At 36.2% G+C, this 140,123-nt stretch overlaps 17 protein-coding genes and 1 long non-coding RNA gene across 34 annotated transcripts; 9 read left to right on the top strand and 9 right to left on the bottom strand.

Moving 5' to 3' along the window:
- The first annotated feature begins 1,161 nt into the window (after positions 1-1,161).
- On the top strand, positions 1,162-2,233 carry LOC125218353. The gene is made up of 2 exons (XR_007175941.1): positions 1,162-1,899; positions 2,111-2,233. It is a non-coding gene; the product is annotated as an uncharacterized LOC125218353 (long non-coding RNA).
- Positions 2,234-2,346: 113 nt separating this feature from the next.
- On the bottom strand, positions 2,347-3,778 carry LOC125221101. The gene is made up of 2 exons (XM_048123229.1): positions 3,377-3,778; positions 2,347-2,406 (listed from the first exon to the last, which is right to left on the bottom strand). Exons 1-2 carry the CDS (start codon positions 3,776-3,778, stop codon positions 2,347-2,349), a joined length of 462 nt encoding a protein of 153 aa, XP_047979186.1.
- A 4,258-nt stretch (positions 3,779-8,036) lies between these two features.
- Positions 8,037-10,460, bottom strand: LOC125220043 (protein trichome birefringence-like 38). Its single transcript, XM_048122158.1, has 5 exons — positions 10,070-10,460; positions 9,794-9,980; positions 9,522-9,697; positions 8,823-8,981; positions 8,037-8,478 (listed from the first exon to the last, which is right to left on the bottom strand). The coding sequence occupies exons 1-5, from the start codon at positions 10,336-10,338 to the stop codon at positions 8,175-8,177; spliced, it is 1,095 nt and encodes a 364-aa protein (XP_047978115.1). The 5' UTR covers positions 10,339-10,460; the 3' UTR covers positions 8,037-8,174.
- Positions 10,461-22,423: 11,963 nt separating this feature from the next.
- Positions 22,424-23,478, bottom strand: LOC125224201. Its single transcript, XM_048127558.1, has 2 exons — positions 22,918-23,478; positions 22,424-22,828 (listed from the first exon to the last, which is right to left on the bottom strand). Exons 1-2 carry the CDS (start codon positions 23,476-23,478, stop codon positions 22,424-22,426), a joined length of 966 nt encoding a protein of 321 aa, XP_047983515.1.
- Positions 23,479-28,728: 5,250 nt separating this feature from the next.
- LOC125224285 (ubiquitin carboxyl-terminal hydrolase 2-like) lies at positions 28,729-32,319 on the top strand. Of its 2 annotated transcripts, none has more exons than XM_048127662.1 (6): positions 28,729-28,824; positions 29,049-29,097; positions 30,267-30,313; positions 30,968-31,014; positions 31,153-31,255; positions 31,339-32,319. In XM_048127662.1, exons 2-6 carry the CDS (start codon positions 29,067-29,069, stop codon positions 32,110-32,112), a joined length of 1,002 nt encoding a protein of 333 aa, XP_047983619.1. In that variant the 5' UTR covers positions 28,729-28,824; positions 29,049-29,066; the 3' UTR covers positions 32,113-32,319. The 2 variants fall into 2 exon arrangements, with proteins under 2 accessions (XP_047983619.1, XP_047983620.1); XM_048127663.1 differs by lacking the exon at positions 28,729-28,824 and adding an exon at positions 28,865-28,972.
- Positions 32,320-47,896: 15,577 nt separating this feature from the next.
- On the top strand, positions 47,897-51,498 carry LOC125220066 (peptide chain release factor 1-like). 4 transcript variants are annotated; one of them, XM_048122185.1, is made up of 8 exons: positions 47,897-48,008; positions 49,227-49,718; positions 49,808-49,883; positions 49,991-50,118; positions 50,210-50,280; positions 50,357-50,471; positions 51,045-51,095; positions 51,274-51,498. In XM_048122185.1, the coding sequence occupies exons 2-7, from the start codon at positions 49,308-49,310 to the stop codon at positions 51,063-51,065; spliced, it is 822 nt and encodes a 273-aa protein (XP_047978142.1). In that variant the 5' UTR covers positions 47,897-48,008; positions 49,227-49,307; the 3' UTR covers positions 51,066-51,095; positions 51,274-51,498. The 4 variants fall into 4 exon arrangements, with proteins under 4 accessions (XP_047978142.1, XP_047978141.1, XP_047978144.1 ...); XM_048122184.1 differs by having other exon boundaries at positions 49,201-49,718; XM_048122187.1 differs by lacking the exon at positions 47,897-48,008 and having other exon boundaries at positions 49,201-49,718; positions 50,390-50,471.
- A 956-nt stretch (positions 51,499-52,454) lies between these two features.
- LOC125220065 (mitochondrial import receptor subunit TOM40-1-like) lies at positions 52,455-59,138 on the bottom strand. Its single transcript, XM_048122183.1, has 11 exons — positions 58,836-59,138; positions 58,075-58,156; positions 57,858-57,957; positions 57,671-57,766; positions 57,508-57,558; positions 57,286-57,351; positions 54,972-55,073; positions 53,963-54,031; positions 53,787-53,870; positions 52,878-52,973; positions 52,455-52,759 (listed from the first exon to the last, which is right to left on the bottom strand). Exons 1-11 carry the CDS (start codon positions 58,969-58,971, stop codon positions 52,703-52,705), a joined length of 939 nt encoding a protein of 312 aa, XP_047978140.1. The 5' UTR covers positions 58,972-59,138; the 3' UTR covers positions 52,455-52,702.
- A 2,840-nt stretch (positions 59,139-61,978) lies between these two features.
- Positions 61,979-62,875, top strand: LOC125221100 (zinc finger MYM-type protein 1-like). The gene has a single exon (XM_048123228.1). It carries the CDS (start codon positions 61,979-61,981, stop codon positions 62,873-62,875), a length of 897 nt encoding a protein of 298 aa, XP_047979185.1.
- Positions 62,876-65,809: 2,934 nt separating this feature from the next.
- On the top strand, positions 65,810-68,962 carry LOC125219643 (adenine DNA glycosylase). 3 transcript variants are annotated; one of them, XR_007176173.1, is made up of 7 exons: positions 65,810-66,216; positions 66,289-66,348; positions 67,217-67,336; positions 67,398-67,495; positions 67,681-68,201; positions 68,317-68,406; positions 68,573-68,962. XR_007176173.1 is itself a non-coding variant. In XM_048121673.1 (7 exons), exons 1-7 carry the CDS (start codon positions 65,878-65,880, stop codon positions 68,678-68,680), a joined length of 1,344 nt encoding a protein of 447 aa, XP_047977630.1. In that variant the 5' UTR covers positions 65,810-65,877; the 3' UTR covers positions 68,681-68,962. The 3 variants fall into 3 exon arrangements, 2 of the variants coding, with proteins under 2 accessions (XP_047977630.1, XP_047977629.1); XM_048121673.1 differs by having other exon boundaries at positions 68,309-68,406; XM_048121672.1 differs by having other exon boundaries at positions 68,306-68,406.
- Positions 68,963-70,196: 1,234 nt separating this feature from the next.
- LOC125221559 lies at positions 70,197-71,449 on the top strand. Its single transcript, XM_048123689.1, has 5 exons — positions 70,197-70,446; positions 70,520-70,589; positions 70,659-70,873; positions 70,943-71,015; positions 71,094-71,449. The coding sequence occupies exons 1-5, from the start codon at positions 70,357-70,359 to the stop codon at positions 71,249-71,251; spliced, it is 606 nt and encodes a 201-aa protein (XP_047979646.1). The 5' UTR covers positions 70,197-70,356; the 3' UTR covers positions 71,252-71,449.
- Positions 71,450-71,639: 190 nt separating this feature from the next.
- LOC125221560 lies at positions 71,640-74,949 on the bottom strand. The gene is made up of 6 exons (XM_048123690.1): positions 74,808-74,949; positions 74,663-74,697; positions 73,189-73,377; positions 72,524-72,574; positions 72,228-72,292; positions 71,640-72,065 (listed from the first exon to the last, which is right to left on the bottom strand). Exons 1-6 carry the CDS (start codon positions 74,873-74,875, stop codon positions 71,970-71,972), a joined length of 504 nt encoding a protein of 167 aa, XP_047979647.1. The 5' UTR covers positions 74,876-74,949; the 3' UTR covers positions 71,640-71,969.
- Positions 74,916-80,281, top strand: LOC125221558. Its single transcript, XM_048123688.1, has 7 exons — positions 74,916-75,051; positions 75,209-75,324; positions 75,400-75,498; positions 76,404-76,629; positions 77,644-77,735; positions 78,853-78,960; positions 79,858-80,281. The coding sequence occupies exons 1-7, from the start codon at positions 74,985-74,987 to the stop codon at positions 80,017-80,019; spliced, it is 870 nt and encodes a 289-aa protein (XP_047979645.1). The 5' UTR covers positions 74,916-74,984; the 3' UTR covers positions 80,020-80,281.
- Positions 80,282-80,607: 326 nt separating this feature from the next.
- LOC125221791 (auxilin-related protein 2-like) lies at positions 80,608-86,010 on the bottom strand. Of its 4 annotated transcripts, XM_048124044.1 has the most exons (10): positions 85,751-86,010; positions 85,093-85,642; positions 84,753-84,803; positions 82,731-84,333; positions 82,505-82,646; positions 82,310-82,404; positions 82,117-82,182; positions 81,592-81,681; positions 81,237-81,413; positions 80,608-80,935 (listed from the first exon to the last, which is right to left on the bottom strand). In XM_048124044.1, the coding sequence occupies exons 2-10, from the start codon at positions 85,557-85,559 to the stop codon at positions 80,897-80,899; spliced, it is 2,730 nt and encodes a 909-aa protein (XP_047980001.1). In that variant the 5' UTR covers positions 85,560-85,642; positions 85,751-86,010; the 3' UTR covers positions 80,608-80,896. The 4 variants fall into 4 exon arrangements, with proteins under 4 accessions (XP_047980001.1, XP_047979999.1, XP_047980002.1 ...); XM_048124042.1 differs by having other exon boundaries at positions 85,093-86,010; XM_048124045.1 differs by having other exon boundaries at positions 84,753-84,797; positions 85,093-86,010.
- A 3,198-nt stretch (positions 86,011-89,208) lies between these two features.
- On the top strand, positions 89,209-92,059 carry LOC125218754 (60S ribosomal protein L5-like). The gene is made up of 9 exons (XM_048120495.1): positions 89,209-89,337; positions 89,907-89,976; positions 90,064-90,155; positions 90,328-90,454; positions 90,524-90,603; positions 90,702-90,818; positions 91,113-91,247; positions 91,367-91,536; positions 91,707-92,059. Exons 1-9 carry the CDS (start codon positions 89,335-89,337, stop codon positions 91,825-91,827), a joined length of 915 nt encoding a protein of 304 aa, XP_047976452.1. The 5' UTR covers positions 89,209-89,334; the 3' UTR covers positions 91,828-92,059.
- A 9,720-nt stretch (positions 92,060-101,779) lies between these two features.
- On the top strand, positions 101,780-104,415 carry LOC125218397. The gene is made up of 2 exons (XM_048120055.1): positions 101,780-102,272; positions 102,757-104,415. The coding sequence occupies exons 1-2, from the start codon at positions 102,028-102,030 to the stop codon at positions 104,147-104,149; spliced, it is 1,638 nt and encodes a 545-aa protein (XP_047976012.1). The 5' UTR covers positions 101,780-102,027; the 3' UTR covers positions 104,150-104,415.
- Positions 104,416-105,645: 1,230 nt separating this feature from the next.
- Positions 105,646-108,495, bottom strand: LOC125222484 (probably inactive leucine-rich repeat receptor-like protein kinase At5g48380). 2 transcript variants are annotated; one of them, XM_048125125.1, is made up of 3 exons: positions 108,349-108,495; positions 106,997-107,894; positions 105,646-106,855 (listed from the first exon to the last, which is right to left on the bottom strand). In XM_048125125.1, exons 2-3 carry the CDS (start codon positions 107,825-107,827, stop codon positions 105,854-105,856), a joined length of 1,833 nt encoding a protein of 610 aa, XP_047981082.1. In that variant the 5' UTR covers positions 107,828-107,894; positions 108,349-108,495; the 3' UTR covers positions 105,646-105,853. The 2 variants fall into 2 exon arrangements, with proteins under 2 accessions (XP_047981082.1, XP_047981083.1); XM_048125126.1 differs by lacking the exon at positions 108,349-108,495 and adding an exon at positions 108,234-108,332.
- A 4,916-nt stretch (positions 108,496-113,411) lies between these two features.
- On the bottom strand, positions 113,412-119,253 carry LOC125219202 (pumilio homolog 2-like). 7 transcript variants are annotated; one of them, XM_048121114.1, is made up of 11 exons: positions 119,197-119,253; positions 118,910-118,968; positions 118,069-118,699; positions 115,509-117,034; positions 115,282-115,423; positions 115,067-115,174; positions 114,775-114,987; positions 114,568-114,678; positions 114,245-114,439; positions 113,894-114,068; positions 113,412-113,813 (listed from the first exon to the last, which is right to left on the bottom strand). In XM_048121114.1, the coding sequence occupies exons 2-11, from the start codon at positions 118,918-118,920 to the stop codon at positions 113,773-113,775; spliced, it is 3,153 nt and encodes a 1,050-aa protein (XP_047977071.1). In that variant the 5' UTR covers positions 118,921-118,968; positions 119,197-119,253; the 3' UTR covers positions 113,412-113,772. The 7 variants fall into 7 exon arrangements, with proteins under 7 accessions (XP_047977071.1, XP_047977073.1, XP_047977072.1 ...); XM_048121116.1 differs by having other exon boundaries at positions 115,509-115,812; positions 115,909-117,034; positions 118,069-118,740; positions 118,910-119,241; XM_048121115.1 differs by having other exon boundaries at positions 115,509-116,289; positions 116,374-117,034; positions 118,069-118,740; positions 118,910-119,240.
- Positions 119,254-131,134: 11,881 nt separating this feature from the next.
- Positions 131,135-132,160, bottom strand: LOC125221099. The gene is made up of 2 exons (XM_048123227.1): positions 131,790-132,160; positions 131,135-131,162 (listed from the first exon to the last, which is right to left on the bottom strand). Exons 1-2 carry the CDS (start codon positions 132,158-132,160, stop codon positions 131,135-131,137), a joined length of 399 nt encoding a protein of 132 aa, XP_047979184.1.
- Positions 132,161-140,123: the final 7,963 nt, after the last annotated feature.

Genomic DNA, 140,123 nt, shown 5'->3' with positions numbered 1-140,123 from the left:
GGAACAGTGGATAAGGGCTATGGAAGAAGAAATATATTCACTACTTAAAAATGGAACATGGATCCTTGTGGAGAGGTCCAAGGTGCAGAAAGCCGTAGGTTCTAAGTGGATCTTTAAGAAAAAAATTGAAGTGTCACAGCAAAGTGTAGTAAGGTTCAAGGCTAGGCTTGTTGCAAAAGGCTACACACAGCAAGAAGGGATTGACTACAACGAGGTGTTCTCCCCTGTAGTGAAACACAGTTCAATAAGGATTATGCTTGCCATAGTGAACCATCTGGACTGGGAACTCCACCAGCTAGATTTAAAAACTGCATTCCTCAATGGAGAGTTGGAAGAGACCATATTCATGGAGCAACCGGAGGGTTTTAAAGTGAAGGGACAAGAAGATAAGGTCTGCCTACTTAAGAAGAGCATATATGGCCTCAAGCAAAGTAGCCGCCAATGGTATAAAAAGTTTGATTCCTATCTCTCTACTATTGGTTTCCAGAAATCTCCATATGACAGTTGTGTATATATTATGATGAAGAATGGTAAAGCTGTGGCATTTCTGGTCCTATATGTAGATGATATGCTTGTGGCTGCTGGAACTCTAGATGAGGTTCAGAGTATAAAGCAAAGCTTGAAAGAAAAATTTGAAATGAAGGATATGGGTGAAGCTAGCAAAATATTGGGGATGGATATCTCAAGAGATAGAAAGAAGGGGAATTTGTACCTGAAGCAGACTGATTACATCAGAAGAGTAATTAGCAGATTCAGAATGCAAGATTCCACAACAAAATCTGTTCCCATTGGACAGCATTTCAAACTCTCCACAGATCAAGTTCCCAAAGATGATGAAGAAAGGGAAGAAATGAAGGGAATTCCTTACTCTAACATCATAGGAAGTGTGATGTATAGCATGATATGCACTAGGCCAGATTTGGCTCATGCAGTAAGCATAACTAGTAGATTCATGAAGGAGCATGGCAGAGAGCATTGGCATGCCCTCAAATGGATGTTGAAGTATTTGAAGGGATCCAAGGATGTAGGGATCATGTATAGAAGGTCAGTGGAAGGTCAAGAGCAGCCATTAATAGGCTACTGCGACTCGGATTATGCTTCAAATGTTGACAGCAGAAAATCCCAGACTGGATATATCTTCAAAATGTTTGGTGGAGCTGTCACCTGGAAGTCATCTTTGCAATCAGTGGTGGAGTTATCAACCACAGAGGCTGAATACATTGCCCTCACTGAGGCAATAAAGGAGGCAGTATGCCTTAGAGGAATCACATCTGATTTTGGGGCAGTCCAAGATTCACTCACCATTCTGTGCGACAATAATGGAGCAATTTGTTTGGCGAAACATCAGGTGTTTAGGGTTTAGGGTTTAGGGCAAAACATATTGACATTAGGCTGCACTTCATAAGAGATATAATTGAAGGAGGAGAAATCAAAGTAGTGAAGGTGGGAACATTAGATAATGCTGCCGATGTTCTAACAAAAGCCTTACCAGTTGCAAAATTCAGGCACTGCCTGAAGCTGGTGGGGATGACTGATTGTTGAGGCAAAGTTTGGAAATGGAAATAGCACATGATCTGTTTCAAGCCCAAGGTGGAGATTGTTGGGAAAAGTTGGTCTTGAAAGGGCTCGAACCCACAAGCTGGTGGGACCTTTTAAGTAAGCTTAAGTCAAACAGCTATTTTGAGTTAGTTGCAACAGATGACTGCATCGGACGGTGGAGATAAAAGGGGGTTTTGGCACTCGATCAGGACCATCGATCTGGACATATACCTTGCTATAGCTTAGCTCATTTCAATTCAGAGAAGAAAAACGAGAGACAGAGAGAGATTGAGATCAGTTAGAGAAGAAGAAGAGTCTTCATTCTTGCTGCGAAGTTTCAGCTCGAGATTGCTGTTACTTGTTCGTTTATTTCTCCTCTAGTTTTCGTTCTTGTGATTGTAATCTGTTCCTCCGATTCCATTGAGTTTGCAATAAAGATTGTGTGCGATTTTTCCCGTGGATGTAGACTTTTACGTCGAACCACGTAACTCCCGTCTTGATCTTGTTCTTGCGTTGCCTATTGTTTGTGTGTTGTTTTCTGATCGCGTTTTGTTGCCAACGGAATCTTCAGGGTCGATTTGAGCTAGAGGAATTGTCGACGGAAGGAGAGGAGATGGAACATGGTGCACCGCCTGCTTTCCTTTTCTCTAGGATTAGGGATCATTTGAGAGGAATATAATGAAATTGGGCTGAATTTTGGGTCATTTATGCAATTAATGAGTTGGGCTGATTTTTCTATTTGATTGAAGATTATTCGTTCTATAGTCATGGGCGGACACAGTAAAAGGGGCTGAAAATTGAAAATTCTTAAATTGCAGAGAAATAGCGAGAAACGGTCTGGGGGTTTAAGGAAGAAGATGATGAAGACTGATAAAAATAAAATAATATACTTATCATTATTCCAGTTGTATAAGGAAGAAGATGATGAAGACTGATAAAAATAGAATAATATATTATCATAAATCCAGTAGCTTTTTTAAGTGTTAAGCTCGAGGACAAACTGGCGAAGCACGGCCGTGTAGTGGCGGCGAAGATTTAGGAGGGAAGCCAGACGAGATGGTAGCAGGCGAGAGAAGAATAGGATGAGAGATAGGGCGCCACTATAAGGTTTGGGGATTTACTAATTTATGTAGTTCATATTTGAGCTTTATTTAGGGCTCTAAGGTCATCCGCATTTCTGTCACTTAACCGTCTCTTAACCGTTTCATCTCTTAACTATTCATGGGTCCCACTGTACTTTTCAGCTCATCTCTTAACTAAGAGACAACACCTGCATCCCTCCATCTCTTAACCATCTCTTAACTATTCATTCAATTTCATTTTTTATTTTTAATTCCAACAAATTCAATTAATAAAAACACACTTCATTAAATTAAATAAAATTACAATTTATATACCTAAAAAAATAAAAAAGACATAATTTAAAAAACTAGAAATTACAAATTGCACACTTAAACTCAAATAAAAAAAATGGAGGCAAAGAAGCAGAAGAAGGAGTTCTCTAGTGACGATCATCTAACGGTTGCCAAATTTTGCCCAAATATGCTCCATTAGATCCTCCTGGAGTTGGGTGTGGGCGGTAGAATCACGTGTTCTTGCCCGAATAGACAACCGCTCTTGCAAAGACGGGATGCACTCCCGTTCGAGGCGGACTACTTGCGGTTGAGCTTCCCGGGGTTTCAGGGTCGAACCAATTTCCCGCCTCAGGTCCTTCGTCGGCGACAATCATGTTGTGCAAGATTATGCACGTATACATGATGTCGACCATATTCTCCATGAACCACTGTCGAGCAAGGGCTTTGATAATTTTGAATCGAGCTTGGAGAACCCCGAACACTCTCTCCACATCCTTGCGAGCAGCCTCTTGCTTCTGCGCAACAAGAGACTGCTTTTCGTTCGCAGGCCTGTTGAACGTCTTCACGAAGGTTGGCCACTTCGGATAGATGCCATCGGCAAGATAGTACCTCATTTTATACTGGCGATTGTTAGCGATGAAGTTGATGGCCGACGCTTTACCATTCAGAACTTCAGAGAAGAGGTCGGAGTTATTGAGCACGTTGACGTCGTTGTTCGAGCCGGGGACCCCGAAATACGCATGCCAAATCCATAGCCGGTAGTTGGTGACGGCCTCGAGTATAACGGTGGGGTGGGTGCCTTTGTGGCCGCTCGTGTATGACCCCCTCAACGCCACAGGGCAATTCTTCCATTGCCAATGCATGCAATCGACACTCCCGAGCATCCCGGGGAATCCGTACACTTGTTCGTGAAGTCGGAGCAGAAACTGACAATCTGCGGTAGTTGGCTTCTTCAGAAATTCTTCGGTGAAGGCTGCCCGGACGCCTTTGCGAAAGTTCAACAAACAAAGTCTCTTCAGAAATTCAAATTCGTCGGTGAAGGCTGTCCCGACGTGCAGGTATTCGTCGAACGAATCCGCCGTTTGTCCAGTAGCAAGCTGACGGGATCGCCGCAGTACATTTTTGGAGCGTCATGTGGCTAGGACGGCCAACAGCGTCGAACCCTTCTCTGAAGTACTCTTCCCGTCCCGCCAATGTATTCGCGATATGCAAAAGTAGCGCGCGTGACATACGAAAACGGCGACGGAAGTAGATATCTCCCCATACCGGGTTCGGACTGAAGTAATCACGTTCCAACCTTACGGCGGCTTCCTCCTGGTTACGATGGATGTAAGTCCGGGGTCACCTTTGACGAGGCGCGGCGGCTTCCTCCTCCCTACGTCGATCTTCTTCTAGCTATTCTTCCATTATTCGACGCATTTGCTCAAATGGATCCATAATGGATTAAATTTGAGAGAAGGAAAAAGTAAAGGAATGATTTTATAGAAGTGATTGGAGAGGAAAGAAAGAGAGATGAGAGAATAGATATGTGTTTGTGTGTAAAATGGAGAATGGAGAAGAGTATATATAGAATATAGAAAAATAATAATAATAATAATAATAATAATAATAATAATAATTTAAAATATGACCGTTGAACGGTCATATTACCGTTTTCTTTTTAAATTTTTTTTTTCGAAAAATTGATTTTTTTTAAAAAAAATTGAATTATGACGTCATAATTCCGACGCCCACTCGCGGGTCGGCGAGTGGGCGTCACGCCAGCCGCCCGCGCGCGCCACGTGGCGCCGGGCGCGTGTCTCGCCAACTCAAGGCCGGCCTCGCCGGGACGCGTCACGCGTAGAGACAACTCGTCTCGTCGAGACGAGATCGAGACCGCATCGCGCAGCGATGCGGATGCCCTAAAGATTTATTTATGTATGTATGATACTAGGGCTTTTTTCTGAGCTTTAAATGTAATTTTATATTTTAAAGTTTAATAGTAATAGTAGATATTGAAATTGATTTTTTTTTTCATCGAATATAGTTCAATTGGGATGTTATAATTTATTATCACTATCACGCTTGTGCTATGCACAGATTAATATATTTTTAATACATTAATTTTCAATTTTAAATTAATTAAATAAAATTAGAATCAATATTAACAATGAACAATATGAGTAACAATTTTAGTTATATGAGAATCAAAAATCTATACAAATCAACATTGAAGCATAATAAATTTGAAACAAATCACATAATATAATGTTTAAATATTAAATCATGGAGTAGGAAGATAAAATTTTATCACAATAAAGAATTAAACACAATGGATAATTAATCATGGAGTAGGAAGATAAAATTCTATCATAATAAAGAATTAAACACAATGGATAATTATTCATCATTTTTAAAACTTCTTTATACACTACAATAACTTTAAAATTAAAATCAATCTCATCATTATGAACTAAAACCTTCAATTCTTCTCAATTCGTCACTCTTCAACAGAACTCATAGGTAAAATAACTCGTTTGTATCTTTAAAGTCGTCCGTCTCACCTAAAACTACAATAAAATAAGAAACAAAATAAATAATCAATATGCATTAAAATGATCATCCGTAGAACAAAGCATAAGATGTGATATACTAAATGAATATCTTACCACCATTATCGGGATGTTGTTGCATTTTGGTGCTGGTTGGAGCCGGCCCGCGGCGGTTGTGTGGCTAAAGATTTTCAAAGCTAAAATTGCCACCCTTAGTTACGTGACTAAAAAATGGTTACCAATCAGGCACCCATAGGCAAGGGACCAGAATTGCCTATTGCACACCTTTTGTGCAGGTATCATTGCTACGGAATCCCTTCAACTAATTTAGTAAATGGCAGATGAACTCGGTTTATATTCCATATCCATGACATGAAAACCAAAGAAGTAACCATAATTATAGGTCATCTTTGTTCACCATCATACTTAGAACTCTGCATACAGAAGTAAATAAACACAACACGACAAATGCTGTTAATCGGTTAGATTTATCTTCATATTGATGTCACTTAAGAAAAATAAACAATGCCAGCAATCTCTTTAGTCCCAACCAAAATGCCTCATATCGAAAAGCCAACAATGATACCGACTGAGACCAAGCTTGAACAACGAATTAACCAGGATAGTTAAGCAAAAAGAAATAACAAAGCTTCCCTCCAAACAATAAAAGCAAGATGCAATACAAAAAATTAGATAAACAACGACACAATTATACAAAAGGACAAATTAAGAGGCATTGACTCACACCAATTGCGAATGACTCTATATCCATTTCGATCAATCAAGTTTGGGTTTTTCTCTTTCAACTATCTTCAATCAAACCACATGCAAGTAAAATTCATAAACTTATTTCCACATGCATAGTAAACCAATTCGAACGAATAATAGCATCTAAATTCAAGGAAATTACCTTCCAACCCAAAGAGAAGTCGAGGCCGTGAGCAAGAGCATTGCTTCCAGCCCAACACAAGAAACACAAGAAAACGAATCAAGAGCACTGCTTCAGTAACATCCTATAAGAATAAATTTAAAACCAATACTAACATAATAGAATTGACATGCAAATGCCGGTTCAATGGAAGGAAATAGTCAAAATGGTAAATATAAATAAATTACTATAGATAATAACCGGATGTAACCCCCCATTAACTCCCTATTAACTTTAAATAACTTCCCACTTACTTCAAAATAACCGGATGTAACCCCTCATTAGTTTATTACTTCATAATGTGTTATGACATAATTATCTTACAGTTGGGTTTAGGGTTATTACTTCATTCCGTTAGTTTATTACTTCATTCAGTCATATTATTACTTCATTCTATTAGTTTAGTACTTCATTCCGTTAGTTTATTACTTCATTCAGTCATGTTTATTACTTCATTTCATTAGTTTATTACTTCATAATGTGTTATGACATAATTATCTTTCAGTTGGGTTTAGAATTATTACTTCATTCAGTCATGTTATTACTTCATTCCGTTAGTTTATTATTTCATTCAGTTATGTTATTACTTCATTTCATTAGTTTAGTACTTCATTTCATTAGTTTATTATTTCATAATGTGTTATGACATAATTATCTTTCAGTTGAAGTAAATTCAGTATATAATGAATGCGAAAAATTACTTCATAACATACATTCAATTAGTTCATTATGTAGTGAATATAGTTCATTATTTACTCCAGCAAGTTTTTATCGAATAAAATAAATAAATAAATAAAATAAAATTTAAAAAATATTATAAAAAAAATTATAAAAAATTTTAAAAATTTTTAAAAAATTTTAAAAAATAAAAAAAATTTTAAAAAATAAAAAAAATTATTTTTATTTAATAAAATATTAAATTAATTATAAATTAATCATAACTATAAGATTAAGAAAAATGAGTGGCCCAAATTTGGTCTCTAGTTCGGTCTTTAAGAAGGGTTCAACATTGATCACAACTCTGTTTATACTATTACAAATACTTATTTTAATTAGTTCTTATCTGTAAATATATTTTTATACTTATTTACTCTATATTCTTTATTTTAAGTCAATATATCTTCATTATTTAAAAATCTTTTGTCCTGTGCATGGCACAGGTGTTAACACTAGTTATTATAATTGCATAAGTGTTAATGGTAATGATATAAGTTGTAAATAAAATGATGTGTAGGGGTAGTAGTTGTTTGAATTTTTTAAAATTAGAAAATTCATACTCTTTAGGGACGAACGAAAGAGGAAATAGTTCATATTCTTTGGGACGGAGGGAGTATTTTGCTACTCCCTCCGTCCCATTAAATATGCAACAATTGTTTTTCGGCACAGGATTTTATATAGTGTTGTTTTGTGAGTTAATGAAGAGAGAGTAAAGTAAGAGAGAAGAAAAGGTAGAGAGAGTGTTGTTTCCATTTTTAAAAATGTTTTATTTTTAATAAGACAAACTAAAAAGGAAAAACATTTTTTCTAATGGGACAGATGGAGAAATACATAAGTTGGTACTTCAGAATTGAGTGTGGCAATGCAAACGGGATTGGGCATGTGTCCAATCCATAATTAATCTATGTACATGTGCTCATCACATTTTCTTTCTTGGATGAAAAATTCTCTCCATTAGCCAATAAATAACATAAACAGTAGTATACTAGTATCATATTATTAATAAATAGTATTTATAAATGAAGTTTCATATGATCAGTTGTAAAAGTAAAAATATTGAAGAAAATAGTAAGGAAAAGGGTGAGTTATATATGATCCTCTTATTTAGCGCAACAACTCTGTGTATAGTAGTTGGTTCCATGTGTCCGGGACTCCTGCGAGGCACCAATGGGTGCAGTCCATGCCACCCAAGTTGTTGTACTTGCTAGGGTGCCCATCCTTTCTCAACTGAGACAGAGTTGTGATGTCAAGCAAAGAAACTGGCATCGAGGACGATGATGTTTTTCGATATAGAACCGATTTCAACACTTTTAATGCCAATGGTTCCCCGGCTGGATAAGTCGATCCCTCCAGCGGCGTTGTTTCTCGAGAGCAGTCTTTCACTCCTTGCACATTCCAATCTTCCCCACTGTGTTCAAACAAAACATATTGTTTAGGACCAGAAGCTATCATACTTAAATTTGATGAATATTTTGGGCAATTAACCTTATATAGTTATATGAGTATAGATATAATCAAATGCAAACTCTATATATTGTACAAACTCCAAACTATGATCTGAACGTTAGAAAATATTAAAAGATGTCACGGTGTCAACGGTTGACAATGTGTTAACATCAAAATCTTGAAATTTCATAATGTGTTGACATTGTGCCGACACTATGTTGAGGAGTTTGGAGTTTATATAATACATAGAGTTTACATTTTATCACTAGCATATATGAGTATGTGAGTTTGAGATTGGTTAATTACTGGTAATGCATAGGAGAGATCCCTTGGAAGAAAACTTTGGTTTTGGAAGGATTAAGATTTGAGTCAGCCCAATTTTTCCATGTGGTAAGAGCTCTACGAAATGCTTCCATGCGGTCCATGTCTTTCACTATCTTTCCCTCACTTTCAATATAATCCCATCTGCAATTCAAACCACGCATTATATTTCAAGTTTTTAACTAAAAAATGAAAAACGTTTGTGGTGAAAAGTCAGAGTTCAATATCTTTCGCCTTTCTCATTAATCAACACTAAAATACTTACCCAAATTATATAGTGTACCAATTTCTAAAAATATGAAATCGGCACTTTTTATTTAATTATCGGCATCTAATTTACTAAGACAGGTCAACTACATAATGTATCAATGAATAAAGATAGATGTACATAACTTAACATATGCCCTTAAATTTTGAATTCAATTATAAATTAGTTTTGTTATTAGTTATAGCAATAAAAAAGATGAATAATTTATGACAGATTTTCACGTGATTTCGAGCATGATTGGAAATAAATATACAATATTCAATAGAGATAAATTGATTAGGGTATACCATCACTATTTATGATTATATGCCAATAACTATCATAAAGAAGGTATGAAATCTAAGCATTATTGTGAGGGAAAACTTAATCAATTAGTGAAATTTACAAGAATTGATTAATGAAAAAGAAGAAAGTACGGTTGTTTAGGGCCTTTGCGATACCACCAGAGCCAGGTATTGAAGATCAAGACATCGGCCTGCTTCCATGTGTTTCCATCCTTAATCGAATCGAGCTTCAAAACTCGACCGATTTTCTCGTTTTCGATGTCTACCAAATAATGCGAAAGGAGAATTGAAATCGTAATGCCATGTGCCTGCATGTTCAAACCACATGAACAATTGTGATCCATTGAACAATGAGCTAGCATATAGTTTGGTGGTCTCAAATTTATTAATCACTTTGTACATACCTCCAATTTAACATTGGTGACCGAGTTGTTCGGGGTCAGGCCACTTACCGCCTCGACAACCTTGGCTGGTGCACCGGCCTGATTAAGAAGGCAAATAAGTGATTGCCCATGGTTCTCACTCACTGAATCCCCGACGAACATAATATGTTTTCCCTTCATTCTTGCCAGGAAATCTCTGGTGTCGAATCTATTAAAAATAAATAAATAAATAAATAAATCATAGTAATGCATAACCAAATAATTAAATATAAATCTCGAAAGAAATGAAAGGCATACTTAGGCAAGTTGCAGGCATTGGGCTGCCACCTATACTTGAGATACTGGTGGTCGGGGCGGCCGTATTTGAGGCAGTTGAATTGGCCGCGAATGGCAGAGCATTTTGAGGAATCGAAGAGAGGGAAGGACTCGTCATAAACCCATTTTCCTTCATAAATGTTGCAGTTTTTCAGTTCAACAAATGACTTGTTGATTGATGCACTCAGGCACCCTGAAACCATGCACAAAAACACAACAAACAAAATGTTTTTCAGTTTCATAATCGTCATTTCTTTTCTTGCCCTCTCTCTGTTTTTTCTCCTGCGTTATATAACACTGGGGCCTCATAAATGCTCATAAATGGAGGTTCAATATTACACATAATATTACTGGGTATTTTTCTTTGTTTCTATTTTGACTACTTTTTCTGTAAATATGATTTTATACAAATTTAGTGCATTAGATTTTATGATGTTTGATGTTGTATGTATGAAATTTGATTCACCAAGTTGCCAAAAAAAATTTGGAAAATTATACTCTTTTATCCAGACGAAAAGAGACACATATTTTAATGTTCAATTTGTAAAAAATGAGAGACAGAGAAAATATGATAAATTTATGAGAGAAAGGGGAAAAATGGTTGACCGGATGGGCCACATACATAAGCTTTAAATAAATAGATATAGAAGGATAATAATTTGTGAAAAAAAATCCATATATAAAGATAAATTTTTATGGATGAACCAAAATTAAAAATAGAATTTATTTTCGTATAGAGTAATACTCATAATTTAAAGCAAAAAATGTATTAATTGAAATTCATTGAATCTCAACTATGGAATTGCGCATTAAGAAAATATGGTGGAGATTTACAGTTATTTATTGAGTGAAATATTGACATAATCCTTTGACTATTATAATTTTAAATTACTAATTTTATAAATTAAATTTTAAATTTAAGATTCAAATTATTAATAAATTATTAAAATGGAACAATTAAACAATATTGGAGCATTAACTAAAGTTATTGATTTAGGTATATCTACTAGGAAAAGTCTTGGATGGGAGGGGATAATACAATCGAAATTTTATTGAAAAATTAAATAGTAACCATTTAAATAGAAATCAGTCTTTTTCGCTATTAGCAAACAATAACAATGCATCCACATCATTATGACAGCTAAAAATGTTTGTATATAAAATTTATTAATTTCAATTAATATCAATTATTTTATTTTTATAATTTATAACAGTTTAAAAGTTAATTAAAATCTAAATTGAATACGGATGTTCCACATTGAGTGCTATGTCATATCCTAGTATCGATGGCTGAAGACGATGACGAGAAGGAAGTTCTAATCCATTTTCAATACTCCACCTTTCTTTTTAATTTAGATATCTTTAAAAATATAGAGCTATGACTACGATTGCATTGTGGTTTAGTCATTGTGGAAATATGGTGAAGTTGTAAGGAATTATCCTCAATTTTTTGGTGAAGGTTATTTGGTTTTATTGAAGATTATCTATTTAAACACTTATTATTTCCATTCCTTGTCTTCTACGATTTACATGTATGTCAAGGCAGTCCGGATATGTGAACTAACTCGAATTAGACCATTCATTTGAAAGGATCATGATTGTAAATTTCTAATAAGATAAAATCACGCTCCGATTATTTCGCACCCGATTAGCCAATAATCTGAATAGGTGTGACCTGGTGAGGAGGACACAAAAATTTATTTTGTTAAAAGCATCTCCAAAGAAGGAGGTAAATAGAGAGGTGGATAAAGATAACTAGTACTATTACTACTATATTTACATCTTCTTCATAAAAACTTATTTTCTAATAATGGTATTTGAGAAAGTATTATACTTTCTTCGATTTTAAAGAGATGCTCCCTCCATCCCACTCTTAGTGGAGCATTTCTATTCCGGCACGGAATTTTATGTAGTGTTGTTTTGTAAGTTAAGTAGATAAAATAAAGTAAGAAAGATGGAAAAAATAGAAAGAGTGATGTTTCTATTTTTAGAATTATGTCATTTAGAGTAGGAAAAAGGAAAATGGTTCACTTAGAATGGGACGGAGAAGTATATTTGTATACATTTATTAATTTACCTTCTTCCCTTGGAGTTCACTACTTTTTAAAAATGTAAATTTACCTTTATGAAGAGGTAAATGAAATATATCTTCTCAATTTACCTAATTCCCTTGAAAATGCTCTGAAGGGATAAAATTTAATTCGAAATTTTAAGAAAATAATTACCAATGTTTTATTATGATAATAAAGGCTTTTGCACAACAATTAATGCAAAATATAATTTTTTTTTTGACTATGTTATATAAATTGTATAAATAAAAATAATAATTTTTTGATTGAATAGGGGCTTAAGCCCCCTTATTAACTCCATGCAGTTCCGCTATTGGACCCAGTAGGTCACACCTAAGCGCAACCATTGCCTATTTTTTCCACTTTATTTGACAACTCATTCAACATTCCAGTAATCATTTTCAGATCTTAGGAGTGTGTTATATTTAGGAGTGTGTTATATTGTTAATTCACTCTTATATTGTCAACTATAACAAAATGGTACGTATTGAATCATTAAATCAAGGTACAAGATCATTCAACCACGAATACAAATACAGTGTAAAAAAAAATATCATTTAGGGGTATTAAAGTCAATTAATAAAAACTTAGTTAGGGATATTGGCATCTAATATCATGAAACTTTCAAAAAGTTGGGTTTTTCCCACGAACTTTAAAATTGGCAAATAATATCACGAACTTTACCCCGAGTTTGGTTTTTCCCAAGAATGAAAAAATTCATGTTATTTTAATAGATTGAAGAACAATTTTGGAGGGTGTGTTTCAAGAAAAACTATCTTCAAAGATTGAAAAACTTGAATCTCTCAAAATTGTTGTCGAGAAATTACGAAAAAAAACCCGTATCATAATATTATTTGTGGGAATTTTTTCATTCGTGGGAAAAAACTAACTCAAGGTAAAGTTCGTGATATTATTTGCCAATTTTAAAGTTCGTGGGAAAAACCCAACTTTTTGAAAGTTTTGTGATATTAGATGCCAATATCCCAAATAGTTATAACTAACTTTTTAAAAATATCTCAAAACTTTAAATTATTATAACTATCTCAATTTAAATTATTCTTTTACAAAACATATATCAAATTATAGACAATTTTATAAGGATTGTAACTAGATCTCACTTGCATATGTTCCGATGTCAAAATAAGGATTATAACTAGATCTCACTTGCATATCTATCATAATATGTTAATATAATAGATATAAAATGTCAATGCTAAATTGTGTTGATATATTCAATGAATTGGGTTGATATACTCTCTCAGTTCCATAAAAATATAGGCAATGGTCATGGCACGTGAATTAAAATAAAATTTGTAAAGTAAGATAGACGAGGAGAATAATATGCTAAAGTAAGAGAGGGGAGAAGAATGGTAGTTAAAGTAATGTTAGTTGGACAGTGGAACCACATTATTAAATTGATATAACTTTCTAAAAATGAAATGCACATATTTTTATGGGACGGACGAAAATAGAAAGTGTACATATTTTTATGGGAATGATGGAGTATTTAATACTCCCTCTGTCCACGAAATGTTGTCAAAGTTTTACTTGGCACGGGTTTTAAGAAAAGTGAGTGGAAAAAGTTAGTGAAATGTAGGTCCCACATTTATATATTGTTTTTATAATAGAATGTGGGTGTAATGAGTTAATTGAAAGTGGGGTTCATTTACCATAATGGTAAAAAAGTAAAGTGGACAACATTTCACGGACAGACCGAAATAGCAAAACTGAACAACATTTCACGAACGGTGACATTTTTATCCAAAATCCTAAATTTGGTGGTTTTCTTATTTTTTAAATTCAAATAATAATAAAAGGAAATTACACATACTAGTTTATAGACCGCTATATCTCTACAAATCTTATAACTTTTAATCAATTGCAGTTAACAATTAAAGGTTTAGTTAGCTATTGATTACACTCCTCCTTATTAACTCCATTGTAATTCCACCATTGGACTTGGGGGTTAGACCTAATTGCAACAGTGTTTAAAAATGCAAAATGAAGTGGACACAGTCAAAAATATGGAGTGGGATAGGTATATTGGCTCAGGGTCCTATTAGAATAATAACAGTGTGCTAACTACAATGAGATCTTCATATATGCAACCAAGATTAATTTAACGCGTGATGTCAACGTGGTACGCAAAAGATATTAACCGTGTGTATTATTGAAAACTAAATTTTATTAGTTATAACTAACTCATATGAAATACTCCTTTTGTTCTATTAATTATAAAACATTTACTTTTCCACACAGGATTTTATGCAGGATTATTTTGTAAGTTAATAAAAAAAGAGTAAAGTAAGAGAGAATAAAAAGTAGAGCTGATATTATTTCTATTTTAAAAAACATTTCATTTTTAATGAGAGAATTCAAAAAGAAAAACGTTTCATTTCTAATGAGACAGAGGGAGTATCTCGAAACTTAGAATTAAGTATCTTATTTAAATTATTTTTTCACCAACATATATCAAATTAAAGATAATTTTATAATGATTTTAACGAAATTCCCAATTACATATGTTTCGACGATAAAATTTGATAATATTAGTAATATTTATTGGAATTTTCACATATTTCGATAATCAATAAATGTCAACCGAGATATACCATAAAATGTTATGAAACATGTAATACGTTAATACAATTGTGTTTATATATTCATGTTATTGTGTTGATATTTTTAATATTTCTGTCTTGTGCATTAAATAGGATCATCGTCTTTGAATTTGTTCACACTTTGCCAATTGCATACAATGGACTGCAAGTAATAACATCACCAATTATAATTTAAATGTAAAATCAATCTTCAAACAAAATGAGAAATAGACAATATAGTAAACACTTGCAAAGTTGAGGTCGATTTACGTGTTTAATTAGTAGATAGAGTGGTCTAGATTTGATAAAAATGCGATTGTGAGAGTAAAATGAGATGTATTGGATTCATAAGTTTGTGGCGTAGATAAAAACTTCTTTTATATGCATTAAAACAAAGAAATAATGGTAGTAGATACATAGGCAAAGTATGAGGCTGATTTAGGGAACGTATATTTAGTAGACTATGACTGACATAGATAGTATATATTGGATTCATATGTTTGTGGTGTAGATAATAAACTCTTTTTAAATGCATTTAAAGAAATAAATATTACTTTATCCGTCTATGATTAAGCAATATAAATTCGCACAATTCAGATTTAAAGAAATGTAATCGAAAGTAGATAGAAAAGTTAGTGCAATGTGATCCTATTTTTATACTACGTCCATCCAATTCTAAATAATACATTTTTCTTTTGTGTGTCTCGCTCTAAATAACATATTTCTTAAAATAGAAGTATCATTATTCCTACTTTATTCTCTTTCCACTTAACTTAAAAAACAACACTAATAAAATCATGTGTTGAATTAGAAATATTTCACTTAGAATGAGACAGAGATAATATTTTAGTTTATAACAATATGTGAGTTGGATGAATTGGAATGTGAGGCCCATTACCACAAAATAATAAAATGTAAATAAGACACTTAATGTAGGCAATGAACAAAATTTGAAACACTTATCATGGACTGAGGAGTAGTACTCATGCAAAGTTAGGTTGATTAAGGGTACGCTTAATTAGTAGATCTTAGGGGTTGTTCGGTTTGCAAGATGGGTTATTCGGTTTGCAAGATTATATCTCGAGATTAAATATATAGTGTGTTTGGTTCATGAGATTAAATTTAACAACTCAATTCTCGATGAATAATTATGTGTTAATAATAGCCAACTCCTCAAACTAAAATAGTCTCACAACTTAATCTTAAATTATATCTTGATATTATTTTATTAAAAAAACTGAACACCACCTACGAGTGGTCCAGAAGAAGACATGTAGTATCTTTGTTAGAGTAAGAATTAAGATAGGAAATCTCGGTTTCATTTGTTTGTGGTGAAGATGAGAACTCTTTTTAAATGCATTAAAAGAAATAATAAGGGCACGTTTTATTAAGTAGATTAAGATGGTGCTCGGTTTCTTGGACAAGTTAGTAACGAGATACAATACGGGATAGGTATGGACAAGTATTAGAGCATCCACATTCATGTTCTTCAGCAAGAACATGGATGTGGGTCCAGAACCACATTTATTCATTTTTTACTCTCTGCTCTTTCGCAAGAGCACAACACCCACATTCATTATCTTCTGCAAGAGCATGCTCAAGGGTTCCACTATTCTATTATTCAATTTAAATACTTCAATTACTAAAAACATTTCTACAATATTAAATACATTAAAAATACCTGAAATACTATTATAAATTACAATAAAATTAAAAATTACATAATTAAAATCCTAAAAATTAAAAATTACCATAATTAAATTCATAATAAAAAAAAATGAAGAATGAATGAGAGACAATTTGATGTAAAGAATGGATGTTGAATGTGGATATTTATAGATGATTTTGGGATTAAATTTTTTTTAAAAAAATAAAAAAAATTGAAAAAAATGGTAAAGCCACGGCTATATTTTTGTGAATCTGAAATATTTCTTTTTTCTTTTTTCTGAATTACTTTCGATTTTTTATGATTTTTTATAAAAATAAAATAAATTTAACGGAATAAAAATGAGCCAATTAGGAGGCGCCACGTAGGCGTGCTCTTCGACATAGCGGTGCTCTTGCTATCAAGCAGGGCTGTGCTGTCGGCAAGAGCACATCAGCAAACAGGGTATGCGTCGCGCCGACGGCACGACGGATGCTCAGAGCACCGTGCAGATGCTCTTAAATTAGTAGTGGATTTTATATTATTATTTGGTTTATAGAGTTAAACTTTCGAATAATTTAGCATTGGATATTTGTATATGATTGTTTGATTGATTAAATTAGGATAAACTAAGAAAACACCGGAAGTAATTAATATTAAATAAATAAAAATTAAATTTATTAATTTTATAAAATTGTGATACAATAAAAGTTAATTATTCTAAACTAAAATCTCATCGAAAACTTAAAATCAACAGCAATTATGCTTGTAAATGCATTCTACTTATAAATATTATTTTTACTATTCTACCAATTTATTCAAAAAGTTAAAGTTGTTTTAATAAGTTAATTATATAGTAAAACTTTTGCTTATTTAGTTTAACATTCCCACGTAACCTGGTATCCACGGTCCCCACCCATCCACGCCATTCCAAAGTTGTCTTTCTCAAGCATCATGTGGAGCTTTACTTCCAATAGTAATCAGCTTGTTGGAAGATGGTGGCCGCCTGTCTTTGGCAAAAGATTAATAAAGAAGACGGCCCAAATCTACCGTATTCCATAAGCTAACATAATTTTCTCCGAATTGTTTAATAAACTGTAGAATGGCGTCGACACGTGTGAGAAAAGAGAGAGGGGGCTGGATATAATAGAAAGGTGTCATTTATCCCTTAAAATGTCTTATAAGAGGGAAAGGTTTTCCACAATTATATAAATGAAGACCAGCACTGTAATCAAATACCAACTCTTCTAAATATTGTACAAACTATAAACTGTGATTTGGACCGTTAAAGAATGTGAACAGATGATATACAAGGTAGAGACAGTATAACTAAGGGTGAGCCAAATATCAAACACCGGAAACACTATCACAAATGGTCTATCTAATACTAGGCTTCTTCTACTGTTTGGATATACGGTTTTGCGATTGGTTTGAATTAAAAAAACAGTAAATAAAACAAGTAAAGAAAGCAAATAAATCAATTGCAAAATCAAATACGAGAGAAAAAAAAAGATGGAGACAGTGAAATTCCAGGGATGTGCTTTCACAGTTATGATTTATACAAAACACAATTTACAATATTCTATCACCAGTTCATGCTTAACTAGAATGAGTCACGTAAGTATTGATCATGCAACACAAAGTAGATTATACACTAAGGTCATCAATCTTAGAGTAACAACTTTTAAAGGTTCAATTAGACTTTCAGAAGATCCTCATTTTCAATTAAAAGTACACTTTTAGGAGCTATGAATTAATTCATCAATCTTAGAGTAACAACTCTTAAAGGTTCAATTAGACTTTCAAAAGGTCCTCATCTTCAATTAAAAGTACATTTTTAGGAACTAGGAATTAATTCATCAATCTTAGAATAACAACTCTTAAAGGTTAAATTAGATTTTCAAGAGATCCTCATTTTCAATTAAAAATACATTTTTAGGAGGAATTAATAGTACCGTTAACTAAGTCGTTCAAACATGTAAATCCTCCACTTACGATAAGAATTTAAAAAAAAAAAACACTTTAACTACCCCAATATTGAAACATCTCAAAATATGAGAAACAAGATAGAAAAATTATGAGTAATAAGATAATGAATTAATTTAAAAATTAATTGTTGAGGCTAAGCTTCATAAATACAGATGTATAAGTGTGACACGTATCCCAAAGAAATGGAAGAAAGGAGCTTTTGACAAAATAATATTCCATCCATCTCATTCTAAGTTGAGCATTTCTTGCTCAACATGAAATTTTATACAATATTATTTTTTGAGTTAAGTACTAGTACGAGATATTAAAGTAGACATAGTGATAATTATATTTTTAATAATATATTATTTAGAGTGAGATATCTTAAAAAATAAACAGTATCACTTATATGATTACGAAGATAGTAAGCTATAATTCCTAGAAAGATTCAACGTATAAAATTATCAGACACATTTGATGAATTTATAATAAGGGGCGCGTTAAAATGAAACACCTCTTAAAGTAACACCATACCATCATTCCTAGCCAATCATTTGTACACGTGGACGAATAATCAGCTGCCATGTAGCAATCATAAAAAATGCTCAAGAGTAAATTTTCTTGGCCAGCAATATCCAATACATTATACAGCAATTTTTCTCGGCCAGCAATATCCAATACGCTACACAATAATCTATAGATTGCTGTCTAGCGTTTATACTATTGTTGTGTAACGTTTATAATATTGCTGGATACGTGGTGTTACATGTCATTTTAAGAGGTGTTGTCATTTTAACGCACTCCTTTATAATTATATAACGATAAGGTCATATTTTAAGTATCATTTATTGTAGCCAAATAAAAAGATGACTATGGTTGAGCCCAAATGTTTTATTGTATTATCATTTCAAAAATTGAATTATATTTTCAAATAAATAAAAATAGAATTTTTATAAAATAACTCACACAACCATCGAATAAATTAAAGGTGGCATAATTATTTATATCAAACATGTAACGACGACAAATCGTTATGTTAGAATTCATGATATCCAATAAGTAACAGTATATGAGTGAGGTGCATTAAATTCATGATATCAAATTATTGCCTCTGGATTTAAATACAATAAGAAACGTTCAATTATATACGTTTATCACTACCCTTCATTTATAATTGCGTTAATATTGTGAAATATTTTAATACATGATTTTATTATTTTATTGAGTTAAACTAGCAATAATGTAATTTCTTTCAAAACTATCTTTTACATATATACTAATATCATGTTTGTGCTATGCATAAATTAATACTCCCTCTCTTCTATAGTAATAGATGTGTTTTTTTCGGCACGGAGATTAAGAAAAATTGTGTTAGGTGAGTTAAGTAAATGGAGAATAAAGTGGAAAATGAAAAAGGTAGAGAGATGAAGAGAGAAAAAAGTAAGAGAGAGTAAAGTAGGTGTAGAAAAATGTGTTGACTTTTACTAAAAAGGAAAATGACTCTATTACTATGAAACGTACTAAAATGGCAAAATGACTCTATTACTATGGAACGGAGGGAGTATATTTTTAAAACATTAATTTTCAATTTTAATTTAATTAAATAAAATTAGAATCAATATTAACAATGAACAATATGAGTGACAATTTTAGTTATATGAGAATAAAAAATTTGTACAAATCAACATTGAAACATAATAAATTTGAAGCAAATCATGTAATATAATGTTTAAACATTAAATCATGGAGTAGGAAGATAAAAATCTATCACAATAAAGAATTAAACACAATGGATAATTACTCATCATTTTTAAAACTTCTTTATACACTATATTAACTTTAAAATTAATATCAATCTCATCATTATAAACTAAAACCTTCAATTCTTCACAATTCGTCACTTTTCAACAGAAATTATAGGTAAAATAACTCGTTTGACATTTTTAAAGCAATCCGCCTGACCTAAAACTACAATAGAAAAAGGAACAAAAATCAATTTGCCATACACAAAATCAATAATCAATTATCAATATATTAACGTTGCAAATAAATGCCCTTCATAACCATTCCACCATATTGGTTAATAAAGAAGCAAAATTATAAGCCATTCCTAACATCATGCAGGACCTTGAGCATTGTATGCCACGACACAGGGTCCTGCCAACGTGCTAATATGCCTCGTACCAGAATCTCCATCATCAGTTTCTTCCGTCGTGCACTTCAATTTCTGATACTGGAGTTTTTGCAGTGCTGGGCTACATTCAACCAAATGTAATGCCAAAGAAGCCGTAAAATTCTTGAACTTTGATGCACCCTAATTGACAAGATACTACTCAAAATAGTCAAAACTTGTAAAAAAAACAAAAAGAGGATTTTTTCAACCATAAAATTAGAGAGAGCTGAGAAATCACCTCTCCGAACATCTGGCTAAATTTTTATTTGGAATTATAATCAAACATTTAAACCAAATTTAAATGATGCAATAAAATCTTCAACTCACTCCACTTAATTATACGTGACAGAGTAAAACCTTCCACTCACTTCACTTAATTACACGTTTAATGACCTTTAAATTATACTACCTTCTTCTCTGAAAGTTTGATACAGGTTAACATTTCGGTCCGTGTCTGAAAGTTTGACACACTTCACTTTTTATCATTTTTGGTAGTGGACCTCATATTAGACTAACCCATTCCTACTCACATTTTATTATAAAACTAATACTTTAAAAGTAGGACCCACATCCCATCAATTTTTTCAACTCACTTTTCATTACATTTCTTAAACCCGTTTCGGATCAAAGTGTGTCAATATTTGGGGATGGAGGTAGTATATATTTAATTTAATATAATTTTTTAAATTAAATGACAATATTGTAAATTTTTCCAAAACTCCCCTTTTATATATTGTATAGATTATTAATGTGATTTCTTCCAAAACTCATGTTTTATACATATGGATATGGATATGGATATGGATATGGATATGGATATTGATATGAATATAGATATAGATATAGATATAGATATGGTTATCTATATACAGATGTTTAGATTATTCAATGTACTCAGTCTCTTTGTTTCTCGGGGGATTTCAATTTCTCAATTTAGGGCGCACAATTTTTTTTAATTATTCATCACATATAGGAGTACTCAATATCTCTTGGTTTCTTGGAGGATTTCAATTTCCCAACTCAGGCATCTCCAACCATTTACGTCAAACTCAAACCCATTTTTGAGTATATGTCACACCAAAAAGTAATTTTACTTCAACCATTTACACTATTTCTTTAACAAAATTTTGGAGTAAACACCATATTTGGTGTTATTCCATTGAAAAACCCAAAAATGAGTTTGAGTTTGGTGTATGGTTGGAGAAATTATCTACACCAAAAATGAGTTTTGGTGTATGGTTGGAGATGGTCTTAGGGCATACCAAATTTTGGGGTCTCGGACTCTCTGATGTGTCTTGTCTCTATTCCAGGTGAATCACACTAGTAAATACTCCCTAAAAATGCAGAGATTTAAATATTATTGCATGTAATTATGCACTATGTTAGGATGACTGTTATTAGGATCCACGGTACAAATAATTTCCTATGGCTGCTTGCTCGTATTAGGCGTTTCAAGTATACATATTGCACTATTAGGCTTAGGGTTGTAATGTTATACTCTCTCCGTCCATAAAAAGTAGTCTTATTTGTGAACGGCACAAATTTTAGAGAGAAATTGATAAAGAAGAGAGATAATTAAGAAGAAAAAGTGGAAAAAACAAGAGAGACGATAAACGGTGAGAAAAGTATAAGAGAGGAACTTTCCATTTTAAGAAATAAGACTATTTTTTGAGGACATCCTAAAATGACAAAATAAGACTATTTTGCGTGGACGGAGGGAGTAGTAGTTACTATACATTGATTTGGTCAAGTTTCTAACAAATAGCTTAGTTTGATGCTCTTGTTTTCTTAAATAATATAAGTGTAGTAGGTGTTTGTTTTTACATTAGCCTTGATTAAGAAGTATATCTCCTGCTAAGTTCATCTATGTTTCTCGCGGAGTTAATGTTTGCTTGTTGGCAGTACTCTCTCGAACGCGTCTACAAGCAACATGACTTTTCTCTGGTTATGTGTACTGCCTTTTGTGACCACTTCTCTGAGTGCATAATCCACCATCCATTCCTCCGCGTTTTTCCTTGCCTCCGGTTCTTGATGCCTCAAGATAACCTTTTCCGCTCCTTGGTTGTGTTCCAGCGGCTCCTCAGATTCCTGATTAGACTTCTCGCTTTTGACTGTAGCTCGCGTTGATCTTTCATCTTCAGTTTCTGGCATTGCCTTGTTTCTGGGATTCAATTCATGAACTATGCTCCATTCGTCTTCAATGGAATTCAAAGGCTCATTTCTTGAATCCTTAGTGCTTGCTCTGTTGAAGTTCTCTAACTGATTGCACTCATCCTCCATATATTCCTACAGGTTTTTGATATTGTTGTTGTTGTTGTTATTGTCAGATACGAAAATGGATTCAAGTATTCAACGGAAGAAGTTTGTTTTGATACCTTATCGTGTTTGATAGCTTTGCACTTGGTTCCAGTAGATGCTGCATTTGGCGTTTGACATGTCATCTTGCTGCTCCTCTTAGCTTTGAGCTCACGTCTCCTTGCTGGTACGAAGCACTTCAAAGGGGGAACAAGTGCGCGAAGATGCCCATTTAAAGAACAGTAACTGCGTGGGCAAACCTTCAAACCTGAGGTCCCCTGCAATCCTGCTCCTCCCTCGAGATAAGCAGGAAACTTGCTACCTTTCAAACTCGAGGAACACGTTGCTCGCACTACTTCTAAACTTCCACACATGACATCTAAGGTATTGCTTTTTTTCTCCAATGTTAATTCTTGCCTATAGGTTGAGCAAGACTTTGTGGAATTTGTTATGTGGGAACTTGAATGATCAGGACTCTTTCGAGGGGTCTGCCTCGCTGTACTAACCTTTGATCGATCTCTTCTTGCATAAGCACTAATGGTCGACTTCATGTAATTTGGGAGCTCTTCCGGTTGGCTGGTAAGCCTTGAGGAGTTTGGCGGATGGTGGCTGGGGCTCGTCTTTGAACCCGATTGCTTCATCAGTTCATCTTCTTGTCGATCAAGTCTGCAGAGATCGAGTGTCTATGTTTCAACACGACGAGCTTAGATTCTAGAGGAAAACCTAGCGCAGAAGCAAGGGGACTGAGGTTGGTTTTCTTTTCATGCAATGCAAGAAAAGTGGTGGGGTGAAACAAAGATTTCATTTTAAGTCTTGAAATTGATATTCCAAGTTATGTGGTTTCTTGAGGAATACATCTTGATATGAGCATTGGATGCTAAACCCTCCACTGCTGTGGCTGCATAAAATAGCAATTTATATAGGAAAAGCAATTTGTCAAGTATAGAAAGAAAAAAGAGACAGATAATTTTGAAATGTATATTATAGGGGCGTTCGGTTTGCAAGATTGTATCCGGGATTAAATTTGTAGTGTGTTTGGTTCATGAGATTCAACTCCGCAACTCAATCCTAGATGGATAATCATGGGATAATTAGTCATAGCTCATCCCCTATGACTAAAATAATCTCACAACTCAATCCTAAATTGTGTCTTGGTATTATTTTATCTTGAAAACCGAACACCACCTATGTTGTCATATAAAGGTATAATCAGGGGCGGACCTACACCAGGGCATGAGGCGCCCATGGAACCCCCTTCAGCAATTTTAGTTTTTATTACTACCTTCGGTCTCCATTAAATGTCTTATATTTAAATTGGTGCGTGTTTAAATATTATTTGACTTTGTGAAGGAAAATGAATGGAATATAAACATCACTTTTATAATCACTTTTATAATCATTGTGCATAAAATGAGTTAGTGGAATATGAGTCCATTTATTAAAAGTAGTAAACGTGAATTGCGACATTTATTGAGGAACGTTCAAATAACGAAATATTAAACATTTAATGAGGACCGGAGGGAGTATACAGTATAGGACTTCCTCCGTCTCACAATAATAGTCAATTTTGTCATTTTGGTCTGTCTCAGAATATGAGTCACATTTTACTTTTACCATAAATGATAATTAGGTTTCACATTCCATTAACTCACTTTACTCACATTCTATTAAAAAATCAATATAAGAAAATAATCTCATATTCCACGACTTTTCTAACTTACTGTTCTTCATATTTTAAAATCTCATATTCCACGACTTTTCTAACTTACTGTTCTTCATATTTCTTAAAATATGTGTTCTTAAGATCTGTGATCACATGCACTAAATATATATCCTACTGTGGAACGATGTAGTACTATTAGGATCCTCAAGACAAAATATGTGTTCTTAAGATCTGTGATCACATGCACTAAATATATATCCTACTGTGGAACGATGTAGTACTATTAGGATCCTCAAGACAACATAGTAATCTGCCAGCGGACATGGCTCTCGCATTAGGCTTGTGTGTAGGGGCCACAGATTCAAATCCATTTTTATTTTGTTCTGCATTTCCAGTTTTTTTCTGTAGCTTTTTATATACATAAAATATTTCAATAACCTATAAATATTAAAGGTGGAATAAAATTTCTATTTTTTGCAACAGAAAAGAATTTTTTATATGCATAAAATATTTCTATAACATATAAATATTAAAGGTGGAAAAAAAATTCGATGCAAATTAATTAATAATATGATAAGAAAATTTAAATTATTAATATAATAAGGTAATATTCTAAAAATGACACTTTATCTTTAATATTACAAAAAATCTGCACAAATAATAAAGTATGGCCATAATTTACACTTTGTTGGCATATTAGCAAATTAATTGATCTTAATTTTTAATATTTTTTATTTCAAAAAAAATATCAAAGTAAATTTCAAAGTAAGAAAATAAAATATTAAAGATAGAAGAAAACTTTAATTTTATATGCATCAAAAATTTCAATAAAAAAAATAAAGGCTAAAAAATTTGACAAAAATTTCATATCTAAGAGCGTTCGGTTTCCATATTATCTAGGATTATTACACTTATACTCGTTTGATAAGATAGTAATATCAAGATTGAGAATTATATTTGGACATTACTAATTGTTTGATATTATATTTAAGCCTAACTTAAAGTCTAACATAAGACAAAGGTTCGCTTTATTTTTGCCAAAATTATAACTTTAACCATGTTTATGTAGCATATTAATTTATTAAGTTAAACTACTGTTATATTATGAGGAATGTTATATTGCTAACTCAATACTTAATTGATAACTACAATTAAATAATAGCCATTAGATATTCAAATTAAGGGCCTACATCATTAGCCCCGGAATGCCAATACGATAAAAAAACGTCAATTAGGGTATTAAGGTCAATTTACAACAAATTAATTGTAACTAACTTTTGAAAAATATCTCATAACTTTAAAGCGTATAACTTTCTCGATTTAAATTATTTTTTTGCATAACATATATCAAATTAAAGATAATTTCACAAGGATTCTAACGAGATCTCACTTGCATATGTTCCGATTTCAAATTTTGAAAAAAAAATTTATTTTTATTTTATTTTTTCGTACAGTAACAAATGTCAACATGATATATAAAATATGTCAATATAATACATGTAGGGGTCTTGTTAGGTTGAGATTTTTTAGCTTAATTGAGAACTAAGATCCATTTTTAGCCACTTATCCACCAGATTTTCGAAATGTCAACATGTAGTTTATGTCAACTAGAGGGTATTAATGTCAATAGTCTGCACATCAAATGTCAATAGCCTGCATCAAATGTCAATAACTTACAGTTGACATTATATGTGTATAGTTGACATAATCCAACATTTTCGAAATGTCAACAGAATGTAGTTCATGTCAATTAGGGGGTATTATCGTCAATAGCCTCCACATCAAATGTCAATAGCCTGCATCAAATGTCAACAACTTATAGTTGAGATTATATGTGTATAGTTGACATGATTATGTCAATTACGGGGTATTATCGTCATTTCATTTCTAAAATGGCGGAATATCAAATGTCAACAACTCGTATTAAGATGTCAACAACTAAAAAATAACACGTATAATTCACATATCAATAGCCAGAATATCAAATATAAACAACTCATATTAAAATGTCAACAACTAAAAAATAACACTTGTAATTCACATATCAAAAGGCTGAATATTAAATGTCAACAAACTCGTATTAATATGTCAACAACTAAAAAAAATAACACTTGTAGTTCACATCTTAATAGGCAAAATATCAAATGTCAACACCTCGTAATCAAATGTCAACAACTAAAAAATAACACTTGTAATTCACATATCAATAGCCAGAATATCAAATGTCAACAACTCGTATTAAAATGTCAATAACTAAAAAACAACACTTGTAATTCACATATCAATAACCAGAATATCAAATGTCAACAACTCGTATTAAAATGTCAACAACTAAAAAATAACACTTGTAATTCACATATCAATAGCTAGAACATCAAATGTCAACAACTCGTATTAAAATGTCAATAACTAAAAAATACTCCCTCCGTTTCACTATAGTTGAGGCGGAACTTTTGGATACGGAGTCTAAGAAAGGGATGTTGGGTGTTAAATAAATAGATAAAAAAGTAAAAGAGAGGAAAAGGTAGAGAGAATAAAGTATAAAGTGAATAAAGTAGAGAGAATAAAGTAAGAGAGAGTAAAGTAAGAAAGAGAAAAAAGTTACCATATATGGAAATGACTCAACTATGGAGAAACTTCTCGAAATGAAAAAATGACTTAACTATAGTGAAACGGAGGGAGTAACACTTATAATCTACATATCAATAGTCAGAATATCAAATGTCAACGACTCGTATTAAAATGTCAACAACTAAAAAATAGCACGTCGATTCCTTCTCTCTCATGATTTTCTTCGTGAATTCACGAACCTCATCGATTTTCTCCCTGTCAAAACACAGAAACAACAAACTGTGCCAAAATTTCATTATTGCATTTTTACTCTAGCTGCGATCGATTATATCGGAGGAATTCGACAATTCGTCTTTGCTCTTCAAGCATAAGAATAACAAAACTGAGCAAAATTTTGTTCAGAATCACGTTTACAGCAACCAGAAAAGTACTATGTATAGAAGAAGCAACACGCATAAATCTCATCGGAAAAAAAAAAATCATGTGTGAACGGTTTCGGCGAAAAGCTGATGAATGACAATTGATTCCAACCAAATATTCAATTAACTCCAACAATTTATTATCCAAAAAATAAAACAACAGTATTTGAAGATTTTAAAAACAAAAACAAGAAACATAATTCACCTGATAAGAGCGACACTATATGAATGTGCGCTCGAGAGAGACGAATAATAAATATGTTGAGCACGCAATCTGTCTCTATTTTGTGAAATTCCGAATTTCGAATTCCCCAAATATAGGGCGAGATTGATCTTCCAGAATAAAGGAATGTTCGAATTGAACCCCTCACTGATCAAATTGAGAGCGGAATCGAACACATCCACGAATTCAACCTTCGGCAACGAATTCGCTGAAGCTGTATATGCAGATTTCGATGAGATCGCAGATCTCCATCAAAAAATCAGCGATCTCGAGGAGGAGAATCGCAATATCATTGACGGAAGGCTGCGAAGAAGGAGAAGAGGAAAAACAACAGAAAAAGAATTGGCGGAGATCGGGCACCGAGAGGAGGAGGTCGCCTCAATGATCTCGAGGAGCAGCGGTGTATTCAAGCCGAGGAGGAGCAGGAGAGATTAAAACCTGAAATTACCCTTCTGCCCTTTCATAATTAATTAATCTAAAAATATTTTTTTTTTAAATGAGTGGCTGAACATGGATCTCAATTCTCAATTAGGCTAAAAGTTCTCAATTGATCACAACCCATACCTGTAGAATGTCATTATAAGCTACTGTTAACATTCTCAAAGCATTGTGTTAATATTTTCGAAACACTATATTGACATTTTCATCCAAAACCCTAATTTGGTAGTTCTTTTTATACTTTTCAATTTAATTAATAAAAACAAAAATTACACTTGACAAATTATAGATCACAAGTTTTCTAAAATCCTACGGTCTTAAATTAGTTGTAGTTAGCAATTAAATGATGAATTAGCAATTGATTACTCAAATTTAGATCATTTCTTTTTTATCATACAAAAATGAAAAATCATATCTCTTTATATCTTGAAAATATGAATAGTTATTTATGTAAAGGCTTTCAAATTATAAAGTTAAAAAAGGAAAAAGAAAAAGGTAGTACTCCATGAAAAATTCGAACCCGAGTAGGAAACCAGAACCCATCCGATCCGATAAAACGTACCCGACCCGACTTTGTTGTTGGTAAGCTGTACAGCTCAACCAAACCAACACTAGTTTCTACAGAAGTAAAGCTCATTGTCGCCGCCGAAGCACCTCCTCCGCCGACTTTTAGGTATGCTCCTTTTCTCCAATTCACCACCACTACACTCCTTGTTCTCAGTTGAAACAAATTCCAAATAAGAGAACCAACTGTTTTCCCGCTAGAGTAAAAGTTTGGATAAAGTTTTCTTCTCCTCAATTTGTTTTGCGATTCGTTAATTGTATGTAATCACCGTGATTGTTTTTTTTCGAAAACCTAATTTTTGAGTTCTCTAACTTTATTTTACTATTTTGCAGTCGTTTTGACATACAATCATGTCTTGGTGCACTATTGAATCGGATCCAGGTATGTTTTGATTTCGCAATTCAATGTCGAACTCTTTGTATGATGTTGGAAAGAGAACTGTGACTAGCATGGGAGTTCTTACTTTCCTTAAGCCGCCTTGTACATTAGGTTCATCAAAACACATATAGAAACGAAGATAACAATTCGTTCCTTTTTCTATCCGAATCATAAAAAATCAGTTTTTTATTTGAGGCTTGTGGATTGGATGAAGATGCAATTGTGGTTTTATTCTTTATGCATAATTGCTGTTATGGGGGGGGGGAGAGAGAGACAGTCTTCCATGGTTCTTCCGTCTCCGGTGGCACCACTCTCAAGTCTCAGACTCTCAAATACATTAAACTTGTGTCCATATCCATGTCTCCGCCCTCCCGCCACACATCATAGTCATGGGATTAAAACGCCTTGATTTGGGGACATAATTAATTAATTATTGTGATCGGTCGGAACATGTTGAAACTGTTCGTTTTTTTTGGATTGTACTATGTTTATTAAGTAGGTAGTTAAATTAACTTAAATAGTAATGGTAGTAGTAGTAAAGATTATGATGCATTTTAATTGCCATGTGGAATAAACTAATTAAGAAAATTGAATTCAAACTCAAATATAAAGTTGAAAGTTTAGTGCTTAATTTGAAACAAATAAAAGTTTAGTAAGTAACTAATTTGATACAAGCTATATAGTTTTGTAACCATTTATGAAATTAACCCCCATTTTGTATGATGTTCTTTAATAAAAGCTCATGAAGTATGTTAAAGTTTCTTATGCATTGTACATATCTATTCAGGTGATTGTATATGTACTCCCTTCACCCCAAGTTAGTTGAGGCGTTTCTATTGAGAAGTAGATTTAAGTAATTGATAATTAAAGGTTACAGCGAAGAGAGAATAAAGTATGGTTGAGAATGAAGTATGAGTGAGAAAGAGAGAATAATGTTTTTTGCCAAAATGGAAACGACTCGAACTACCTTGGGACGGCCTGAAAAGGAATATGACTCAAACTACCTTGGGACGGAGGGAGTATGTTATTTCTATCTCCTCTTATGTACATATTTGAGTACATCCATGAGATAGTCTGAAATATGGAAAACTAAATACTTTCACGCTCTTCAATTTCTTTTGCCTGTGCTAGAATGATACATAATGTAAATTAAATTTTGTCTTGCGCTACAGGTGTTTTCACTGAACTTATACAGCAGATGCAAGTGAAAGGTGTTCAGGTATTATTCTGCCAATAAATGCAATCAGGCCTGGTTCATTTATATTGAATTTAATGATGTACCTTCCACGTGTCAAATTCATAACTTCCAATGAGTTTTGAATGCAAGCAATTTGTATTTGATCGCGCTTGGCAATTGATTAATTGTTACAATTAAGGTGGAGGGAGTTGTTCAATCAGACTGGGATTCTTTGATTAAGATACTTTTTTTGGAGTGAGAGATATGTATTACTCAGTTAAAGATTAATCATTTCCTTAGTCCTTTATGACTTGCCATATTTTGTTAGCCGGTTGTCCAGCTTTCCCTAATGGTAAGAACTAAGAAAAATGGCTAATTAAAGAATATGACGTAAGTTAATACTTCATCATCTCCAGGTTATAGGATATTTGATAATAATGTTTGCTGTCCTATCACAAACTATGGCTCATTTGCCCAAAGTATTGGTCTTATCTGTTCTCTCAGTAGAAGTAGGCTTAGATGCTGTTGTCACTTGTTGTCCTATCAGAAAGGTTGTATTGCTCATTATCCCGAAGTTTTGGTCTTATTTTGTTCTCTCAGTAGAAGTGGGTTTAGATGCGGTTGTCACTTTCGTAATTCACACAGCAGACTTTTTTTAGCAATCAAGTATTTATTTCTATTGATATGTTCAAACAGGTTGAGGAGTTGTATTCTTTAGATCTGGATTCACTAGACAATTTAAGGTAAACATCGTGCATATGACATTGTTCAATTAATATCATGATTCTATTTTTGTCCTCCTGCTTTTGGTTAAGCAATGCTTTCGACGTTTCACTTTTATTTTATTGGTTCTGAATTTCATTTTTTTCTTGCGCTGATAGGCCAGTTTATGGGTTAATATTCCTCTTTAAATGGCGCCCTGGAGAAAAGGATGACCGTCTTGTAATAAAGGATCCAAACCCGAACTTGTTTTTTGCCAGCCAGGTTAGTATCCATAATGAGAATCTCAGCTAGTCAAAAAAGTTTTTGTAAGTGCTTCCAATAAATATAGGCATATAAAACTGCAGGTAATAAATAATGCCTGTGCAACCCAAGCAATCCTGTCGATTCTGCTGAACTGTCCTGATGTTGATATTGGGCCAGAGCTGTCAGCGCTGAAGGAATTCACAAAAAACTTTCCGCCTGAGCTTAAGGGGTTGGCTATCAATAACAGCGAAGCAATCCGCACAGCGCACAATAGTTTCGCAAGACCCGAGCCCTTTGTACCCGAAGAGCAGAGAGCATCTGGGAAAGACGATGATGTGTATCACTTCATAAGCTATATACCAGTTGATGGGGTACTTTACGAGCTTGATGGGCTGAAAGAGGGACCTATAAGCCTGGGGGCGTGCCCTGTTGGGGGACAAGGTGATATGGAATGGCTACGCTTGGTACAACCTGTGATTCAGGAGCGCATCGAGAGGTATTCCCAAAATGAAATAAGATTCAATCTGTTGGCCATAATAAAGAACAGGAAAGAAATTTACACAGCTGAACTCAAAGAACTCCAGAGGAAGAGGGAACGAATCCTCCAACAACTTAGTGTGTTGCAGTCAGAGACAATGGTAGAAGGAACTGTGCACGCGCTTAACATGTCGCTTTCAGAGATAAACGCTGGTATTGAAGCTGAGACTGAGAAGATAGTGATGGAGGAGGAGAAGTTCAAGAAATGGAGAACCGAAAACATCCGTCGAAAGCACAATTACATACCCTTTCTCTTCAACTTCTTAAAGATCCTTGCTGAAAAGAAGCAGTTGAGACCGCTCATAGAAAAGGCCAAACAGAAATCCTCCAAATCTTGAGGGGGGCTATCCGTACAGGTCAACTTTGGAAAAAGCTGCTAATGTTAACTCTTAAGTTTATTCACTGTTTAAGGTTTTGCTTATTTTTATTTTTAATTATTTTTGCATGCATGACTTTTATTTATGTGGTTATGTACTACAGTATAAGATTTTTATGGATGTTACCTACAGATTCTATTTAATACAGTACTACTTAAAATGTTGAAACCTATTTCTTTCAAAATTGATTACTTAGTTGTCTGAAGACTACTGTTTATTAATATAACCACACTATATCTACTATAGACTGTTACATTTGACTGGACTAGGAAAATAGGTGAAAAAGAACACTTCTTCTAGAAATTGTAGAAATCAGACTTCCCGTAGGCAATATATGTGTTGGACTTGGACTATTGGTAGAAATCAAATTCAGGAAAAACTAAGTATTTATCAATAAAATATTAAATGCCTAATTCCCAAAGTATCAATCTTCGGTCATTTTGTGGGATCTGTTGTGATCAAACATAGCAGAAGTTGTCGTGGATCTCCGAAATCTGTGATTAAAAAAATGCAGATTACGATTCTTTGAAACAGATCTCTTTATCTTTTTCCAAATCTTTCCCTCCTTTTTCTCTTCACGTACAAATGGAAATGAAACAGAGATCTTCAACCAAATAAATAAATAATGCACATACACTTCTTGAGATTAAAAATGTATATATTTTTGCATTCCTAATCTTTGTGTCAATGGAGGGTTAATTCATCAAGGAAACCGTCTTCCAAAATTTCTGCTAAAAAACGCCTTTGATGAAAAGACTAAGAGAGAAATTATTTATATAGAATTGAGTTGGATAATTGAGAATTTGGAGCTGTATTCAAAACTAAATTTTATCTATTGTAGATCATGTAGGCTGTAATATATTTGGCTAGATAAATAACCGTAGTTCAATGCTTAGTTGCTTTGAAACCAGACTAATCCAAAAATACTTGGCTCAAAAAGGCATGAGGTGTTACTATATCAAAAACTATATCCAACGTACACATGAGAGCATGAGGTGTGCCTCCAAAGCTTTTGTATAGTGATGTAAGGCATTCAAAGCATACATGAGTTGTGCGTCCAAAACGTTGTATAGGGCCCTGAGATATAATCTCAATCATCTCTAGGGGTGCAAAACGGGTAGCGGGTAACAGGTAGTTTCCATCGGCGGATATAGGGTACCTGTTACCCGAAAATAATGGGAAACAGGGTGGGATCGGGAAGTGTGTTTTAAATTTTTGCGGGTATGGATATACCCAATAATACCCGGTATTTTTATGGTTAGGGTTTCCAAAGTTTTATGTTAGTTAATTAGTTTCAAATATATACTGCCTGGTAAACTTTATTCCTTATTGTATCTCCACTCTACTTGTCGTCTAATTAATTCATCCCTTCTAAGTTATACCCGCCGCCACCCAGATACGCCGCCGCTTCTTCACCCGCAGTAGTTTAGGCGAGTATTTCTTTTATCTTTCTCATTCTAATCATATCATCAGGAAGTAAGAGATTAGAAATCACCAAATTTGTGTATAGTTAATAGTTGGAAATTATGTTGTGTGTGTGAGTTGGTCAAGCGGTAGAGAGATTAAGTACAAACAATTTTATGGCCAATGGGTTGGGGTACCCACAACTGCGGGTACGGGACACCCGTATAACCATACGAGTCAGGATTGGGTAGTATAATATTGAACTTTTCAAGTTCAGATACCCGCGAGTACCCGTTTCGTCACCCCTCATCTTGATCTCGTTATAGATAATTAACACAAGATGTCCCTCCAGAATTCTGTATAGTGTTGTAAGACATATAAATCAAATAGACTCATAAATTATTAAATCTTGAATTATTAGTGTTTTGTAGCGCCCCGCTTTTTGAACCCTAATTTTTGGATCATTTTTTTTGCATTTAATGCTTTTAATGTCATGCATGTGAATTAAATGACGACTGAAATGTTTATTTGGTGTTTTGTGACCTGAATCGATTGATGGTTGATTGTGCGATTGACCTAATTAATTTCTTCGATTTCGTGATGATGCATATCGAATAATTTGGTGCTTTTGCATTTCAAAAAAAAAATTATTAGATATTTAAATGATATTATATGTAAATTAAATATGTTTAAAATATATTAAGTATTATTTCTCGGGTCCTCTTATAATGCTTATAGCATCATAATCCAAAACTAAGACTAAATCTATTCAATTAAATTTTAAGATGAGTGGATGATATTAAAGCTCACGAATTTTAATAAATAGTAGACAAAATATCAACATGGTGGTAAGATCGTCATTCTGTTATCATATGATAATTTTTGTATTTTTTTATATCAACATATTGTATTACAAATATCAGCACAATGACATGACTACGTGATACGCTCGGATTTTTTGCACTTTTTTAAGGCCATTATTTGGTTCGTTTTTTATGTCAAAGTCACTCTACACGTCCATTATTTGCATATTTTGTCTATTTTGGTATTTTGACGTGTTTTATGAGAAATGTGCATAAATAAGCCGAAAAAGGGAGCCAAAACGCCAAGTTTGGGAATCTGGAGTCGAGACGGCGACCGCCGCGGATGTGTGCGGCGACCGGCGCGCCCGGCGGGCAGATCAATGCAGCGGTCCGCCTCGAAAAAATGTGCTTGGAAGAGAAGTCTCGTCCGGCGACCGCCGGAAAGATGTGTGGCGGTCCCCCGCTGAGGGAACAGACTCTCTGGACTCCAACGCGGCGACCGCCGGCCAAGTGCGGCGGCCCGCCGGAGAAAGGCGGCGAATCCGAGAAGCCCTAGATTTGTGCCCAGTTTTACCATATTTTGGAGATTTTTTCCTTCTACAACAAGGCATGGTTTTTCCCTATAAATAAGGCCTCAAGTTTCATCAAAAAGAGAGAACTTCTACTTGCAAAATACTTCATAGAGATCAAGACCTAGAGTACTTCATTAATGCAAGGAGTTGGAGAAGGATTTCAAGAACATCAAGAACGACAAGGATTCAACCCACGAGTTTTATTTGCTTTAGTTTTATGTTCAAATTGTCTCCCCTTCAATCTATGTTTTTAGCTTATTCAATTATGTGTAACTAAACTCATAGGATTCTAGGGATGTGTTAGTAACGACTTTGGTTATACAAATTCCTTTTTCTATTTAATATCCGTTTTGTTTTTACTTTGTTTCTTCCCTAAGTAGTTTTGATGCTGCATGATTGAGTGACACAATCGTGTATTATTTAATATAAATTGCTTCATAACTGTGACAGAGTTCTAGCGAGTTAGATTCACTTAGTAGACACTACAGTTAGCATCCCTTAAAACGGCAATTGTTAATTGAGAGTGAGGACTTTTCAAGGGTCTTAGGAACTTTGGAGTTACGTGTTAGGATTGACAACCCTAATCTTGTAATCAACATTTGTATTGCATGAGCATAAGCTAGGTGACTCGTCCTTTCAAAGTATAAACTGTGCTAGGGTATTGTAGTTGGAATTTTGTATAACCATAACTGTGAACACACATCCCTGGGATTCCCTTATCTCTATTGTCTTCCTCTTGATTTATCTGCTTTTAGTTGATCTGTGCTTTCTATTTTTTTTTAGTTTTTCAAAAGTTTTCAAAACCCAATCGTTTTTCCATATAGTATTTGAGTCTTAGTAGAGGATAGACACTTTGTGTTCGTCTTCCCCGTGTTCGATATCCGGTACTAACCTGTAGCTATACTATATATACTCTGTATACTTGCAGGTTTATTTAGTGCTAATAAAGAGTGCATCAAGTTTTTGGTGCCATTGCCGGGGAAGACAATTTTTGGAGTGATATCTTCAGACGGACAATTTTGCTACTTTGGATTTTAATCACTTTTATTTTAGTTCTTTTTCTTTTATTTTTATTTTTATTTTATGATGGATTTTCCTGTAGGGATGGAGGATCCATATGGCTACGAACAGCAGTGGGGGTTAAGCAATGAATACTATAACTCCGACCATGGGGGATCATACTACGACCCAAACTGCTCTGAATTTTCCTATGATGCACAAGATTTCTGTTCTGATAACTCGTCTGAATTATGTGCAGGTATGGAAGATCAACCCCGCTCTACTTGGGAGAATCTGTTGGAAATCTGCATCGCAGAAGTCTTCGAACATAGAAATGTGATGAACCAGCGGTTGGAAGATCTAGAAAGAAACACAAGCACCTTGGAAAGAGGGTTGGCAACCCTAGTTGCTCAAGTTGAGATGCTGGAAATTAATCTTGGGATCATAGCCACGACCATAGGAAACAGGAACACCCCAGGTACCCTTCCTAGCCTGCCAGAGGTTAATCCGAGAGGAAGATGCCATGCCGTACAGCTGCGCAGCGGAACTACATATCAACCGCCAGAGGCAGGAGATCTAGGAATGAGAAGAAGGGAAGCAGAGAAGCCGCCTGGGGATGCATCTGACGAAGCAGTGCGGCGGTCCGCCGCACCCCAACACGGCGGTCCGCCGCCTATACCTCAGCAGGTCGAGGAGAACTTAGGGTTGGCCACTGGCGGAAGCCCGGTGACTGCCACACCTCATTGCGGCGGCCCGCCGGCTGAACAGCAGCAGCCAAACAGTCTCGCACAAAACAGTATCGTTGTCCCGTATCCTCAACGGCTGCAGAGCAAGAAGCTTGATGCTCAGTTTGCCAAATTCTTGGAAGCAATGAGTAAAGTCCACATCAACATTCCACTAGTAGAAGCCCTGCAACAAATGCCCAATTACGCCAAATTTCTGAAAGATGAGGTGGCAAGAAAAAGGAAATGGGGGAAATACGAGACAGTAGGCCTACCAGAGAATTGCAGTGCTATCATACAAAAGGGATTACCCGCTAAGCACAAAGATCCAGAGAGTTTTACTTTATCTTGTGTTTTGGGGAATGATGTAAAGGGTAGAGGGCGTTATGTGATCTAGGCTCTAGCATTAACTTGATGCCTTTGTGTTTTTACAGGAAACTTGATGTTGATAGCATCCGCCCCACCTCAATCACACTGCAAATGGAAGATCGGAGCACAACAACACCAATGGGGATAGTAGAAGATGTCTTAGTAAGAGTTGGAGAATTTATTGTCCCAGCTGATTTTGTTGTTCTTGACATGCAGGAGGACAAGAAGGTTCCCTTGATACTTGGAAGACCGTTTTTAGCTACTTGGGGAGCCATGATAGATGTACAGAAGGGAGAGCTTACATTAAAGCTACATGATGAGAGCATTACATTCAACATCTACGACGCCCTGAAATTTCATGGAAAAGAAGGGGCAGAAGGCTACCAAGAATGCAGTGTCATCCAAGTCGTCACCGATTGTGTTGGAGAAGTGGAAGTCACTTATCACCAAAACCAGGACCCTCTTGAAACTTGTCTAAAAAATTCTTTTACTCCTAACACTGATTTATCTTCTTGTGATGCTAACGTATGTGCCATCATTGCAGAATTGGAAGTGCTACCAGAAAGAATCCCCCAAATGGGGAATGCATTCTTACCATTACGCACTCCCGAAGAAGAGGCAGAAAGGAGAAGAACAGTGGGAAAGCCACGGGGACCGCCCAAAGTGGAGCTTAAACCTCTTCCCGACCATCTCAGGTACGCTTTCCTAGGGCCAGAAAACACTTACCCTGTTGTTGTATCCGCTGCATTAAGTGAGCAAGAGTGTGAGAAGCTTTTATGCATTTTGAACAAGTATAGGTCTGCCATAGGATGGTCTATTAGTGATCTAAAAGAAATTAGCCCTACCACATGCATGCATAGAATTCTACTTGAGGAAGGGCATAAACGCCGTGTGCAAAACCAACGCAGACTTAACCATATCATGCAAGATGTAGTAAGAAAAGAGGTGATAAAGTTACTAGACGCAGGGATTATTTATGCAATATCTGATAGTGAGTGGGTAAGTCCTACGCAAGTAGTAGCTAAAAAAGGGGGGATGACAGTAGTACCCGGCCAGGATGGAGAGATGATAGCCACTAGGGTAGCCACAGGATGGAGAGTATGCATTGATTATAGGATGTTAAATGCAGCCACTAGGAAAGATCATTTCTCTCTATCTTTTATTGATCAAATGCTTGATAGATTAGGGGGATACGATTATTACTGTTTTCTTGATGGCTATTCTAGGTATAATCAAATTGCAATTTCCCCCGAAGACCAACATAAGTCTGCTTTTACATGTCCTTTTGGTATTTATGCTTATAGAAAAATGTCTTTTGGTTTGTGTAATGCCCCTGCCACTTTCCAGAGATGTATGATGGCAATATTTCATGATTTGATTGAAAAGGTGATGGAAGTTTTCATGGATGATTTTTCGGTGTTTGGTAAATCTTATGATCATTGTCTTGACAATCTAGCTAAGGTTTTGCAGAGATGTGTAGAAAATAACCTTGTTCTTAATTGGGAGAAATGCCATTTTATGTTGAAAGAAGGTATAGTTCTAGGGCATAAAGTGTCTTCTGCAGGGATAGAGGTAGACAGGGCAAAGATTGCAGCCATCGAGAAACTCCCACCGCCATCCAATGAAAGGGAGTAAGAAGTTTTCTAGGACATGCAGGCTTCTACCGAAGATTCATCAAGGATTTTTCTAAGATCTCTAAACCTCTTTCTAAATTGCTTGAGAAGGATGTGAAATTTAATTTTACTTCCGATTGTTTGCAGGCTTTTGAGACTTTGAAGAAGGCTCTAGTCAGCGCTCCTATCCTCATCACGCCAGATTGGAGTCAACCATTTGAGATCATGTGCGACGCAAGTGATATTGCAGTCGGCTCGGCTTTAGGGCAGAAGAGGGGAAAGATTTTTAGAGTCATATATTATGCTAGTAGAACCTTAGATTCTGCCCAAGCTAATTACACGACTACTGAAAGGGAGATGCTTGTTATTGTCTATTCCTTTGATAAATTTAGGGCTTATCTTGTTGGAACTAAAACTATTGTTTACACTGATCATGCAGCTATTAGGCATTTGTTTGCAAAGAAGGATGCAAAACCAAGACTTATCCGATGGATCTTGTTACTCCAAGAGTTTGACGTGGAAATCAAAGACAGAAAAGGGTGCGAGAATGTGGTAGCGGACCACTTGTCAAGGTTGGAACACCCGGTGGAGGGAGAAGACTTGTCTCAAGAAATCAACGAGGACTTCCCAGATGAGCACCTGTTTTTCACTCAAGCCACTTTTCCTTGGTACGCTGATATTGTCAATTATTTGGCGGCAAAGGTACATCCTCCCGATCTTACTCCTTATCAGAAAAAGAAATTTTATAGAGATGTACGATCTTACTTTTGGGATGAGCCATACTTGTTCAAAAGATGTATAGATACTATACTTAGGAGATGTGTCCCTAAAGAAGATTGGGTGGCTATAGTCGAAAGGTGTCATTCGTCTCCCACTGGAGGCCACTTTAGTGTGCAAAGAACCGCGATAAAAGTCTTGCAAAGTGGATTCTATTGGCCTACCATTTTTCGCGACTCCGCTAGTTTTGTTCTCCAATGCTATGAATGTCAACGGACGGGTGGAATTTCTAAGAAGAAGGAGATGCCGATGAATACCATCATTGAGGTAGAATTGTTTGATGTATGGGGGATAGATTTTATGGGACCATTCCCGAAATCAGGAGAGTACCAATATATCTTACTTGCAGTAGAATATGTTTTTAGATGGGTGGAAGCAATTCCAACCAAAACTAACGATTCTAAAGTTGTTATTGCCTTTGTTAGAAAAAACATATTTTGCAGGTTTGGTACGCCCCGCGACCCTTATTAGTGACAGGTGGAATTTCTAAGAAGAAGGAGATGCCGATGAATACCATCATTGAGGTAGAATTGTTTGATGTATGGGGGATAGATTTTATGGGACCGTTCCCGAAATCAGGAGAGTACCAAGTAGAATATGTTTCTAGATGGGTGGAAGCAATTCCAACCAAAACTAACGATTCTAAAGTTGTTATTGCCTTTGTTAGAAAAAACATATTTTGCAGGTTTGGTACGCCCCGCGCCCTTATTAGTGATGGAGGATCTCACTTCAACAATAGATGGTTGGACAGCGTGTTGGACAAATATGGAGTCAAGCATAGAGTAACTTCGCCCTATCATCCTCAATCAAATGGGCAAACTGAGTTAGCAAACAGGGAAATCAAGTCAGTCCTTCAAAAGACGGTGAGTGTGAATCGTAAAGATTGGGCACTCCGGTTAGATGACGCATTGTGGGTATATCGTACCGCCTACAAAGGCCCCATAGGCTCTGACCTCTACATGGCGACCGCTGCATGTGCTGCGGCGGTCCGCCACTTGCTCGCTGGAACATTCTGTTGTCGCGCGGCGACCGCCGGACATGCTGCGGTGGGACGCCGCCTGGACGTATTTTTCCAGCGCGATTTTTCCAAAGTTTCTCAACTTTCTCCCGGTCAAGCCTCGCCACAAGAATTTTCAAGGTACGTTTTTTTTTTCAGTAGTTCACTCACGTCCCTACCGACTCTGCAAACTTATTTTACACTTTGTTGTAAATAAGTTTGGGGGGATGAAGTGGTGGACCATGAGTTTAGGATTTTTCTTTTTGCTTTAAAGTTTTTGTTTTTGTTTCAATAACCCCGTAGGTGAATTTTGTGTTCTAAAAAAATATTTTCTTGAATCCATGTCGTGAACTTAACATGAAGAACTTAGAAACACGCATGCTTAGGGACACACTTTAGATTGAGTTGCCGATGATATTACATTCCATCTATGTTTAAGTGTGGCTTAACGTTTTGATTTGATGGTTTGGTAAAAAGGTGCATAATTAGTGAATTGCTTGTTCGCCTTGAATCATGCTTATACCTTGTGAGGATTTGAGCCTATTATTTCATTCTTGTGTGATTTATCTGCATTCATGTATTTGTTTCTAGAACTTGCTCCTAGTCTTGCCTAAGTTTACATAGTGTTTAAGTTGATTTAGGAGGATGATTGACCATCTTTTCTTAGCCTACTTTTATCCAAAATTTTGACCCTCTCAAAAATTTAAAATTTTTTCCTTTGGAGCCAAGTTTGAGCCTTTTAGCCTTTTCTTTGGAAGCCAAAATAATGGGGGCAATTCCTTGGGTTAGTTAGTTTTTGCTATCTTATTTTGTAAAGGAATTGGAGAGATAAGGAGAAAAGTATAAAAAGTGGTGTGCTTAATATAAAGAGAGTACAAGTTGTGAAATTGAGAAAAATTCCAAATATGTGCTTGATCTTAGAAAAAAAGAAAGGTTGTGAAAAAAAAAATCAAAGGAATGGAAAGTGAGTTGAAGGAGATAAATGAAGTGTTAAAAGTGTCTTGGGTTTAGAAAAGTGGAGTTATCTTTACTCTACTTGGGATATTTTTATTTTTAGTCATTTTTTAGCCAAATATCCCTCACCTACCAAAGAGCCTATATTACAACCAAAGATAAAGACCTTTGGGACTTTTGAAGCTTAATCACATTTAGTAGAGGAGGGAGTAGACTTTGAGCAAGCCTATGGTAAACTTTGCATGATGTATGATTTGAGTGCTTATGTACACATTATCCTTATACACTTTGAGAGTGAGAGAACACTTCCCATCTTTGGAAGTTTGCCACGTGCGAGGGTGACAAGACGAGGTTTTTATTGGCGGCGACTCTTGTGTGTGCGTGTCAACTGGCCAGGAGGGTCCCTAGACCTAGCTGTGTCGTTGGGTCTGTGCCTAAAACCTCTTGTCAACAAAAATACCTCAACCCACTTCTACTGGCTAGTATAGTGGAGTAAGGATCGATCCCACAGAGATGGATGTAGGAGAAGTGCAATTGCAAAGACATTTTGGAAGGGTTGGTTAGCTACCACGCTTTTGGGGTTGAGTTCTACCTAGGCGTAAAATTAAAATGAGACTCTACCTATACTGACCAGTAGGTAACTAAATACTTAATGCTATTGGATGTGTACGTGAATGTGAAAGTTGGACACCTAGTTATGCATATGAGAAGCTACTAGACGAAACTTACTAAAAATGGCTAGACAAAAGGTAAAGGGAATCAAAGGACATGCTGGCAGACTGGCTGCTGGGTTTGCAGAAAAGCTGAAAAAAGTGCAAGTACAAAAGCAAAAAGTAACAAAAGCAACATATCTTTGATTGTAACATTTTCTTCTTCACCAAGCTAAACTAACCAGATCTAACAAACTCTATTGATGAATGCTCAAGTTCAAAAATTCGTAAATGCAATATTTAACTTGAAATTGAGAACGAAAGCAAGAAAAACTGAAATTTACGCATACTGGTCAACAGGACAAGGTGACAGAAACAAGTAGAAACGAATTCCATGCATTTTTGAGAGATTTAAATCGATTAAAACTTGTAAACACTTAAGGAAAGATTAGATCTAACTAAGCTAGGTAGATTCAAGCACTTAAGCAACATAAATCAACATAAAACTACCATGTTTACCAGATCTAGCTAACTAGAGAGATTTAAAGCAATAACAAAGCTGAAACTCAAATAAAACCATAAAAACTTAACTTCATTCAAACATTCAAACCAAAAGATGCTTCAAACAAATTAACTACTAAAATCCGAGACAAATGCAAGTAAAACAAGTTCTTAAACTAAGAAAGCATTAAAAGAAAGCATGTAAATGGCTGATGGCTTCTTCTGAAACTGGAACTGGACTACGGCGGCTGGAATGATTCAGGCATGATGACTCCCCGCCGGCTGGTGGCCGGAATCTTCATGGCAGGCTGCTGCATTTAGAGAATGGAACTTAGAGCTAATGGAGCTATTCTCCCACAAAGTGTTCTCAAAGTGATGATAAAAGTGATTCCTCCTTATGTTCAACTCCTATTTATAGGGTGGCTTGCCCTAATTTCTAGGGTTGCCTCTTCATGCGAAATGACAATTTTGCCCCTCTTTAGTAGTTGATTGTTCCAAGCAAGTCCTTCCTTCTCGTGTCCAGTTCCGTAGCATCCATCCTGGCCAGTTTGCACCTTTTCTGTCCATAATTGCCAGTTTGCACTTTTTCTGCTCATATTGGCCAGTTGCACACTTTTTGCTGCTTTTTCACTCGAATTTCTTCCGATCCTTTCCTCCTGATTTAGTACCTCAACCTGCACACTTTAGCAACTATTTTGCAGATATTATCCAATAAAGCACATTATACTGACCAGTAACCAAGGCTTAGAACGAGACTCATCAGAGGGCTTGAATTCAAGGTGTTCCACGAGTTAGTAATGAAAGTGCACTAATAAGCCTTGCTTGATTTGATTGTGTTAATACATGTTTAAACTGTTCTTCCATCTTTTGAGGCAATTATGACATCTAGTCCTTGTGCATTCCGTGCGTCTATTCTTGTATCTTTATTGTTTTGTTCGAGGACAAACAAAAATGTAAGTTTGGGGGAGTTGATACGCTCGGATTTTACACTGTTTTAAGGCCATTATTTGGTCCGTTTTTTATGTCAAAGTCACTCTACACGTCAATTATTTGCATATTTTGTCTATTTTGGTATTTTGACGTGTTTTGTGAGAAATGTGCATAAATGGGCCGAAAAAGGGAGCCAAAACGCTAAGTTTGGGAATCTGGAGTCAGACGGCGACCGGCGACCGCCGCGGATGTGTGAGGCGACCGCCGGCGCCCTGCGGGCAGATCAATGCAGCGGTCCGCCTCGAAAAAAATGTGCTTCGAAGAGAAGTCTCGTCCGGCGACCACCGGAAGATGTGCGGTGGTCCCCCGCTGAGGGAACAGACTCTCTGGACTCCAACGCGGCGACCGCCGGCAAGGTGCGGCGGCCCGCCGGAGAAAGGCGGCGAATCCGAGAAGCCCTAGATTTGCGCCCATTTTTATCATATTTTGGAGATTTTTTCCTTCTACAACAAGGCATGGTTTTTCCCTATAAATAAGGCCTCAAGCCTCATCAAAAAGAGAGAACTTCTACTTGCAAAATACTTCATAGAGATCAAGACCTAGAGTACTTCATTAGTGCAAGGAGTTGGAGAAGGATTTCAAGAACATCAAGAACGACAAGGATTCAATCCACGGGTTTTATTTGCTTTAGTTTTATGTTCAAATTGTCTTCCCTTCAATCTATGTTTTTAGCTTATTCAATTATGTGTAACCAAACTCATAGGATTCTAGGGATGTGTTAGTAACGACTTTGGTTATACAAATTCCTTTTTCTATTTAATATCCATTTTGTTTTTACTTTGTTTCTTCCCTAAGTAGTTTTGATGATGCATGATTGAGTGACACAATCGTGTATGATTTAATATAACTTGCTTCATAACTATGACAGAGTTCTAGCGAGTTAGATTCACTTAGTAGACACTACAGTTAGCTTCCCTTAAAACGGCACTGTTAATTGAGAGTGGGGACTTTTCAAGGGTTTTAGGAGCTTTTTGGAGTTACGTGTTAGGATTGACAACCCTAATCTTGTAATCAACATTTGTATCGCATGAGCATAAGCTAGGTGACTCGTCCTTTCAAAGTATAAACTGTGCTAGGGTATTGTAGTTGGAATTTTGTATAACCATAACTGTGAACACACATCCCTGGGATTCCCTTATCTCTATTGTCTTCCTCTTGATTTATCTGCTTTTAGTTGATCTGTGCTTTCTATTGTTTTTAGTTTTTCAAAAGTTTTCAAAACCCAATCGTTTTTCCAGATAGTATTTGAGTCTTAGTAGAGGATAGACACTTTGTGTTCGTCTTCCCCGTGTTCGATATCCGGTACTAACCTTCAGCTATACTATATATACTCTGTATACTTGTAGGTTTATTTAGTGCTAATAAAAAGTGCATCAGTACGTCAACACAAGTACATAAAATATCAAAAATGGTTTTATTGATATTTTTCATGCATTATATTAAAAGTTTTTGATGCATTTGTTGATATACAAAAACTAAAATAAAATGATCAAATATCATCATCCAAACGTCGTCAGAACATATCCAATTGAGAACTCGTTAGAATTCTTATAAAATTACATTTAGTTTTAATATATTTTTTGTGAAAATATAATTTATATCAAGAGAGCTACGTAAACTCAAAGTTTTGAAATGATTTTAAAGAGAAAGAAAGTAGTTAGTTTTAATTACCATAAGAATTAACATTCATATCATTTAAGTTTATTTTTTAATTATTTAAATTAAAATATAATCCACTTGAAACTATTTCAATCAGATTTTCTAATATAATGGCTAAGATTTGGTCTTAATTTGGAATTGTTAATTAGAAGTCTTATATCATTCTGGCACGAGTTTTAATAAATGTTAAGAAAAGTGGGTAGAAGAAAGTTAGTGGAATATGAGTCCATTTGTATATATTAGATTTAAATGAAATGTGAGTGGAATGAGTTGATGGAATGTATAGTAATAATGAATCGGGACTCCTATTTGCGGACGGACCAAAATGAAAAAACGGGACTCCTATTTACGGACTGGTGATGTAAATCAAATGATGCTAATTCTACTCCAAGATTTCTACTATTTTTTATATTAAAATCATCTATCAGTTAATCATTAGAGTTGTATTATTATATATTAGTTGATAGATGTACACGTGGAGTGACCACAATGAGCCAAAGCAGTAGGGTCGGATTTAAAGTGTCCGTTGCCTATTAAGACAATGTTCAAATTATTTTATTTTATCACCGTTATCTTAGTCTTTGAAATTATTTCGCATGGGTACCTTGTACGCCTCAATCGGAGCCCGGATGAAAAAATTATGGCCATTTGACGAAGGCTGCGTAGAGTAGTGTGATTCCGGCAAAAACACTCGGGTACAGTTGAAACGCCTGGTTTGGCATCAAAAACGCCTGGGTCGGGCGTTTTTCTCGGAAACTGCCGAATTTAGTCTTCAAATTGGTTTTTGGAGCAGTTTCTTGGGGGGTTATTCAGATATTCCAGACGAGAAAGGAGGGGAAAAGAGATGAGAAAGGAAGAGAGGAAGATTGGAGGTGCAATCATTCAACTTCCATCATCCCGGAGGAGATTTGCTACCATCTGCACATCAATTTCATGAATTCTATGGTTCTTCTTTATTGGTTGTGGATGTGTAACTAAACTCTTACGTTGCTCCTAATTTGTGAAAGATGTGAATTACTTTTGGATCTATGGGTTAGAATTATTTTATGATCTTTTTCTACGGTGCTTTTTACATTGAATTATAAATTCGGTCTAATTCCATCGTGTCTTTTAGCCAATGTCTCTTTAACTTGGTTAAAAGGTGGAAACGTAGATAAAGAGTTTGAGATTTGTATCGTGTTCAATATATGAATCTTGGATAAGTTAATTTACATGTCGTTACAATAATTGTTGGACATTTATTGTGCTTCCGTAGGAATGTTCAATTGATTTTGTAAATGAATCATATACGTTGGAATGTAGAAGTTGGGTTAGAGCTTACCACGCTACCGTATGAGTGATTATCCAATGAGTACGAATTTGATCTTAGTGTTCAGCAAGGTTAAATTCAAGCTTCTGTGAACATGTTCAGTGTGAGTAGAATGAACGAGATTATTCCAACTTTCATTAGATTAATCTTTAATCCATAGGTTAATTGGTCCATTAAATCTGGAGCATATTAGGAGCAATGTCCTCAATCTCTTGGTTATATTTTGTTTTTTCATTTTATTTCTTCACTTATTTTTGTTTCATAACTTCTCAATCCAAAAATTCCAAAATTTACTTGCTTTCGAATTAGATAACCGTACGCCTCCCTATGGTTCAACACCCTAAGTATTACAACTACAGCTGTATTCTTGCAGTAAAGTTGTAGTTTTAGAGTTATTATTTTAAACTTGAGTGTCAAATTTATATTGACTTTAAAGCTCTAAAAATACACATCAACGGGGGGTGGTTAGCAATTGATCACCATCATAATTGAGTCATTTTTAACACAATTTCTCTAACCTACTCTATTCCCTCATCTATTTTATTTTCTTTAATTTATTATTCTATTTTATTATCTCTTACTTTTTTTTATCTCTCCATTGAACACAATAAATATTTTTTTTCTTAATCATCGTGTCGAAAAAAATGTCAAAACTGAGGGAGATACTAGTTTGATACTCCCTTCGTCCCATAATAGATGACATGAGATTTTAAAAGATGTTGTTTGATGTATTAGGTGGAGAGAGAAATAGTATATTTATATTAATGTGGGAGAGAGCTTTATCAAAAAAAATGTGACATCTTTTATGGGACAAACTAAAAAAGAAAGTGTGACATTTATTATGGGACGAATGGAGTATATAATACTTCATATGTCCTACTATAACTAAGTCGTATTCTTTTTAAAAAAATAATACTCCATCTGTCCTACTATAACTAAGTCGTATATAATACTCCATCTGTCCTACTATAATTGAGTGATTTATTTTATTAAAAAGTAGTACATTTTCTTTCTTTAATTTATTCACTTTTTTATTATATTCTATTTATTTCTCTTTTATTATATTTCTTATTTTATTAATGCTACACTTAACCCATTTAACACAACTTTTTTAAATCACATGCTCAAAAGAATTTGTCATTATTAGAGAACGGAGGGAGTGCATTAAACTCTCCATCCGTTATAAGAGTCTCATTTGAGTTCGGCTGAGATTTAAAAAATACTACTTCCGTCCGGCGTCCAAAAAAAATAGACTAAGTTAACCATTTTGCGGTGTCCACAAAAAATTAGACCAATTCTAAATATGGAAAGTTATAAACAAATACTCCCTCCGTCCCAGATAATTTGGGACACTTTAACCCGACACGGATTTTAAGAAATCTAATAAAAAGTGAGTTGAACATGTTATTTATAATAAAAATAAATACAGAAGCCTATGCCGGACGAACATGATGTTTTGGGGCTTGTAAATTGGATCCATCTCCGATATCACACAACCTGATGCCATTCATCGCGCCTACTCTCTCACCTTATCCATGGTCAGATTTTAATCTCAATCCACACACACATATGTATGTTTGTTTGTCGACTAATACTATTGAGCTTCATTTGCTTAGGAACTAGGTATTTTGTTGGATTGTATAGTTGATAGTGATAATTGCTGCTGAATTGATGGGTGTTTTCATTTGTTAGAACTCCAGGGGATCCGTTACCGTGATCATGATTCGTGATACTAGTGATTATTAATCTTTTCCATTTAAGGGGGTGTTTGCTTTTCGGTGGATTCGTATCAGACAGGCTAATCCACCACACAATTTGATAGATTGAATAATTTCATGCTTGTTTGATCATGTAATTCCTTAAATACTCCGTTTTAGATTCTAGTGCCATTGTTTTAGTTTCATTGTATTCTGTTGGTTTTACTGATTCTCACTGGGATTCTATTTTGTGGGTGCCTGGCCTTTCCTAGTCTATTCTGTTGTTTATTTCCGAATCAGCTAAATGATGCCATTGTCGTATACCAACACAAATACTCCCTCCCTCCCATAGAAATAGGCTAATCGGGGATGGCACGTGTTTTAATGCGTACTTGGTAAAGTAAGAGAGGAGAAAAAGTGGTTGAAATAATGTAGTGGTTGAAATAGTGGTTGAGATGGGAATTCAAGAGCATGGTCATTTTGATTAGGAAATGAGATGGGCATTAACCTTAGAAAGGGATGTGATTGGAGAAAATGGAGGTTTATATGATTTATGGAATATGCAATAACATTCTGTAATATGAACACAAAAAGAGAAGGGGAAAAGAAGAAGAAAAAGTGAATATGTTCTGTTAATCCCAGTTTTATAGGGGGGGGGGGGGGTCATTTTTAGAAAAACGATGAGTTGAACTGAAGGAAGTAAGTAAGAAGAGAATGGATATTCCTTTCTAAATGAGAGTGAAGCATCTTAGTGAGAAAATTAGGTGTATGCTTTTTTCCAGATACATTTTGGAACGACTTGCCTTGCTGCTTGGTTTTGGTTATTATACTTTGGCATCTACAAACCATTCGTTACATGAATAAAGACACTCACTATTACTGTATAGTGTATAGGCTACTGTGAAAGTAATATGGGGAATGTAAAGACCATAAATTTTAACTAAATGTCCCTCTCGTAAGTGTGTCGTAAACAAATCCAGCTTTGTGTTTGTTTTGAAAGGGTTTCTTGTTGTGGTTCTAACTTCATTCACAGTTTTATGTCCTTCCTTCTTCATTCAGAAACAATAATGATGAATCATGTGTGCTGGTCAAGTGCTGCTTAGCTGTATAAATCATGCTTGCTGAACCATTTCAATTAAGATGGCTCATTCTATTCTGAGATCATTTTTAAAGTTCCCAAGCGGTGGCGTCTGCAGTTTCACAAAGCCTGCTTGTGCTTACTCGTGTTGGCATGTCAGTTTTTACATTAATAGGCGAGCTAATAAGAGTAGGATTTCGGATGGAGTAACAAGTTTCCAGTTTGTTAAAGAAGCTTGTATTAGAAGGTATCCCAGTGGAGCTATTGTGGCATGCTCTAGAAACTACAATTCAAATGTTACTAGTACTTTTGAGGCTGTTGATGGTGGCGAGTACCTAGCAATGACAGATGAGAAGCTAATGAGTCAGTGCGAGATGGATACATTTAAGGTATCAGGTCCAGGGGGACAGCACCGCAACAAGCGTGAGTCTGCTGTGCGTCTCAAGCATATTCCAACAGGAATCACAGCTCAGGTTTGTGCAGACCGTAGACGGCATGTTAATGTTTGTCCTTTGTTTATCTATCCACTAATTTCTGTACTTGTACTTTTGATATCAAACAGGCATCAGAGGATAGATCCCAACACAAAAATCGGGCAGCAGCACTTTCTCGTTTGCGCAAACTTTTAGCTCTCAGAGGTGCACATGTATAATATTTGGACTTTTACTCTAATGAATGAATGCTGATTTTCGTTAGATCTGGAATTTTATTCTGCACATGAACGAGTACTATTCCTTCTGTCTAGTTAGGAACACTATCGACCTTGAAACCTACGTACCTCCTCCAGAACTTGTTCAGATCCTTCCAACGAAGTCCACTATCAGATTGGACAAGGGGTCTCAGATTGGACCGAATAACCCCAAATTTGCTCTGGTTTACCTTAATGCCTTCTCATTATGACCAGCTCTTTTTTTTTAACACAACACAATTAAATTTGATGATTATTTATGTCCAAAATTTTCAGGGAATGCAAGCTTTGATTGACCTTATATTTGCAGTTGGAGGTTCTGTTTCAGATGCTGCAAAGAAATTAGGGTACTACTCTGAACAAACTTTAAATTATAAATCATTTTCTATGCTTGTGGTTGTCAAATATTATACACTTCCTTAGAAGTCCTAGAGTCTTCCGTCTGATGACCGTTAGGTTGAGCACTGGAGCTTTATCACGGTTGATATTATCTGATGATTCTCTTCGACAAGCCGTCAATGAATTCAGGGTTGAAAAGGTAACTTTTTATACATCAGACGTGTATGTTTAACCTTATATGTTCACGAGCACGATTTTAGGTTCTTAAAGGCTTAATACAATAATACTGGCTCTTTCCACTTCCAGAGAAATGCCATTGTCTGGTAGGTAGCCTGACATTGCTTTTCAGCGTTATATAGGTCCCTTAAGGTTTAAGAGAGATGTCAAGTATTGAGTATAGATAAAGGACGGTAATCTTACCATAGGGGATTTCAGAATTCTGTTTATATTTCTGTTTCCGTTTTCATGGCTGTTGTGCGTTATGCTACTTATGCCGTCATATTATCGAGATTACACAATCCACCCGCTTTTCACTTTGTATCAGATTCATATATTAATTTGTATGCTATTAGACATGTTGGAGGATACACTATTTGTAGAGGTTTAGGTAAACTTACTCGTGATTCAGCACCTCGATCAAGCTGGATAAAGGAATAATTTGTTTAGCTGATATACATTCAACATTGTGGACTTCCTTATTACTTGACATGCCTCATTACAACCTCTGCTTAACATCACAATTTTACAATACAAATTTTGTGGATTATCTTAGGGTATGAAGCCTCTCAAGTAGGACTCTCACCAGACAGCCAAATGTTTTGAGGTACTGTTTCTCCTTCAAATCTGGCTCTTATATTTTCTTTCTTATGTGTGGAAATAAGAGAAAGCATGAGTTAATTCTAATTAATGCTAGCCAGGAATAGGAGCTGCAGCATAATTACGTTATGTATTTTTTTGAGAAACTATTACTGCATAATAGTTTTATTATTGAATCAAACCAGGAAGCAATGATTAGCCAATGTTGAATCAATGAGGCTACAACACAGAATCTTGCAAGAAAGGGTATAATGCTAAAGGACCCGCGTTTCTTTTAGATGTAAAACTGTAGCCTAGAAACTCATGTTCTTAAGAAAAAATGTGCACAATGTTTGGATTAGTTTGGTTGTATTTGTTTATTATATTATTGCTTTTTAATATTTCTCTAATAAATTCTTAAATCTTTTTAATTTGTGTTTTTAGATCTTTTTCTTTAGTCTAAAGGGTTACTTGTTTATAAATACATGAACCAACATTTTTTATTTTCCCATGGAACTTACTTTTTTTAATAGAAATTTAAAAACAGATGCGGCAATTTAAAGCTTACGTGATGATCAAAACTACGTCGTTTTTAATTTATTATTTAAAAACACATTAAAATTAAAATTCCACATTTCAACCTGCCTTCCCCTATCCATTCTCTCTCTTCATTTGAGCTACATCTCTCCACCGTAGATGATATGGAAATGTTTGAGTTGCATAATTGTGCTTGGAGGTTTCAAAGTAGTGCTTTAAGTGGAGAATTTTGCTTTTAATATAATGCACAGAGATGTTCATCTTTGGAGAATCATACTGAGACCGACAATTCCTTTGGACCACCTTTTTGGAGGAGCAAAACACTTCTCTTTCTTCTCTCCTCCCTTGCTATGCACATGAACGAGTGAGTTTGGTCAGAGAAAATGGAGGAAAAACCACAGTTTTGAGGTGCAATTTCTGAGTGGAAGTCATCATTAACATCCAATGCAAAAGACTTGAAGACTAATTTTACGGTGTTTTAATTAATATAATTAAAGTAAAATACACGCTGTGATGAAAATATTTATTATTTTTATAAATGGGAAATGGAATTTTACAATTTTTTAATTCAAAATATTTTCCAGTACATAATATGCTCCAACAATCTACCACTCATGCGGTCATGCTCCTCAAACATACTCCTTACTTAGTATATCCCTTGTCCAAACTCTCCCATTTGTAGTGGAAGTAGGTCAAAGCCTTCTATGCATCTAACTCTCAGATACGAACTATATATCCAATTATGATTTTGGGATGCTGAGATTAAATTTTTTATATTTTGTTGTAATGATAGGGACTTTTATATAAAAATTCATGCACCATACCAAAAAATTCGATAATATTATACAAATTGAAAGAACATCTTCTCATTTATTATAGCTATAGAGCAAAGTTGTCTCGAATTAAAAGAATATCGCCAACCTGGAAAAAAACATCTACTAGCAAATGCGCAGCAGCAGATCTCCTTGCTAACGAATTAAGGTCATCTGAGCATACAAAACTGATTCCAGTTTAAGAGGAAAGGGATTACCCAACTCCTGCTCTCACCTTGTAATTATCCGCATAATTTAAGACCCGATACCAAATATGGTCCATGTCCTATTCTCCTACTGTCAAGCCAAACCCAAACTTGTAATCTTTTTTTCGGTGATCTATCTGCAAGTCACAATTTGTGAACACATTAAGAAAAGTTTACACCGGGAAACAAAAGTAGCAGCTGAGGGAGTTTTGGAGGGAGTGGGAAGGGTGCCATTGTTCACCCTGTTGTACTCACCTCAGCAGAAAGAAGAAAATTAAGACCCATATTGAGCCTCTCCTCAAGGAAAGCAGACACTGAGCCATTGGAGTCGATCTTTCCTCGCAGGCGGCACTGCCAAGAAACAAAAGTAGCCGGTTAGATGGCATCTCTATTTGAACAATAGCACTACTTGTGTCACGAAAGCTAATTAGAAAATTTAGGCAAATATTATGTTTCAGAAAAGCACATCTGACAAGTTAGTTTATCAGATTAGGCGAAAAATAGGGGTGCATTTTATATGGTGCAAGGAGAATAAACCTAAAGCAGGCTGCATTAACAAAGGAGGGAAGGTCAGCCAATTGTTAACTAATACCTATTACAACAAAAAAACAAAATTCAGTTTGAGCTATCATATGCAAAGTTGATGGATAGTTACAGCTAGAAAACTTTCAGTATCTCCAATACTACTAACCAATATGAATGAGAATTGGACAGACGCATCCAATGGTTCCCATGGTAAAGCTTACCATGTAAGACAAAAGAAGTCCAGTGTTTCAAAAATGATGAGCAATGGATGCATTAGAGGGAATGACATTATGATCTAACAGCATTCATACACACTAAACCACCAACTTTAATGTTTAATCATGAACAATTTTAGGATACGTTATATGCACACCTGATAAAAGCACCATAATTTGCTCTATTAATATATAGTACTCCCTCCATCTCATGGTAGGTGAGGCACTTCTCTACTTTATTCTCTCTTACTTTACTCTCTCTCCACTTATTGTGGGAGTGTATGCACATATATGATTTCCACAACTAAATAAATGATTATAGACCCAACAACAAAAGGTAATGAATAAAAAATGCAACTATTCAAACACTAACCTGCATGTTATTACATCAAAATAAATTTTTTACTGTTGAAACAAATATTACCTGCCGAAGAATGTAATCATAACCAACGCTGGATGTTACATCCCCAGACATATAGTTATACATGAAGTCAGTTGCCAGAGAAACCTGAAGGCAAAACAATTTGACATTAGGTATACAAACATGAAAAAAGAAATGGAATCACTATTATTTGGAAACACAGAATAAACTCAGATCACCTTGTCAGATACTTTCTGGACATAGCTAAGGGCTACCATCCCAGTGCTGGCAACTTGTCCAGTTGCTACCTGAAATTGAAAAAGTCAAATAGACAATATTGAATCATTGATTTGTATCTTTCTAACCACAAGTCATAGAAAACTGGAGGAATCGCTCATCAAAGGTAGGGGTAGCTAAATCAGTTGTTTACCATTCAAGTTTAACATCACAGATTGAGCAAATATTTCAATCTCAATATGGAGGTCAGATTATGTTATATCCATGGGTCATATTCACAAGAAAAGGTCAGTTAAACACTCTCAAAAGAGCCTTTCATTAAGGTCCAGCTAGAGCCACTTCCCCATACAGATACAGAATAGTGACAATATGACCTCAAGTTATGCAGAAATGAAGGAAACAATGGCAAGACAGAGACTACTTATGAATTGAAGTTATACTTGGAAAAAAAATCTTCACCAGCTTAACCCAGTACCCACAGAAAATGAAAAATGCAAGTGTTAAATCTAATGGGCACAGCCATCTGAAGGCTTCATTTGGTTAAGTTTTGAGGATGCTACCCAATTTTTCTATATCTCGGTTCATATAATCATTACTAACAGAGGCTTCTCAGTGCTTAGATACTTGCAAGATGCAGATGAAGCACTTTGGGCAGATGTTAGGCAACAAAAAGTGAAAGTTCACAATAAAAATGTGTGTGTGTGAGAGAGAGAGAGAGAGAGAGAGGAAGAGAAAAAATTTCTCCTAACAGAAGGAAAACGAAGGAATGTAGGAGCAAAAAAAATCCAATAAGAATTGCTCCCTCCTTCCCATTATTCATTATCCATGGCTTGTATTCTTTTGCAAGGCGTCCCATATAACATGGCATGTTTCCTTTTAAAGACACCTCTATTACTCACACGACTAACGACTTTAAAAATATATATTCCCCACCACTTTACACTACTTTCCATATCTCCTAAATGTGCGAGCCCAAAAGAAATGTGCCATAAATATGGGAAGGAGGAGTACCATCTTGTCAGTGTTATAACGTGCTGCATAGCCAATGCCAGACTTCCGATGTTGTCCAGCCCAGAATACCTCGCCACCTAAAGATAAATTACGAGTCACACTCTGCAAGCATACATGAGAAGAATTGGTCAGTACAACATAAATTTATATTCATATTCACAACTCATTTATAGAGTCAACTGTGGCATTAGGAACACATACATCTTACCGCACTAAAGAATAACAAATTTGGTTTTCATAGTCAAAAAAGCATTTAGTCAATCAATGCTGTAAATTCATCAAGTTCTGAGAGCGATTACGTGTAGATACTGGACAGCATATTAACTTATGAAGGAATTCTACAGCCATCAATATTTTTGTCAAAAACGAAGGAGCTTTAGAATCATTCATAATTACAAAAACAGAAATTTATCCAGTTCATTTTTGCCATTTTGGTACCTCTACAAAAATTAGCCACTTTCCATTTAGATACTACCAGAAAATATTACCATCAATATATCAACTTACTTACATTTCTACCACATGGCCCACCATTTCCTCCACTCACAATACACCAACCACTTCTTTTAAAATCCTAGTCACTCAATTAGGCCTATTTTGAGAGATGAGGGAGTATTAGACTTCAGTTTAATACTTTAAGACATACCCCTCTCATCCCACAAGAATATGCACTATTTCCTTTTTAGTCCATCCCACAAGAATATGCATTTTCTAGTTTTGGAAAGTCTTTTCTCTAATGAGGTGGGACCGATTCTCCACTAACAATACTTTAATTACTTTTTCTCTCTACCTCTCTCTTACTTTACCAATGTTACATTAAAACTCATGCCGAACCCAAAATTATTAAGTATTTATGACTTACGAACTTCTATTGTTTTTGTGTTTCCATATATTTTTTATGCTTTTATGTTTTTTATTGTATTACCTATAATATTTATGGATTGTGGTTTATGCCCCCAGACCGCCCCAAGGCTTATGCCAAGGCCTGTCAAATTGGATACTCGCGGATGCCCGATCCGAAAATTTCGGGTACCCGATCCCGAATTTCCCAAAATTTAATGCCTGATACCCGATCCGAATCCAGTCCCGAAAAGCCAGGTATCCAATCCCGATTTTGGATTTTTTTATTTTTTATTTTTTTATTTATTTAAGAAAATAAGCTACAAACCTTTAAAAATACAAACTTGTAGTTCGAATTTGATACAAACTTAAAGTAGTTGAAATTTAAGAGAAAAAAACTACTACATATTTTTAAAAATAAAAAATTCATAAGTTATAAACCCCTTATTAATCCATAATAAACATCTCAAAACATACATTAACCCAAAATATGACTTAGAGTGAAGGATTTTGGGAGTACATTTAATTTTTAAATAATAGAATTAATACATTATTTATTTAATTTAATAAATTAAATATAAAAAATTGGGTAATTCGGGTAATTTGGGTATACCCGATCGGGTATCGAGTTATCCGATACCCGATAATCCAAAAATCCTATACCCAAACCCAATCCCGAAACCCGAAAAATCGGGTATCGGATATCCAATTACCTGATATTTCGAGTTTGGATATTGGGTATCCAATTACCGATATCCATTTTGACACCCCTACTTATGCCTCAGCATATGCCTCTTGAGGCAGCAGGTGACTGTCTCTGCTTAAACATACTCCCTCCGTCCCACTGAAGATGACTCACTTTCCTTTTTGGTTTATCCCAACCAAGATGACTCATTACTAAAATCAGAAACACTTTAATCTTTACTTTATTCTCTCCTTCTTACTTTATTCTCTCCACTTAACACAAAATAAAATTGCATAAAATCTCATGCCGCCCAAGGAAGGGGTCATCTTCCTTGGGACGGAGGAGTATTTTATAACCTTCATTATTTATGCATTGGTTTCCCCATTAAATTACTACAAAATATACTACATATTCGTTCTTCAGACTATCAAACTTGTTGCCCTCTAACTGGATTGTAACAAATCAAGTATAGTTTCCCAAGCCATGAACTCCTTAAGTCTTCTGTAAATCCAGATGCAAATATTCAACTTAGAAATGTGAAGCCATATACAATGATTTACCCATTCCAGCCAACTTGCTAGATCAGCTAATGCTACAAGCCAATAACTCACCACACAAAGAAATCTGTAAAGAATTTTAAAATTATGATACCATTGTGGAAACTAACCTGGACTATAGAAGTTACCAGATTTTTAAATATACCCAAGGTTCAAGCACATGCTCTACAACTTTAATAGTTTGATTGATTATCTATGTAAATATCTTCCAAATCAGAGTCAGATTATTCACCTGGATGTAACTTGCACCAAGTAAGGCCCCATTTCCTACTTGAAACTGAGTCCTATAATCTGAACCCTGTATACCATGTGAAGAGAGCACTTGTTAGCTTCAATTTGTACACCTATGTCCAACACCGCATCAATTATATGATGAACGAGTACCATCATGGTAAACTTAAGAAAGAGAATTTAGAATGTTAACATGCCAAAGAATTAAATATACAACAATTACCTTATAATCAAAATTGAACATGCCATGAGACATATGAGGCTCGTTGGTGAGCTACAGATAAACAAAACAGATATTATTATTATATAATTTCATGGTATGAATTCAGGAGTATCGGACAGCCCTTGGACAGCTGTCGACTTTACGAGTTGACAAATATGCCTACCTGGGCATTGCCCTTCAAGGTAAGATTATCAGCCAGATCGCATTTTAGTCTTGCATTTAGTCTACCATCTGTCATCACCCTCCCAAAAAGCATCAACTGCAAGAAAAAAGTAATGACTCTTCATTAACCAAACTAGCCTAGTAAGTAGCCTTTATATAAGTAAGATAATATAGTAGACAGTGACTACCTTTGGATCTATAAAGTTGGCCCCAAACTCATAATTAGCAGTGGGGATTTTAATTGTCTCGGCAGATTGAGCAGGAATCTCAGTAGGTCCCATCATCACACTAAAGGCAGATGAATTAGCACTTAAAACAATATGCACTAAGGGGAAAATGGACAGCAATTAATGATACGCAAATGTTAAATACGTACTGTACAGCAAAAGTACAAAGGTGTATAACCTGTGGCTGAGTGAAAAACTTTGGTTGAGTCCTTTTGTAAAATCAAAACGCAATCCTTCAAAGAGTTCTGGCTTCAATGACACTGGCAGTAACAAGTTCCAATAGAAATTTAATTATACCCCATCATTACAAAAAATAGGAAAAAACTGGCTACGGAGAATTAAATAAACTTATATACATAAACATGTAAACTAAAATCCTATAGATGTCCCTATCTAGACAATAAACCTTAATGGTTGGTATATTCCCACGATTTTTAGATACAAGCTGAATTTATCAGCTGGATTCAAGAATTATAAGCACAATTCATAAAAGAGGCTAAAATATGAAATGATAGACAAATTATTTGACACTGCAATCGAGCTTCACATAGAATGGCACGGTGTATTCATCTTTACAACATTAATCAACATGCAATTTTGACTTTACAATCTAAAGCAACAGCTACAAAGTAACTAGAACTGCATTGTTGCATATTCAAGCTATGGAAAATATCCTGGCTGCTCGCTGTTAGTTGCTTCATCAATAACCACTTTAGAGCAGCTGAGTTTAGCAGTAAAACTGGCCTATTTAGTTAGGGTTCAAACCAGCTCCTCACAGTAATTCGTGTCAACATCGATTTACAACCAGAAACAAAATCAAAACCCATGAACATAGACAATAGAACCAACCTGCACCGTAAACACAAAATGCAGACAAATTGCAAAACACAGCTACATCAAACGCCAAAATGAAAATAGAGAAAAGTGAGATGCACTAACTGAGTGCCTCCCGGTGAATTTCTTCGTAGGGAATGGGGCAAGGCAGATTTAGGTAGTCAACTTTAGGCTGCTCCACATCTGAACTCGAAGCGGCGGCCGCTAGAACGGCGGGGGCCGGAGGAGTAAGCGCTGCCATTTCCAGCTAACTCTGAGCCGTTGCCGAGGAATTGTTTCCGATTGCGGAGATTGAAGTTGAAGAAGAGTGGCGTTAAAATCTTCTTCTTTCTCGGAGAAAAAGCGGCTATTTAATGTTCAGAAACTTGAGCTAAAAACATTGCCTTCCCCAAAATCATAAAACCCTAAAACCCACCGATTTTGACCCGATCCATTTCGAGGATAAATATGGATATGCATTAGTGCAGGTAAACCATTTTTTTCACTTTTTGTTTTTATTTTATACTAGTACTTTACAGTTTACATTTTTAATTATCTCACGATCATATTTTTCTGAAGTGATACAATGATAGAGAATATAATAAGGTATTGACCATATATGAATGCTAACTTGCAAAATACTCATCCATTAGTAAATGTCTCGTGTTGTCATTTTTATTCCTCCAGCGAAAATTGTTTTATTTATTTTTTTACTAACATTTTTACATTCACATTCTACTATATTAATAAAGCATGTGCCATATCTAATATGGACTTGTAACTGTGAACACAAGAGAGTAAAGAATAATTAAATTCATGATAATCTATATTCACTCATAAAGTTTTCAATTGGAATTTCAGACATCTATAGATTAGTTCAAGGGATACTCTATGAACACTTAAAAAAAATAGATGTGCATACTTTAAATAATTGTCAAGTCATCACACTAATATGTGAACTTTTAGGCCTAGCCTTCCTTTCGCTTTCGACCTTTATATATAGGAAAATAAAAGAAAAAAATAATAGTACTCGACATAAAATAACCTTCGTCTAAATTTGATATGCATCTATTCTACTAGTGATATGGATCTTAAACTAATCACTTAAGAGGTTTATGTTACCTTGTGCATCAATTAATCTGGGGGTTTAATCACTTCACTTAAAAGGTGTGACGCAGAATTACTTGAGACTAATTAAATAAAGAGATTTAATTACATGATACAGTAATTAAGTTATGATATTTAATTATGTTAGACCAAGTTAAATCATGATATTTAATTACTTGTGGTGTTAACTAAATAAAGAAGATTTAACTACTTGTGACTAGTTAAATAAGAGATTTAATTATTTGGAGCTAATTAAATCGAAGTCAAACAAATTAACTTAAAGAGCTCTTAAATGTCGTGAACCACCACGTCAACTATGTTTGGGGTGAAGAATCACTCAGAGACCTCTTAAATGCCGGGAACCGTCAAAGTCTGAAAGAAAACAAGAGTGATGTGAGATGTTGACCATGCGATAACTCGGGTACCTTCTATGTATCTAACTTTGTCTTGTTGGTAACGAATCTCATGGTCAACAAGAATTTGAGGGTTTTTTTTCTTTTAAGTAAACTCTTATAGAAATTAGGAAAATTACAACTGATGTCAAGAGGACTCGAACTCGGCACCTTATACAATAATGTCTAAGCTCCTTGACGCAAGGACAAGGGCTCTGGACCAGCGAGAATTTGATAGGTGAATATGGGAAACTTGCTTGGAGTGAGGTTGCCCCACCAAGAGCTCCACTTCATGCTTTCTTCTACACGTAAGAGTGACCAGTGGCAGATCCGGGGAGGGGCATGAGGGGACGATTACCCCTTCCTCCCTGGCGACCCGCTACCATGGACCTGACGTAAATTTTCCATAGACGCCCCCTCCGATAACTTCCGACGTTGCCCCTTCCCCCTCCGTTAGCTTCCGTTAAATTTTATTTCGCCCCTTCCCTTTTAGGATCTTGGATCTGTAATTCAATACCAAAGAGAGGCTCTTCAGACTTGGTGTTGTCGGGATTGAGGATGACTGGTGTGTTTCGTGCAGGGAAGAAACTGAATCTATTGAACATCCGTTTTTCGCATGCAAGCCATCTAGCAGCCTATGGTATTCTATTGTGATCGATGGAACATCTTATTGTATCTCCCCAACCACCCAAAGGAATGTTTGTTTTCTTAGATTGGTGCTCCTTTCAAGAAGTTCGACAAAACCCCATAGACATCTATGTTTATGTCTTGGCACTTGGGCAAAAGGATGGTGTCCGAACTTCTCATTGCCACCGGAGCTTTGTTTTTGAGAATCTAGACCGTATTAGAGAATGGAAAGCCCCAAGAAAGTCAAGAAGAGGTGCGTTTTGAGTTATGGTTCTTGTGTTGCTTTGTACTCCCCTTTGTCGTGTCTATTTTGATGTTTGGATTGATATCATGTGGTCATGTACTTCTTCCTTCTGCTTTGTCTTTGTTTTTTTGTTTTTGGCTTTCGATTGGCTAGTTGATGATGTTTAGTTCCATGATAGTGGTGGAGGAGGTGAGGGGGCTTAAGCCCCTCCCAAACCATTCTTTTTATAAATTTCTATTGCAAAATTTTTTAAAACTTTTCGAACTTATAGTCAGTCCTCGCCAAGTTAATAGCTTTGATGTCTAAATTATTAGAGGTTTAATCGGCTGAAAATTAAAATTACAAATAAAACTTCATAACAATGGCCGCCGCATATTAAGTTGAAAAGAGGAAGACGATGAATTAGTTAAAAGCCATTAAACTTAAATGAATAATAATAAAAGCAGAAAAAGTCAATGCCTACACCCTACTTAAAACAACACTTGTTAGACGTGTTAGCTTTACAAATATTGATAAAAGTGTCACCACATTTTAAAGTTATTAATAACACTTTTAAATTGATTCATAAAGTTCACCCAACGCTTTATCATTTAAAAGTAACTAATTAAAAACTAAGGATTTTGTCTTTGTTCAGCCCTACCCCATTCAAAGTTATTCCAAACGGCAGAAAAAAAAACAAAACTTCTCCCACAAATTCCAAACGATAAATACTTGTCTTCTTCACAACTTTAATTGGTGAAGTAAGGTCAGTTTTTCCTTTTCTTTTGTCATAGTTTACACAATCACAATGTGTTAGATACTTTATTCATAACTTTTATTTACATATATAGTATTTTGTGATTTATTGAACTATTTTTCTAAACCCTCTAATACAGAAGATGGAACGTTACTTTAAAAAAATGCAAAGGGGTGGTTCTTCATCTTCTCCATGTGCTAAAATTGTTGGATCAGTAGAAAATAAGTCTACAATAGAAGTTGAATTGGATTGGAATGATATTGATGCTAATCCAGGAAAACGAAAGCCAATAGAGGCTTTTGATGTTGCTATTCGGGATAGAGTACGGAGAGAATATTTGGTTAAAGGTCCTTGCCAACCAATTGGGAATACATATCTGAAAAAGCATATGGTATTCAAGAAAGAAGTTTTCAAGATGTTTATAAAATTTCCATGGTTAGAGTATAGTGCATCAAAATATGCAGCCTTTTGCTTTTGGTGCTATCTTTTCAAGCAATCAGATAAAGGAGGTCGATATGCAGAAGATGCTTTTACAAAGACAAGTTTTAACAATTGGAAAAATGCACTAGAAAAATTCAATCAACATGTTGGGGCCGCAAATAGTTGTCACAATAATGCTCGAATTCAATTTGAAGCTTTTCAAGATCAAAGGCACAGTGTGGCAAATGTATTTCGATCAAATACTCGTAAGGCGAAAGTTGCATATCGTGTTCGATTGACTGCTTCATTGGATGTGACGCGTTTTCTTTTAAAATGGGGATTGCCTTTTCGTGGACACGATGAATCAAGTAGTTCTTCAAATCTAGGTAATTTTCTTGAGTTGCTTAAATGGTATAGTCAACATAATGATGATGTTTCCGAAGTGTTGGGTACAAATGCTCCTACTAATAATCAGATGACTTCTCCACAAATTCAAAAGGAATTAGCAAATGCTTGTGCTTCAGAAGTCACACTTGCCATAGTCAAAGATATTGGGGATAGAGTTTTCACTATCGTGGTTGATGAGACTCGAGATGTTTCATTGAAGGAACAAATGGGTTGTTTTAAGATACGTGAATAGTGAAGGATATGTGATTGAGCGATTTCTTAACATTGTACATGTAACTGACACTTGTTCTCGTTCTTTGAAAAATGCTATTGATGATTTATTATCGAAGCATAATTTATCTCTATCCAGAGTGAGAGGTCAATGATACGATGAAGCTTCAATTATGCGTTTGTGAGTTCAATGGATTTAAATCCCTAATATTACAAGAAAATCCTTATGTCTATGTACATTCACTGTTTCTCTCACCAACTCCAATTAATAATTGTTGTTATTACTATGGGTATTAGAGTTGTGAAGGTTCTTTTAACTATATTTCTATGATTGTGAATATGGTTGGGGCATCTTGTTAAAGAAAGGATCAACTTAGGAAGTTGCAACATGAAAAATTAGTTGCACAAGTTAATGATGAAGAAGTGACTAATGGAAGGGTCAAAATCAAGAAACTAGTTTGGTAAGACCAGGAGCCACTCGTTGGGGCTCACATTACTCTACGTTGCTTCGTTTATGCTTTACGTAGCCCGTGGTTGAGGAAGGGTTGGAAAATATTAGAGATGATGGCACTACCCTTGATAATAAAAGTACTACTGAAGGCTTGATCGAAAGAATGGATAATTATGAATTTGTTTTTACTTTGCACTTGATGAAACACTTACTAGGAACTACAAATGAGTTCTCTCTTGCCCTACAACGGAAAGATCAAAACATTGTACAAGCTATATCATTGATCCAAAGTGTGAAACATTAATTGCAAAATTTTTAGAGAGGATGGATGTGAAGCCATATTAGACCAAACAAATAGATTTTGTGAGTTGCACAATATTTCACAAGTTAATATGGAGGACATCATACCACGCCCTGGTCGGAAAAAGCATGGAGCGGAGTTGATCACAAACTTACATCATTATCGTGTAGAGATTTTTTATTAGGTAATCTAATATTTTTATTCATATTTTTATCGATATATTTACTTGTCATTAACTTATTGTGGACACAATATTAAGGTTGTTGATTTAATTATACAAGAGATGAATAATCGGTTTTCTGAAGCTAGCACCGACTTGCTAAAATGCATAGCGTGTCATGATCCAAGAAATTCTTTCTCCGAATTCAATGAGCATTAAGTCATTCATCTTGCTACTTTATATCCCAAGGACTTCTATTCGAGTGAATGTTTACCTCTTCCACATCAAGTTAGTAATTTTATTGCTAATGTGCGTTGTGGTCCTCAATTTGTTGCTCTTAATGATTTGGGAAGTTTTGCTACGAAAATGGTCAAAACTAATAAGCATTTAGTTTTTCCATCGGTCTATCGAATTATTAAGTTTGTCTTGGAAGAGAGAGCATTTCTGCAATGAAGACTATCAAGACTGATTTATGAAATCGAATGGAAGACGAGTGGATGAATGACAGTCTAGTTGTGTATATTGAGAAGGATATTATTTCAATGATTGATAACGAGCCAATCCTGCATCGTTTTCAATCGATGAGAACACGTAGAATTCAGTTGTCATCGCCTTAGCAAACAAAAACAACTAGAACATGAACTGTATTATTCTTTTTGTTAAACTTTGCTGGATTAATTTTATGTATTACATCCTTATATATATATATATAGTGTGTGTGTGTGTTTTTTTTTAATTTTTTAGTGAAGCCCCTGCTAGAATTTATTCCTGCGTCCGCCACTAATTCCACGAGTTTGGAAGTTTTCTTCTTCGCATCTCTCGATTGTTTGCTCACCACTTTTGCTGGTTTGAGTATTTTGGAATTTTTATAAAAAAAAGTCTATGTACTAGTATTAGAAAATGTTACTCCCCCGTCCCACAATAATTGTAACTCTTTTCCATTTCAGTCCGCTCCACAATAATTGTCACATTTCATTTTTACCATAAATGGTAAGTAGGTCCCACGTTCCATTATCTCACTTCACTCACATTTTATTATAAACCAATATAAAAAAGTGGGTCTCACATTCTACTAACTTTTTCAACTGACTTTTCTTTATATTTTTTAAAATTCATACCCATAATAAGAGTGACAATTATTGTGGAATTGAGGGAGTACCACTTTTTGAATTCACCACATTGATAATTATAATTGGATGATATGGAGTATAGATAGATTTTTGTAATACTAAATTTTTAAGGCAAAACACATTCTTAGGTCCTTGTACTTTAATCAAAATGTTCATTAAGTCCTCGTACAATTTTTTCGTTTTAATAGGTCCTTATACCTTTCTCATAAATTTCATCACATCCTCGTACAATTTTTTCATTTTAGTAGGTCCTTATACTTTGATTATAACTTTTATTAGGTTCTTATACAATTTTTTATTTTAAGATATTCTTTTACTTTTATCTTAAATAATAAATTATATTTAATTAAATTTAATGAACCTTTTAATTTTATTATTTAACTTATCTTATGATTATAAATATTCAGGAGAACATATCTTTTAATATAAATATAAATAATCAATTGAAAATTAGGATAGTTATTCTGAAAAAAACTTCGATTTTAATCTTCAATCATCACGGTTAATCTTTTTATTATTCTCTACAACTTATTGAGATTATTAGATAACAAGATGATATTATCTTTATAGACTATGCTAAGTTAAATAATGGAATATTAAAAAGTTCATTAAGTTTAAATAAATTTAGATTATTATCCAAAATAAATGTAAAAAAGTCCCTAAAATAAAAGATTGTACAAGAACCTAATGAAAATTATGATAAAAGTATAAAGACCTACTAAAATGAAAAATTGTACGAGGACCTGATAAAAATATTGTGAAAAATATAAGGACCTATTAAAACGAAAAAATTGTACAAGGACTTAATGAATATTTTGACTAAAGTATAAGGACCTAAGAATATATTTTGCCAATTTTTAATTTATAAAGTAGATGAAGAGACAGCTGAAATAGAAATATGCTTACCTCAAACTTGAAAATCAACTATTTAGCGGGAGAATTACATTCACCACTCCTCCCCACCCCACACCACTTGCCGGCGATGAAGAGATGTCGGCAGCCCAAATCCGTACAAAATGAGACGGTCGATGTTGCTGCTGACATAGAAGATATTGGTATTGGTTTCAGCGGAAAAGAAATTCAAGAAATTAGGGCTTCTCTGCTCCAATGGTACGACGAGAACCGAAGGGATTTGCCATGGAGAAGAATCAGCAGCACTGGAAATGAAGTCGGCATTGAGCAGAGAGAACGGAGAGCCTACGCTGTGTGGGTATCCGAGGTGATGCTTCAGCAAACTAAGGTTCAGACGGTAATCGGCTACTTCAATCGATGGATGGAGAAATGGCCTACAATCCATCATCTTGCTCAGGCGACTATTGAGGTCGGTCTGGTTTATCCACCTGATTTTTTTATGCTTCGATTAGTTTTTTGAATTTTAAAATGTGTGGAGCAGGAGGTGAATGAGATGTGGGCGGGTTTGGGCTACTATAGGCGCGCTCGGTTTTTGCTCGAGGTAAGTGTGTACTCCCTCCATTGCATAGTAGTGGAGGCATTTCTTTCTGGCATGGAGATTAAGAAAAATTGTGTTATAATGTGAGTTAAGTAAAGAAAGAATAAAGTAGAAAAGGAAAATTGTAAAGAGTAAAGTAAGTGAGAAGAAATGTGTTGACTTTTACTAAATGGAAATGACTCCATACTACTATGGAACGGAGGGAGTATAATGTTCACAATAATTATTGCTTTTTATGTCTCTCGATTCGGTCTAGAAAATGAAAATGAAGAGGTTTTCATATCTGAAGTGTTACACTATAGCCCAAGAGTGGGTCAGATTGAAGACAACGTGCTTTGGTTTAGAGTCAGTCATTTAGTTAGTTTAATAGATAGTGGATTAGTGATTAATCAGTTGGTTAGCGTTGGTATCTTTGAATAGTTGTAAGCCTTCTGTGGCGTTTAATGAAGGAAGAATAAAAAAGCATATTTCTCTTTCCTTTAGTTTATCAAGTTCTTCTTAAATTTCCATACGTTTAGTTATTTTGTTGGAGTTAGAATCCACTCGAAGGATTCAAGTTCATAACATGAAGATTTTGCATTAAGAAAAAATATGGTCTTTGCTCCATCAAAGAGCTTCGTAGGTCCTTGTTCACTCCCATCAACGTGCGAGTACAGCGATGTCTGTACCTATTCGATTGCCGTACGATGTTTGTGGCATATTTTTGCTGGGAATGGAGATTATCTTCTTTCTCAAATCTATTTCAATCATGTTTCACCTTACTTTGTAGACTGAAGTAGAAGCTTCTTTCAATTTAGAGATACGGGTTTTGCTTGTCCTTTATCATGCTGGTGTAATGGGATTCTTATATGCAACGGCCTTACTGTTGTAGGGAGCTCAAATGATTGTTGAAAGTGGTGGTGAGTTCCCAAATACAGCGTCGTCCCTTCAGATGGTCAGAGGGATCGGAAATTACACTGCAGGAGCAATTGCATCTATTGCCTTTGAGGAGGTTAGTATTGTACCATTTCCTTTTATCCCATGATGAGCTTGTCGTGATAGTGCTTATTCAGGCAGTGCCAGTGGTTGATGGAAATGTTGTTAGAGTAATTACCAGATTGAAGGCCATATCAGCCAATCCAAAAGACTCAAAGACAGTCAAGGATATATGGTAAGATTGAAGATGATAATCACTAGAATTGCTATCCTCTTTCTCTACCCAAACACACAACATTTATCATTTATAGCAAAATTGATTGTTGGAGAAAATTACAGGACCATTAGGTTTAGAAGTGTGTTTGTATCTCTGTATGCCATTTTCAATAATTTTGATCTACTGCACTTCAAACTGCTCAGGGAACTGGCGAGGAAGTTAGTTGATCCGTTGAGGCCTGGGGATTTCAACCAGGCTGTCATGGAACTTGGTGCAACGATATGCAGTCCAACATCTCCAAGCTGCTCCAAATGTCCTATATCGCTTCAGTGCCAAGCGCTATCTCTCTCTATGAGCCAAGAATCAATTAAAGTGACAGATTATCCAACCAAGGTTCCAAAGGCCAAACAAAGACATGATTTCTCAGCTGTCAGTGTTGTGGAGATAGTTGAGGAGGGATCCGACAGCAAATATCTTTTAGTGAAGAGACCAGAGGAGGGGTTGCTGGCTGGACTGTGGGAATTCCCATCAGTGCTATTAGAGGGAGAAGCTGGTTTAACCTCACGGAGAAAGGCGATTGACAGTTTTTTGATAAAATCATTTGGTTTAGACATGAGAAAGTCCTGCAAAGTAGTTTTAAGAGAAGAAGTTGGGGTGTATGTCCATATATTCTCGCACATTCGTCTCAAGATGTACATAGAGTTGCTGACTTTGCGCATCACAGGTTTATTTCTTCCCTTACTAACTCCATACCAGGATATATAAGATATTGACCAAAAGTAGTTCCTCCTCTCTTGCCAAACTGATGGGTATACTTTATCTGATCAGAAGGTATGCAGGAAAAGCAAGAAGAAGCCACAACTATTAAATGGAAATACGTTGATGAAAAGGCACTTTCAACTTTGGGGCTGACATCTGGTGTAAGAAAGGTAATGCTGTGTTCAATCAACTTTTAAATATAGGTAGTTGAAACCAAAATGAAAAGATGAAATATGTTTCTATTTTGCTCTTTTCAGCTATTGTTGGTCTCTAAATCTTGAGTCTTGGTGGAATTTGTAGAATTCACTGATTTTCTGCTAATATTTTGTGATGCAGGCTTACACCATGATCCAGAAATTCAAGCAGGGTTCATCTATCCCTGCAACTGCAAGAAAGAGAAGAGACAAAAGGTCATCAACCAAAGCTCCTAGCAGTATACTGTGAATTCATGACTTTTTGTCCAAAGCAGGAACCCATACCATCTTTTTGGAGGAAGATGTAAAATGTAGGTAACATTAGTCACAGGTCAGATTCAAAGTTTGAACTTGAACTTTAGTTTCTCGACAGGAGATTAGCATAGCTGCCTGTCTCATAGCTAGTAGGTATCCAGCCTGAAGAGTTATAATGTGGAGTATAAGATTTTGTAGTTTTGCTACCAGTTTGTCTGCCTGTCTCTCAACGACTGGAGATTAGCTTTATCGTCATATGTTAGCACTATTTATTACTCTCACCGTCCCTTAAATTTTGTCACATTTTAACTGGCCACGAGTTTTAAGATGTACTCCCTCCGTCCCAGATTAAGAGTCACTTTTTGCCATAAAAATCCGTCCCAGTTTAAGAGTCACTTTTAGAATTTTCCATATTTGGTCATACAATTTTACCCCATTCTTCATCAAAATTACATCAAAATGCCATTATCTAAATTAAAATAAACCAACACAAAAATCAAAAGTCAAAAAGGACTCACCTTCAACCAACTCTATCATCTCATTTCATTTATTACACACTCTACCATCTCACTTCATTTATTACACACTCTACCATCTCACTTCATTTATTACACACTCCACCATCTCACTTCATTTATTACACACTTCAACTCTTTCTTAAAACCCGAGCCATAACAATAAGTGACACCAAATGTGGGACGGTGGGAGTAATAGAAAGTGAGTTGCAAAAGTTAGAGAAATGTGGGTCATACTTTTAAATATTAGTTTTATAATAAAATGTGACTGAGAATGAGTTAGTGGAATGTGGGGTCCACTGACAAATTTTATGGGATGAACCGAAATGGAAATATGTGACAAATTTTCAGGGACAGGGGAGTATATGCTTCATGTATATGTTGGATCTGTGTAACTCTGTTAGAAATGCGCCACTCACCCCCGGCAAGATTTAAGATATTTAACACGATATGAGATATTTAAACATTTATATAGATGAGATAATCATCACCACGAAATTGATGTGGGACAATATTTAAGATTTTTAACACGCTCCCACACGTGTGGGCCACAAGGGTAGGCAACATAAGAGATAAAATAAAATCCATCATCGTTTTGGACCCGCTCTAATACTATGAGAAATGAGTCACTCACCCTTTAAGCCTCATAAAGAGTAGGGTTATTCACTCTTATATAGATGAGATACGATCATACCAAGTCAAAAAGGTGGGACAAGATTTAAGATATTTAACAAACTCTGTTATTAAAAGTAATCGTATTTAGATCAAATTATTTTGACCTCGTTGCTTGTTACCAGTTTGTTCTTCACAAATTGTTTCTATCAGTGCATATATTTACTAGTTTGAATCAAGAGAACTGAATGGGCCTTTGTAACCAACTCTGACAGCCCAATATGATGTTTACGTGGCCCATTCAGGGCCCCAATCCCTCTTATCACAAGTGTCTGCAGAAAAGAAATAGGGACAATAATTTTTTTGGATGTGTTGAAAGAGAAAATCAGTGGCACGCATGCACTTAACCAATAATATGTGGATGATAGAGCTGCAGGCTTCATCTTCCTCCATGTTTCTACATTCTCAAAGTTTTACACCAAAACAAAAATTAGTTGAAAATTAAACCAGAGAGTAGCAAAATATAAAAACCAATACAAGAAACATGGCTGCAACAGGAGGATCCGTTGCTTCTTTCAGATGCCCTTCTTCTTATTTGTGCCAAAAAAGCAGAGCTACATCATCTTCATCACTGGTATCAGTTCAAGATTTTCCCTATTGCATGCAAACATCTTCGGTGATTAATTTTCTTGGCTTAACTTGTGCAGGTTGTGAGTGTAATCTGCCGACGAAGAAACACGTGCTGTTTAGCAGTTCAAGAGCCATCTACATCTACAGGTAAGCAAGCTCATCCACAGATACAAAAATAGAGTTCTTGTCTTACATATATGGTGATTGTTAAATCAGTTGCTGCTGCTGCTGCTGAGACAAAGAAGGAGAAAGAGGCAGTGGAAGATGCGACTGCGGAGCCAGAGCCAAAGCCAAAGCCTAAGCGCGCAGAAAAAGCACCGGCAAAGCCTCTTCCTGAGATGATGGAGGAGGATGTGATCCCTTCACTCAAAACAACTCTTGCAGCCCAGCAAGACATCTCCGAGCTCGAGCTTTCCTTCAATGATAACAAGGTAGGGGAAAAAGTGGTTCCTCCCTGCATTTGTAAATTGCTGATTCTTCATTTTGATCTGTTTTTGCAGTTGGAAGGCTCTTTTGTGAAGAAGGAGATACCTTATTCATTCTGGGCATTTTTCCCAGATGGAACTCTCAATGGTATGTGAATGAAATTCCAGAAAATAAAATAATATATATGCTGATTGGGTTTGTGATAAGCATTATTATCAACTATAGGGCCAAAGGGTTTCTCCATATCCTCATATGGTAGAGGAGTTAGCACTGTAGAGCCATTTCTGGTTGATGAGAAGAAGCCTACATCAAAACATGTTGTTTTTTGGGTTGAGAAGCGTTTAGCTGCTCAAGGCATTATCCCTGTTTGGCAAGAGTGGTGATACATCATTTTTTTTTAATGTAAATCAAATTTCTTACTTCCATTTGTCAATTTTCTCACACCGCTTTTCTGTTATTAAGCACTGGATCCAGAATACTAAGAAATAGGCTTAAAGGGTGACAAAATTTGTAATGTTATCTTGATTGCAAAAGCTACCTGACATGTCCTAGATCCAGAATACTAAGAAATATTCATTCCACCTCTATCAATAGAAATATACTACTATCATTCTAAAAGGACACATTGATAGAGCTGCAAAGTCGAGCTCTGTCTCTTTAGCAGTAGACACAATGACAAACAGTCCGAGACTAAAACACATTTATCTGTCGGATTATAAACGCATGGACAGCAATGCACATCTGCCACCATTCATTTTTCGCCCCAAATCATAGGAAAATAATTATATTCAAACCTAAGGGTCCCTTCCCAAGGAAGATGAAAATCGTTTAATCAAATGTTAGATCAGAACAAGTGCTACTGAACAAGACAAGATCTGATTGTCTTACAAGGTGAAACGTGGACTTCAACAGAAGTATAGCATCCTATGATACACAAGCAGGTAACAACACTGAATCATCTTCGACATTGGTGCCAGGCGGATAGATTACATTGGAAGGGGCAGCATGGCATAAAGCACATACATCAAATCCTAGTCATACAGCTCAAGGATCAAATCCACCAAATGCAAAGTTAATCGCATATAGGTGGTGAGCAACAGATTAGGAGAAGGGACTTGCATTATCCATAGCCTGTCGGAGTTCATTTAAGAAATCTCCCTGCAACCCAGTAGAGACCCCACCAGTAGGCTGGATCAGCTGAATGCATGAACCAAAACTTAATATCAGGGAGATATAACAAATGGCAAACTTTTGTAGACTTCTTTGCATAATTTTACATGTTTGTTTTAACCAATTTACTTATATTTCCAGTTTCTTGGCATTTTAATATTAGGAATTGCATGAAAAAATCAACTATACCAGGTGTGGAAGAATTGAGTGACCCCATGGCGCAGCATTCTTCCTTGCATACACAACTGGCCTCTCTGAAAAACACAAGAACACCATCAACACAAATCATTTTGTCATCTTACATAGAGAGATCCAAGTTTCGTGCATTATAAGACTGACATCTTACTTTTCTAACAATGGTGTGACTGATTCAAGATGCATTTTACAATCGTAAGACATATTTATTCAATGAGAAGATGGGTATACAGTGAAAGCCCTTTAAAACAAGTTACAAAGTCAAGCAATACCAATATTGTTATACTCACCAGATGAATCTTCTGGCAAACTGCTATGTGCATTCATGGCAGCTGTCCAACCTTCAAAACATAATACAGCACTGTAATGCATTAACTCAGAAAATTCTCTAAACTTCTAGGCAATATTGCACCTAATAACCCAAAGAAAAGAAACAAAAATCAAATAAAAGTATTTTACAACTTTATACTCCTAACACAGCAGCAATTCATAAACACAAATGATAGAGCAAACCACATCAATCAATGACATTGTGAATCTGTGATCAACCCTATTTACAGGTAGCAGTTTTAGTATTAGGTTACCATACATAGGCTCAGGTTTGTTTTCTATTATTTACTTCTCAGACTGCAAAAGAAAGGGTTTATATGAGAACCCAAATAATATGTGAGCTAGACTGGTACTGTAGTAAATACATTCATGATTCAGCACATGAAGCTGCTATCAAAACTTTGAAGTCATCAATGCTCATTTCTCATATATATCATCTTTTTTTATATCAGAAAAGAGCCCAAGTTCTCACAAGATTAGAAGACTAACTCTGTGCATCCATTGCATCAATCTTAAGCTTTACCATGGAAGCGCATTAGTTTCTCTCTAAATCTACATAAGTGATCATAAAGAAACACTAAACCAGTATATCAACTCCAAAAGAAAGGCAAATCATGAAACATACGGCTGTTCAGCAGCTGAGAAGCTTCACTGTTACAACATCCTTGTAAAGGAATTAACTTTGCACGAAGATTTTCATTGGCACGAACATTGTAGCCTAAATCCCCATGATCTGTGAGACCACCACCTTTGGTTGCACCAACTGGGTTCCTATCTACATCATTCGCATAGATGTTTGCCCGTTCTAGTCGATCTGCATTATTCACACAAAAACAAGAGAACAGAGCCAGGGTCATTAAAAGGGTTCATCTACAAGATAATTGTTCATTATGGAATAATTGGGAGAGTATGATCAGCTTAACTACGAGATAAAGCTTCTATTCATATCAATTGTAACCTAATGATGATTTGACAAATTCACAATTTAGATTTTTTTTTTGTATTTGCAAAATTGAGGGAAGCCAAAGTTTTTTTAACTGACCACGTTCAGGTTCAGCCCAAGAATGCTGAAGCTGTGGAAGAAGAAAGATTGTTCTATGCCATTTTGGGATTTTCACAAATACTCCCTCCGTTCCATAGTAATAGAGTCATTTTGCCATTTTGGTACGTTCCATAGTAATAGAGTCATTTCCCTTTTTAGTAAAAGTCAACACATTTTCCACACCTACTTTACTCTCTTTCTTTATTCTCTCTTCATCTCTCTACCTTTTTCATTTTCCATTTTACTCTCCCTTTTCTTAACCCACCTAACACAATTTTTCTTAATCTACATGGCGAAAAGAAACGTCTCCATTACTATGGAACGTAGGGAGTACAAAAATTTCAGGTTAGCATGGGGTCTAGTGAGATACTCCCTCCGTCGCACCATAAGCGGTCACAAGGGTGGATCCAAAAATTCAATTCAGCAGGGGCAAAAATATTTATATGAATGAAATTTTAGAAGTTTGCGATGGGGCATTTATAAAGGACGTTATTTTTTAAAAAAAAATGATTACCAACTTAGTATAAATGGAAAACATTGAGGGGCAATTGCCCCTTACACTCCCTTAGTAAATCCGCCCTCTGCGATCACTTTCCTTTTTGGGATGTCTCCCTGTGAGTCATTTCCCTTTTAAGCAAAAAATCATATCTCTTACTTTATTTTCCCACCTACTTTATTCTTTTTCACTTCTCTACTTCTCCTTCTCTCTCTCTCCACTTTAGCTCTTTAAATATCAATTCCTTAAATCCGGTGCCCAAAAAAAGTGGCTTGCTTATGGCTGGAGCAAGACGGAGGGAGTACGTCATCAAGAGCCTCCCGTAAAACAATTTGTCAACCAGCACACGTGGCAAAAACACACACAGACAGGAAGAGATATCTCTCTCACACTCTGTGTGTCCAAAGGTTCCACATTTTCATTAAGATGTACTTAGTAGGCAATGCTATAACTTTGAAAAGTAATCCACAAGTGAAGTCGATAGGAGACTAAATTGGAATCACAACTTGAGAAGCTATCAAGTAAACCTAATTTTTGCAGTTTGAATTTGAATGAAATTACCTCCACCAGATTTACGCCTGCCAAGTGATCGGTTCCTGCATCCATCAATCAACCCCAATTTCTCACAAATCCTATTTTTAAACCCAGTTGGTAGCACAGGAATAATTGGCAAGAACAAAATGTAAATATATATATAAAAAAATACCGTTGATTCGGTGGAGCGTATCGCTTGACGGTGGCAGCTGGAGCATCTGAACTAGGGTTTTCCAGCATTGTCAATTGATTTTATACTTCACGCCACCACCGCCGCCGCCTCCACCAACGAAACCACCGCGGCGGTAGCTGAACTCTAAGTTGATTATTCTAAAAATTTGACTCTAGAATGCAGATCGATCCACAAGAAATCGTTCCGACAAATTTATTTGCGGTTTCGAGAGAGAACAAATTTGGTACGTTAATTCATTTGTTATTTTCAGCCACGCGCCTCTTCGGAGCGTGTTTACCACGATTTAATTTTCCTAGATGCCCCTCAAGTTTTATTTAATTAATTATTTGGCATTCAAATTGAGTGTTCAATTGATGTTGTCATGTTGATTTGGGTATCAGAGGCAGCCTGTAACCAAATAATGGCGGGAGACGGTGAGGAGAAACAGCTACGAAACCATCGCCCTTCTTTGAAAACTCCTCCTTCCTTCAGTAATTACACAAATTGGAAAAGCAAGGTAATGTAATGTATAGCAGCGATTTCAATTTTGAATTAGACTTTTTGGTTATGGTTAATGGTGATGATGTTGTAGCTCCGGGAGAATTGCTTCAGAAGGGTTCGGGAGGATCGATCCCGGTTGCTCTGGAAATTGAGACTACCCGATGTTAAGACCCAATCTTCCAACAATAAGGTTTTCTCTCTCTCCATCGGAAATTGTTGTTAAAGGAAACTTGAATAGTTTTCACCTCTTCTATCTTTTTCATAAGTGTAATGTCAGTGTGCGTATATGTAGTTCAAGCTGAGTAAATCACTAGAGGTGATGATGAAGGATTAATGTATCTAGATGAGGATTTTTTTTGTATTAGAAAATATTAGATGAACGTTTGAGCTTACTGATGCTGCTAAGTTAACAAAAATAAGTCTCAAGGACACACTGACTCATGGTGTTGTTTCATCATAAAAGGCACGACTTAGTATGTCAATGGCAGGAAAACATAATGTGCAGGCACTTCAATCCCGATTAGGATCAAAGTTTTTGTATTTGTGGAAGTATTTTTTTCTAGTTAAACCGACTGTTACTCGTGGTGAACCAGTTGAAGGGTGAAAGGAGTGAAGGTGGGAGAACTTAGTAGTGATCAAAGAATTAAAGGAGGTGACGTGAAAGAATAATGTGCAGCTACTTATGCTGACATATTATTAAGAATTCACGGTGCACCTGCCTTTCGCTCCATATCAGTGAGCCTCTAAAAACTCATTGTCATAGATGCTACTAGGCTCGCTCACAATGTGGCAGATTGTGAGAAGTCAAGCACATAAAGAGCAGGCAGCGTCTTTGTTGTTTTGGTCAGTGTTTTGCTTAAGAACTTTGTCAACTTGGAGCTGATAAATGTACAATAAGAGATATTGGGACAAAGTTAAAGAATGGTGAAGGGGGGTGGGAGGGGACATGAGAATTTCCGCTTTGATGAGAAGTCATGTGGTGGAATCTTGTTCTCAAAGTCAGGCCACCAGATTTTTTAGTGATTTCATTCTTTTCCAGTGTTTTCATTTTTCTCTTCTGCATTCAGTTAGTCACTATTATGATTTTGGATGCAGGATCTTATCAATTCAAGCCTTCAAGGCATAGTGTCTGATGAACTAAGAAAAATTAAGGGATCATCACTTGATGAAAGTTCAGCTCCAACATGTTGTAGTGCTACTGATGACATGATATGGGAATATGATGGTCTTCAGACAGCTTATGCAGGCGACTGCGAAGAGATTCTGTTAGAAATGCAAAGAATATTCTATGAGGATCTTGGGCAAGGAGAAATTAGAAAAGGTCTAATACCTTCGCTCCTTTCGTGATTATGAATGCATTATTTGTGTTAGTTTGATCATATTATGGGTTTGTGATGTTTCGCCAAAAGAATATCTGTGTGTTTGTTTGTTGTGTGTGTGTGTAGGGAGTGGATCAGATAAAAAGTTTTATTGTGAGAACTCTTGGCCTGAACCCTATACAGTAACTGCACTGAATTCAACATTCAGCAATATAACAAATTGCTGAGTATAGAGCAGTTGCGTAAATTGCTACTGTATATAAATTAAATGTAAGGGCTTCTCACAATGCAATTAGTGTTATCAAAATTCCACATGGGCCGCAAACAGGTCTCCACTGGAATTTCCCCGATGTGGCTGGGGTGAGCAAGATCCCAGGGAGAGGGCTGGCGACCTAGGGCGACTTTTTTTTAAAATAAAAAAGTGACTTCTCCGACATTCTTTCTAGGTGGCCTTTTGTTTTCTGCCGTAGGTGACTTTATATCTCTTATTTTGGGTTTAAAACTTGATTTGAAAGTGCAATCTGTAATTTTTAAGTTTTAATTTATGCATCATATTGTGTTTTAATTTATAGTAATGTTAACTAGGGATAGATATATACATAATTTGGTTGTTACTGCGCCCTGGTGCGGCCTGTGCTCCTAAAAACACTGCTCACAATAAGAAGTTTTAATAGTTTGTTACAATTTAGACGATTTGATCAAAATGAAAGGATGTATAAGTAAGTTTTTCTCTTTCTTCATATTTCTTTCTATTTTAATGCTAAATTAAAGTGAAGTATTACCAAAATGACTGATTGTCTCTTCAGTCGGATAGGTTAGATATTGAGACTTGAAAATCTCTTAATTTTGACCAAGTTTATATTTTAACATTAAATCAGTATGCATAACATTAGAGTGCGTCTATATCAGTAATTAACATGATAAAAATTAATCTCAAAATGGGTGCATATTAAGCAATCTATGTGGAAATATTGACTCCTCTTATGGGCCTTATATTGAATTTTGGATCTCTGCAGAGCCTGAAAATTTGATCACAACATGGGAGGATGAAGAAGACGAATATTTGGCTCGAGAAGTGTATGATCACATGCAGCTAAATAGTGATCAGGTATGATCCGTATGCAACTAAGTCTCCTACTACTTGCTCAGATGGGATGTTCGTTGCTAATTGTCTCACTCTGTAGAAGGACCTTGTTTAGTTAAACTGACAAACATGCATCATCCTTTTCTCGAACATAAAATGAAGAATTTCTGCAGTATAATTGCTGAGCACCACAGTTGGATGTCCATACAACTTGTTGGAAGAATGCGTGTGACAGTGCTATATTATCTAATTCTGTACCTACGAATTCCATATGAAATCTAGGTAATATCAGAAGGTGTTGGAAAAAGTTGGCTTTGCAGCAATTTTGGATTAACATTCTCCTTTCTAAAGAATATTAGAAAGAAAAATGGGGGGTTGTGCTTTATATATGAAACAGCCATTTTTTAGCCCTTATCAAACGATGGTTGAAATCAGGTTTATAGAAATTATTGTTGAACACTTTGTTTTATCAGTGTTTCCTCTGCTATGTTAAATTGATTAGTGCTCTTCGTAGTGGCAACTTTCCATGGTTGGATCACATTTGGTAGTAGCATAACTGGAGTGTATGTTATGACAGTATGATGTTGTACTGTTACCAAGTTAACCTTAATAGCAACTTTTAAGTTCATGTTAGATGGTTTGCCTTGATACCGATAGAACATATTGAGTTTCATCCAGCCCCTTATCATGATACTCTAGGAATCTGGCTTCTCAACTGCGGAGATGGTCTGATTCTCTACTTTCTTTCTATCCTTGGGTAAGTTAGAGGGCATGCACCTTATGAAATTGATGCCGCTAGTTTGAATCATATCCAGTATCACCCTGCATAAGCACGGAACAAGCTTGATTTCTGTCCCAGGCCCATTTTGCTTCCAGATTTGTTTTTGGTGACCAGTCAAGTGTGTTAGTAGTTTGAAAGTGTGATTAACTGGTTGCAATTAAGTAATTACATGTTACCTATGCTATTGTGGTTGGTAGAACACAATTTTAAATCTCATATCCATGTAATTGCAATTGCACTACTTTTTTGTTGAAGAGTCACGGTTGTGAATTGGCAGGCAGGTTTACAAAGTATTTTTGTTCTACTGTCTCTACCCCAGTGAAGCATGGAATTCCTTAACGATATTGATTTGCCATATAGGTTACACAGGAGGTTTGGTGTCCCATCTGCAAACAAGGGAAGCTACAGGAAAATAGCCATTCTATATATTGCAGTTGTTGCAAATTCGAACTAAAAAGAGACCATGAGGTACCTTTCTCTGTCTCTCTTAATGGTGATCTGAGAGGGAGAATGTGAGTTTAAATAGAGGAGTTAGATAGGAAGCTTACTTGCAAGTAGGGGTGAGCAGAATACCTGAAAACCGAATATCCGATCCGAACCAAACCGAAATTCCGTTTGGATTTTTTCAGTTTAGTTCAGTTAAAATATTTGGCAATTTTGGTTTTCGGTTCGGATATAATAAAAACCAAGAAACCAAATTTCTTTTTAATATCATATATACAGTAGTATAATATATTATAACTAAAAGCAAGCTCTATTTAGGTTGATATCTATTAATAAATGTAATAATATTTTAGATTTTATAAATATTGTAATTGTTTGGATTTGTTTTTTAGTTGATATGATATATATTTTGTGTTAATTATAGAAAAAATTAATTTTGGGTTTTTTAAGGGTTTTTTGGATATATTGTGCACTTTCGATTTTTCGGGTTCGGTTTTGTAGTTTAGATTTTGGATTTTTGGATATTGAATATATTTATTCAATTTCGGTTTTCTGGATAATTCGGTTCCGTTCAGTTTGGGCAAAAAAACGAACCGAAAACTAAATACGCACCCCTACTTGCAAGAGTATTGAGGGGATCAGAAATTAAAGGCTCAGTTAGTTATTTTGCCTAATATACTGCATGCAACTCGGAGGCCCCAACACACCAGAAATTTCACTACAAAACAAATAGAAGGAACAATACATCTCTAAAATAGATAGATGAATGGAAAAGGTTATAAGTACTGATAGCAGGATACATGAAGCAGCTCTTCAAGTTTTTTCTAGAGGGCCTGACAGTTTCAGTTAGAGGGCTTTTACGCTACTTTTGATAGGGCCAACGGTTTCCATTACTAACTGAAGTATATTCCGTGATCTTAGGTTGATCTGAACTTCTTAAAGCTGAGGCTGGGCGAAGCTCACACAGAGCATCTTGTTAAAGGATGCAGACTGAAACCTGAGTTCTGCGTTGAAACCAAGTTTCAACTGACTGCAATATACATCAAGTGTGTAGGCTGCGAGACATTTGATATTGTGCTATAACCGGTTACCTTACAACGAGGCCAGGGAGATGATGTGTAGCCAACTCCGGGTAAAGGAAATCAAAGGTTGCATTTGGTAATTATTGCTTCATGCTGCCATTTTTTGTAATTGCATTCCTGAAAGAATGCTTTAATACAGAAACAGTTTTGTTTTGTATCTTCTGTGAGGATTCTAGTTTCTTGAGGAATGTGTAGAGCATACATACACCATACCAGTCACCTGTATATGTTAAAAATGGCATCTTGTTTCTGATAGTTCAAAATGGTTTCTTGCCTTTTCCTCAGTGCTACTAAGGATTGTGCATTTCCTCCGAATCCACAATTAAGTTTTAGGCTCATTGGTTGTAAATCCACATATAATTGATGATTTTTTATTTATTTTCTTTAAATTTGTAACAGTGGTGTAAAGGAATGAATGTCCAAATACAACTTACAGCCAAATCAAAATCAATGTGCAGTAAAAATAAAGAACCTGGCAAGTTCAATAAGAAAACCGACGCTGATTTTGGCAGGATATTATTCTATAATCAAGAGAATCAAATGGTATAAAACATAGAAAGAGATAATACGGGTGAATAGAGAGAAAAAATATAGAAAAAGATATATGGTAATTGGTAATCAATATTTTCTCTATCTTTCAAGTTTGGTTCAGTTGTATATGTAGCATTTCCATCAAATTTACACTTAGATGTACAAACTTTTCAAGAATCTCAGCAGCAACCGCAGAGCAGAGGTCCCGTATCCATATTCCACCCTTTCGAAATACCCAAAAAAACGCACCAAAGAGTGTCATTACTTGCATGCTTTGAGACCACTGATTTTACACTATTCAGATGGTGTGTGCTTCCTTCTCAAAGGTTAAGAATTCGAGCCAGCACTTAGAAAAGCTCCTCCGAGTTGAATTTATTCCACGCCTCCTATTGAACGTATCAAAATGACAAAATCAATATCCAGACAGAACTACCTCATAAATAAGTAATTCACAATTGAAATGAGATATCTACAAGCATAATATATCGCTAGCTCAATGCTCCCTCGCTCACTATGCTTTGCTCAACGCAAATGGAAGATCAATGTGTGCAAATTTTGGTGGAGAGAAGAGAACATTTAAGTTCAAAAGGGATATCCAAGCAACGGACTTCCCAAGGTCTCAGTTCATCCCCACCACCCGTCCAATTCACATGGAGATAAACATAGATGCAAGAAGCTTAATACTACCTTCAGCAAGTCAAAGACCTTTTCGGTGATGTACTTCTGTTGGAGAGTGGCACCCTTTTGCTGCATCTTGTCGGGATGAATGCATAGGGTAGCTTTTCTATAGGCTTTTTTGACAGAGGCACCAACGATTAAATCTGTCAGTGAAACAGGCTGCCAGCCACATTCGGGCCAAAGCACCTAGCATTCAGGGAACACAGTTTAGCAACTTCATAAGAAACAGAAAGATTTGGAAATGAAACAATTTATTGACATCAGTTCTGATATTGGAAGTGAAGAGAAATAATCACATATCTATAATTAGCATAAGCAAAAGTTGTTAGCATGCTGCACTAGGCAGACACTAATATAAACGCACATATTGCAAACTTGATAATAAGGCTCGCAGATTTCCTTCTTTTCCAGCCGCCCAGCGCTTGATTTCAATATCTAATGTTGCGGCCATCCTCTGCAGTCAGACCAGATAAAACATCAAGTCATGGCACCCAACATGTACTCAAATATATCTAGTAAAGCAAATGAACTCAATCATATTAGTAAATAAACTCAGACCCAAACTAGTTAACAATATTAGTAATACAATGTAAAGGATAAGGTAACTTAAGGATTCTCCATGTGATCACCCCTTCTTTTCTACTATAATTACCCGTCATTTAGAACTATTAGCTAATAACAGATCATACAAAAATCTAAAACAGTAATCTGCACCTATTAACAGAACAAACACGCAACATAGTACAAAGTTGCCATCATAAAATGGTAAACAATATTGCATAAACTTACTATGAATGCACAAAAGTAATTAGAAATTTTTAGTATTAGCTGAAACACCATACCTAGACAAATTCAGTCACAAGAATATCTACTTTACTGAGGGACTTACATGTCTTTCTTCCTGCTCCATCTGAGCTTGCAGATCCCGTTGATTTTTTTCAGCCACGGCTTTAGCCTGGGTATATGACACCAAATTTATTAACAAAATAGTACATCCAGAAGATGAGAACCCATAAAGTCAGTACGTCTAAAACCAATCAAGAGATATAAACTAGGGTACAAAATATGACAGAAACACATACAGCACGCTCTTGAGTGCGTTGGTGGCGCTCCAGCCTGGCTTGTCTTCTTTCTTCAGTTTCCCCTCCAACCTCTTGGAATTCTCCAGCTGATGGAGCTGTTTCGAATTATTTCAAGACAAAAAAATTAATCGGTCAGATACAGTATAAAGATGCCAAATAACATCAGCTTCATAAGTGATATAAACAGTCATATACCTCCAAAAACAGAAGATAAATCATCAACAATATTAGAAGTGGAAGAAACTTTCTTCATGTTGGACGAAGATCCATTAGAAGATGTTCTCTTTCCAGATTCAGCACCTCCCTTGTTCTGATACTGCTGACTAGAAAAGGGATTCTAAAAATACATCAAAGAAAGAGTCAGACCATTAAATGGCAAAATATCATCAACTGAAGTATGGATCATGATTCTACCACTTACAGTAGAATTTTCTCGTGCCTTAGGTGCACTGTTTGCTCGTCCCATGCCAAAAATTGATTCCAGATCATCATCATTCCGCTGTTGATTCATCATTGTAGCAGTTGCTGCTGCTGTTGCCCTTTCACGTGCTTCTGTTGCAGCCCTGTCAACAGCAGCTCTTTCAGCCCGACGTCTTGCTTCTACTTCAGCCCTTACCGCAAAAGCTTTTTCCCTAAGTTCTTTATCTTTTGTTTCTGCAGCAGTGGATCTTTCCCTAGCTTCTGCAGCAGCCTTTTCTGCTCTCCCTCTGGCTTCTGCAGCAGCTCTTTCACGGGCCTCAGCTTGTACCCTTTGCACTGCTACTTTTTCAGCACGTCCTCGAGCTTCAGCACTTACCTTCTCAACAGCAGCCTTTTCAGCTCTTAAGTGAGCTTCAGCGGCTTGTTTTTCACGTGCATGAACTGCTGCCCTACCACGTGCTTCACGATTAGCCCTTTCTACAGCCTGTCTACCCTTCTCTCTTTCAATCTCCATTGATCTCTCCCTCTCCCTCTGAAGTCTTATCTGCTCTCTCTCTTCCTCTTCCTTTTGTTTCCTTTCACGCTCCAATATTTCATTGATATCTCTCAGATTTCTCTCCTGACTATCTTGCTCATCTTTCTCCAGCTGCACAGATTCCTTATATCTTGCAGTCTTCGCATATTCCCTTTCGCGCACCTCCTTAGCATGCCTGAATTTAGCCTCAGCTTTCTCCATGGCCTCCTTCATAGCTGCAGCTGATGCATCAGCAGCAGCAGAGAATGCATTGGTATCTTCAGTAGAATGTAGGTTTACACTTCCATCAAGGCCATTTTGGGACCCACTCTGGGAAAAGTCATCAAGTTCACCAAACTGCGAAAGCTGCTGGCCCTTGGTCACAGGACGTGACATCTTAGGACTTTGGGAATATTGACGATGATTTGACGAGGGAGGGAATTTATCACCTTTCTTTTTTGAACTTGAATAAGAGGAAACTGTTTCTGCCCTTAACTTATGATGAGGAATGGGTGGCGGGGGCCGTGAGGGAGGTGGAGCAGCTGTGGGTTGCGTGAAAAGAGGAATCTCAGACACAGTCAACCATACATCATCTGACTGCTGTCCTAATCCTGTTGATTGGGTAGATGTATCAATGTGTGAGCTTGTTTCAAAATATTGAGGAGCAGTTTGATCAAAAGATTTCTGAAAGTCTGTAGATAATTTTGGCATGTCAAACAAGGGAGGTTCCTGAAAGTTATCTAGAGGACTTTTCTTCTCCATATTGCTTTCTGAGTATCTGGAAGAAGAACTCCCTATATTTTCTCTTGTTGAAACAAACTGCGGAGATGCAGATCTTGAAGGACTCCCTTCTTTACCTCCTGTATCCTTCCCAAGGGAAAAAGACTGGGCAGGTTTTCCAAAACTATTAAGAGGATTTAAGTCCTCAAAGCCTCTGCCACCACCTGATGAAGCGTCAGCCCTTGTTTTCCTAAATTTTCCATGCTTATTGATCTCCTCTAGTGGATCAGGAAATACCCTAGATGACGAAGAATCTTGGGATCCATGCTTTGAGCCACCAACTGGTACAGAGCGCATATCTGACTCTGTTCTGTTCTCAGACATTAAAGGAAAAACTTTCAGGTTCCTAATGAAGTATATTAGGATTTCAGAAAATACTAGGATTTCTTTCCTTCTCTATGGGTTTCGTGTTTTTACACTGGACTCATAACAAGAAGATACACAAATATCAAGATTATGTAAGATTAGGAAAAATCATTTTTGCTTCAATTCTTTTCCAATTACAAACTTTGAGCATAAGGTCAACACCCAAATAGAATAACTGGGCTAAATTTCTGATCGTCAAATTGCAAAACGGTGCTCTCATAATGACCGGGCTAAAAGTTCGGATTTTTTATATGAATATTAAGAGTCAAGAGAAAATATATTGACAATTGCACTCTGACTTCCATTGATAAGACATTTCTATGTACATTCTTTGCAAATTCAGAAAGATGTGAGAAACACTACCTAAAGAAATAATCCATCACCGTTGGCCCCACAGAGTGGATAGGACTGATCCTAGCAACAATCGCATGAAGGTAGGTTTAAATACAAAGTGGCGAATTGCTATTGTTATTCAAGATAATTACATCAGAGTCGCACAAGGATACAATATAACAATCGATGAACAGATAAAGCGCAGTACCTTATCATAACCACTTAGTTTCAAACACTTGAACTACATTTGCCTACCTACATTCTAGCTAATATGAATGACATGTGATAACTTGAGCACAAGTTTCCACTCTCTAAAACAAAGTTAAACAGTAAAATTTAACTCTTGACTAAAACCAAAGCCAAAAATCACCTGTTGCTAGCAGCAGAAGGGGCACTCCCAAACCCTGCAAGCAGGTCATCATATCCCTTCGAACTCGAATTGCTCTTGCTCTTAGCACTATTGCCCATAATGTTCTCCTTTGCTTGCTCTCTCTTTCCGAAATTCCCCAACAGATCATCATAATCATGTTTCTGATTTCCAGCAAACACGTCATTGTCAAACCTAACCGCCGAGGAAGGTGAGTTGCTCTTCAATCCCGGCAGCCCCTCAAAAATATCGTCATCGTATACCGGCTTATCATAAACAGGAGCCGACGACCTACTATTGTTTCCCTCTGAACTGAACATGGAATTATAATCGATGTCCCCCATTGAAGAGTGTTGACTACTAGGTGTGAACTTGGCGGGCTCGCCAAACATTTCGCTGAACTGCGCGGATCTCATCGGTTTGGATTTCCCGAACCCGAAGTCGCGGGCCATGATATCCAGATCGTCCATGGATCCAAACACACCGCCCTAATATTGGCCGGATCGGAGAAATACAACGGAATCTAGATGGCTCCGACCAAATCAAAGCGGGTCTGAGTAGGAATTGCGCGATCACATGTGTGATTAAGGATTGTGAAGTGTAGAGGAAGACTTATAATTAAGAAATGGATACAAAACCTCAGTAGGTATAGGCGAATTACCAAATTTTGGCATCGCCATTGCATTCATGAGAAGAGAGGGTAAACTCTAGGGCTTCTAATTGGACTTCACTTCTCTCCCTCTGTAAAAACAATTGCATCTCTCTCACTCACCCTTCCTCTTCATATGGCGATAAATTAATCAAACTCTTCAGCTTTAATTCGTTGCTACTAGTACTATTGTTTTCGTTTCTTCTCCGCTTCCATTTTTTTATCTTTTTTTTTTCAATTTTTTTTTTCGTTTTTCTTTTCCTTCCGTTGAATTTTCTCACCTTCTTGTTGAGAATTTGTGTAAAGATCGTACATTAAAAAAAATTATTAGTAGTGTTAAAATCTTTCTCAAAACTAATTACTCCGTCCATTTTATAGTACTATAATCATTTTATATCTTGATATTGATATTTTTATAATAATGGAGTCATTTCTTTTTTTTTTTAAAGAGTGAATTAGATAAATGATATCTGACCTTTCAATTTCGCACATAAATGGTACATGATCTTTATTTTATATCATTTTTGGTACTCGTGACAAAAATAACCCTACGTACCAAATATGTGATTTTTTTTGTTATAGTGTATAATTTTTGAAATTTAAATTAAAGCATGCGAATTTTTTTCTTCCCTTATTACTTTTTTTCTTCTTTAGATTCTTCTTTTTCTTTTCTTCATTTTCTTCTTTCTTGTTGGTATTTTATCTTCCTTTCATCTTTCTTTTTTCTCCTTAGTTTATGTTTCCTTTTTTTTTCTTTTTTTTTTTGTTTTGGTACATAACTGCGGCCAGTGCCCGAAAAGAGAAACTAACGAATATAAGAAACACATAATCTATCATGAAGCAACCAACTGCTAATACCCACTGGTGGATTTTCTAAAACATGAACTCCTCTAGAAAAACTATGTGCATAGTGTGACAAAAAATCAACTGCAAAGTTATCTTCTCTATGTACATGACAACCACAACAGACTTGAAACTCAGAGTAGGTCCCGTACCTTGTGTACTATGGAGCGACAATTGACAGAGATATCAAAATTTCCTAGAATCATAGCGACTCCAACAAAGCTATCACTCTCCACTTCTAGCTTTTTAATTCCTCGAGACTTTGCCAACTGTAGTCCATAGAATAAGCACCAAACTTCTGCTGTCAAAATGGAGCACACTCCAATGTTGACAACAAACCCAAACTCCCCCAAATGCTTTTCCCGACTCTCCGCCAAGAGAGACATTTGTATTCATTTTAAGAGTATCACCCAATGGAGGTCTCCAACTTATCAATATAGGTGATCGCGAGGCGCCCATCCTTACACCTTCTATCGAGTGAGTCTCCTCTATATACTGAGCCATATTGATAATTTGTCTCATAATCACTTCTGGGCATACTTTTTCCTCTTTGAAAACAAATCCACATCGTTTCTTCCAGAGCAGCCAATACCCAAATAAAGTACACCACTTAAGACCATTACCCATCACACTTTTGGAGCTAATATTCCGGATCACCCAATCAGTAAAGTTTAAGGACTTGTAAAAAAGAGTCCGTTCCACCATGCCTTACCAGGTCAGACCATGTTCGCATCGCTTCGGAACAATCACGCAACACATGAAGACCACTCTCAAATATATAACCACACATACAACAAGAACCTGATGAAGAAAGCTGCCTTCTGGCCCTTTCCTCATTAAACAGCACACCATTATTCAGAAGAAGCAGAAAAATAACTTAATTCTTTGTGGCCATACCATTTCCAGATTTGCCACCATGGTATAAAAATTAGTGTTTTATACATACATCTAATTGCATTCATAATATAAATCAAGAACAAAACACCTAATTAAATTAATTATTTAAAGTAATTAAATTAATTAAATATTTTTTATTAAATTATTTTATACTTATTTTAGGATTGAAACACTTAACTAAAAATATTCAACTCTTTATATCATTTCGAATATAATTCACAATTTTAAATTTTATGAAGACTATGTTATTAGTTATTACTTTAAATAATTATACTATAATTATTTTATTAACTACTACTAGTTTTTAGTATTATAACAATAATATTATTATAATAATTAAATATAATTATAACGATAGTATATTTGAAGTTTTGATATTAAAAAATAAATTAATTATTAATTTATAACACCAAAATAATAATATTAATATTAATTAATAATAATAGTATAAAGAGTGAGGAGGATGAGAAAAGATATTATAATATTACTTTTGGTACTAGTTTTGTGTATGACCAAAATATCCTCTATGATACAAATAGGAAAATGTATTTGTTTAGAGGACATTTTGGGGTGAAAATCGCATCAGGTACCAAAAATGTGATTTATAAGTATAAAAACGATATAAAATAAAGATTATGTACGAAAGTGAAAGATGAAGTACTATTTATGTAGTTCACTCTTTAGTAAAAGTCAATACATTTCTTTTCTCTTACTTTATTCTCTCTTCATCTCTCCATCTTTTCTCTTTTCTACTTTATTCTTCCTTTACTTATCTCACTTAAATCAACTTTTTTTATTTTCGTGTCAGAAAAAAATACCTCTATTACTATGAAATGGAAGGAGGAGTGTTCTTCTTAGAAAAGAATGATCGCGCTGAAAGTAAATCAAAAGTGGAGTTTTTATCTTAAGTTGGAAAGGGTGGATTTTATATCAGTCATGTTTAGTGTCGATAAAGTTATTAAATAGTACTATCAAATATTTATGAAATACTTACTGTTTTTTTTAGAATTGGCACTTACATTTTTTTAATATTATCTTGTCATAAATATTTTTTGTTATGATATTATCTTTTTGGTGCTAAAATAGATGAATGGTTAGAATAGGACCAAATGGTTAGAATTCAAACTTGTCATATTTAGTTTAATATATACACTTCATAATTATTTATATTTTTAAATTAAAAATATAAAGAATTATGAATTGTATAAATTAAATTAATTATATAATGTAGTTTTTGTTTAATATTTTCATTGCAGAATGATTGTATGAATATTATATACGAGTGCTGTATTAAATTATTAAAATAGTTAAATAATAATAAGATGATCTAAAAATTAATACTAGTATATTTTATCCTGTCAATATGCAATCAAAAATTCCATAAATAACAATTTAAAATTATAAAAAATTAAAACTACTATAATAAAAGTGATAGTGATCCTCAATTAAAAAATTTAATCTTATCAAAGTTAACTGATAATAGTTAATATATGAAATATCACCATGGTTTCATAATAAAATAAAACAAATAATGTTCTACTATAAAGCTACCATTTTTGTATATTTACGTATAAAATGATTTTACAATAATTATGATGATGATTAATTATTTAAATAAATAGAATAATGATGATGATTAATTATTTCATATGTAGTGTATTTATTATACATAGAATCTGAATAAACTTTCCATATAATTTAATGTTTCCATTGTTTGTATATCTAGTTGGAAAGGATTTTCCATTTGTCAAATCTCTATGAGTAGACATACCAAACAGGATTGACACCTAAATTTGTAATTCTGTATTTCCTGCTTCCTCTCTCCCTCCTGTCGAGCTCACCGCAGTTTGGTGAAAATGGTAAGCTCTTTGCTGAACTCAACGCTATTCCCGTCTAATTCCTTTTCATCTAGGCTATTTTGCCTTTGTATCGAACAAACTCATTGTTACTGAGGCGCCTTGATTGTTTTAGGTCAAGACCCTATTGTTGGCTGTCATTTCAGTTTAGTTTAGATGCTTGCACTTGTTTAAGATTTGATTTTGATTAGCTCTTGTTCTCGACTAGAACTATCTATGCTTTTGTATGGGTTGATTAATTGAGGGATGAACTCCTATTATTTCATCAGTTATTGTCGACATTATTCGTTTTAGGCCGTCGTCGCTTTTAATTCTTTTTTTGGTTTAGTAATTGATATTGTTAACATGAAAATCAGTGTTATGTTTAACTGAATTTGAATAGAGCACGACATTTGTATTGCATTCGAATTCTGAGTGTTTTCCATGTAATTTGAAGGCTTAGAGGATGAAATACAATTGTGCTTTTACAGTTATTTATAGTGTTGGCATATGCTTGGACTCCTGGAATTGGATACTGGTTGATGTTTTAGGTTGTGTCATTGTTTATGCTAATGGGTGTTTGCTACCTTTAGGCTTTCGTCAAAGCACAAAAGTCAAAGGCGTACTTCAAGCGTTTCCAAGTTAAGTACAAGAGAAGAAGAGGTGAGCAACAATGATATGTTTCTCTCAACTGATGTGAAGGTTCTTTTTTCTTTTGATATAACTTAATCATGATGTTTCTCAATTTAGAGGGGAAGACTGATTATCGGGCAAGGATTCGCATGATCAATCAGGATAAAAACAAGTACAACACTCCAAAGTTTCGCTTTGTTGTGCGATTTGTATCCTTATGCCTGTATTGTTTAATTTTTCCCACTCTAGAGATTTGTTGTTAGTACTTTAAACTTTATTCACCATTTACATTCAACCGCTGATTGTAGCTCTCTTAATTGTTTGGATTGTGCTTATCATTTATCATGTGTGATGTAATATTGGCCTTAACATCTTTATTAGACCAATAAGGATATAATTTGCCAGATTTTGTCTTCGAGCATTGCTGGTGATCATGTCCTTGCTGCTGCATATGCACATGAGCTGCCTCGTTATGGCCTAGAAGTGGGGCTGACCAACTATGCTGCAGGTTAGTATAAATCTAGAATAATCTTTTCTCTTAGTATTAAAAATTATCTGAAAAGTTGTTATGTGACAGCTTACTGCACTGGACTTCTTTTGAGCCGTCGCGTTCTGAAGACCCATGAATTGGACGAGGAGTATGAAGGAAATGTGGAGGTAACCTTTTTATATTCTATTTGCTTGCATGTATTGTTGCAGAAAGTTACTTTTTGATGATATATAATTCAGTTCTTATACCAATTTTGTCGTTTCAGGCAACAGGAGAGGATTATTCTGTTGAGCCTGCTGAAAGCAGAAGGCCTTTCCGTGCCCTTTTAGATGTTGGTCTTATCAAAACTACTACTGGAAACCGTGTTTTTGGTGCCCTCAAGGTATTAAGCTGGTTTATTGTTTCAGGCAATATTGTGTTTGGCACTTGTTTGTGTAATATTTTCTCCTACAAGAAATTGTGTTTTTCATATTAATTTTCTCAAGAATGGAGTGACATGTGCATGACTGTTTGCTTTGTTTAGGTGAGGTAGATCAGTTGTAAATGTTTCATTGTTGTCTGCAATATATTCCTTAGCTATTACTTGAGAGATTATATTACTAGTATATAAGAAGATTGTGTTGTATGTTTACTGTCTAGTTCTTGAGCTTCAAGAGTTTGATTTGTTGTGTTACAGGGAGCCCTGGATGGTGGACTCGATGTCCCACACAGTGATAAGCGGTTTGCTGGATTTAGCAAGGACAACAAGCAGCTTGATGCTGAAGTGCACCGCAAGTACATTTTTGGTGGCCATGTTACTTCCTACATGAACGTATGTACTTTTCCTTTTCCCAGTGCAGGGAAAATTTAGAAATTTCTACATCTGCCTTCTCTCATGTGCTTTAATGTTTCTTTTGATCAAACTAATTTAACTATTTGATGTCTATCCAGACTCTGATTGAAGATGAGCCGGAGAAGTATCAGTCTCACTTTAGTGCGTACATCAAGAGGGGTATTGAGGCAGATAGTATTGAAGAGGTGTACAAGAAGGTTCATGCAGCAATTCGTGCTGACCCTACGCCTAAGAAATCTGAAAAGAAGCAGCCAACGGAGCACAAGAGGTAAGACTTATGTTATGCTATTAATACTCTGCAGCCATATTCTGAGAGATAACTAAAAAACTGTTTTTCCACTAAAATATGAATATGATTCTCTTTCCAACTATATTTGGTACATGGTTAACGGTCTTTGCTGTATTTTTCCATCTTTAACTGTATCACTTGTTATGCAGGTACAACCTTAAGAAGCTAACTTATGAGGAGAGGAAGAACAAGTTGATTGAGAGGTTAAATGCACTGAATGCTGCTGCGGGTAATGACGACGATGATGAGGAGGAGGAAGATGATGAGTGAACTGTCACTGACAGCCAGTAGTTTGTATTATCTGGTCAAAGTTTTGCTTTGCTGCGGTAATCTGTTGGATGCTTCTATTTTAGGGGTATGACAATTTATTGTTGCATTTCTAGACAAGATTTCGCTACCCGAATTGATGCGCTCTTGTCTGGACTTTCATTTATCTTTTCTAGTCTTCTCTTTCCTCCTGAATTGATGAGCTTGTTTTTAATCCTACTTGTACTTTTTTTTTTTCTGTGTATTTCTAGTATTTCGTTGCCACCTTGATTGTGTTTTTCGTTCTTGAAATTTCTAGTCAAATACTTTATTACCCATGGGCAATGATCAACAAAATTGGCTCAGTTTCCACAATACAGCCATTCTGTTAAGAAGGTTAATTTTGGTCATAATATTATTTGAAGAACTTTTCAGTCGTGAGAAAAAATAAATCCGGGATAAAGTTCATAATATTATTTGCCGATTTTAAAGTTAGTGGGAAAAACCCTAACTTATTAGTATATATATTATATGTATACAACTTTACTAATATAATATGTTAGCGAAGTTGGTTTGTGTGGCAGCCTCTCATGCTCAATGTGAGTAATGTTGACGAGTTCGATTCCCGGCGGGGAGCAGCATTCATTCTTTCTTCTATTTTGGTTTCATTATATTCATATTAAATAGATTTATAATATTAGTAAAACTGATTTTATTCTTGTACTAGTTCATTTACCTTTTCTTCTCAAATTATTATTTTTGATTCTCTCACACTCATTTACTCCTACACTGATTTTATGCTTGTAATTCATTTACTTTTATAATATTAGTAAAATTGATTTTATGCTTAAATATATTTTATGGTTTTCTCATTAGTGACTTTTCTGATTTTTTTACTAGTAATTTTGTATGAATCATTTTAAATTGTAATCATAAAAAATAATTTTTTTAATTAAAAATAGAAAATAATTCTTTGATTCCATAATATTTTAAAATATTATATAATAATATTTTTAATTGATGTCCTTTATTAAAAAAAATCTGGAAAAGAGAATAACTCTTTGATCTAATTAATATGTAAATATATCATATTATTAGTAAATTGGTGCTATACTCTAAAAATCTATTCAGTAATTAATTTTCTCATCATTCGTTCTAATGTGCGGCTTTTTATAATGATCACGTCCGAGTTATTTCCGTGTCATTAGCACTAAATGCACTCAGCAAATTTTAATGGTAGTTTGGGCCCCCCACCGCTGAAATTCTGGCTCCGCCACTGGCTGTAATTGTTTATCAATACTTGAATGGAGCGTATTGTCACACCCCAACTCCTATGACTTATGCACTTACTATAAATAGATTCAAAATTTTCAAATAAATAATCCACGTGTCAACTATATAAAAATCCACATATTATATCAGGTACATATTTCAAATCATTCTAAACCGTAGTAGGACCCTCTCGCCACTCTATGTACTACACATTTATCTACATGCAAAAATGATGAGGAGGAGAAGGTTGCCAAAACGCGTCAGCCGCCGACCCTTATAATAACTGTAACTCACATCAACCCACACATCATTGATATCTTATTCCTAAAAAATATTAGTGGTTTATATGAGCCACAACTCAGTGCATATAAACCTTACCTTTAATTCACACACAAATATCAAACACATTCTTTCACCAAAATATATCACCGGAAATAATAAATATCATAAATAATTTAATATTCATATGCATATGCCTCTATGATCCTTTTAATATTCTGTGACTGAACAAGCATGGTATCTGCCCGGGATTTCCATTGTATATGACCTGCAGGTTCCTTTTTATTTATTTGAACTTTCCACGAAGGCCCCTCTTTGATTTGACCTTTCCACGAAGGTCCCTCTTTGCATTTTGACCTTTCCACGAAAGCCCCTCTTCGATTTGACCTTTCCACGAAGGCCCCTCTTTGCATATTTTCTTTGACCCGTAGGTCCATTATCATTGTATATGACCCGTAGGTCTTTTGTCATTGTATATCAGATCCAGAGCAAGACAGTCACATATCCTCTTTAATCTCATGACTCGAATAATTCCAATACCATACATCAAACATATCCATTGCACCAATTACATATCCATATAATCCATCAATAACTTCAATACTATAGATAAACATATTCATTGCACAAATCACATATCCATCATTCACAACATCAATATCAAATACTCCACACATAACCATTTCAGGCTCACATCATATAATTCAAATATTTACTCCAATTTAACACATAGCAATCCATCACATAATATATGTAAAATTAAAAGTATGATTTATACATACCTTAAGATAAAGTAATTTAACTAAAATCCCAATTCTGCTTTGCGATCTACGACTCTTATTTCTTCTAATTTTTGCTCATGTCTCCAACTACTATTGTATTTTTCTTTCTTTTTTTTCATTTTTCCCTTTCTCCTTTTTTTTTTTTCTATTCCAAACTCACTATCTCTGCGTATATATATAAACATGCAAAGGCGGTTATTAAAACATTTCTTGAAACAACTGATATCAATTATAAATATTACCAGCATGCATACTATATAGTCCCTTCTTTGACATTTGTCCAAAATAAGAATAGTGGCACTATTAACTAGTGACCACGTGCATACTAGCACATTTATATTTCAAGATAAGCTAGTATTATTATTTATATTATATTAGTTTTGATCACTATCATTATCTATTTAATTAATATATATATGTACGTACATAAATACTAGTACATTAGTACTGCATGGTACACATGCACAAACATTTACATAACTAATATATATACTAATTTATATAATAAAATAATATATACACATCCATTTTAACAATTCTTATAAATCAAAACTATCTATATATTCGATTATATTGAGTCGTCATAACAATAAATATATTTTCTATGATACACTTACTATCTTTGGAGTTAAAACGACAATTTAATATGCAATGACAATAAAATATGCTAATATGCAAAATAATGCATGTTTCGTAATAGGGATGTCAAAACTCTTCCCCTCTTTAAGAATTTTGTCCTCAAAATTCATCTCTCTCTAAGTTAACTCAGTTACTGAAATTGCTAACCAGTGAACAGTTGTGGATAATTCTTTCTCATCTTTTCTTCACAATTGTTTCATCTGGTGGTCCACTATATTGACAGGTTCTTCTATATAACTCAAATTTTCAGAAATCTGTATATCAGAATATTTCAGAACATGTGAAGGATCAGATCGATAAAGCAGAATCCTACTGACGTAGAAAATATTATGAATTTGTGCCAACTCTTGAGATAATGTTAACCTATACGCCAATGGTCCAACTCTTTCAACAATATCTCACGGTTCAATATAATGAGGACTAAACTTACCTTTTTGCTCGAATCGCATGACTCATTTCTGAGGTGAAACTCACAAAAAGACCATATCAAGACTGAGATAGTAAATCGCGGATCTCTGTCATTATATAAGATACTAGAATACCATATAAGTGTTCTTGCGGAGATAACCAAAATAGGTGACATATTCAACCGATGCTTCCACTCATTAAAACTCTTTTGATATGCTTCACTCCATATAAAAGAAGAATTTTGTCGTACTAACTTCATTATCAATTGAATAATAATCGAGAAATATTTCCAGTTGAAATCCAGTTCAATCTTTTGTAGATCTACTTCTATTCCATGACCTGACACCACGTGTCCCAACAATACCACATGTTCTAGCAAAAACTCATCTTTACTCAACTTAACATAGATTTGTTCATCTCGCCGAACTTGTAATACTGACTGCAAGTGATTAACATGCTCATCCGTACTTCATGAATATAATAGTAAGTCAATAGAAATAATCACTAACGGATCCAGGAATAGTTGAGAGAATTTGTTCATCAATACCATAAATAATTGTAGGTGCAATAGTTTATTTGAAAGGCATAATCAAAACTCATAATGGTCGTACTGAGTTCAAAACGGTGTCTCTGCAATATTCTCTTTAGCTATCTTCAACTGATGATATCTTGATCGAAAATCAGTACTCAAAAACAGTTGCATACCTTGAAATTGATCAAATAAGTCTTCTATTCTCAGTAATAGATAATTATTCTTCACTGTCACTCGATTCAACTTCCAATTGTGTATATAATGTCGCAGTGTATCATCTTTCTTCTTCAAAAATAATATTGGTGCTCTCCAAAGTAAATCATTGAGTCATACATATCTCTTGTTTGACAACTCTTGTAACTGTTTCTTAAATTCTTGAAACTCTAATGAAGATGGTTGATAAGTAGAAATAAAAATAAATGCAGTGCTCAATAGAGAAATATGTCTCCTGATAAGGTGAAAATCCAGATAAATCTGCACTTCCAATAAATCAAAAAGCCGATCTAGATAATATAAGAAAACCTGGAACAATATATTGATTACTGTAAAATATCACTCGATCCCGTCTCGATGACTGTATTACCATTTCTTTTACTTGACAAGCTACCTTGATTCGATGAAGTGAAAACCAAACTATATCCATAATAATATCAATACTTGTGTATGAACAAAAGAATCAATATCCGTCGGAAGCTCAATTGAATTAACTCGCAACACGTTCTCTAGAAAACCGTATATATTGAAATAATACCAGCTCATAATCAACAAACATAGTTCCTTGATTAAAGACAAAACATTCTCTGCTTCTTATCACAATACACTTCTTTGCATATATTTAGCATTGAGTTCTCTGGAAAAATAGTCTGAACTGAATACAAGAATACCAGAGGTTGTATCATAGCTTGTGGGACTGTTTCCCACCAAGAGTAAGTATTGCTTCAAAGAAGAGATACCCTATAATCAAAACTTTCTTCTGACATACAACTCATATGATTGAACACCGGTTCTATCACTTTTAACTATATCTCAGCCTCAGTCAAATTAGCCCCATAAAATCAACAACTTCTACTTTTCCGAGCTCTTTAAATTTTCTACCTCTTTACCTCATCATTGGTCCATGTACCAAAAATCTCAATATGATGCAACGTGTAAATGATATGTTTCTATAATTAATTGATGATGCAGGGCGGCTGACCCTTCTCTCCTCAATGACACATGTTTATGATGATTGAAATGCAAATGAAACTTCTAACCGAAATGCATCATATGATATTCATGAATGACATGTCCCGGCGGGAGTCTATCCCCGCTCTCATACCACCTAAACTTTCACACCTCAACCCTTATGACATATGCACTTACTACAAATAAATTTTAAATATTAAATAAATAACCAAACTTCAAGTACATAAAACGCACATATTATATAATTTCAAAAACCAACATTTATCAAGTACATATTTTAAACATTCTAAAAAGCAGTGGGACCCTCTCGCCACTCTATGTACTACACATTTATCTACATGCAAAAATGATGAGGAAGAGAAGGTTGCCAAAACGCGTCAGCCGCCGACCCTTATAATAACTGTAACTCACATCAACCCACACATCATTGATATCTTATTCCTGAAAAATATTAGTGGTTTATATGAGCCACAACTCAGTGCATATAAACCTTACCTTTAATTCACACACAAATATCAAACACATTCTTTCACCAAAATATATCACCAGAAATAATAAATATCATAAATAATTTAATATTCATATGCATATGCCTCTATGATCCTTTTAATATTCTGTGACTGAACAAGCCTGGTATCTGCCCGGGATTTCCATTGTATACGACCTGCAGGTTCCTTTTTATTTATTTGACCTTTCCACGAAGGCCCCTCTTTGCATATTTTCTTTGACCCGTAGGTCCATTATCATTGTATATGACCCGTAGGTCTTTTGTCATTGTATATTAGATCCAGAGCAAGACAGTCACATATCCTCTTTAATATCATGACTCGAATAATTCCAATACCATACATCAAACATATCCATTGCACCAATTACATATCCATATAATCCATCAATAACTTCAATACTATAGATAAACATATTCATTGCACAAATCACATATCCATCATTCACAACATCAATATCAAATACTCCACACATAACCATTTCAGGCCCACATAATATAATTCAAATATTTACTCCAATTTAACACATAGCAATCCATCACATAATATATGTAAAATTAAAAGTATGATTTATACATACCTTAAGATAAAGTAATTTAACTAAAATCCCAATTCTGCTTTGCGATCTACGACTCTTATTTCTTCTTCTAATTTTTGCTCATGTCTCCAACTACTATTGTATTTTTCTTTCTTTTTTTTCATTTTTCCCTTTCTCCTTTTTTTTTTCTATTCCAAACTCACTATCTCTGCGTATATATATAAACATGTAAAGGCGGTTATTAAAACTTTTCTTGAAACAACTGATATCAATTATAAATATTACCAGCATGCATACTATATAGTCCCTTCTTTGACATTTGTCCAAAATAAGAATAGTGGCACTATTAATTAGTGACCACGTGCATACTAGCACATTTATATTTCAAGATAAGCTAGTATTATTATTTATATTATATTAGTTTTGATCACTATCATTATCTATTTAATTAATATATATATGTACGTACATAAATACTAGTACATTAGTACTGCATGGTACACATGCACAAACATTTACATAACTAATATATATACTAATTTATATAATAAAATAATATATACACATCCATTTTAACAATTCTTATAAATCAAAACTATCTATATATTCGATTATATTGAGTCGTCATAACAATAAATATATTTTCTATGATACACTTACTATCTTTGGAGTTAAAACGACAATTTAATATGCAATGACAATAAAATATGCTAATATGCAAAATAATGCATGTTTCGTATTAGGGATGTCACAGGTATACTTTGGCACATAAATAAATACTTCCTCTGTTCTATTAAATACTAAAAAATATTTGACTTTCAGCATGAAATTTTATGTAGTATAGTTTTGTGAGTTAATGAAAAGAGAGTAAAGTATGAAAGAGAAAAATAGAGAGAGTGTTGTTTTTATTTTTAAAAAGTTTCATTTTTACTAGGATAATCCAAAAAGGAAAACGTTACATTTTTAATGCGACATGGGGAGTGCTTCTGAATCTATTCATTTTTTTTAAATGAAGTGATGTAAGTCAACAACCACGGCAAATTTTACTTGTTGGGCTAGAGATCAGAAAAGTGTTGAAACAGTTCAACACATTCATCATCTATGCACGTGACAAAAAAACGATTGTAAATACTGCCTTTAGAAGCATCTACAATACTTTTTTCATATAAATATCGGGATTAAAGTCTCGGAGGCATGTATATACGATATTCTAACTATTACAATTGAAAGAAAAAGAAGAACGTAACAATAAGTGGAATGAAAATTGCAACAAAAATAATAAAGTAAGTCAAAATATAAGTCGGATCTTAATTAACACTCTTTTCGCAGATAAAATTACGCCCCGGTTAGTGCTCTTGTATTTACGTTATGTCCCAAAGATAAAACGTCTTCCTAGCATGTAGAAGCACCTCATACCTGCTAGACACCGGTGAACTTGATGGAGTTCAAGGAATTAAGCCAACAATACTCCTAAAATGATATAGAAAAGACGGTAAAATAAAGAATGCTTGTTGTATGTGTGTCTTTCTCTTATCCCTAACTTTTCACCTATTTATAGACTTGAGATGCAAATATGAAAGATCATGGCAATAAGACAACATCACCAAAACGTAAGGCAATATAGGTTACAAGAGGTGGAAAGCCAAGAGGCTCCCCATTATATTTTTCCAGTGTCTCATGTTTCCTATAATCCCCACATGGTATGAGCCCTATGAGCTCAAAACCAACATAATGAAACATATGCACGCATGCATGAATGCATACTTTTTTGCTTAATTCCCACGAAATAATATTGCATTTGGAACTGTAGCTTAGGGCTTTGAACTTTATATAGCCAACATTATCAGAAACACCGCGGCTTGGTGAACTTTATGCCTTGAACCATTCCTCTTTTGTGTATATTGAGAAAATAATATTGACAAAATATTATTTACAAACTCATCAATTATCATGTTTGTGTCATTTACTGGCCATGAAACACCAATTTGGATTCACAAGTGATTCACATGTTAAGGTGTCTCAATTCTCACTTGCATAAGTGAATCTTTTTCTATTATCCTTTTGGAGGTTTCTAAGAATCATTTCAAGTCAAATCTTAGTTGTGGTTAGGTTACCATTATAATCCCATGAGATCTCCTAATTGTATGGTTGAGTTACCACTATAATCATCTTTTAGATGTGGTTTTCAAGCTCATTCCTTCTAGCAATTTAAGTATTTGATCACGACTTACATTTTGGTTGTCGAGACTTACTACTATGGCAGTATTCCCTCTATGCACAAAAAATAGTCTCATTTGTAGATGACACGGATTTTATGCATGTCATTTATTTTATTAGGATAATTTTATCCATTTATACTTTAAACAAATAGTAGCACAGTAGCAAACAAGAAATTAAATTCATCTTAAATACTCCCTCTATCCCATAAAAATATGTGCACCTTCTTTTTTCACATATCCCGGAAAAATACAGACATTTCTATTTATAGAAAATTATTCTAATTTTTATTATTCTTATACATTAAGTTATTTACAACTTATTTCATTATTAAAATATTAATAATAATGTATGTCCCACTATCTATCAACATTACTTTTACTATCCTTCTCCTCTATTTTATTTTATCAATTTTATTTCAATTTTTGTGTCATATTATACGCTCATTGCAGCAAAAAAGGTGATTCCGTCGCTTGGCGCCCCCCACACTTCGTCCCGACATTATTTGAGGGGGTTCAATCAGGATACGTAGTAGCCCGCTAAATGGGAGGACTAACCGACTGGTTGCCAGAAGCCTATCTCCCAAGACCTCACATTTGTATGGAAGCAATTATACGATATTAGTGGGATTCGAACTTAAAGTAGTAGAACTCGAACTCAGGCAATGTTTTAAAAACCGGACCGGACCGGCCGGTTCAACCGGTCGGACCGCGAATCGGTAGGTAGTCCGGTCCGGTTCACTCCTTTAAACCACCAATGCATTGAACCGCTGTGAACCGGCAGAACCGGCCGGCCGGACCGTGAACCGGAAACCGGTTTAGTATTGTTTTGTTTAAAATTTTTTAAAATTTGTTGTTGGTAGGAGTTGAACTCATGACCTCTCTTCTACATAAGAAGACCTCTACCACTCCACCACATGAGCTCATTGAACAATTTGAACATCAAATATTTTTATACATTAACCATTAAATTTTTATCTACAAAAACTAATAATTCATTTTAATTTTATATTCTTTAATATAATTATTAATTATAATATAAATAATTATCATCCTCTATATTTTAATGATGCTCTACTTACCATCTATATTATTATTAGTACCATATAAGATTCATTATTTACTATAAATAAATTTTTTATATTACATACTTAATTTATATACCCTAGCTATTGACATCAATGAATATTTATCTAAACTTAATACCTAATTCATATTTAATTCTAATATTATTTTACGAAATAATTTTTTTTAAATTAATAAACATCATCTATTTTAATACATAAAAATATTAAATTTCTTAACAATATTTAATATATGTGTTTATTATATATTCCGGTTCAACCAATGGTTCGACCAGTGAACCGGTTGAACCAGTGAACCAGTAACGACGCCGGTTTGCCGGCCGGTCCAATTTTTAAAATATTGAACTCAGGCTAATTACCGTAAGATCTGTCCCTCTATTGCCAACCGCGATACTCCTAATTGCAGTAAGAATCGACAAATTCAACAAGTTGAATGGCTATGAGACTATTAAATGAGAGGTAAAATTTAAAAATGTGCGAGTTAAAAATATAGCAAGAGCCGACATTTCCTTTAACTGGAAATTCCATATCCATTATTCCGTGCTTGCGTTGTGCTCTAAATTCTCTCTACCCCCACTCCACTCCGCAATCTTCTTCCAAATTCTCTTTTACACACACTACTGGACTAGTAGTATAATTTAATCTCCATTTTCAGCAACACCAGCTTGCTAAATCAAAGCCATCTGAGGATAGTGTTTGTGTGTGTGATGACGGATGACTGAGCAATGCTCGATCCGAGATTTGTTGTATTTCGAGGCTGCTAATTTCAAGGAATTAACAAAATGAGGGTTTTAGGTGACTCGTGGTGTTTCTGCAACGGTGGAGGAACCAAGTCGGAGAGAATTAAGGCCGCCATTTTCTCCGGCAAGGCTCCCTCCATGGCCAGAATTCACGGAGGCGGCACCGCCTTCCTCATCCACCGCAATCTGCTGCTCACCACCCACGCCAATCTCCCCTCCGTTGCCGCCGCTGAAGCCGCCGAGATCCGCCTCCACAGTGCTCTCTCCGCTTCCTTATTCCCTCACCGGTCAGTTTTCTACTATACCAATTTCTATTCGCTTAATTTGTGCAAAAAGTGGATAGGTGGTTGGATGTTGAACATCACTTTTTATACCAATCTACTTTAATTAGGGTTCATAATGATAGAATTGATGATAAGACTAAGATGCAACATGGTTAATATTAAATCTAGAGTAATTACAATTATGATTTTGAAATGATGGAATTAGGGCGCCACGCCTCATGTTTGCAACTGTTTTGTAGTAATGTATAAGTTCCACCAAACACTTGAATTGTTATTCATGTTCACGTTCACATAATTGATTTACTTGTTTATCTATGTTTGGAATTCTAATCATCAAGCCTTGCTTAATTAGTCTCCTTTGAATTTATGTTTGCAAATCTAACTCTTGAGATTTATCACCTTACCCTGATTTGCTGATGTTGGTAAATAAAAGGAAGAAAGAGGCAATGCTTTCACCAATAATTGATGTTCCTCCTGTCTAATGCAGCTTCTTTATCACAAGCTCCGTTCTTGACCTGACAATGGTGGGCTTTGACACTTTTGATGGTGAATCGAATGCTCCCGTGCAGCATCCTCACTACTTAAAGACTTGTTCAAAACCGAATCTGGAGCTGGGAAGTATAGTTTATCTTTTGGGGTACACAGATAAACAGGAGTTGACAGTCGGTGAAGCGAAGGTAGTAATAGCTACTGACAATCTGATTAAGTTATCGACTGATGGAGTGACATGGAGCCCGGGTTCTGCTGGTTTTGATTTTCATGGAAATCTCTCCTTTATGGTTTGCGATCCTATGAAGCTTCTTGCAACTTCTCCAAATACCAAATCCACTTCAACTTCGTCATCGTCAACGTCGTCGTGGAGGAAAGACACCCCGATGCAATTTGGCATTCCTATGCCTGTCATCTGTCATTGGCTTAATCAGCACTGGGAGGGGAACCTTGATGAACTAAATAAACCGAAACTACCTCTGATCCGATTGATGTCCTCTGCCCAGAAAAGTGAGCATTCTTGTGCATCATTCACCATGCGGCGTGTTTTTAAGCCAACTGAAGGTGAGAATGAGGGGACACCATCTTCATCCAAACCAGTAGAGCAGCAACCTGGACCAAGTTCAGCAGCTGTCCACACTGTGGAAGTCAAAGACGAGACCTCAAGTGGTGACCGGCAAGGCGCTACTCATGCTCCCGGTATCCCAACTCCTGAGATTTACGAGTCCCCAATGCTGACCTCAAGCCCAGTTAGGAACAAGGATGCCACTATTACTCCTACTACTCAAATCCAACTTTTGGACATCAACTTCCCTCCAAGGATTAGTAAAGCTGCATCATCACCTAAGCAATCAAGAAAAACGATGCCACCGAGGTCGGATCAAAACTATGTCAAGGATTTCCTGCTTCAAAAGCCACACAAGGGCCCCCCTTCCTGCCCCATTCCAGATGCAGAATCAACAGGGTCCGTGAATGGAGCCCAGAGCGACGTCCAGTCCAGCTCTTCACCCGTTGAGTTGCCACATGCATACAGCAGTGAAGGAGAAACCACCATGTACTCCGCAGAAACAGCCGAAAGCCGGAACTACCCAAGCCCCAAAGAGGGAAGGTTCTGTCAGATAGGAAGGAGCCAGAGCTGTGTGAGCTACAACAGATGGGGGCCGGTCCCAAAAAACTCAGTGGCCCGTGGGTTAAATCTTGAGAAGCACCAGAACCTCATGCAAGGGAGGAAGGTGTACTCACAAGGTGCAACATCTCAAAGGAGCAATGACTACTACAGTCCAACAGTTTCGTCCATTATGAAGAAAAGGAACGACATGGAGCAGCAGCAAAAACGCAGGCCGAGGCCGAGGCAGAGCGCTGTTCATACATCTCCAAGATGGAATTTTTAATAGTGAGTCATTGATTACCATCTAATAGCCTAGCCGTTCAATGCTCATATATATGCCTTGTTTCTTGCTTATACCTGTAAGTAGTGGATTGTTTAGACGGGTAGAAACGATTTTAACACACCCTACCCTTTTTTTCTTTCTTGGGGTATAAAGGGATTATATATGTGTTGTTATTAGTGAACTTTGAGAAGTAGTAATTGTTTATAGGTTAGCTTCCCAAAACTGTATGTTAAACATGCTGTTGGGATAACAAGGATTGTTTCTGACGTAGTGTGTGATGATATTTTGATTGTTGATGGACTGGTTGGTTTTTGGTGGCAAACGTTATTTTGTCGTATTTAATTAATTCATTTATTTTCGTGTTTTGAATGATTAAGTTAGATCGGTAATCATAAATTGATTTTAAGAAAACTGGTGGCTGTGTTTTTTGAATGAGTGTGATTATATCATATCGTTTTGCTTCTGCTACAACTATCATGTTTGCACGTCTAACTTAATTTAATTCCTTGAGAATATCCTTTGATTTTAGGATAAATTTTTATGTACGCTTATCAAATTCGCTAAAACAATCTAATACTAGTACTACTTATGACTTTTCTATATTTTTACACCTATTTTTGCTTATTGCCATTTGTAACAAAGCTCTTGAGTTTGAGATCACTGTAATATGAATTATAAATTTAAGTTTATTTACCAATAAAAATAAAAAGAAAAAAGTAATAAATATTTGCTCTAGATTTTTTACTCTCAACTTGGACCATGTATCTTTTTTTTATTTTTTATTTGATAAGGAAAGCAAGCTAAACTTGGCTTGACAATAAACTAACAACAATATAAATTGCCTAATCTATCATAAATGAGCCAAATATTAAGACCTGATGGTGGTTGATTCAAAGCATGTATCCCGAGTAAAGCTGTAGGCATGGTGTGATAAAAAGTCTGTTGCAAAATTCCCCTCGCGATGCACATGGCGCACCACTGTCGAATCAAACTTTGAGATTAATTTACAAATCCTTCCCACTATAACCTTGCAATTAACAGACACTTCGAATTTTTCCAACATCGTAGCAAACGCTACAAACTTATCGCCGTTCACCTCCAACCCTCTTATTCCAAGTGTCTTCGCAAGCTGCAACCAATGGAAAATACACCAAATTTCGGCCAAAAGAATAGAACATACCCTGATATTCACAACAAATCCATGTATGCATTGACCTGTATCATCCCGAATCACGCCACCATCAAACGATTGTCCCGATTCACTCTCCAATGATGCATCAGTATTTAGTTTCAATATTCTCGGCAAAGTGGGCTTCCAGGAGACTTGATATCGGCCCTCTAGGAACTCTCTCATCTACTATAGTAGCAAGTCGCGCATCTAGTTCTTAAAAACACCCTTCTTATGTTTTAATAACAGTACATATTCATTACAAATTTGTCAGCAGAAACAAAAAACTGCGCCCAACAAATGCAAATAAAATGGCAATGCAAAAAGATGATTAACAACGAGCTATATTCATCGTTGCGAAGATAGATAAAATACCATCTATGTAATGGCACCAAAAATCTCATCTTGACTCAAGAAATCTACGAACACTGATCTAAATCAGCACACAAAATATATTAAAACACAACATAATTACACAATATGTAACAGACACTCCCCCCCTCTCTGGCTTTGATTTGGTCGTAGATCTTCTCCTCCTACTTGTCTTGAGCAACAATGAGTTCGACGACGTTGTCAGCAGCCCCTGAATCTTGCAGCATCAACATATCGTCTTCCGTAGTAAAATCATACCTCTGCCCAATAGCTCTCAGGAGCTGGTACACCTCGAACATGGTGGGCCGCTCCTTGTGCCCTGGCAGCACGCAACTACAAGCCACCTTCAGAAACTGGAAGAGCTCGCTGTCGTGGCCTTTCCCCACCAAGGACGTGTCAATTGCATCGTTGAGCTTGGAGGCCGCAGAGAGCTTGGATATCCACTCCACTAGGCTTCCCTTGAAGGTTTCCGGGGCTTTAGATACATGTGTAGGCCTCTCACCTGTCACCAGCTCGAGAAGCACAACGCCAAAACTATAGACGTCCCCTTTTGGCGTGGCCACCAGCGTCCGTGCATACTCAGGAGCAACGTAACCCAAGTCACCAAACTCACCGTTCACGAAAGTGCTCAAATGGGTGTCGACTGGATTCATGAGCCTAGCAAGTCCGAAATCGGATATCTTTGGTTCGTAATCCGCATCCAACAAGATGCATTTCGAGCTGATATTTCTATGGATAACACGCGGATTGCAACTGTGGTGGAGCCAAGCGAATCCTTTGGCAGCTCTGATCCCGACTTTCAGCCGCAGGGGCCAATCCATAACTTCACCCTCAACGCTCGAGTGTATTTTATCATGTAGGTTTCCATTAGGCATGTATGTATAGACCAAGAGGCGCTCCTTCTTAGCAACACAAAAACCTAGAAGTGGAACCAAGTTGCGGTGTTTTATACTGCCTAATGTATCCATCTCGGACATGAATTCTTTCTCAGAGTGTTGAGTGTCCTGCAATCTCTTGACCATAAAGGATGTCCCATCTTCGAGTGTTGCCTTGTACGTTGTCCCAGTTCGCCTCGACCCAATTATATTCTCATTGCTGAAGTTGTTCGTGGCCTTCATTAGATCGCCTAGGTTCATTTTTGTGACTGTATTCTCAAATATCGAAAGCTGAAAAGGACGAGACGGGAAAGGAAAACACTGTTACTTACATTCCATAATGTAATTGAAACATTAATAACATGAACAATTGCAAAGTGATTTACATGAGTGGAATAAAATTTATGAAAAGGAAATCCGAGTTTATCTTACCTTGAAGCGTTTTGCGCCCTTGATGCTCCTCGCCCATTTGTTGCCCAGAGGGTCATCTTCCTTCTTCTTTCTATAAGCTCTGCGCAAAAAGAACATAGCAACCAAGAAGGCCAAAGCTGCAACGGTCAACCCACCAATGGCTGCCGCAATAATGATAGGAGTATGGCTAGCCTTCTTCTTGCCATCGCAACGACGTAAAGGGCCACCACATAGTCCAGCATTATTTGCGTAGTTTTCTGCTGTAACGGTGGCATTTGCAAATGAGGGAACTTGTCCACTCAGTCGATTATTTGCCACGCTAAATGTCGTGAGCCGGCTGAGTTGGCCGAGCTCAAGAGGGATCTGACCAGTGAACTGGTTGTTGTCGAGTCTCAGGATATTCAGGAATGAGCAATTCGCAAGATTCACAGGAATCTCTCCCGACAGCTGGTTGGAAGAAAGATCAAGACTAGTGATAAAACCAATTAGCTTTGAGATATCATTTGGAATATTTCCACTGATGCTGTTTCTAGAAAGATCTAGGCCCGTTAGGGACTGGCAACCGGCAATACCTTGAGGAAAACCACCCTTGAGTCCCATGTCCGGCAATCTGATATTCAATATCTTGTTGTCATCAGCATGCCAACACTCGATCCCAGTGAACTTACAGATAGATGTTTGACTGTTGTTGCTGAAATCCCATGTCCCTAAGTTTCCCAACGGGTCTTCCAAAGAACTTTTTATCGCTCTGAGGCAGTTGACATCATTTTGAGCAAACGAGCCAAACGGGAGCAGCCAAACGAGAATAGTGACGAGAGCCGAGAGGGCTCCAGAGCCTGATAAGATTCTCATCAATACAACAACCGAGCAACCGATGACATACACGGGTTCAAGATTTTTGGGAGACCAACTGCTTCATCTTATGATTGGAGACAAAAATAACAGCATCATCAGAACATAACTACTCAATGAGAAGTTACAACAAACCACTAATATGTTTTATAGTACATATATATAAGTTTAAGTACTTATGGCTTGGGATTATGACTCTAACTAAAAGCAACCTAATAGGAACGTAGCTCAAAAAGGGACAGTATTTACTCAAACCGAAATCAAGCTTCAACAATTAAAACAGTACAAAAATTCAACAAGAACCGAAAATCAAAAAAGTAAACACAAATAAGCTTCAACTCTTCAACCACAATTCATAATCCCATAAAGCCATAACAAACAAACGCTAAATTTTAAAGGAAATTACCCAGAATTTCAGACTTAATTGGGCTTCATAGAATAAGAAAAATCGAGTCTTGTAAGGGAACTAAGACTAATTAAATACATAGAGAAGAGATTGGGGGAAAAGAAAAATAATATACCAGAAGTTTAAGGAATGGATCTTCGTCGTCGACGACTGGAATTAGGATAGTGTGAAATTGGAGAGAGAATAAAAAAAATGGTTGAAATAAGAGTTGAATCAATCACTGTTAAGAGGCGGGTCAAATACGGTATGCGAACAATTCCTTGAATTTTCTTAGCTGCTTTCCCACTCCGACTGTAGCAAAGACTGAAATATGTGACGACCAAAAAGGGCAAGACTTTTGCTTTGCATTTTGCCATTTTCTTCGAATTAAATAAATAGAAATCACATTTTGCCACAGAATACCTATTGCATACCCTTCCCCCAACGTCATGTGAGGGAGTTAAATTAGAATACGCAATAGCCCGTTAAGAAGGAGATCTTAATCCACTGAGTCTATCTCCCAAGGCCTCATACTTATACCTGAGAGATGGAAGCAACTACACGACATCAGTGGAATTCGAACCTAGGCCAAACTCATTGCAGCAAGGCAAACCACAAAATACCTATAATCCTATGGTTCTAGCGTCAATGGAATTATATTAAATTCAAATCAAATCGTAAGTATCAATTAAATAATGATTTTGCTCTAATTATTTATTCTAAATTCAACTAATTTTAATGTAAATATCATATTAAATAATAATTTTACTCCAATTATTTACACTAAACTCAAACTTAAAAGAATAATTTTTATATTATCACTCACAAATTTAAAAATACTTTTGTTTTAGTGTAAACCTAAAGATACTCCCTCCATCCTATAGAAATAGAAACATGTTATATTTTCTTTTTTGTTTGTCCAACAGATATAGTCCATATTCATTTATGACAACTTTTTTCTCATTCTCTTAATTTATCATTTGTGGGTCAATCATTCACTAATATAATTTCAGCTACTTTTCTCATTCTTTCTTACTCTTTACCAATTGTACATTAAAACTCATGTCAACACCAAATGGACTATTTCTATGGCACGAAGGGAGTATATTTTACTCAAAACTAAAAGTGAGATTGATTTTAGAGTAATTACCTATTCTATTTTAGGTTTTAGTGTACCATCTGAAATGGTGTAGGGTTTGGTCAAACCACGAGCTCGTATACTAACTATAAATAATTTAAATACTCGGTATACTAACTATAATAATATTTGTAGTAAATTGGTTACTAAATTTTAATTGTATGAAAGATACAACAAATCTGAATAGAGAAAAGCAAGAAAATTGCTGCCTAAGTTCACATTAAGACATTGCTCGGGAGTTACTCCATCCGTTTCACTATAGTTGAGTTATTTTTCTATTTCGGGAAAGTTTCTTCATAGTTAAGTCATTTCCATATATGGTAACTTTTTCCTCTTTCTTACTTTACTCTCTTACTTTATTCTCTCTATCTTTTCCTCTCTCTGGAGTACTTTTTTTATCTATTTATTTGACACACCCAACATCCATTTCTTTGACTCCGTGCCCAAAAGTTCTGCCTTAACTATAGTGAAACGGAGGGAGTATATTTTGTTTCGATTAGACATGATATAAATAGTGATAGTTATCATAGTTTCGAATAGTTAATTTATTTTGATCGGATGTTTAGTATCTAAGGATAATTGTGAGTTATCATATTTTAGATATTTGGTACAATAAGTTACAAATAAATATAAAAATTAGGATTGTCAAAATTATCCTCATTAGTTTAACTTACTGACTAAACTATCCTCGTGTTGCCTTAATTTTGAGTGGTTTGACGATTTGTTGACAATGAAAAATACTCAAGCATATCATTTCTTATTATATAAAATGCTAAAAATATTACATTACAAATATGACCATAACTTAAATTTCTTAATTTAATTTTTTACTATACGGAGTATAATTTTATATATATGAAAATATCCTAACATACCATTTTTAATTATATAACAATGTTAAAAATGAGACATTAAATAAATATGATCATAACTAAATTTGTTACTTTTATTTTTATCATCATATATTTTATGTATATTAAAAATAACCAAGCATACCATAACTTATCCTTTCTCATCTTACATTAACTATATACTCCCATCGTCACCCCTTAATTGGCATCGTTTGACTAGGCAGGAATTTTAAGAAATGTAGTTGAAAGTGGATTGGAAAAGTTAGTGGAATATGAGTTCTACTTTTATATACATTTTATAATAAAATATGAGTGTAATAAGTTAGTGGAATATGGGTGTTTATTAATAGGAGACGAACAAAAAAAAAAAATTGGTGTCAATTAATGGGACGGAGGGAGTAGTTTAGGTCTTGTTTCATTATATTATTTCATAATGATAGTGTGGTTCTTGTTTTATTATATTATTTCACATCATTACTTACATCAATTATTATTTGTTATATTGAAATATAATTAATGTATGTATATGTATAAAATATATTGTATACATATATATGGTTGTATGTAAAGTTGATAGGTAAAATTGTACATCCCTCCGTCCCATTAGAAATGAAACATTTGATTATCGACATGAAATTTTATGTAGTGTTATTTTGTTAGTTAATGAAAAGAGAAAAGTAAGAGAGTTGAAAAAGTAGAGATGATGTTTCCATTTTATGAAACGTTTCATTTTAATGGGACAACCCAAAAAGGAAAATGTTTCATTTTGAATGGGACATGAGGAGTATTTTTCTAAAACTAACTAGGTAGACTTGATTTGTAACTTAGGGAAATGTGGTAGCTACGTTGTTGTTTGAAACATAGGCTTTTGAGTGGGCTTCGTCCAGATCGGATACAAAACACGGGTTATGCATATCTGTAACATAGCTACCAAACACACAACTAAACCCGAATGTATCCCACTATCTAGCTGTAACATAGCTACCAAACATTGCCTAAGTTTTTATTTTGAATAGAGAATAAATATAATGTGATGAATAATACTACTCCCTCCTTCCCATAAAATTTATCACTTATTTATTTCATTCGTCCCTAAAAATTTATCACTTTTCATTTATATTACCATTTTTGGTAGTGGACCCACACTGCATTAACTCATTATCACTCACATTTTATTATAAAACTATTATATAAAAGTAGAATCCACATACCATTAACTTTTTCAACCCAATTTCTATTACATTTGTTAAAACTTATGTCGTGTCAAATGGTGACAAATTTTTAGAGATAAAGGGAGTAGTTTATTAAGTTAACATAAATACAAAAGTTATGTGGCATTTTCAATTTTCATTTGAAATTAAAATTTTAAAAATTGAATTAATCCAAAGCATACAAAATACTTCCTCCGTCCTAAAAAATTAGACAAATTTGTATATGACACGAGTTAATGTGCAATTGATAAAGTGAGGGAGAGATTGAAAAGAGTAACATAGAGAGAGAGAAAAAAAAATAGTGAAAATAGTGTTAATGGATTGTGGGATCCACATTATTAGTGGTGTGTAGTTGGTTGAAAACTTTCTATATTTAACATTTGTCTAATTTTGGGGACAATAAAAAATAGTAAAATTAGTCTATTTTTTGGGGATGGAGGGAGTATAAAGTTAGTACTATCATTTTTTATACAAATATCATAGACTATTTATGTCATTAACCTGAACTAGAGATGCCCAAGGTTTACGGTTTGAGCGGTTAACCACGAAACCATAACCAGTGGTTACGATTCCGAACCGGAACCATGAGATTTAAATGAAATCGAAATCGTCACTTTTGGAATCATGGGCCGGTTCACGTTCCAAAATTCTGGAACTGAAACCATATCAGAACAACAAAAGCTGCTAGAAAACTGTGAAACCGAACCGAAAACTGCAAAAACTGCCGATTTCTAGTGTTTGGAACCGAACCGAACCGCAAAAAACCATCAATTCGGAATCAAAACCGAAACTATAACCATGAAATGTGCTCAAGGTTCGGTTCCGGTTCAAGATTTTTCACAACCGGAACCGGCGGCTCCGGAACCTTAGGCATGTCTAACCCGCACTGACTCTGTTACCTACTGTGCATGATGTTCACAACCAGTCTACTAAGGAGAAGAATTAGACTTGTTTGTTTCTCACACATTTAAATGCAGTAATAACATACAAAAAGATTATGACAAAATACTCTTTCTCATTGATTGGAAAATAAAAAAAAAAAATTACAATATACAAGCACCCAAAAAATATTTTGTAGTATACACAACTCTATGAATTGGTCAAGAGATGTTATACATGGCCTCTGTAACTATGATCATGTAGCAAATGTTGATACAAGAAAGTCTCAATCAGACTACATTTTCGATATGTTTAGTTTAACTGTCAATTGTAAATCAGGTTTGTAAAATGTGGTTGCATTATCTACAACAAAAGCAGAGAATATGACACTTACTGAGGCCATTAAGTAATATAGTAATTTGACTAAAGGGGTTACTGGCGAATCAATGAAATGCGTTGGTATATCATGCTCACCAAACCTCTACCAGTTTCAAAAAGGTTCTCATGCACTTTGATATAACTGAGTTCTCTACTAAGCATAATGCTACAGATATGCTCACCAAACCTCTACCAGTTTCAAAATTTCATCATTATATGGAACTGGTGAATGTCTTGGGTGAAGATGGAGTGTACTTGGATGTAGACCTATTTAATCAGAAAGCCAAAGTAGCTAACAAAAAGGTTCTCATGCACTCATACTCAGTTATAAGTTGATAAGCTGGAGCTGTGAAGTAGAAACAACATATGTACACTAATCAAATTAGCACAGTTGAGAGAGATCATCAAGTTGTCATGTTGGACAAAACCGAACCACTGTAAATCCAAGGCTCATTTACAATTTCCTATCGTGTTGAGAGATTGGATAATTGTTAAGATTCATATGGTTTTTGAAAATTCTCTACTTTTTTTTTTAATTTGACCACGTGTATTCCGAACGAGCTGAATCTAGTAATCTCCGCACCGCCAACTGTGCTATAACCATTAGTAAATAGTAGTGTCATACTTTTAGTTAATTGATATGTTTATTCCGAGTTTCGTCTAGATTTGCTTCAGCCTAATCTTTTCTCAGCAATTCATAACGTCCCTTAAGAAGTCAAGTGATACATACTAAAAAACCAAATGAAGAGAGAAAAAAAAGCAACTTCAACTCTAGAAGAAGGCATAATTTTGTACAGTCACTTTGCACATTAAAACTAACTTTGCAATGTAAAACTAACTATATTACACCCTCTGATATCCATTTCGATATTTCTCCTCAGCAGCAGCATTCAGCTCTTACTACACCCTCTCTATGTATAAACTTAACACTACACAATGTACAGGTTTCTTAGTACACGACGGCGACAGCTTTATTCGCAATCAGCTTATATCCTCATCATCAAATATAATATGCTCCGCTTAAGAAAGAAAGATGAGAAAGAGAGGTATAGCGCAAACTAGCCTCAGTTAGCTGTACAATTTCTTTCTTTCCTACAACGCGTCTATGCTGCTGGATTTGGGGTCTGAGCCGCAATTCTCCTCTCTACCATTCAACAAATAAAAACCATTGATTAGCACGTGTGGTTGCCGAAATAGGAATCAGGAAGTTGAGATTCAACATACCCCCAGCGGCAACAAGTTTCTCCACACGGGCTACTATGTGCTTCCCATATGTGTATTTCTTCAATGCGTTCAAGTGAACTTTTATTCTTGACATGAGCAGTTCACGTTGCTGATCGCTACAAGTTTCTAAAACCTTCTGTACAACGTAATTTGCAAATTGGTCTTTCATCATTGCCTGATTGAGAAAATACAAGTTTAGAAATGTATTACTAGTTCAACTTTAAGTATAGAAAGACAAATAATACGCATCTAGGCGTATCAAAATTGTGCAGATAGGATCAAAGCTTCATCTTTTCAATTCTGAAGAATACTATCAGAAATTACGATAGAAGACGAAAGTGAGCGACAAACCTGAAGAGGCTCATTCTCATCAGTTGTTCCGAGCATCTCATTCACCAACAGTTGGCGTTCACTAGGATTGCTAAATGTTAAGCATTTCTCGACAACGTTTGATGCAAACTTCTGCTGGCTCATCTGGACAATCTTCCCAGCTAATTCCTGAATAATTGCTGATCGCTCGTGTGGCTTTCCCCGCTCTAGTACATGCTATATACCAGCAGCATAAAAAGCAGTCAGTGAAAAGAAGAAGCTAAATGACAGACATTCAAGTACGAGTTTTGTAAGTAAACAAATGAAACACATTATACAAAACAATTTCATAGGAAAATACAAACCTGAACTACGTAATTCCCATATTGATCTTGTGCCAGCATACTTACGGATCCCAAAATTTCTTCCATAACTTTGCTCTGGGTAATTTCATCCTTACAGTGCTCTAAAACTCTCTGCATAATTCGAAGTATATCATGCTATGCATTAACATTTTGAACGCAATTCCAACTAGAAGTGTGAACCAAGACATCTAAACAGTTCTTAGTAACCTGTATCACACGGCAACCATAAGGATGTGTCGAGAGAGTCACAACTTGATCATAGAATGTCGAGACAATAAACTGAATGTGCTCCTCAGGGACACATTCGATGCACTTCTGGATAACATGATTCCCATTCTGATCACGGACACAACGCATGACACTGCCATCCAGCTCCTGCACCATTTTGATCTTTTGATCCACATCGACAACTTCTATTGCCTACATAATCCGAGCGCAAGGAAGAATGATTTAAAGAGTCATTTCATCATATGAATGCGAAATCCAAAGATGATGCTACCTTTTGGATCACTCTACAACCATACATCTGGAGGCTTAAGCTAAGTACATGGCCAAAAAGCTTGTCAGCAAGCTCTCTTCGTTGAGATGCCATACCATGTTCGAAGAACTGGGAATGCATTAAATTCAGTATAGAGGTGGATTAACAAAGCTAAGATACAATGAAGTGATTCAGAAGCATACATATCAACTACAAATAGTCACAGAACTCTGTACCTTTTGGATTACATAATTACCAAATACGTCAGTCATTAATGCAAGAGCTTGTGGAAAAATTTCCTGAAAAACCATGTTCTTCTCATCTGTTGTTGCAGTTTCAAGCTTTTGTTGGATAAACCGGCTTCCATATTGATCAGCACTGACATAAGATGTAGAGATGAAAAGTCAGAAATCAAGAGCCTCGCAAATGAATAATAATTTCAACTTTAATAAAAAAGGCAAACCTGAATTCAACAACATGACCAGCAATCTCTGAAAGCTCAAAGCACTTTGCTTTATTACTCTTGAACTCTTCCAGTAGTGAAGAAGCAAAAGTACTATCCATGTTATCCAAGTGCCAGGGTCCAATTACGCTCCCTGAAACATTTCTCAACCCACCAGGGTATCTCACATTGAAATCTCCATGCCTCAGAGGGCTGCCGGGCCCACCTGAACTTGGGATTACCGGACTAGCCAAGGGACTTCCAGGATATGACAATCCGATCCCAAAAGCAGGATTACCGTAGTAACCATGAGGGCTAGAGACACCTGTTTTACCACCCATGGGAGAACCATATTGAGATTTCTGAGGAGATAACAGATTCCCTAGATAAGTTTTCTGGAGCAGGTCCATGTATGAGTTACCCATATAGTTCCTATCGACAGAAGGATCATTAAGAGCAGCTACTTGTGCAGCGTATTCAGCAGTTCTCAAATACTGCAGATACAAAGGGTCGATATAAGGTGCCTGCAGTGTGCTACCCGGAACCTGATTTCCTAATCTTCCAAGGCTTTGCTCGGCAGCAGCAGCACCAATATTTGATCCCCCCAACATCCTAGAGTCCATCCCAGGCAAAGCCATAGCTGATGCTGCAGCAGCGTTTTCAAACAACGGTGGCAAATTGGAGCCACCAAGTTGACCTGATATTGGATTCATAGGGTACCCACTTAATCCATAATTTGAAAATGATGAGTTTGGACTATCCAGATGCTGATACTGAGAAATTCCACCTCCCCCGCCATTAGCTGCAGCATTAGGAAAAACTTGCAGGTATGAGTTATTAGAAGGAATAACATTTCTGTGGAGCTCAGCTTGAAAATTATGATTACCACTTATATTTGACCCACCACCATTTCCCATACCAGAATCAGAAGGCATTATTTTATCTGCCTGGGGAACAGAAGTCATATTGTACGACCCAGCTTCATGTTTCTTTGTATAAGATTGTTTCCTTGCGTCATTCTGGCCACCCTGAACACTAAAAAGATAACTATTGTGGTATTCAGCATCTGGCTCATTCCGGGAAGATAAATGATTCTCCTCCTCCATGATGCCATTTGAAAGGTTCAATCCAGATAAAGTAGACACAATATCAGCAGGTTCATTAGAATGGGAAGCTACACCATTGAAAGAATTAGGACTATTTATGTTTCTTTTCTCTGAATTTCCTCCCCTGCCTCCTCCAATGGGAGTTGGGCAAGGACTTGGTGCTCTTGCAATGCGTTGAGGATCAGGAGTTGAGCTTCTCGACAAGGATGCACCCAAGACAGCAGCATAAGAAAATGATGCAGCTGTTCCTGTGTGCTGAGAAGCAGATGAGGTCTGGATATTTGAAGTAGAGTGTACTAGATCAGATGAAGACAATTCCCGACGCAGATTAGCCAACTCAGCCTCAGCTGAATCCATACCACTAGAGTTCTCATCAAAAGCGTTTCTGCTAGCTGGGCGAGAAGGGTGTCCAGGAACAGGAGAAGCACGGTTCATATCATCCTGTAGAGATGTTAAGATCTTAAGACCAGATAAAATCGTAAAAAGAGATGGAGAATGCAGGACTAGAATGCATTTTGATAGAAATGGGTCCAAAGTACCAACTTGGCCTTCACTCATCAATAGATGCAACACATAAATGACTCCAAGTAAAGTTAAAATGTACAAAACATTTACATCTGATTATCTGAAACTGATGATAACTCAGAAAATAAAATATGAATTGCTCTTCCTGCCAAACAGGAAGCTTCTTAGAGAAGTATAATAAAGCAAGAAGACTAGCTCATGATAATGCTGCATATATTCATTCAAGAGGAGAAACAGGAATCCAAACATGACCACAACTACAGAAGAAATGATAGATAATCAAGCTCATCAGGATTTTAAAAAAAAGAGCATGTGATATGCATACGCTTACCCACATTGCCAGTTAAGCAATGGGTTCACAAGTACTCAAGACTCAAACGATGATACATATATAATTCAAAGTGCAAACACCCTGGGGTGTGTCAGATATCCTAATGGAGATAAACTAATGACATTTGGGAGGAGCATACATATAATATGCAAGCATGCCATATTCTAGAGTTCATTGTAGAATTAAATCATCTTGTGCTTGCAATAGTTTAAACAGAAATGGCATCACTTTAGCAATGGTGCTCCATTGATAAAGCACAAACAAAGCCAATCGCAATGATAGGACATAAGGAACAAATAAAAAGCTATTATATCTGAAGAACTGCTGAATAATTTTCAAAAACTCAGTCTGTATTAGAAAAAAAACTGTGCACACCAAATTCTCTAGAAAAATCCAAAGTTGCATGTTAGGAAGCATCAAGTTCAAGGAAATGTGAAATACACCTATGAGATAAAATCATAAAGGAACATATTCAATGGAACTCTCAGCAACTGAGCAGAACTACCACACGCCAATTATACAAAATCTGCAGGCATTGCCAGGAACTTAAGATACCAATATCATTAGCAGAAAGCCAGAAACAGATCATACAAATAAAGGTAGAGTGAAAATTGCTAACCTGAAAAATCTCGGCGAGGCTCTTCTGCTTGCTACCTAGTCCTAATCCAGGCAAACCAATTAGTCCATCACCACCCCACTCCACAGAACCCTGCAGCTTGTCCTCATTCTCACTCTCTTGCTTCTTCGGATTGAAACCAGGAGGCATCGAAAACACGGATCTCCCGCCATTGCCACTATCACTCCTGTTCACCTTCCTCTTATCCCCAATAGCAGAACTCCCTCCTTGCAGCCTCTGAGCAAAGCGCCAATCCTCTCTCGACAACATAGGAGGCGGGAGGCGTGGGTTCAAATTGACATTTGAGTAATAGTAAGATAGATACGCGGGATCAGACCTAAGCTCCTCCTCAGACATGAACCCATTACCACTCTTATTTCTTGCAAACTCAGCAATTGCTGAAGATACACCAGCTCCACTTCCAGAGCCGCCGCTGCTGGCTCCATGATTGAACAACCCACCAACTGCACTTAGCGAACCCTCGACCGTCGGTGGAGCTGAGCCACTTCTATACAAGTTAAGCTCCTTTTCAAGATCATCAGCCTCTTGGCTCCTCTGTTCACGGAGCAACAGCCCTATTTCCTGCTCAAACTCATCCGGATATGAATTCTCACTATTTCCAACCATCGGCCTCCTACACAATTCGGATAACATGTTTATTCAACCGGAAATTCACTGTTCATTACAAGAAGAAACAAAGCTTAAGTCAATTCAATAGCAAAACAGCAGATACCAACCCTGGAAAACCTAGAGAGCTGCCAAGAACGGAACTTTACTAATTCAATCAAAGCCCACGACCAAATTAGAAAAAAAAATCAAATCTTGGAGCTCATAAAAAAACAACCTTTTGATCATCAAGGCCTCAGGATAGCTCAGTTCTTGAAGATGAATGAAGTCTCCAGCCTGATCAAATAGAAAGGAAAGGAACTCATCTCACAATAAATTAAGTGTTGCGAAAAGGGTCATGTTGATTGAAATTAATTTGTAGAAAAATTTAATCATTTTTAGTTTCTGATAGCAAACACAAGGAGGATATTGAAGGTCAGTTTAAGAGAATGAAAGAGAATGAAAGGCATATATATATATATACAGAAAAGAGAAAGGATGAATATGGCGGCGAAATGTTCTTACAAAGAACCCATTTTAGGGTTTTGTTTTGGAACTGTGTACAGAGTGAGAAGAGAAAGGGGTGTTGTGACTATATACATAGTCACCAAATTTATCTAAAAGTTGCTATTATTATTCTTGTTTCTAAAAATACATTGACGATATTATTCACAGGGCTTTGCTTAATTTTGTCAATAACAAATTTCCTCAATACTAGGTGGTCTAATTGACCCGGTGATGATAACGGATTTATATCAACAGACACAAGTTCTACTCTGTAAATTGTTCCCATAGAAGAATATGCGGGTGACACGTTCGCTCTTTTCATTCGAAGTGATATTATTTAAAATGCTACTATATCTCACTCGAATCAATTTTTACTATTGTAACTTACTATTCTGTTGAAGGATTGTAGGTTTATTTATGACCTTTATTTACCATTTGAAATCTCAAATTTGCCCTCTTGCACATGATAATGCTATAAGAGCATCCACGATAGCGGCTGCGCGGCGGCCGCCCCGATCGCGGCTAAACCGCGGCTGGCTATTGCGGTGGACGCGTCCGCCCCGGAGGCGGACGGCTTTTGTGGGGCGGAAGGGCTTTCGCCCCGAAAGCGCCGAGGACGAGTCGGAGGAGAGAGAAAAGCGGCGGCCGCCGCGGCTATCTTGCATGGCGAAACCGCGGCGGCGGTCGCCGATTTGCCTTTTATTTTATTTTATTTTTATTTCAAATTTATAATTGTTTTTTTTGCCTATTTTTATAAATATCCCACCAATTTTCACTCCACACCCATTTTCACTCTACATCCAATTTCACTCTACATAATTTATACAAAATGCACGGGAGAGACGAAGATTCACCCGGCATTGAAGAATCGGGATACGGATACTATCCTTCTTCCCAGCCATCTCAGTTGTGGGTATCGAATCCCACTCCCCGGGGATCGAGTCCCAGTCCCCCTCCATTCCAGTAGTGGTCACCGACATCCCCGCCGTGGCAACAAACCCAATATCGGGGTCAGTCCTCGCATTAGAGGAATTTGGGTCGATCGGCATTCGGGGATTATTGACCCACTATGGACTCGACCAACATCCGCGTCTGGATACCCCTTCTCACTCTTTCCAGCGCACCCAGTCTCCTTTGTCTGATTTCGATAGATTCACATTGGAGCAGATGATGGGGCTGATGAGTCCGGGCCTACCGGACACCCCGCCGACGAGATGTTCCGGCGACGGCGGTGGGAGAGGAGGCGGAGGCAGCGACGGCGGGGGTGGGAGAGGCGGCGGCGACGGCGGTGGTGGGAGAGGCGTGCGACCCGGGCGGCGACGAGGATGGCAGCGGCAGCGGCGGTAGCGAGTCGAGCAGTAGTGAGTCGGTCCGTGCACTACACCAAAGAGGAGTCGATTGTTGTGGCGAGGGCATGGGATGCCGTCACATCAGACCCCGTAGTTGGCACCGATCAGACCGAGATGGGCTTTTGGAAGCGCGTTTTGTTGACCTACAATGACTTCAAGCCGCGAGGCGCCAAACCGCGTACGCGGAACAGATCCAAAAAAAGTTTGGGAGGATGCTGACACCCACCAGGAAGTTCGCGGGCATCTACGGCAACGACCAATGTGAAGGCTCTGTCTGTTTCCCAATACAACGAGCTATGGAAGCCTAAGTTCGCCCACTGGGAGGAGTTTCTCGTTCTCGAGAACTGCTCAAAATTCATGGCCATCTGTGCGGAGGAGACTGAAGCTCAAGGGGCGAAGCGCAATAGACGCAACAGAGCCGGGAACTACAGCAGCAGCAGCGGCTCACAATCAATCGACCTCAACGACGTCCAAACGGAGGAGCCCTCTCGATACACACACTAGGCGCTCACGCCCTCCGGGGCAAAAGGCCAGTATCCGCAGCGCCCGAATGCCTGCAAGTTCCTCCCGCTACTCGGCGGCCGCGTCTGGATCGCGTAGCGCGCAGCCGCCTTCTGGAGCTCAGTCCGTGGGCCCTCGGTCCCCATGTGGTCTTGAACAGGAATCTGATGTGCAGTTGATGAAACAAGCGCAAGAGAACTGCCGTTTCTACGAGTCCGCGACCGACCCGGTCACCAAGGCGATATACTATGAGCTCATGTGTAGGATCAGAGAGGACCCTGCGATGGTCTGGTTCAGCGGCGCCGGGTGCGCCGGGGGCAGGCAAGGGCAGGCGGCGGCGGCGTGGGCGGGCGAAGAAGAGGCAGAGGATTCCGACTCCGCCACCGAGTAGATGGTGGCGGTGTTTTTATTTGTTTTTATATGTTTTTTTTTATAAAATGTTCGTTGTACAATTTTCCGGTATCCATTTAACACAACGAATATTTGGTCTCATCACTTTTTTTAATTTTATTATTATCTCGTTTTCTAGTTATTTTTAGTCCGATAATTTTAATTCTAACTGAATTAAAATATAAATTCTAATTGAATTAAAATATACAAAGAATAAAAATAAAGTGAAATGTGGCTAACAAATGTGGCTGCGGAAACTTTTTTTTGTGGCCGTGGACAAATAAAAAGTGGCTATGGACAAAAAACGTAAAAGTGTCCAGCCAAAGTGTCCACCCTATTGTGGATGCTCTAAGAGCATCTTCATATGGAGAGGTAAGTGGAGAGATAAAGTTATATAACTACCATATTTACCTTTTTTTCGTGAAAAATCATTCTCCAAGGCGAGAGAGATTTGAGAAGGTATTATATATTTTCTATTTTGAATGGAAAGGTAAAATTTTATAACTACCATATTTGTCTTATTTCCATGAAAAATCATTCTCCAAGGGAGAAGGTATTTGAGAAGATATCACACTTTATATTTTTTTAATGCATTTTGTACTATTATTTTATGTTTAAAAAATCATTTACCTTTTTATATACCTTTTTCCTTTGGAGTATGTTTATTTTTGGAAGTGTATATTTCACTTTTTGAAGAGGTATATAGATGATATACCTCTTTTATTTACCCTTCCTTGTTGGAGATGCTCTAATAGTACTCTCTCCTACTGTTATTATTTGTTACTTAGTTATTTTTTTCGATTCATCCGTCAATACTAGTAGTCACATTTATTTTTTACTCATCTCGTTCCATAAGAATATGCACTTTTGGTTGAACACGAGTTTTAATGCATAGTTGATAAAGTAAAAGAAAAGTAGAAAGAAAGAAGTAATTAAAATATTTTTAGTAGAAAATGAGTTACACCTCATTAGAGAGAAGAGTTTATAAATTTAGAAAGTGCATATTCTTGTAGGACAGATGTAATAGTATTTTTTATAATGAATCTCAGTCATCTGACATTCCACTAACTCATTCTACTCATATTTTATTATAAAATGAATATATAGAAGTAAGATTCACATTCAACTAATTTTTCAACCCACTTTTCATTACATTTTCTAAAACTAATGCCGAACCAAAGCGTGACTTTTCAATTGGGTCAGCCCAGCGGGTTTCGAGTCTACCCTTCTCGAATTGCAGGTTAATCGGGTGTGGGTTAATCAGATTGTGATTTTATCATGTTACAATATTCAACCCTAACCCTAACTGTTTGGGTTTTAGACTAGCCCAGTGAGTTATTTGGACTGGTACCGACAAAATTAACATGTGGTTAATTCAATATATAATTATAAAAATTAATTACATTTATAGGATGACAAACATTTAATATGATAATTTTAAGATATATATTTAAACTCAAACATAATTCCATTCTAATTCAAAATTTTAATAAATAAAATAAAAGGTAAACATATTTTGAGAAATTTTAAAGCATATTTTAGAATTAGATTATTTGTTGTAGTTAGAAATATTATTTTTCTAAATTTATTTATCTATTATTATATTAATAAAATTTTGTATATATATAATATAAATTGAAGTTTTTTTTTTATATAATATTTGTAATTTTAAAATAAATAATGAAATGTTGAATTATGTGTTAGACATGAAGAAATAATAGATAATAGTTGTATTTAGGTCCAACTCATTGGGCCAGTTCATCGGATTTTAGGTCTGGTCCATTCAAGTTACAAGCTATTCGGTGTGAGCTAATCTGATTGTAATTTATCAGGTTGAAAATTATTAACTCCTAACCTCTAAATTTAGTGAGTTATTCAAGCCAATCCACATATCGTGGATTGCACTGACATCCTATGACCCTAAAAATAAAACATTACACAACATGGTATAGGGTAGTGATAAAATGCAAGCCCATATATTGTACAAACTCCAAACTTTTTCAACACAATATCAACATAATGTCAACACAGTATAAAATTTCAAGATTATGATATCAACACAATATCAATACAATGTCAACACAATTTCAACACAACATCAACCGTTGACATTGTGTTGACATTTTTTGTTGCTATTATTTCATGATCTGTTGATATTTTCTAACGGTCCAAATCATAGTTTGGAGTTTGTACAATATTTAGAGTTTGCATTTGATCACGTCCCACATGGTATAATACTATAATGCAAAAGCAAAACGTATGATATACTATTAATAAATCATTCGTCGGATTGAGTAATCTTATTCTCATATTTTATGCGTACATTGAACTATCATTGAACTATCATTGTGACATCCCTAACCCGAAACTTGCATCATTTTGCATATTATTATATTATATTTCATTGAATATTATATTGTCATTTATATTACAGAGATATAAAGTGTGTCATAGATAATATATTTATTTTTATGATCGACTCGATATAGTCGAATATATAGATAGTTTTGATACACGAGAATTTTAAATATAAATTTGTACACACTATATAATTAAATTAGTGTATATATGCCATAATTATTTAAATGTGTGTGCATATGTTACGTGGATGAGTGCATGGTATTATGGAAGTATTTTGTACATTAATATATAAATATGTACGTTCTTATATATAGGAACAAAATTGAGTATGACTAATCTCCTAATTACTAACTCTATTTATATATTGTATTTTGACTTTTGAATGAATTTTTGTAAACTTATCTTCACTCCACAATTAGATATGTTATAGGTGACACGTAGCACCTTGAGTACTTAGGACATGCCACTTGGATTAATTACCTTCCAATTTAATTGTTTGAGTCGGCTAGTGCGAATGATAATATTTGTATACAATCATACATTCTTGATATGCAAAACTTTTTAGAGAGAGATATTAGAAGAGGTCCGGGAAAAAAAAAGACCATAACAAAAAAGCTTTCGGCAAACAGGATTGAGGGTTATAAATCATAACTTGGATTCAAGGGTTCAGTAAGTTTTCGTATTATAATCAGGTGTGTATAAATCACACTTTTAATTTTATATATTTTATATGATTGATTACTATGTGTTAAATTGGAGTAAATATTCGAAGTATATTATGTGAGATTAAATTGGTTATGTGTTATTTGATATTGATGGTGGAATATTGAATATGTGAGTGGTGCTATGGATATATTTTTATATAGCATCAGAATTATTTGCATCATTGGATTAAAGAGGATATGTGACAATCTTGCTCTGGATCTGTGATGCGGTCAGGTTTGTTTCCTAGTTTTTCGTATGTAAATTCGAGTGTATCCAACCGATCAGGAAGTGATTCCCGACCCAGCTGAGTCGTTGGTACGATAACCGGGACCTGGCTTCAAACAAATTTCCTCAACCCACTTCTACTGGCTAGTATAGTGGAGGTAAGGGTCGAATCCCACGAGGATGGACACGTTTAGGTAACTGTGGTGACTTTCCTGGGTGTTTGGTTAGCTACCACGCTTGGGTTGAGATTTTACCTAGACAGGAAATAAAGGTAGTACTCTACTGACTAGTAGGCGGGAAAATAACAGACATGTGGGAGTGTTCGTGAAAATAGGGGACAAGGTGTATCAGAGACATATGGAAAGTGGACAGTTACTAAAAGGGAAAATTTAGACAACAAGGTATATCTGATGGCTGGGGGCTTTCTGACAGGTCTGGATAGTACATCTGAAAAGTAGGGAACAAAAGCAAAAGTAACTTAAAAGTAAAAGTGGTCCAAATAAAGTTGATTTTGACGTTTTCTTCTTCACCAAGTATTGACAAGAATCATGTAAGCTCAAACACCATAACTAAACTTCAGATTCATAAACTCAAACTCAAGATCCATCGATTAAAATGCTTAAACTTAAATTAAACGGTAAACTGCAACTTTTACTTCTACTGACTGACATGCAAGGTGGTAATCACGGCGCAGAAAAGAAACTCATGCACGAAAACTTGACTAAACTAGCTACAACTTCGAATCAACAACTCCCAATAAGAAAGCACTTAGAAATTAAAAGCAATAACTAAATCTAACTTTCCTAGGCAGAATGAAGCAAACTCGAACCAAAGTGACATGCGAAATAGAAACTTCATAATGCAAATGTTGGAAAATAACAAAGTACTTCAAAAGAGCAACAACGATGAGTGTTTGCAAATAACTTAAATGATGAAAACAAGTAAACTTTAAACTAAGAAAGCGATTAAGATTGTTTGTGCCACTCCGGGCGATGATACTACTACACTGCTACGATAACTGGCTGGAACGACGGACTGATGACTTCTCCGGCAAACTCTGGACGTCAAGTGACCATGGCTGTGGCGAGGAACGAGAGGTGGATAATGCTGAAGGATGGATCTTCTAGAGAGAATTCTACTAAGTGTAATTTTCGAACTCCGAACTGAGAGCTCCGAACCGAACTCCTTCTCTCTCTCCAAGTGGCTTCTTTTATAGGGAGGCTTGCCCTTGCTTTTAGGGTAGACTTCTCCCGCACTTTGACCTTTTTGCCCTTGTCAATGATCATCCCAGCTATCCTCCTTCTCCATCTCGAGCCTTTTCTCTGGCATGCATCCTGGTCAGTATCGCACCCTTCTGGCGCCCTTTTCACTTGCGTCACCCGAATCGTCTCCTACTGACTTGGATCCTTCAATCCTGCACACTTAAGCAACTGTTTTGCAGATAATACATGCATTTCACGACATACTGACCAGTAACCAAGGCTTAGAATACGACTTATCAAACTGCTCACACTTACCACATGCTTGTCCTCAAGCGTGAAGACAAACAAAAAGAAATAAGTCGAATTCGAGCCTGGTTACTCCCCCTGACCGACTCTACCTAACTAGACTCAAGACTCTGACGCAAAAGAAAAGAAAACAAAATAACGACACAAACACATAACACATATAGTTAACTTAAACACATAGAACAGGCTATATTTTCAACCACCCTTCCCCTCGAGATCAGGTGCAATCCGGCCTTAGGCAGCCTTGAACTTCCGCCGCCCCCCTTTTCTTCCCCAGTCAGTATATCTGCTTGTCAGGATCACCCAATCCTAGGCCAAACACTGGGTTCACTCAGTCACTCATTCCTCACAGGGGATGTTAGGACTGTTTTCTCTCAATGCTAAACCACAGATGTTTCGGACTCAGATCTCACATGCAGCTCCCGAAGGTCTTTAAGGCTTGTAATGGGGCTAGTGGCTTGTAATGTTTGGGGTAGTTGTCCCTAAGGCTCTAAGGTCCAACAATAACTACTTATTTGATGAGGGAGAACTGTGTGCATTCGGGCTTCTGGCTAGGGCTTCTTCTTTGGCTGGACAATTTCTGACATTGGCTTCCAACTGGTCAGTAGCTTCTTCGTGGCTTCGCCACCCTTATTCCTTCTTCTCCTTTCTCTTTTTGTGGTCAAGTATCTGCGACCATTTTCTTCAATTTTTCTTTCTGTGGCTTCGCCACCCTTATTCCTTCTTCTATTTTTTTGGATCTGGAAACTTCAGATCGATTTTCTCCTTCTTTCTTTGTTTTTCTTTTCTTCAGCTGGTTCCTTTTGTATGTCCTCCTGGGCAGTTGCTTCCTTGCCTCATGCCTTGCACGCACACAGTTCCAGTGGCTGATGGGTTATTTCGGGGTATAAGTTAGGCTAGAAAATGGGGTTCTAAGGGTAGTTTTTTTTTTCTTTTTTATTTATTTTTTTTTTTTTATGGGGGTGTTTCCTACTGCCTTCAGGGTTTGCTACACGCGGTCACCTTGCCCTAGACATCATGTGGTAGCCTCTCTTCTTTTTTTCAGTACTTAGTGGAAAGTAGTTCCACTTTGGGGTTTCTAACTCACCTTTTAAGAGGGCTTTCGTGTCTGACCTAAGGGATGAGTTTTTCCTTCATACTTGCATCATCTATACTGACTAGGGGTTACTGGAGGGGGTGGTTTCTGTTTTCCGGCATGCCTTATCTCCCTCAATTCCCCTCACCGTCAGTTCGAGGCAGTTGAGTTTTAAGCCCATTCATAAAACATAACACATAATTCCTAGACCTAAACAAACCTAAAAAAAAACTAACATGCACTGACTCAAATAACACATATATACATGTCATACTGGCCATTTGCTCCCCCCTCTCACTTCACAAGTGTCTGCCCCAGATACGGGCTGTGAAGTGAAAATTGGGAATGGCTAGTATGACAGACACACACTTATAACAAACACATATTATATCTAAAAACTTCTCACACTTAGACTATGCAATAGGCTAAGTGGGAGAGTTTCAGATATATACCTAGATTTATAAACAAAACAGAGCAAAATATTTACAAACATGAAATATAAACATATAAACTCCTCACACTTAGACTACGCAGTAGGCTAAGTGTGAGGTAACATGCCCACGACAAAACACAAAGAAAAACATAATAACCATATGCACAAAAAGTAGCAAACCCTTTACTTCTCACACTTAGACTATTAAATAGGCTAAGTGTTATGAATGGGGTTTGCATACAATTAAAACACATAAATCTACCTATTTAAAAAAAAGTACGAAAACATAAACAAAAGAAAAAACTTAAAAAAAATAAAAAGAAAACTAACTGGTCAGTTGGGGGTGGTTCGATCAGATGTTCCTCCTGCTCCTTCTTGGGGCAGGGTTCTGTGCAGGTGGGTCCGTTGGTTCTTCTTCAGTAGGTCCGGGTTGGTTGTCATCATCCTCCTGTTGTCCATCGCCGTCTTCTTCCTCAGGTCCGGTGGGTTCTTCTTCCTGTCCTCCATGTCCGCTTGTTCCAGCTCCACTGCTTGCTTTCCCTCTTGCCAACTCCTTTAGTATGCTCTCCATTAGGGTTGTCAGCTTCGCCATCTCTGCCCGCGATTGTCTATTCTCCTCAGCCAGCTCAGTCACTGCCCTCTCCAGATTTTCTTGCCTCAGCCTCTGCGCTTGGTCGATCTGGGCAGCTTGCACCTCCTGGCCTTGTTGTGCCCTTCCTCCAGGGGCTTCTCCCATTGGGTAGAACTGGGGTACACCTTCTCTGTAGTATACCAAGTTGGTGCGGACGAAGAAGGGTATATCAAATAGGCCAGGAGCGTCGACCATGTACATTGGAGACAGGTCCTCTGCCTCTGTTATGATGATGTTGTTGCGCACGAAGGCTCCTAGTATGTGGCAGAGCGACAAGTTTCTGGCTGGGTAGGTGGCTATCAGGTGGCATTGGTAGGCTGTCCAAAACCCTAGGTGCAGTTTCCTTCCATGCTTAGCGCACCATACCAAGTACAATTCGGTCATGGACGTTCTTGCAGCGGAGTTGCTCTGCCCCAGTAGGTTATAGCCTAAGTAGAGCTGCACCAATCGTAGCATGGAATTGTTGAAGTGGGTGGATCTGGATTTTGTGGAGGCGAACTGGCCAGCATTGGGGTGGGTTAGCTCCTCCCAGGCTTCCTGGGGCTCAAATTCTATATGTCGCCTCGGTACCCCCCTCTCACGGCTTCTCCAGTCCGGACCTATAGCCTCCTCCAGGCTACACATACCCAATCGCACAGTCCACTCTATCAGACTCATCGACAGTTCTCCACCGAATATCCTAAAGGAGATTGACACCTCGTCTAGGTCCGTAGTGAGTTGGAACCTAAACGTGGTGAAGAACTCCTTCGCTAATCTCACAGATATCTCTGGGTCCCTATTCTCTAACAGCCATTCAAAACCCAATGCTTCCATACTGGCCAGGAAGGAATCACGAACAGACAACTCATCCAAAGAGGGTATATGGAGTACCTTTCCGCATTTGACTTGCTTGCTACTGTCATCCTTGTCGTCAAATGCATCTTGAAGCTTTTTGGTGTCGTAGTGCTTCATGTCCTCCATAAGCTCATCGGTGAGCGTTACCCTCCACCGCCGGTACACGATCCTCTCTACCGGAGGGTGGACTAGTTCAAGGTGGTTGTCTGGGAGCTGCTGCTCGTGATAGTCTTCTCCTTCCAGAGAGATATCACTCTCTGAGTCAGAATCCTCGCTGGAAGTGTAGTCGGTGTCGCTTGATCTCTCTTTCTCTTCCGGCTCTCTGATCACTATGCTTGCATTGGCAGTGCGCTGCTTCTTCATGACTTGTTTCTTCTTGACAGGGGCTTTCCCCTTCCTCTTCCTTTCTTGAATGTACTTGGTTTCTTCGATATCCATTGCCTCTGCTTCCTCGTCGGCTTGTGTTGAAGTGTCCTCCTGGGCGGTAGGCTCGGCCACCATGCGGGCACTAGTATCACTTCTTGCTGCCTCCTCCCGACCTACTGACTCTGATGCGAGGTCCAGACCCTCAGCCACCTTGTCAGTATTCTCCTCCTGGTCAGTCGGCGTTGCTGATACTGTCCCTGTTGCCATTTGGGTGTCCTCCTGGCTAGCATTCGAGGGCTCCTCCCCAGGTTTTGTAGGAGTAGTCTTCTCGTCATCACTCGAAACCTCCACTGCATCTGCTGCGGTGTTTGCTCCTGCCTTGTTGGACGTCCACTTTCCTAAACATCTCTGTGACACTCTTTGGGGTTTCTGCCTTTCTGCCTTGGGGTCGTTTTTCAACACTAGCCTCCTCTTTACTGGTTTGGGTTTAGTTACCACTGAGGCTTCCTCTTGATGTGTTTCTGGCTCTTGTCTCTCCTCTTCAAGTTGTTCGGCCCTTTTCGGTTGTTCGTCTGTCTTCTCCTCTACTGATTGGTGGGCTACCCCTTCCGACCTTTCCGCTTCCTTTGTTGCTTCCCCCTTCCCTACTGCCTGGGATGCGAGGTCCAGTACCTCAGCCACCCCTTCAGGGTTTACCACGATTCGATCCCCTTTGCCCAAAACCGTTTGGAATTCTTCATCCGTCATTATCCCTTGCTTCCTGGCCGTCTCGTTCAGATCTATCTCCTCCTCCGCTACATCGATTTTTGCGTCAGTGGCCCTAATCTCCTCTGCTTCACCTTTCTCGCTCTCGCTTGCTCTCCCTCCACTCTCCTTGTCTTCTGTTTCTCCCCAGTTGGGATCTTGATAGGCGGAAAGAGGGCTGACGTCCAGCGGCTCTGTTTGTTGGTGTATGGGAGAAGGGTGGGAGGGTTCTGATTGTGCAGCAATTGTTGAGGAAATATTTTCGGACGTTGGAATTGAGGTTTTTGGGGTGGTGGTGGGTGGGTTTTCTGTGGTTGCAGTTGGGGTAGGGTTTGATGTCGCCGGCATTCCTCCGGTTAGGCTAAATCCGGCTAGGGTTGTTGCCCAGTCTCTGTTGGGGTCTTGTTGCCTTAGAAACGCCGCCAGTGCGTCTAAAGGAACCATCGCCGGAATTTGTGTCGTCGGCGGTGGTTGTGATCGTTGTGGGCTTGGCGGCCGCGACTCGGCTGCTGGCTGGAGTTCTGACGAGGCTTCGCCGGTGGTAGATGCCGGGTTGTTGGTTGCCTTTCTCTTTGCCATGACTGTACCGGTGGTGGTTTGCGGTGGTTTCTGTAGTGGGTGGTAGTTTTTCGGAGTGGGGGTGGTGGTTGTGAGAGAGAGAGTGCAGGTAAGGGTTTGTAAAGTGAAGGGGAGTAGGCGGTGGGGTGTTTTATAGAGTGGTGGGTAGTTGAGGGTTTTGACCGGTTGTAGGCGGTCGCTCGGTTGAGACGCTTCGTGTGGGAGGCGGTTGTGCTTGCTGGCAGCCGATTGGACGTTGCTTGTCACGTCCTTGCCTCACGCGCCTCCCAGCCTCTGCACTCGCCTGCAAAGCTGCAACACGCCCAAAATTCAAACTTTACTCAACTCCCTCTTCTCAATTAGCTAGAAATAGAAAAAAAGTAAATAAATGGCTCTTTAATATAATTCAGAGTTTCACCCAAGTGGTATCCTCGTGGTCAGTACGAACTCCGAATTAATATTTAAGATCCGAAAAATCTTTTTGTTGTTTTTCCTTCTTAACTTAAATTAAATTACCAAATATTTACAATATTTACATCATTACTAAGGGTATTTGAAGTTTTACCCGGTCAGTAAGTACAATACTTATGCCGCTGACCAAGTGAAACTTCAAATCCCTTTCCTACTGGTCATTTAGACGCTCTTAAAGTGTAGTGGAATTTCTTCCACTACACACACCTCTTCATTTTCCCTATATATTTTCAATCTATGTCCATTAACGACAAAAGGTTCGGAGTTAGGGATACTCCCTGAAATCTCGACCGCTCCATTAGCACGTAATGCAGTGATAATGTAAGGTCCTGCCCATTTGGATTTGAGCTTCCCAGGCATTAGCTTCAGTCTTGACTGGAAGAGTAGTACTTTCTGACCAACTTGGAGATCCTTGGTTCTCAGATTTTTGTCGTGCCACATCTTTGTTTTCTCTTTATACCACATGGCTGAGTCGAACGACTCCAATCTGAGTTCTTCCAGCTCTTGTAGTTGTAGCTTCCTTTCCTCTTCACAGGCCTTAGCATCCACATTAACCTGTTGTACTGCCCAGTATGCTCGGTGTTCAATTCCCACTGGCAAGTGACACATCTTCCCAAAGACGATGCGATAGGGGGACATCCCTATAGGAGTTTTGTAGGCTGTCCGATATGCCCACAGAGCATCTTCCAACCTTGTGCTCCAATCTTTTCTGGAGGGGTTGACTGTCTTCTCTAAAATGCTCTTTATTTCCCTGTTTGAGATCTCTGCCTGCCCGTTGGCTTGAGGGTGGTAAGGACTGGATAGGCGGTGATGAACTCCGTACTTCTTCATCAATGCTTCGACTGTTCGGTTGCAGAAGTGAGTCCCTTGATCGGAGATGATTGCCCTTGGTATCCCAAATCGGCTGAATATATGACTCTTGAGGAACTTTGTGACTTCTTTAGATTCACAAGTGCTTGTGGCCTTGGCTTCTATCCATTTTGACACGTAGTCAACTGCCACTAAGATGGAAGACTTGTACAAAACAAATAAATCAGACAAGGATCTATTTGACCGATTATGCGATTAATCAATTCACATGTTTAACATATAATTGCATGCTAGAACGCAAATAATTCATGCTCATAGAAAGTAAATCCTAAACATGAATACTACGGTTTAGGTTACCGATTTGATTCTCCAAAGAATCGACGATTGCTTGCGCCTTCTCCACGAGATGATCTTCAATACTAGACCACGGATCTTCTCTCTGGTTCCCGAACTGTACTCCAATATCAGTGTGGGCTGATCTTACTAGAATACTAGGACTTAAATAAAGAAGACAGAAGAAATCCTTTTGAGAATAGGAGTGGAATTCGAAAATTCCTACAGCTGGGAGCTGAAATTTTCGAAAAATACAATAATGAAAAATTGTGTTATTTCTGTCTCCTTTATTCTCCTATTTATATTAAGTTCCTTTTGGGCCCAGACAGGGATCTATGGAAGGTTTTGGATATGGGCTCGCCCAATTAGCTTTTTACTAATTAAATTGAACCCACAATTTAATACAAGCTTATATTGGAATATTACGAGCAGCCACTACAGAAGTAATATTGAACTCTCCCCATCCAAATCCGAAATTACAAGTAATCCGGGTTTCCACTTTTATTATTTATTTCCCGCGCTTAAGATATAAATGTCCATTAATTAATTAATGTCTGCTATGGACTTAATTAATTAATATCTTATTAATTCCAAGAGTGGACTTAGCAAGAAACATTTATTTATTATTCATAGAGTAATAAAACTCCAACTGGCCAGTTTTCCGAATAATAAAACCTTGTTCGAGCTCCTCTTGAGGACATTATCAAACGAGACTCACCTCGTGCACGTTTCAACATAATAGCAATCCTAGCACCGCTAGATATTAATCACCACTACCCAATATATCAGGATTATTGGGTTGCGAAAAACCCGCACCATTTGATAAGTCAAAGTAGTGCATAATCAATACCGTATGCTCAATGCTAACATATGTAGATTAAGAAATAATATTTTATCAAGACCTAGTCTTTCAGTAGATAGCATAAAGACACGTCTTGCTGTTAGATCCGTTCAGTGCTATACCACACCAATGTCATCTTATTTCAGTAAGGCTTAGAAATATGCGGACTGACATTGCAACCTTTCACGATAGGTAGTCAAAGCCTATCTAGGTTGTGAAATTCTTCTTTTTCTTTTGCAAAGCATTGCATAGATCTGACCGTGTTACCTTAAAGTGGACGACGCCCACAACCGGTCTACTAAGCAAAAGACTTAGACTTTGTTTACTTCTTATGCATTTAAATGTTTGTAAAACATCTTATAAATGCACAAGCAAACACAATGTAATAATAATAGTGATTCTATTCGTGCGAGACTGCTCGAATAATACTGAATCGGGTTAAAAGTGGATTATAGAGTTTTACGTATACAAGCAAGATTCTATTCGAGCGAAACTTGCTCGAAACATGCTTTTCAGTATACCAAACCTAACAATCTCCCACTTATACTCAAAACATGCTTTCGAGTATACCCACTGCCAAAAACTCTCCCACTTATACACAAAGCAGGTATTGATACTAGATATATCGAACTACCATTCATTTCACTAAGTGAAAGAAAAATCTGCTTGGTTGTTCTCTGATAATATCTTTTTCACCATAATGTCTTTGCTGCGTACTTGATCTTTAATTAATTTCATCCCCATATGTGATTGCTTAGCTTAATAAACTCGTGTGTCCCTTGAGTTAGCCTTCACTAGAGTAATAAAAAATAATACTCATAGGCATACTCAAACTTACGATTAAAGCTATTAGGAAGATATTCCTAAGGTAAACACATATTCAGAGGATGACTTACTCGATCACTGATTAGTCATAAAACTAAGACAGTGTAACCCCAAGGACATTACATGAATGACTGGTAAACTAGAATATAGTTACTAGTCTTTCTCAAGCACTAGGGTATATTCATTACCTCAATCAAAATCCTTTGCCATGGTTAATATGATATATACTTGCTATGCATAAGCACAACTAATATCAAACTTAGTACACATTATAGCATACATGAGACAACTATCTCCGAAACTAGTCTCATAATTCTTGATCTCACTAAGCGTCAAACGACACTTGACTAGAGACAAGACAATTCCATCTTGAGAGGTATAAACCTTTTCATGGAATTTCTAATGCTTAAATGTTCCAAGCAATGTGTAGATATAGGATTCCTAAGAGAATCTCAACATTCTTTCTAGCAATCTTAAAAGGACTTAGATGCTAAGAATGTAATTAGTTTCTCTTAAATCATTTATCTTAAACTGGGTAGACAACCAGTTTCCTACGCTAGATGCCAATCTTAGTTGTTTGCAACTTTTGTAGATTTCATCATCGTAGAGTACCAATAATACCATATGTAATGCACTTTCAACTTCCTTGTGCTTACAGCACTGTTAAGGACACAAGTCAAATTCCAAATATTTGACAATTTTGATAAAACACATATACTCTGATTTAGATGCTTGCCTAAGACCACGAAGGTCTTTATAAGCTTCCAATCATGCGTTTCTTGCCCTTAATTACATATCCATTAGAATGTTCTAGTAGATGATTTCCTCAAGACTTCTATTTATAGAAGGCTGTCTTGACAATCATAATACATACATTCTAATTTATGTAAGTTCTAATAGACAATAGGATCGAATAAATCCTGGCACAACGATAGCGAGAAGATAATTCTCTTTGGGCATAACCCATTGTCATTGTCTAGCCATTTAAGATCCATATTTACACTTGCAAAGATACTTGCTCCCACTGACTGACACAGCCTGTAGGTAGTATTGCAAGTCTTGTAAAACATGTTGTCTATCTTAGATTGTAGTTTGGAATCTATCACCTTTTCAAGGATGAATATCCAAATTAACCAATACTACATTGTAGTTAAAGGGATTATGTTCAAGTTAATCTAAGACTGAGTCTTACGACACTCTTAGACCCATGAACTTGTTGTGTTCCAGTGGAACGCTCCCACTACGATATGGTTCTTACAATCTTAGGTACTGAAGTTGATTTTATTAGTGCAAAAGTTTCTAATGGTATGACTTCTTGGTAATGTGGAAAATCCGATATCTCTCTCTTTATTTTGAGAGTTATCACGTTGTTAGGCTTGTAGTTCATCTCTTGATCTTCATACAAGAATTATATCTTTGAAGATTACAGAACTTATAACCTTACATCATTTGGGACAAACCTTAAAACATGCCTCAGTACTCAACTCCAATTTCTTGGACACTTTTCCAACACGTGTTGGAACAACATTACACCTTGAGATGTGCTAGACTAGAGACGCTCTAGTCCACAACTCGTGTTTTGTAGAAGGTACTGATGTTGGTAGTTTCTTTAATGTTTATCCCATCAATGATAAGATTTTAATGAGTACAACTCATCACTTAATCAAACTTGTCTTAGAAAGACTTCGATTCCTTCTTACATAACTATCCCATTCATTAGATGAATGCTTGGATTCGTTAATGGAGATTAGACTCCCACTACTGATCATAACCCTTTGCTCGTCTCCTTATGGTGTAAACCATTGAGACTTGCTAGTCTTTCTATGTTGCACTTCTATAAGTATTCTGAATCTCTTGAAAAATCAAATGATTCTAACTCATAGTGCATCAAACAGACTTTCTCAACTGTCAAGCTATTTAACGAAATGTTAAAATCTTGATAGTCTAGATCAGTTCGAACAATTTCTAAGTATTTTCTTGGCCTTAAGGCTAAGAGCCATAAATACTTTATCATTCAATGATTAAGAAGTTGATGTGTTGTTGAATACTCAACCTTGTCGCACTTATATTATTTTAATACTATGATGCCTTAAGCATCAACCATAAAACAATAGTTGAGCATTAATAGCTCCCACTGCAACAAAAACCTAACTGGATCAAGATCTCTTACTTAGAAGTTGCATTGTCATGTAAGTCATTGTCCTTCTATAAAATAGGTCAATCCAACTCACAAAGCATCTTTTCTCGCTTTAAACAAACTTCGATGACAATCCAGGCTCTCCCATTTCCATATCTAGTCTTTTGTTCAAATGAACTAGGACTTAAGAAAAATGCAGCCTTTATGAATTCGCCATCTATCATGTTACTTTCCTCTAATAGTAACACAACGACTATTATTCTGAAGATTTTCTACTTTTCAGTTAAACCTTCTTATAGTCATTTCTTGTTACTTTAGGCGATGACTTGTGTCAGAAACTATTTGAGTGATCAAAAGATCCTCAAAACATTCTGTCACTCTAGGATATTCCAATCGAATCATCTTGACAGATTCTATTGATATCCATCTTTCATCGTCATTAACCAAGACTTGTCGAGCTACTTAAAGGAAAATAGCTTGACCTTATTCCTCAAAGAGCTTGTCAAGTACATGCATAATGCATTCTCGAACATTCTTCGTGGAATTATGTCGAGGAAATGGAGGACATGAATCATTGAGTATAAACTCCAAGCTTTCAGCGATGAGAATCTTATCCATTTTTGTTTCCGGTCTACATAATTTAGGCATTCGAGTTTACTTTCTTTAAGGATCGCAGACAAATATTAAATGACATAATGAAGATTTGGCAAATAAACTTATTATCACATACTCATGCTCAATACATAATCACAAATAACCACAAAACAATTATGTATCTTACAACAGCAAAATTAATAAATTGTATCCTCCTCTGGAGGTTAATACGCATTAAAATTTTGACAATTTTCCTGGTCACAACACCGACGCATCAATAGCTTCCTCCTCTGGAGGTTGACACGCCTAATGCTGCCTAAGCACGACCATCAGATTTAGCATTACAGAATTTTATTTCTACAACACACTCCCATAACAATGTTCATGTGTTGATAACAAAATCAAGCTATCTCATAAATTCTGATTGAACCCTGAAACTCGCAGTTCCTTAGGATTATTGTCCCCACTCTGCAGGTGGCAATAATATTGGGAACCACTTTCTAGTTCATTCTATTTATTATGTGAGAAGTCCGCCCTTATGAACTTACTGTTTTCGTAGGATTATTGTCCCTACTCTGTAGGTGGCGATAATATTAGAAAATCAGCTTCACAAAATTTGGCAGTCCAACCGATGGAGACCGTATACAACGCACTTGTTGTAATCATCACTTAGATATTTTTATATGGTTTTTGCATAATTATCACATAAGCAGATAAAGCAGATAATCCACTTAAAAATAGATAAACACCAAATAAACAGATAAACCCATTTAATGCATGGCATTTAAACACACATGATAATCATCGAAAATTATTTAATCTAGTCAAGGGGGAATCAATTAAATAATTAAGTTTTATCATGGATAATGTTTATCCAAATTTATTTAGGATTTATCAAGATAGAGTTAACTATCTAAATCCATTTAGGATTATTCTAGATTTTATTTCGATAAAATCAAATCCTACAATTCAAGATAACGTTGATCTAGGATTATCATTATTTAAATCGTACTAGGATATTACTAGATAGAAACACTTCCATCATAATCCTTAAGACAAATAAAATCCAATCAACCAAGATTTATACAAATCTTAATTCTATTTAGAATAGACATCCAGAATATATCAAACATTACTTAGGATTTCTTAGATAAATAAATTTATCTAAATCCAATTAATTAAGGATTTTCTTATATATCATTAACATCCTAATCTATCTAGGACATACATCCAAATGATAAGGATAACTTGGATTAATACTTATTTTGATCCATCTAAGATTTGTCTTAATAGAATTAAATCTATTCAAATCCATAGGATAAAATAAATTAATATTAATATTAATCCTAATCCATCTAGGATTTAACTTGGAGTAAATCCATATAAATCCATAGAATTAAATAATATTATATTATAGTTATTCAAATCTATCCAAGATTTATCTAGGAACAAATCCATATAAATCTATAAGATAAGAATAAAATATTATATTATCACTATCCAAATCCATCTAGAATTTATCTATGAATAAATTCATATAAACTCATAGGATAAGAATAAAATAATATTATCATTATCTAAATCCAACTAGGATTTATCAAGGGATAAATCCACATTAATCCATAGGATATAGATAAATATTAGATTCTCATTATCCAAATTTAACTAGGATTCATCTAGGATTTAAATCCCTACAAGTCCATAAAATAAGGATAAAATCTATAATTAATCCATGATTTAATACAAAATCAAATCTTATATAATATATAAAATCTACAAAAGATATATTCAAATCTTATTTCCAAATTAATCTTGAAATATTTCCAAAATTGAATCCAAAGATTAGGAAACCCTAAATCAATTTTGGAAAGCGAAGTCACTGGACGAAGCGATGCGACGTCGCGCGGGTAAACCCGCGCGAGCGTCGCGCATAGGGTAAACCCTAATCTAGCTCTCCGTCGGACTCCCACTTCACCGCAGCGTCGTCGTCGCTGCTGCGATGCCAGCTTCGCAGCGGCTGTTGTGGGGCGATCACCGTCGCTGATCACGGCTGATCGCTGCTGCAGTCGACTGCAGCTGTTGCTGACCGCCTTAGAGCACGGCCGCTGCTGCAGTGTTGGAATCGTTGCTCACCGGCGCTGCTCGCTGCTGCTGCGACATCGTCGACTCTACAGCCGCCAGCGCCGCTGCAACGTTTCACCCACTGCCATGCCGCTGCCTCTGACAGCCCGTGCGCTGCTACGTTATCAACTCCGGTACTGGGCTGCCGCTGTGGAAGCTGCTGCATCCGTCCGCTCAGCCCAAGAGAGGCGAACCGACGATCGAATTGACTCACAATTCACGAAAAAAAAATTCGTTCATGCACTTATTCAAAACCATTGGAGTCAAGATAATCATTACCACATAATAATTATGTTATGATTACTAATATTAGGAATTAGATTCCAAAAGTCACGTCTCCAACATTCATGGAACCTTGGGCTTCTTCGTTCAACAGTAAATAAAACACATAAACGAAGAACTCATGCATTCAAGCAATTCACATAACATGAAATTAATCCACATAATCAGAGCCAAAAATTGGCTCTGATACCAATTGATGGGGTTTGGTGCCCCTTGCACAGCGGAAGACTTGTACAAAACAAATAAATCAGACAAGGATCTATTTGACCGATTATGCGATTAATCAATTCACATGTTTAACATATAATTGCATGCTAGAACGCAAATAATTCATGCTCATAGAAAGTAAATCCTAAAACATGAATACTACGGTTTAAGGTTACCGATTTGATTCTCCAAAGAATCGACGATTGCTTGCGCCTTCTCCACGAGATGATCTTCAATACTAGACCACGGATCTTCTCTCTGGTTCCCGAACTGTACTCCAATATCAGTGTGGGCTGATCTTACTAGAATACTAGGACTTAAATAAAGAAGACAGAAGAAATCCTTTTGAATCAGGTTAAAAGTGGATTATAGAGTTTTACGTATACAAGCAAGATTCTATTCGAGCGAAACTTGCTCGAAACATGCTTTTCAGTATACCAAACCTAACAGGATGACCTTAGTGATGTGCTCATCAAGAACGTGAAATGCGGGCCAGGGCATGGCATTAGCATCGGCAGTTTAGGAAGGAACATGCAGGAGAAAGACGTGAAAAGGATAACTGTGGAGGGGTGCACCTTCATCAACACCGACAATGGAGTAAGAATTAAGACTTGGCCCTCTGCCCCGGCCACACTCACCATCTC

Source organism: Salvia hispanica, chromosome 4 (genome assembly GCF_023119035.1).
Source record: "Salvia hispanica cultivar TCC Black 2014 chromosome 4, UniMelb_Shisp_WGS_1.0, whole genome shotgun sequence".
NCBI lineage: Eukaryota > Viridiplantae > Streptophyta > Magnoliopsida > Lamiales > Lamiaceae > Salvia > Salvia hispanica.
Note: the sequence above shows the minus strand (reverse complement) of the source record. Positions and strands in the feature narration are given on the sequence as shown.

What these genes read in the sequence shown, in the direction of transcription:
- LOC125221558 (XM_048123688.1), top strand. Translation starts at nt 74,985, where the DNA reads ATGCAGATCGATCCACAAGAAATCGTTCCGACAAATTTATTTGCGGTT. An exon ending in TTCGAGAGAGAACAAATTTG is followed by an intron (nt 75,052 to 75,208) that starts GTACGTTAATTC and finishes TTTGGGTATCAG; the next exon opens with AGGCAGCCTGTAACCAAATA. An exon ending in GCAAGGAGAAATTAGAAAAG is followed by an intron (nt 76,630 to 77,643) that starts GTCTAATACCTT and finishes GGATCTCTGCAG; the next exon opens with AGCCTGAAAATTTGATCACA.
- LOC125222484 (XM_048125125.1), bottom strand. Translation starts at nt 107,827, where the DNA reads ATGAGAATCTTATCAGGCTCTGGAGCCCTCTCGGCTCTCGTCACTATT. An exon ending in AGGGCGCAAAACGCTTCAAG is followed by an intron (nt 106,856 to 106,996) that starts GTAAGATAAACT and finishes CGTCCTTTTCAG; the next exon opens with CTTTCGATATTTGAGAATAC.
- LOC125221559 (XM_048123689.1), top strand. Translation starts at nt 70,357, where the DNA reads ATGGCTGCAACAGGAGGATCCGTTGCTTCTTTCAGATGCCCTTCTTCT. An exon ending in AGAGCCATCTACATCTACAG is followed by an intron (nt 70,590 to 70,658) that starts GTAAGCAAGCTC and finishes TTGTTAAATCAG; the next exon opens with TTGCTGCTGCTGCTGCTGAG. An exon ending in CCCAGATGGAACTCTCAATG is followed by an intron (nt 71,016 to 71,093) that starts GTATGTGAATGA and finishes TATCAACTATAG; the next exon opens with GGCCAAAGGGTTTCTCCATA.
- LOC125219202 (XM_048121112.1), bottom strand. Translation starts at nt 118,719, where the DNA reads ATGTTATCCGAATTGTGTAGGAGGCCGATGGTTGGAAATAGTGAGAAT. An exon ending in GTAATTATGTAATCCAAAAG is followed by an intron (nt 115,175 to 115,281) that starts GTACAGAGTTCT and finishes ATGCATTCCCAG; the next exon opens with TTCTTCGAACATGGTATGGC. An exon ending in GTTGTAGAGTGATCCAAAAG is followed by an intron (nt 114,988 to 115,066) that starts GTAGCATCATCT and finishes CGGATTATGTAG; the next exon opens with GCAATAGAAGTTGTCGATGT.
- LOC125224201 (XM_048127558.1), bottom strand. Translation starts at nt 23,478, where the DNA reads ATGAAGCAATCGGGTTCAAAGACGAGCCCCAGCCACCATCCGCCAAAC. An exon ending in AAGCTATCAAACACGATAAG is followed by an intron (nt 22,829 to 22,917) that starts GTATCAAAACAA and finishes AAAAACCTGTAG; the next exon opens with GAATATATGGAGGATGAGTG.
- LOC125218754 (XM_048120495.1), top strand. An exon ending in TTCGCTTTGTTGTGCGATTT is followed by an intron (nt 90,156 to 90,327) that starts GTATCCTTATGC and finishes CATCTTTATTAG; the next exon opens with ACCAATAAGGATATAATTTG. An exon ending in AGTATGAAGGAAATGTGGAG is followed by an intron (nt 90,604 to 90,701) that starts GTAACCTTTTTA and finishes TTGTCGTTTCAG; the next exon opens with GCAACAGGAGAGGATTATTC.
- LOC125220065 (XM_048122183.1), bottom strand. Translation starts at nt 58,971, where the DNA reads ATGGCAGCGCTTACTCCTCCGGCCCCCGCCGTTCTAGCGGCCGCCGCT. An exon ending in CCAACTTTATAGATCCAAAG is followed by an intron (nt 57,767 to 57,857) that starts GTAGTCACTGTC and finishes TTTTTCTTGCAG; the next exon opens with TTGATGCTTTTTGGGAGGGT. An exon ending in ATTTTCTTCTTTCTGCTGAG is followed by an intron (nt 52,760 to 52,877) that starts GTGAGTACAACA and finishes TGTGACTTGCAG; the next exon opens with ATAGATCACCGAAAAAAAGA.
- LOC125220043 (XM_048122158.1), bottom strand. Translation starts at nt 10,338, where the DNA reads ATGACGATTATGAAACTGAAAAACATTTTGTTTGTTGTGTTTTTGTGC. An exon ending in TCACCAATGTTAAATTGGAG is followed by an intron (nt 9,698 to 9,793) that starts GTATGTACAAAG and finishes TTGAACATGCAG; the next exon opens with GCACATGGCATTACGATTTC. An exon ending in ATCTCTCCTATGCATTACCA is followed by an intron (nt 8,479 to 8,822) that starts GTAATTAACCAA and finishes GTTTGAACACAG; the next exon opens with TGGGGAAGATTGGAATGTGC.
- LOC125224285 (XM_048127662.1), top strand. Translation starts at nt 29,067, where the DNA reads ATGTCTTGGTGCACTATTGAATCGGATCCAG. An exon ending in GATTCACTAGACAATTTAAG is followed by an intron (nt 31,015 to 31,152) that starts GTAAACATCGTG and finishes TTGCGCTGATAG; the next exon opens with GCCAGTTTATGGGTTAATAT. An exon ending in ACTTGTTTTTTGCCAGCCAG is followed by an intron (nt 31,256 to 31,338) that starts GTTAGTATCCAT and finishes ATAAAACTGCAG; the next exon opens with GTAATAAATAATGCCTGTGC.
- LOC125221099 (XM_048123227.1), bottom strand. Translation starts at nt 132,160, where the DNA reads ATGAAGAAGTACGGAGTTCATCACCGCCTATCCAGTCCTTACCACCCT. An exon ending in TCGTTCGACTCAGCCATGTG is followed by an intron (nt 131,163 to 131,789) that starts GTATAAAGAGAA and finishes GCAGCTTTGCAG; the next exon opens with GCGAGTGCAGAGGCTGGGAG.
- LOC125221101 (XM_048123229.1), bottom strand. Translation starts at nt 3,778, where the DNA reads ATGCTCGGGAGTGTCGATTGCATGCATTGGCAATGGAAGAATTGCCCT. An exon ending in CTCGCAAGGATGTGGAGAGA is followed by an intron (nt 2,407 to 3,376) that starts GTGTTCGGGGTT and finishes TATTTTTATCAG; the next exon opens with TCTTCATCATCTTCTTCCTT.
- LOC125220066 (XM_048122185.1), top strand. Translation starts at nt 49,308, where the DNA reads ATGGCTCATTCTATTCTGAGATCATTTTTAAAGTTCCCAAGCGGTGGC. An exon ending in CAACAGGAATCACAGCTCAG is followed by an intron (nt 49,719 to 49,807) that starts GTTTGTGCAGAC and finishes GATATCAAACAG; the next exon opens with GCATCAGAGGATAGATCCCA. An exon ending in ATAACCCCAAATTTGCTCTG is followed by an intron (nt 50,119 to 50,209) that starts GTTTACCTTAAT and finishes CAAAATTTTCAG; the next exon opens with GGAATGCAAGCTTTGATTGA.
- LOC125219643 (XM_048121672.1), top strand. Translation starts at nt 65,878, where the DNA reads ATGAAGAGATGTCGGCAGCCCAAATCCGTACAAAATGAGACGGTCGAT. An exon ending in TTGCTCAGGCGACTATTGAG is followed by an intron (nt 66,217 to 66,288) that starts GTCGGTCTGGTT and finishes TGTGTGGAGCAG; the next exon opens with GAGGTGAATGAGATGTGGGC. An exon ending in AAGACAGTCAAGGATATATG is followed by an intron (nt 67,496 to 67,680) that starts GTAAGATTGAAG and finishes CAAACTGCTCAG; the next exon opens with GGAACTGGCGAGGAAGTTAG.
- LOC125221560 (XM_048123690.1), bottom strand. Translation starts at nt 74,875, where the DNA reads ATGCTGGAAAACCCTAGTTCAGATGCTCCAGCTGCCACCGTCAAGCGA. An exon ending in TACGCTCCACCGAATCAACG is followed by an intron (nt 74,698 to 74,807) that starts GTATTTTTTTAT and finishes TGATGGATGCAG; the next exon opens with GAACCGATCACTTGGCAGGC. An exon ending in ACTCAATTCTTCCACACCTG is followed by an intron (nt 72,066 to 72,227) that starts GTATAGTTGATT and finishes TCATGCATTCAG; the next exon opens with CTGATCCAGCCTACTGGTGG.
- LOC125221100 (XM_048123228.1), top strand. Translation starts at nt 61,979, where the DNA reads ATGCAAAGGGGTGGTTCTTCATCTTCTCCATGTGCTAAAATTGTTGGA.
- LOC125218397 (XM_048120055.1), top strand. Translation starts at nt 102,028, where the DNA reads ATGAGGGTTTTAGGTGACTCGTGGTGTTTCTGCAACGGTGGAGGAACC. An exon ending in GCTTCCTTATTCCCTCACCG is followed by an intron (nt 102,273 to 102,756) that starts GTCAGTTTTCTA and finishes TGTCTAATGCAG; the next exon opens with CTTCTTTATCACAAGCTCCG.
- LOC125221791 (XM_048124042.1), bottom strand. Translation starts at nt 85,559, where the DNA reads ATGGACGATCTGGATATCATGGCCCGCGACTTCGGGTTCGGGAAATCC. An exon ending in TTTATCTTCTGTTTTTGGAG is followed by an intron (nt 82,405 to 82,504) that starts GTATATGACTGT and finishes AATTCGAAACAG; the next exon opens with CTCCATCAGCTGGAGAATTC. An exon ending in TGGAGCAGGAAGAAAGACAT is followed by an intron (nt 81,682 to 82,116) that starts GTAAGTCCCTCA and finishes GTCTGACTGCAG; the next exon opens with AGGATGGCCGCAACATTAGA.